The sequence below is a fragment of the Chionomys nivalis genome, chromosome 25 (genome assembly GCF_950005125.1).
Source record: "Chionomys nivalis chromosome 25, mChiNiv1.1, whole genome shotgun sequence".
Lineage (NCBI taxonomy): Eukaryota > Metazoa > Chordata > Mammalia > Rodentia > Cricetidae > Chionomys > Chionomys nivalis.
Window position 1 is genome coordinate 27,003,078 of NC_080110.1, and position 134,481 is coordinate 27,137,558.

General features: G+C 41.9%; 2 protein-coding genes and 1 long non-coding RNA gene across 3 annotated transcripts in view; 1 reads left to right on the forward strand and 2 right to left on the reverse strand.

Moving 5' to 3' along the window:
* Positions 1 to 8,942, reverse strand: part of Cct2 (chaperonin containing TCP1 subunit 2) — a 17,622-nt gene extending 8,680 nt beyond the window's left edge. Inside the window, exons 1-9 of the mRNA XM_057758243.1 lie at positions 8,838 to 8,942; positions 8,110 to 8,184; positions 7,947 to 8,012; positions 5,865 to 5,976; positions 5,408 to 5,484; positions 5,182 to 5,294; positions 3,860 to 4,062; positions 857 to 957; positions 534 to 661 (exon numbers count right to left, since the gene is read on the reverse strand). Coding sequence (XP_057614226.1) covers positions 534 to 661; positions 857 to 957; positions 3,860 to 4,062; positions 5,182 to 5,294; positions 5,408 to 5,484; positions 5,865 to 5,976; positions 7,947 to 8,012; positions 8,110 to 8,184; positions 8,838 to 8,840 — 878 coding nt within the window. The 5' untranslated portion in view covers positions 8,841 to 8,942. The remainder of the gene's footprint in view (positions 1 to 533; positions 662 to 856; positions 958 to 3,859; positions 4,063 to 5,181; positions 5,295 to 5,407; positions 5,485 to 5,864; positions 5,977 to 7,946; positions 8,013 to 8,109; positions 8,185 to 8,837) is intronic.
* A 5,054-nt stretch (positions 8,943 to 13,996) lies between these two features.
* Frs2 (fibroblast growth factor receptor substrate 2) lies at positions 13,997 to 91,399 on the reverse strand. Its single transcript, XM_057757902.1, has 8 exons — positions 91,262 to 91,399; positions 50,868 to 50,965; positions 31,183 to 31,274; positions 26,665 to 26,756; positions 24,227 to 24,413; positions 21,995 to 22,153; positions 21,447 to 21,610; positions 13,997 to 19,586 (listed from the first exon to the last, which is right to left on the reverse strand). Exons 4-8 carry the CDS (start codon positions 26,728 to 26,730, stop codon positions 18,636 to 18,638), a joined length of 1,527 nt encoding a protein of 508 aa, XP_057613885.1. The 5' UTR covers positions 26,731 to 26,756; positions 31,183 to 31,274; positions 50,868 to 50,965; positions 91,262 to 91,399; the 3' UTR covers positions 13,997 to 18,635.
* A 352-nt stretch (positions 91,400 to 91,751) lies between these two features.
* On the forward strand, positions 91,752 to 101,813 carry LOC130866668 (uncharacterized). Its single transcript, XR_009056360.1, has 5 exons — positions 91,752 to 91,859; positions 92,735 to 92,980; positions 95,737 to 95,838; positions 100,234 to 100,325; positions 101,544 to 101,813. It is a non-coding gene; the product is annotated as an uncharacterized LOC130866668 (long non-coding RNA).
* Positions 101,814 to 134,481: the final 32,668 nt, after the last annotated feature.

Consider the following 134,481-nt stretch of genomic DNA (forward strand, 5'->3'; position numbering starts at 1 on the left):
CATCATTCCCTATCCTGAGTATCCGGAAGAAACCTGACATTGCTCTACTCTGTCCCACAAGTGTATGACTCATCAGCCCTCTGTCTCATGAACCCACAACGGTATGTTCTTCTGCCAGCTAGTCACTTAGTGACCCTCTACATTAGAAGATCTATGTTACCACACTGCGAGTATTCAACACTACCATAACCTTTTATTAAATGACAATACCCAATCAAATCAGCCTCACTTCATCTACCACATCAAGCACTGAATCCTTTCCTTTTATCATCACATGAAAATTGAGTACAGTACAATAAAATACTGAGACCAGCAAGAGGGACTGAGGAATCTTAGAACATGTAACTTGCCTTTAATCTAGCAGTCCATTAAGTGTATGTATGTCTTAGCTGAGAGCTTGAATCGCAACAATCTGTAACTGTACGTAAGCCATACACAGCAGTTTCTAACATTAAGTAATTTAATAGAAAATATAATTTTCATGAACAAAATAACTTAAGAGCTTGTTAAAAACAGCACAAGCAAACACAGACCTGTTAATGAAACAATTTATTCCATGTTTAAGAATACGTTCAACTTTCTCCTTCATCTTTTCCTTTTCTGCATGTTCTATTTCTGCAACCTTTGCTGTGGAATCAACTCTTACCCGAGAGCCAAATATCTAAGATGAAAGACATAAAGGCAGTTAAGTTTCACTCCTTTTTCACGTTCCAGTAACACAGTGTATCATTTTTATGAAAACACATATCAGAGTATATATGGGTGTAATATTTTAAAGATTCTAAGCTGTTTAATGTAACCGACTCCTGAGTTAACAGCAACCAGCAATAGAATTTCAGGAAATATAGCCACATACTTTTATTTTGTCTGTATCCATTCCAGTATTTGCAATAAGAATTTTAGCATTTTCAATTCTCTTTGGTTGATTTACTCCAATTTTTTTATCCAATAGAAAACCTACAACAAACAAAAATGGTAATAAATACTTTATATACTAGTAAACGTGCAAAGTTGTCTGTGTTACTAAATTAGTGATTCAAATAATGCATTTAAAGTTCAATATACATGTTCCCAGAATCTTAAAAGCATTCCATTATAGCAGTGGTCATAAACATCAACTCATTATTTAAATTTAAAAGCAGAACGCAAGGGTCTGGAGAGATGACTTAAGAGTACCTGCTGGCTTTTGCAGGGGACCTGGGTTCAATTCCCAGCACCCACAAGGTGGCTCACAACCATCCAGAACTCCAGTTTCAGGGGCTCCAATGCCCTCTTCTGACCTCCAAAGGCACTAGGCACACACATGGTACTGATATTAATGTAGGCAAAACACTCATACACATTAATAATGAAGTATGTAAGTAACTGTTAAAAGAGAATACACACAAGGGAATACTACAGCATTAGCAGACAAACAAAATGCACCACCACGACACCTTTGTTTCATATTCAGACAACAGACCAGAGTCTACTGACTATAATGTAAAAAATTTAAGTTCATTTTTACTAGCTTAAAACCAACAAGACAAAACAAGTAGTGAAGAGTGGAAATCAAAGGATCGTGCTATGAATTGCTATGCCTTTCAAAAGAACTCCATCTAGCCCAGCACAGTGGTGTACGCTTTTAATCTCAAACTAGGGAGGCAGAGGCCAGGAGAGTCAAGAAAACTCCACGTGGTAGTAAAATAGAAACACAGACAAACCCGGCCCCAACCTACGCAAAGCATGTGTGACTAGAGGTAGATGCTGATTAGCAGCCTACTTTTGCTGACTGGATGCCATCATATGACCTAGTAATATTGACCATCTTCATAGGCTTCTTTCAGACACCTAAGAAACTTAGCTCATTAATTCCAACCTGTGCTTTCTGATCTATTCAGATTAATCTTGTCCTCAGCAGATCATCATTACAAGAACTAAAGGATTAAAGTTCCAATTACAATTTCTGGCACAGAGCACAGATACAAGGATGGGGAGCAGCAAGCGCCTCTCTCTGTTAGAAGGATTTTCCCCCCACCTGCCAGGCCATTAGAAACATTACAAAGCCCCTGAATATCAATGTAACCAAAACATTTTCAGAATTGCATAAACAAATGGCATAAAAAACACACAGCAAAACCAGGATTTCAAATCACAAGCACAGATTGACTTTTCTTACTCCTTTTAAGACAATGCCTACACAGTCCATGGTCCTTTTGAAAGTAAATATAAAGTCAAGACACTGAAAAACCTATGCCCTGCAAACCACACTATTAAGAAAAAAAGCATCTCCCAAAACTTAGTCTTCAAAATCTACAGTATATTAACTATATACAATTATTTGTCAGTTAAAGAAACTTTGAAAACATTTTTTTTTCTTAAAACAACAGAATGAGCTGAGAGCTCAGACATGAAGAGCACTTCTTACTGTTACAGAGGACCTGCGTGTGGCTCACACCAGTCTAACTGCACCTTGAGCAGAGCTACCACCTCTGGCCACTGACATGCACACCCACACAGTCAGACACAAACAAGCACATGACAAAAACAATCTCGTTAACAAAACATTTTCTAGGGCTAGTGATGTAATGTAGTTAAGAGTGCTCACTTAGCACTCACGAAGTCCTACCTAGATGGATCCCCATACTGCACAAATCAATGAAGTTTGAGAGACAAGGGCAGAAGGAACAGCAAGTTCAAGGTAATCAAAGGCTACAAAAGACTATCTTTAAAAACAATTAACAAGTTGGTGATGGTGGCACATGCCTTTACCCAGCATTAGGGAGGCAGGGGCAGGCAGGCAGGCGAATCTTTGTGAGTTTGGTCAGACTGGTCTACAGAGCTAGTTCTAGGACAGCTAAGGCTGTTTACATAGAGAAACAATCTTGAAAAACCAAAACCACCAAGCAGTGGTGGTGCACGCCTTTAATTCCAGCACTCGGGAGGCAGAGGTTCAAGAATCTCTTGGATTGAGGCCAGCCAGGTCCATACAGGGAATCCCAGGACAGTCAAGGCTACACAGAAAAACCCAGTCAAGCCGGGCGGTGGTGGCGCACGCCTTTAATCCCAGCACTCGGGAGGCAGAGGCAGGCGGATCTCTGTGAGTTCGAGACCAGCCTGGTCTACAAAAGCTAGTTCCAGGACAGGCTCCAAAGCCACAGAGAAACCCTGTCTCGAAAAACAAAACAAAAAAAAAACCAAAAAAAAAAAAAACCAAAAAAAACAAAAAAAAAAAAAAAAGAAAAACCCAGTCTTTAAAAACCTAAAAATAAACCAACAAAAATATAAGTAGCAAGGTCTGCAAGAGATGGCTCAGCAGCTAAAGAACACTTGCTGCTCTTGCTGCAGACCTGGATTTGGTTCTCAGTACTCAAACGGAGGTGCTCAGCCGTCATTACTCCAGTTCCAGGGAGTTTGGTGCCTCCTGACCTCATGGGCACCAGTCATGCATGTGGTGCACATACATGTAAGTAAAAGGCTTATATGTACGTCTAAAAACTTTCAATAAAAAGATAAATGCCACACAAAAGTCATAAAAGTTAATCAAACAAACCCTTTTATCAACAACCTGCTAATTAAATGATTTGACTTATCCAGACTGTGCTTGAAAAATACATGTAATCCTGAAAAAAAAAAAGCTCTGGAAACAGCTTTTGGTAAAGCTATCATTTCTCTATTAGACAGCAAATGACTCCACGTGTGAACTCTAGAAGCTAAGATGCTGCTCATAAAGTATGGAAGATGAAGAATACTATCAACACAACCAATTGATTAAAATGTCAAAAACAGTTGCAACGTGAATGGTTCTTAAAGACAAACTTTTAAGCAGGTATGGATGGGAGCTGACCAAATCTTTTCCATATTTGGTACACATACATACCTTCATCTAAATAGGAGTCTGCCAGACTCCCACCTAGTTTCTTGATGACATGAATGGCCTCCAGATTACCAGAACCCTTCAGTCTGAGAACAGCTTCTACAGCTAATTGAGTAAAGTGGTCCTTGTGATGAGTAAGGAGTTTTGAGGATAATGTCGTTCCTGCAATATTCATTAAATCTTGCCGGAATCTGACTTCATCAGAACTAATGGAACCAATCAAAAAAGAAAGCCCGTCTGTTATCGAAATTATTCAAACATATTAAGCATAGTTTAATTTTCAAAATTTACCTAATTACTCGACTCTAACCAGACCTCTAATGTCAGCAAAATCAGGAAACATGTAAACAAATGGGACACCATGTTTCCCATCAAAATGCCAAACAGGGTGAAAAGCATAAATAAGCAAGACTATTGTATGTTGTCAAGAATGTGGGGAGCCGGGCGGTGGTGGCGCACGCCTTTAATCCCAGCACTCAGGAGGCAGAGGCAGGCAGATCTCTGTGAGTTCGAGACCAGCCTGGTCTACAAGAGCTAGTTCCGGGACGGGCACCAAAGCTACAGAGAAACCCTGTCTCGAAAAACCAAAAAAACCAAAAAAAAAAAAGAAAAAAGAACATGGGGAAACAACCATTTGCGACATACTCAGCACAAATAGAAATCGTTTCTGGCCAGGCAGTGGTGGCGCACATCTTTAACCCCAGGCGAATCTCTGAGTTCAAGGTCAGCCTGGTCTACAAAGCGAGTTCCAGGACAGGCTCCAAAGCCACATAGAGAAACCCAGTCTTGACAAACAAAACAAAAAAGAAACAGTTTCTGGAGATTTGGTGATATACATAAGAGTAAACTAAAACATACACATACGTCTGGACTCGGCAATTCCACTTCCAGAAATATTTCCGGGGCAACAAATTTCCCACATTAAAAAGCTAAAACTTTTCAAAAAGACATTTCTCCAAGGGCAGACAGAAGAAGGAAATTTTTTCAGTCATGTACCAAAGCACCTAACTGATATTGCAGAGAATGTAAATGCATCAACACCCTTCAGAAGCACATGTGTTATTACCCAGTTTAAAAGAGATAAAAAAAACCATGCATGGAAACACATGCCTGTAATCCCCAGCACTCGGAAGAGAGGCAGGTGGATTTCTGTGAGTTTGAGGCTCAAGAGAGCTACACAGCAAGACTAGAGCAGAGAAGGCTGAGGTGAAGAATCAGTTTCAATCAGCGCTAGCTGAGATTATGAAGGCTATCTACGCACACTCGCGTATGTTTCTCCTCGTCCTCTAGATTAGACTTTCCCACCAGGATCTTGGTGTACCCACCCATGATCAACAGCAGAGGTCAACAGCGCCTCTCTGGCAGCCTTGGTGGCTTCTCTCCAGCCTGCGATGATGGTCTGTGGATGGATCTTTTTTGCAATTAAAGATTCTGCTTCCTGTCAAAAAAAAAAAAAAAAAAGTATACAAATAAAGGTAATAAAGGATTGGATCACTTCAACTGCTCAAAAATCAGTCAAATAATAAGGAGGAAGTATCAAATGGCTCTCACCCGGAGGAGTTCTGCTGCTAAAACGGTAACAGAGGTAGTGCCATCACCAACTTCGTCATCTTGAACCCTGGACATATCTAGGGAAAGAATGAAATTATTTCTCCACATCCCTAAATTCTTTTAAAACATCCACAACAAATCTAAACCCCACTTATAGGTTGCTCCATACCTAAGTTTGGGAGACCTTGAAGTTTCAAATATTATAGCTTGAGTATGTCCTCCCCAAGTTCATGGAAACTTAATCCCTTATCTTTCTGTCTCACCCATATGACAGCAAGCATCTCACTGACAGGGCCCACTGGTCTTGAACTTCACAATTTCGACAAACAGACTTGTATCATTTAAAAACTACCTAGTTTGTGGCTGTAGCAGCCGCAAATGGTTGGTACTTCTGAAATTCATTTTAGTAAAGGCAAATGATGGCTATCATTTGAACAGTTTAGATCTAGAGACTTACCAACTAAAACTTTGGCTGCTGGATTGTCAACACCAATGTTTTTTAGAATGGTGGCGCCATCATTGGTTACCATTAGCGAGGCATCTCGTCCACTGCTTAGAAGAATTTTGTCCTGAAAGGACATGTGTCTGTGTCAAACTGAAGTTTAGTACTTGAAAAATACCTGCACTCAGCTGTCCACTGCTCACACGGCAACACTCTGGACAGTTATTTGGCCACCAAGTGTTTTCAATGCAACATATCCTACAACCAAACCTCAATGTTCGCTCAGAAACTTAGAAGTACAGGTAACACAAACTAGCTTTGTTACAGCACGACAGACAACGATGGAAACAAATGTCCAGGAACAACGTTAAAAGCAAACCCCAGAATATGACACTGTGGTCAAAAGGAATACAACATATTCTTATGTTAACTAAAAGATCAGTTAAAAAAAATTGGCAACTGGGTTATCAGCCCCCAGAGGAAGTTCGACTAACATAGGGTGCTGAGGACAGGCTCAAAGAAAGCAGTGGAGGCTCTGAAGGAGATTACCAGGGAAGCTGAGTTTGCTGAGTGACCCTAACCAGAGAGGGATGGGGGTGGGAAGGGAGGGGGGAAGGGAGGGGGTAGGGGGAGAGAGGGAAGGAGGGAGACACAGAAGGGGAGAGTCAGAAAGAAGAAATGGCTGGGTTTAGTTATGTCTTGTAATTGGCAATGTAGGATTTGTTCAGAGTGTCCGATATCTAAGGATATTTGGACAGTTGGTGAATTTAGTGGAGTCAGTTGGCAGTAGGTATCCAGCAATCATTTGGGTAGAGGAAAAGTAGGAGTGTGAGAAAAGAGATAAGATTTATGTGAAATAAGTGATCCTGAGAGAACAGGAACTGGAGGGGGTCAGTGTGATGTGGCCGTCTGACAGAAGGAGCTGCCATCCCTGGTGAGTGTAGGCAGAAGCAGCTAGAGAACCCACTTCTGTATGAGGGATGGAGGGAGGACATCTTTGAAAGTTTTTCTGGTGGGAGTGTGGAGGATCTGGGGCAGAAAGGAGAATGTGAGGGCAATGTAAGAAAGTATGGAGGGGCCGGGCGGTGGTGGCGCACGCCTTTAATCCCAGCACTCGGGAGGCAGAGGCAGGCGGATCTCTGTGAGTTCGAGACCAGCCTGGTCTACAAGAGCTAGTTCCAGGACAGGCTCCAAAACCACAGAGAAACCCTGTCTCGAAAAACCAAAAAAAAAAAAAAAAAAGAAAGTATGGAGGGACTAAGTAAGGGGAGGGCAGAAAAGGAATGTGAAGGATGGATGAGCTTTTAACGAGGAGTTTGGTGAGATAAAGCCTGAGACAGTGGAAAGGACAGCCAAGTCCTTTGGAAGTTAGGCGTGGAGGGAGAGCGTGGTGGGCAGGGATGGTGAGAGTGGATCCCAGAGTTTGTTAGAATGCAACAGCGCAGACGAGGTCAGCCGTGAAGGACACTACAGAGTTCTGGAAAAGCCTAAGCAACAGGGCAAAGGTCAGCCTTAGGCAGGGTCTATGTGTTTTGGAAGGGTAAGGACAAAAAGGTTTGTAAAAGTCTGAGAGGCAGAGGGCTGGAGCAGAAAAGAGAACATCTGAAGGGATTGTTTGTGGGTGGAGGACACGTAAGGCTATAAAAATAGTTGATGCATGAAAAAGAAGAACAAACTCCTGAAATTTAAAACAGGACACTAAAAAGCAAGCACACACCAAGAGCACATGCACATCAACAAAAACAGCATCTGCTATTTTAAAAATGTGTTCCAAAAATCTAGGACAAACTTGTTCACAATGATCAGAAAACAGAAGCAGGTTTTGCATCTAAATGGTGACACTTATTGCCACCGGAGAGTAACGATTGGGGATGGTGATACAGGAAGAGGACTTTTTATAATGTAATGTTTTGGACTGCAAAACATAAAAAAAAAAAAAAAAGTGTTACTAACTACATTTATGCTAAAGGCTTTAAACAATTTTTAAAACTTATTTTTTTTAGCCAGCCGCCTCAACACAAGACCACATCTCAGGAAAGCAAAGAAAGCTAGAAACAAACAGGAAAACGCCTTCTAAAAATTTCCGCTTTTTCTTACCATGCCCTTCGGCCCCAAAGTGCTCTTCACCAAATCTCCAATGGCAATGGCACCAATAAAGGATGACTTAAAAGAGAAAAACCAGAAAAGGCAGTCAAGACTTACTAATGATAAAACACGAAAAGTACAATTTTGTCATTTACAAGCGGCGGGACGGGCTTACCAGGCGAGCGGTCTCGGCTCTCTCTTCATCAGCTCCAGCCTTGAAGATATTCACAGGTGCAAGGGAAAGGGAGGCCTGGAAGGGGAAACCGAGACACTCCGTTTGAATGCCTGTACTCTTTATCACGTTTCGGGGGCCTCTCGCTAGATTGGGAAGTATATTACCTAAAGGAAAATTCATTTACAATATAATTTCTGGAGTCCGTCATGGGGGTGGGAATTGATTTACATAGCGAGAGTTAGAGGTGGGCGCCAGGAATAAATCAACTGACTGGTGTGTAAGGCAAAACGAAGGGCGATTTTAAGGCGGAGGCAGGCAGCGGCCGAGGAACAGGGGCACCAACCACCACGAAACCCTCCATCTTCCACAGGCCTACGCCGCCACCCGCCCTTCAAGGCCCGCCCCGAGGAGGGCGGGGCTGACAAGAGTGCTAGAAACTTCTTCGTTTGGGGTGAGTCCCGGGGGTCGTCGGGGACCCCTAACCACGAAGAAGCCCGATTTTAGTTAAGAGATGCTGGCTTAGGGCGCATCCTCCCTTCGCGCCCCCCGTGGAGAGCTCGGTCTGCGGATCGCACGCAGGCCTCACCCGGCCCGGGCCATGTGCGAGCGGCCCAGAGGACGGCCGCAGGGAGCCTGCGACCCCGGTTAGACAAAGGGGAGCAGCGGGAGCACCGGCCACAGCGGGACCCGGGCAGGAGCACAGGTCGTGGGCGGGACGCTAGGCTCACCATGGTTCCGACGAACTCAGCACAGAGGATAATCCCTCGCGAGCCGCGCCGGGAAGACGGCAGGAGAAAGGAAGGTGGAAGTGACGACACGCGCAACCGCAGGGGGCGGGACCGAGCGCGCAGGCTTCCGCCCGCACCGCCGCCTGCCTCCCGCGGTAGTGGGCTGGGCCGGAAGCGCCGCTCGCCGTGGAACGGGCGGAGCCTAGGCATTCGCCACGCCCACCGAGTGCGTCACTGAGATGTGGGAGGAGCTAGGGGCGGGCTGCTTTAGATGGAGTAGAACTCCAGGACAAAGCGACAGCGTACCGCTCGGGTTGCCACAGAAACGTTGTTCCTGCTTATGTATATTTTTGAGGTCAGATGTACAGTTTCAAGTGTTGCACACTAATCATTTCCATCATTTACTCTCCCTGGAAGCAGTCACTCAATTTTTCGTGTTTTTTTTCCCCCTTGTGGGGGCCATTTACCAATATACTACTAAGTAATAAATACTCTTACTATTTTTTTGTTTTGTTTTTGTTTTTGTTTTTCGAGACAGGGTTTCCCTGTAGTTTTAGAGCCTGTCCTGGAACTAGCTCTTATAGACCAGGCTGGCCTCGAACTTACAGAGATCCGCCTGCCTCTGCCTCCCAAGAGCTGGGATTAAAGGCGTGCGCCACCACCGCCCGGCCTCTTACTAATTTTATTTTAGGCGTAAAGGAATGTTCACTTAATATTTTAGACAGGGTCTTACTGTGTAGCTCTGGCTTGGCTTGGAACTCAACGAGGTAGACCAGACGGGCCTGGAATTCAGATCCACCTGCCACTGTCTCCGGAGTACAGATATTAATGGAGGGTGCCACTACTCTGGAGTTCTTTTAACTTGAAAACGCTGTAATTGTATGGATATTAACTACCCAGGATAAGGGCTAGTCAGTCTTTCAGTGAGACTTTTACATTGGCCCTGGTTATCCGCTTGCAGTTTTTCTCTTCACTTTGTTTTCCCTGGGGGAGAAGGAGGAACTAATATGACTATTTCATGGCGTGTCTATGGAAATCAAGAACAGTCTCAATTATTTCAGTTTTTTAAAAATAGTTTCTCCTTCCTCTTGACGTCCTACGGTATCTAAAGCAAAGCTTCACTGCTTAAAAAAGTTTTTCCTTTTTTACACACTTAGCAAGTCCTTTTATTTCGGACAATTGACAACACTAAGGCATTTTCAATATTTAGTTATCTCTACCCTCAGACATAGTAACTTAGTTTATATTGGGTGGAGAAGCTATGGAGACTCAAATCTAGTTACCAAGTGCTTTTGAAGTTTTAAGCATTTTTTGAAAAATAATGTGTGCATATGTATGTGTGCCATGGTAGACGAGGACAACTTGAAGAAATCAGTTTTGTCCTGCCACGACATAGGTCCTGAGGATTGAACTCAGGCTGTTAGGATTAACAGCATAAACTTTCACTCACTGAGCCTACTTTTCAATTTTTTTATTTCTGCACATGCGCGTGCGCATGTGTACCGCAGATGTGTGTAAGTACTGGCAGAGGCCAAAAGAGGGCATCAAATCCCCTGGAGCTGGAGTAGTGAGCAGTTCAACCCACAAGCACTAAGAGTGGTTTATATTTAAATGTTTGGAAAAAAAGCCACACACATGAAAATTTTATGAAATTGATATTTTTATACCGACAGAACTTTGTTTGAAGAAGGGTATATTCTTCTTTTATCCTGTGACAGTAACAAAGAATTAAGAGATTATGATAGTCTATGGGTCTTTAAGACTACAACAGTCATTATTTTAAACAGGTCTGTGACCCTGGTTGACACTATTCTAAGGTCCACTATGACCAGGGGTAAATTCAGGCCCAGCAAACTGTTACTTGAAACTTCCTAGTTTTCTGTTGCAGGGAAATTTTTCTAGGACATGTGTTTTAATGGGCAGATCCCAGGTGGTGTTTGGAAGCAAGTCACGCTGAGAAGCTAACATGCCCGCACATTTTATTTTTTTTATTTTTTTCTTTTTTTAAACAACAACTTTATTTCATGCACATTGGTATAACGATATCAGATTCTCTTAAACTGGAGCTACAGACAGCTGTGAGCTGCCATGTGGGTGCTGGGAATTGAACCCGGGTTCTCTGGAGGAGCAATCAGTGCTCTTAACCACTGAGCCATCTCACCAGCCCCTGCCTGCACATTTTAAAGGGCTAATTTTATCGCAGATAAATTATATACCAGGAGTTACTGCTCTCCTGTCCAGTGGGTGGCGAGCAAACTTGAGATTGTGGATGATGGGCTATCCATGTCCCCTTCCTGTTAAGACTGTGGAAGAGTGGTGGACACAAGGGCATTTGGACCCTGTAGATCATTTCAGATCCTCTAGATCTGAAAGGAAGTCAGGAGGCCCCTGTAATGTAAAAATGTAGACTTTTGCTTTCTTCTTATGTTTGGTTTCTTCCACCCGTCCCGCTTCACTTGGTGCCTCTCCCACACCTGAGAGTTAAACATTCAATCTCTAGCACCAAGCTCCAATGAATTTGAACTTCAGCTTGTCTTTATCACTAGTCATCTAGGGCTTCCGTAAGCACTCTCAATCAGTTCACTCACTGCAAGCTATTTCAAAACATCCCACTCGCTGAATGTATCATTTTACCCCCAAAACATCTTCTATAAATTGTATAGCAGTTTATACGGGGTGTGTTCCAAGGTCCACGGAAATAGTGAGACTGTGGGAACTGTGCTTCCACAGACATCTTGTTTTTTTTTTTTTTTTAAAGATTATTTATTTATTATGCATACAATGCTCTGTTAACATATATACACCAGGAGAGGCACCAGATCTCATTACAGATGGCTGTCAGCCACCATGTGGTTGCTGGGAATTGAACTCAGGACCTCTGGAAGAGCAGTTAGTGCTCTTAACCTCTGAGCCATCTCTCCAGCCCCATCTTCTGGTTTATTTCCTTCTTTGTTCCTCAGGTTTTCTCTTAGCTCTTCCCGCTCTGTCTTCGTGACCCTCCCTGTGTGTTTGCTTGTTTGTTTGTGAGACAGGGTTCCTGGCTGTCCTGGAACTCTCTCTGTAGACCAGGCTGACTTCGAACTCAGAGATTCACCTATCTCTGTCTCCTTTACTTCCCTGTGGTTTGGATTCCTTTTAGTGAATTGTCTGTTAATTCGCCACCCCTAAGCTACATTACCTCTGTGCCTCAATTTCCTGGTGTATGAAATAGACAGAGAATATATCTCACAAAAGCAAGACTAAATTGCTTAGAGGATGCCTGAGCTACAACAAGCTCTATTTAGGTTAGCTATAACTCCAATATGGTTTGCAAAATATTGTTTCCTCAGTTGCTGTGCTTGGAATAACATGCAAAACTCTGTAGTACAAGATTATTGGACAGAGGTGACCCTATGAAAGGGCAGTTGACCTCCAAAGGGGTCACGACCCATGGGTTGAGACTCACTAGTTTGGAGCGAGATAACAGAAAAACAAACAACATATGAGACCTCTCCACATTCCTCAAGAACTTTCCTAATACTAGAGAAGGGAAGTCAGGACTCCACAGTCAAAGCCTACTTGGACTTTTGCTATTTGGTACTAAATGGCCCCACCATTCACCATACACAATGCTGCCGCTTACTAGTTTGCCAATGGAAACAGACAGGACAGTCTTTAAAGTAAACGCATAGGGGGCTGGGGAGATGGCTCAGCAGTTATGGGTGCTTGCAGAATACAGGAGTTTGGTTTTCAGCACCCATTCTTGGGAACTCACAAATGCCTGTGATCCCAGGTCTGGGGAATCTGAAACTCTCTCAGGCTCCCAAGGATATCTGCACGTGTGTATACACATGCAAATGCACACAAAAATTAAGATTCTTAACGTTTTTAAATAAAATAAGCTAGCATTTGTGATAGCGCATGGCAGTTGTTAAGGCGCTCACAAGTCAAAATTTGAATTTCTATGAAAAACACCTGTCAGTACTAAAACAGTACACATTACGATTGCTCTTTGCTGTGTTTATAGGTGGCTTCTGGATCCCGTGGTTCTCAGTGGGGACAGTACTGACCCCTCTGGTAGTAAGCAGGGAAAAGTTTTTTCAAAAATTTGTGGCGCTTCTATAAAAGAACTGCTATTTGACTTTACAGGAGGTGGGAAATAGTTAAGGGAGTCTCAGTAGCTACAGTGCACAGGAAACACTTCTTCCAAAACCTATGCGCATTTCCTAGGGTCCATACAGGCTTTACCCACACAGTTGAATAAAATATTCATAAGGAAGTCTCCAGAACCTGTCTGTTACACACACCCACCCACACACCCCTTTTTAAAAAAAGTAACACCCTCCTCAGTTCTCCTAAGGAAACTGGCTACTGTCTAAAGGTATCATAGACGTTGGTTGTAATATGCTATATATGTCTTAGGGCTTAGTTCTTTGGGAGGACAGGCGTTGCCTTCTGTCATTAGTGATGGTGTAGCTATAGACTGTTTCGACGACAAAGACTGCTGTCTCAGTGACTAGCACAGGCCCTAATTTAAGCCCACCTGCTAAATAAGAACACGTCAACAGTTACTGTCCTCAGAAGCTCTTCAAAGGAAAAAAGACATAATAATCAGAAGTTTTAAAATTCTGAGCATTAACACCCTATTGTTGAAAGATGCTTTGTATCATCACAACCAACTGGAGTGTTCTCTAATGTGGGCATGTGTACACACCCAATTATTTGTGGAGTTGTCTACCCCTCCATCGCTTAAATGACTTCCATCTCTGCTGTATTAGACAAGGCTTGGCAATCTCATTCAGTGGTTAAAAGCAGGCTTGGGTTCCCAAAACTAGGGAGGATAAATTGGAATGAGCACATACATTAGATAGTGAGAAAGTCTGCCAAGTGAGCACATATATATTTTCTCTTTGAGAACAAATCTGGCTGGAGATATGGCTTAGTAGTTCAGCGCTCCTACTGGTCTTGCAGAGGACCCGTTTGTTCTTCACCAACTGCAAGTTGGATAGCTAACAAACTATCTGTTGGGAATCAACTCCTCTTCTTACTTACAAGGGCACTGCATCCACATGCAAAACACCACTCCCCAACATAAGAATTATTAAAAATAAAGTCTTTTTTAAAAATGCAAGTGATATATGGAATATAAATACAGTAAAACTTTAAATAAGTATCCAACCAAGCTTTTATTTGGGTTTTATTGCAATCTACTTTTGGCAATAAGGGAAAAGTGACCATAAGAACTCATCAGATTTTATTTAACAAAGCAGTTTTTCATGAATGCTTAAGGTCAGTGTATAGTCAGCTCGGCTTCCAGTATCAACTTGAGTACCTCATCACGGATATCTATGCCAGAATGATAACAGTAAGGCATTGCAAGATGCTACATTGTCTAAGATCAAACCATATTTTACACATTATAATTTTAGGATAGTAAGGTATACTAATACTCCACAATAAATAAGAACTTTTTAAAAGTGTTGCTTAGCCCTTGTTTAACAAAATTCCATTATTAGCTTATTCTTTAAGTACTCCAGTTAATAAAGGTTTGATTGTACTTCAAGAACTCTGACTTTTCCAAAGATTAAAAATTAGTTATTACTTCTTACATTAAAAACAAAGTTTTAAAGCACATCCACACTTGTCCTTAAGAGCATGTTTACATCATATATGACTTCTTACGCCTGACAACATGGCTTATATGGCAAAAAGAGTCACATACCAGGACAACTAGGTGGCGGTCCTCCCACCCCACTGCCTTCAAAGAGCCACACTTGGCCTCAGTGGAAAAGTTATATTTTATTGCCATGCTACAAAATGTATGAATTGGCACTGACAGGGAGAGTAAAGAACAAAGGGCAAGAAGGGATAGAGGGCAAATGATGCTGTTACACATACAACAGGGTTTTCATTGACAGTGCTTAAGTTCTGCCAATACTAAAAATGCAAACCCAAAATTAAAATGCTGATAATGAAACAGCATTAAAACATAATTTATGCATAGTACAGTATCACGTCTTTCATTAGAGAAACATGGAATGTTTAGAAATTAACCATAGGGGTAAAATTCATATCTCATATACAATTTGGCAATGGTAGTCCCACTGTAGACAACTTTTATAAGAGAAAAATTAAAATCTAATAAGCTACCTTTATACAAAGTTGCTATTATTTATGCCTTTATGTAGGAAAAAAACATTTATAATGCAAATTAGGACATACAATAATCTTACAGTATTATACAATGTAATGAAAATAGAAACATAACACAAAGTCTGTCCTTTATAAACATCTATTTTGCACTTCCTAATGCAAATGTGGCACCTGGTGACTGTACTAGTGATACCAGCCTGTTTCCATGCTGTCTTCTCCAGCTGCCAGAGAATTTCAACTATAGGATGCTATAAAAGAATTGTGTTACACCCCGAACAATGAGGAAGCAGGAATGGGGAACAGGCAGCAAGAAGACAGGGTGCTGGTCTGGGCAGAATACATTGTGAAAGGTCTGAATACTTTCATTTGTTAACTTTTCAAGCCAAAATGTTTCCTGTATATGCTGTAATTTCGTACCAATGCCTTGACTCAAATTTGGCAAACATTAAGGAAAAAGTAAATAGTACCATGTACTTCACATCAGAAATGAATGAGATGGCAATACATTACTTCTGAGTGTCTCTGATGTTATGTCTATTTCAAGAATATATATAGATATATATATTTATACATACACACTACACATTGCACAAAACACTTGGGCATTTGGGGTAGAAAACAGTACAGGGGAAACTGGGAAGTACTTGTTAGCTTGAGGCAAATACATGGTGGCACGTTGTTGGAAAAATCATGAAAACATAAGGCCCCTGTCCCATTTTTAACAGAACATTATTGAGGTACATTTTTATATGCTGTGCCACAGACCTGGGGTGAGAGCAGTGAGGAGAATAACAAACATCAGTTTTGACTTATGACATTGTGTGGGGGTCAACATTAATAACTGTAATGACAAAGATTGCTTGGCAAAGTTTAAGTCCCGAATGTAATCTTTTCTGGATATAATGAGAAGTGAAAGCTTTTTGCTGAGTCTTCGAGAGTAAAGTGCATGTCTCATCACTCCACAGCAGCAGGAACAAAAGGAACTATTTGCCAATCTTCCTGGAAGGAGGGAAGGCACCATATTTTCATTTTTTCAAAGGAAGATGAAACTGAGAAGCAAGCCATTGAGAAGAACACTAGTAAGACCTGTATCACTTTTCACCCCTGGTCTCAAAAAAAATGTTGTCAGGATCTGTATGGATAAAAAAGGATTTTATTGGGGGTGGGGGGACGACAAGGATTATATTTTCAAAACCAAAAAGTAGTGTCACATCGTCTAATCAACAAAACCAATTACCTAAAATTAAGTTTGTCTCAGAAAATCTGAGACATATGGCCACAAATATGAGGCAATAAAATATCTCACTCTGAAGTTCACCAAATAGTAATAGGTACATTCTTCCAAGACAGAGCTTAATGCCCATTGTGAGACCACCGTAAGGGCGGGTGTTCTAAATGAGTTTCCAGAAGACATCTAGAAGTTAACATCACCTGTTTACCTCTTCCTAATGAATATTCAGCTAGTCCCCTAAAATCAAATGGTTAGCAGACAAATTGGTCCCGTTTTCATTCTTAAACCATACATTATTTAAAGCATAAACTGTAGTGATTATATTAGAATCACCAAAAATAAAATAAAATAAATCTAACTCAAATCGGAAGGAAAAGTGAAGAGCACAAAGGAAACAAAGAGCACCCAGCCTCCAGAGCGATCAGCCCCTCACTCCAGAGTCAGCTGTCCTAACGCCCGCTCTCAGGAAATCGTGTACATTGCTGCTATCAGAGTTCTTACCCCATGTTCAAAAAACCTCCGCTGAAATTTGGCACAATTAGCAGTCTACTCAGAAGAAAGGACAAACGGAAGAGGATATTAAACAGGAATCTGCACGTCTGGTCATTGCTCTCTTAGGGAGAACAGTGAACATTTTAGTAAGCACCAAGTTCACAGAGGAAAAAGAAGGAAAAGGAAATTCTGCTATGGACCAATGGCACTAAGAATGACGAAGACAACCGAAATAATTTACTTTCATTATGGTTCCACTCTGCTGTTCTGCTCATCTAGTCATGGTTTATGATGAGTTCCTGAATACACAGAACGCTCTAGGGCTGAAACCTACCTGTTCTTGTTAAATCAACTTTAGCCACATCTGGTATAGCCATATCACTATAAGAAACTTCCTCAACATTAGAGAAAAAAGTAAAATATTTTGTAAGGCTACCTATCCTTCCACTCTTGTCTTTATTCTACAGTGGTTAGGAATCTGGAGCATTCTTGATTTCTAGAAGTCCAACATCTGGACTCTCCATTAGTTTATATAAACGTTCATTTCAGATCCTCAAGACTTCCCTGTACTTGCTATGCTGGCAACAATATTAATAGCTCACCAAAATCAGGGGATAATAAGAGCCTAGCTCCATGGGAAGGACAGCAGAGCCCAGGAGCAGCAGAGTGGGCAGAGCGGGACTGCAGCCATGTAGCTGAGCAATCCCCACTAAAGTGCTGGGGAATGTGCCCACAGGGAGGACAGGACCATGGGAACTCACATGTTTAGAGTATCTTCCTCTTTTTCTCGGCTAGTAAAGAGATCACCTATGGACACAAATGAAATTTAAAATCGAGACAATGCTTTTTTCATCAACTTGAAGAGTAAACAGCAGATATATAAATACTGGACAAGGGCAACCCTGTTAGAAAATAACAGTCAGTTCCAAATGGATCTTCAAGACCATAACTTGACAAAAATGCAAACCAAGTAACAATAAACACACAATCCCATTCCAAAATGATATATAAACTCAAACATTGTATTGAAAATTGAGAAAGACATTACAAAACAAAGTAAGACAACCCAAACACCAAAGGGGGAAAAAGCTGAAGCTAAATGGGAGTTTAATGGCACAAATGTTTCCAGAAAACAATGTGCTGTCAATCTACCGAAAAGAAACGCCAAGAGATCATGGTGTGGATTTTTCAAATGTTTTTGGGTAAAGTGACCTGAGACTGACTCCTAACCCTATAGTAATTCTGAGTAAGATATCTGGACATGCCCTTCAAATGACACCATGAGATGAGTAAACAAAATTTGGTCTCCTGTCTGCCTTCCAAAATGCAACTATATTCATGATACTGCACTCTTTCTAGTAACACTGAAGACAGAGGAGCTGACTGGTACAAAAGGAGGTGTGGTTCTTTTGCTTCTTCGTCTTCTTCTTCTTCTTCTTTTTTTTTTTTTTTTTTTTTTGGCCCAAGTCAAAAAGCCTTTAATTAATGAAATAAGATTCCTCATGTTCCATGCTGGAGACCATACACCGTGAGCAGTGAATCTACGAGTCCTACCTTCAAAGCCTAGAGTTATGTTAGCAATGCACGTTATCAAGAGACTTTATCAAAGGTTTAAATGCCAACACAACTTAGACGTGAAAGCTACACATATGTCCTGGATATGGAATAAAAATCAACCAGCATGTCATTCACTTCAAATCTCATTTTCAATAGGCACTGTGAAAATGGGAATGCTGCTGTACAATAGTGAGGAGAATATAATGAAATTAGTGTTCTGTAAGGAGTACCTGCTCTACATTAATTCCCTTTAAAGATGCACATGAAATATTCAGAAAAAAATTCATCAGTCTATAAAAGGAGTTAGTGTAGAAATGAAAATGAAGCATTGCATCTTCATTCTTAAAAACTTCACGAAGGTGCGAACGATGTAATGCTTTCCAGGCTCACATGGGCAGGTCAGTACTATTGTGTCTCGTTTTCCTAGATGTACCGTCGTCACGGGGCAGTGCTTTCTGCAAGTTGGACATAGCAGCAGTTCTCTCGATGTCTATGACAGCATACAGCTCTGTGCGCCTGGTAGGGGTTTGTGGAAGGGGAGTGGTAGGGGTTTTTGGAGTCTGAGGGTTGTCAGAGTCACTGCCACCTTCTAAATCCACCTGTATATAATTGAGTTGCCTGTGTTCTAAGCTGGGGCGCCTGATGTCAAAGTTAAAGACTGTCGGTGTACAATCCCGACGCCTTGAATAGTCTATTTTGTGAGCACTTGCCGGCACAGTTACATTCTCTGTATTAACATAGTTATGCATTGGATCTAGATTATTATGGTAGCCATTTAGAGATGGGGTCTTTGGTCCTAAATTGTCATCTTCATCCCTACTTAGTTTGCGGGCTTCCCAAACAGGAGGCAAAGATGGTAAATTCTCATAGTTTAACAATGCAGTTCTCCTCTGAGCTGAATTGTTGATGTTCTGAGTATCTGAGGTACTGGCAGATGTCAGACGCCCTCTCCTGACCCCTGAGGCACTAGGGATAGATAGCCCATTGACATTTTCATACACCAGCTTGTTAACAGCGGGTGCGTCTCTCCGTTCGTCACTGTCATAGCCAGTGTCCCAGTCCGCGCCATTCGCACCGCTTCCACTAACTTGGTCTCTTCCAAGCTGCTCCAGTTTCTCCTTTTCCATTAACTGTTTCTGAACAGGGGTTGGTCCTAAGACAAATTTGACTCCTTCGGGTTTTAGAAGAACCTGAGGGTCCCTGTCTTCAGTATTACTTGGTTCTTCTTTTGGTGTGTTGCTTTCCGCATTAGAAACTCTCGCCTCCTGGGGGACATGCACACTTGCACGGTTTTTTCGCTCTTCTTGCACGCCTGTGGTGTTAACATAAGTATGTACCTAAAAAGACAACAAAGCAAATCAGTCAAGGGTAAAGCACAAAGCAAAAAGAGCAGGATTAACTAGGGAGCTGGGGAGATGGCTCAGTGGTTAAGAGCACTGGCTGTTCTTCCAGAGGACTTGGTTCACAATTCCTAGCACCCACATGGCAGCTCCCAACTGTCTGTAACTCAAATGCCCCGTTCTGGCCCCTACAGGCATTGCATACATCAGATGCAGACATACACGTGGGCAAAATACCCATACACATAAAAATTTTTAAAAAGGGGGGGGGGGGCTGGAGAGATGGCTCAGTGGTTGAGAGCATTGCCTGTTCTTCCAGAGGTCCTGAGTTCAATTTCCAGCAACCACATGGTGGCCCACAACCATCTGTAATGAGGTCTGATACCCTCTTCTGGCTAACTGTATAAATAATAAATAAATAAATATTTTTAAAAAATTTTTTAAAAAGATATTGGTCACGCCAATTCATTTTATTTATTTATTGAAACGGTCTCATTGTGTTGCCGAGGTTAGCACCAAACTAGATCCAATTGCCTCTACTTCAAAATGTTGGGATTATTGGTTTGTGCCACTTAAGTTAATTTTATGACTTCCTCTTTAAATATACTGTTACCTTAAAACATTTGCACTTTTTTTTTGCCTAATAAAAAGACAGGAGGAGAAAAAGGATGCAGAAAACTTTAAAATAACACACAGCATTATATTTAACAGCATTGTATTGGGAACCAGCTGATCATGGTGACACATACCTATAGTCCTGGTATTCTGGAGGCAGAGGCAGGAAGATAGCCAAGTTTGAGGCTATCTTAGGCTACATAACAAGACCCTATCTCAAAAAAGGGGAGAAGGAAAGAGGATTATTTTGCAAATGATTTAGAAAACCTTGCTAAGCTATTAAAACCTGGTTAATAAATAAGAAATGATAAGAACTGAGAAGGAACAGGTAATTTTACCACTACTTCCTTATGCTCTGACTTGACAAAAAGAAAATCCCTATGTAAGAGTTCTATAAAATACATAGACGGAAAGTAGATACCATCTAATAAGATACCATTACCACTTAGAAAAGCTCAATAGTATTTTAGAAAGAGAACCTAAAAATACCTGGAGGTCCAGACCAAAAAAATTTTAGGATTAAAAATGAAATGCAAAACTGAGGAAAATGTAATTACAGTAAACAACATAACAATGTTTACTACATAAAGAACAAAAATTGATTTAAAGACACTAAAAATCCCTTAATGATAAATGACCATAACTTAGAAAAGACAAACTTAGCTGATAATATATATAACGTTCAAACAAATATGTGGTTCCACATTTGAACTAGTGAGGAACACTAAATAGCTCCAAGCAACTTCAATGCCAAAATCTACCCTTGTACCTATAGTTCACTGGTAACAAAGACTAAAACATCAAAAGTAGGATAAACTCTAAATCACTAAGAACTGACTGAGTTTGTTTCTCTTCATCGACAGATGTACCTCTCTACAGACAGACAAACTACTCAGAAGGTTCTTCAATTCCAGCACTCAGGAGGCAGAGACAGGCAGATCTCTCTGGGAGTTCAAGGCCAGCTTGGTCTATTGTGAGTTCCAGGCAAGCCAGGGCTCCATAGTGAGACCCATTCTCAAAAAAAAAAAGGAAAAAGAAAAGAAAAAAAAAAAAAAAAGGCTCCCCTTACATCTGTACATATTTCAGCACATGTTAGCAAATACATGCCATTTCTCCCATTTTCAATGCAGAAGTAATTCACAGCGGAAGCTAAAAATCACAATGAATAAAAGCTCCAAGTATTAACACAGCAACACAATACTACACAAACAGTTTTGCTGGTACTCAATGGCAGCTGCTCACCTGTTCCTCGGCCACGAGCAAAGGATGTGTCGACTCTTCACCGACTGAGGGTAAGCGAGCACTTCCCACAGAAGGGTGCCGGCTGGAGGGGTGGGATGAGGCATCTCCAAACGAGGGGTAGCGGGGATATCCGTTAGGTAAGTTCTGAGCAGCAAACCCTGGAGCTGAGGAGAAAGGCAGGATACGGGAGTAGGGCAGAGAATAAAAAAGAGTGACATTCCTGTCAGGACACACAGAAGCTAGAGCACAAACAGCAGCCCATCCAATCTTACTTTATCAGCTAACTGTTCTTTCTGGCAGCACCGATGGTAAAACATCATTCCCCCCAGCACAGTCAAGCATTTCAACACTGAGCTATACACCTGGCTTTTAACTCACATTTTAGGTAATGTGCGATATTTAATGTTTTCATTTTTAAAATGTTTGTCACTAAAGCTAACAGGGGTTTTATTGTTGATGATCATTTCTAATTGTTATAGATTAAATGTCCATAACCTGTACCTTATAAGTGCCTGACATGCAAAATGAGAGAGAAAATGTCTACTTACTTGTGGGTGTTCGAGGGGTTCTAGGGACTTCCAATTCTGTCTGATGATTATTTCTTTCTACAACAGGCTCTTCCACCACATTTATACTATTATTTTGCATAATCTCTTGCAACATATTAAATAATTCTTCTGCACGGGCACACTTAAAAGCAAAGATTCCTACAAATATAAATCAAGAGGAAAACATGGTCACAAGAGCAGTGGTCAGCAGTGACTGCAGGGGTTGACCAAAGGACAGACGACAAGGGACTGCAGGACACTGGCTGTAACTGGACACCTGTGTAGCCCTCCAAGGCTCAGGAACTGCACAGAAGAAAGGGCAGAAAACTGTCAGACCCAAGGAAGGGCAAGGAGTTTAGGATGGAATGTTGACTTCCAGGCACAACAAGCTGCTGCACTCTTAAATGCACAACAGCCGTGATTATGTGCATAAGGACTGAACTTACTAGACCCATCAGCATACCCTGTCAAGGGGTAGGGGAACTGGCACAAGGGGGTCTAGGATTTCTACCTAGTTAATGGTTAATGTGGGACAGAAAGACACAGTAAGGTACCTGTGCTCCTGTAAACAAACCCTCATCTATGTTCCTGTAAAGGACTCTAATGATAAACTCACTGGAGTTCTCCCAAATCCCCTCCCCATGATATCAAAGTAGATGGGGACTAACTGGGAAGAGAAAGGGACCAGCAACAGTGGGAGCTAAGGAAGGGAGGAAGAGGGGCTACATGATCAAATTTTATTATAAACATGCATGAAAATGCCAACGAACCCCATTTTATGTATAATTAATATACAGTAATAAATTAAAAAAGTAATAAAGTAAAAAAGAAAAAGAAGTTGTGAAATAGGCATCTGTGGTGGTCTGGATAAAAATAGGCCTCCTAGCTCAAATATTTGAACATCTAGTCCCTGGTTGGTGGAATGTTTAAGGATTAAGTATGGCCTCATGAGGGAGTGTGTAACTGGGAAGGGTTTTTGAGGTGTCGAAAGCCCAGGTCAGCACAGTCTCTGCTGCCACCAGTGCATCAGGATGAAAGGCTCTCAGCCACTGCTCCAGCACCATGCTCCCTGCCCTGAGGACAACTGCAAGCCAGCCCCAGTTAAGTATTTCCTTTATAAGGTTTGCCTTGGTCATGGTGTCTCTTCACAGCAAAAGAACAGCAACTCAGACAGCATCCTAATGTGCCAACAGAAAGAAACAACTTCTGATAAATCAATTATAGACGTCTTATTTCAAGGCATAAATCCATAAAGCTAAGATAATTTCACTTTGTTTACAGGACTTTTCAGAGCAAAGGGGATCTATCTGCACATATACTCCAGAAGCTTTAACAGCAGGGGGAGCCCAGTCACCAGGAACAACGCAACACTCACCACCGAGCAGGCCTGCCTGTGGGCTTTATAATCATGACCTGGTTCACTACCACAATCCCATGAGACAGGCATTGTCATTGCCCTCTACAAAGCCCCAATAGAAGGCATATAACTTGCCCAAGCTACTCCATTAGTAGGGAGTCAAAATTATTATCACCATTATTATTAATTAGTTAAAAAAAAAACAAAAACAAAAACATGTTCTATCTGACTCCTGTGTTTACATTGCTTTCCCAAGAAGTTAGGACCAAAAATAATACTTAGCCATTTTACTTCTACCAAGGGCAAAGTGTTTAGTGCATGCTCAATAAGTGAATGGGTAATTAATCTATTTCCTTCCTTCCTTCCTTCCTTCCTTCCTTCCTTCCTTCCTTCCTTCCTTCCTTCCTTCCTTCCTTCCTTCCTTTTTCTTTCTTTTCTTTCTCTTTCTCTCTCTTTTTTTAAAACTGAGACAGGGTTTCACTGTGGAACTCTGGCTGTTCTGGAACTCACTCTGTAGACCAGGCTTGTCTCAAACTCCAAGATCTACCCACCTCTGCCTTCTGAGTGCTGGAATTTAAGAGGTGTGCCATCCCTGCCCAGTCATAATTTTCTTTCTTTTAACCATTCTGTTTGGGAGTTTTGTGGGGAATTTATTTATTGGCACAGGGTCTTTCTTTTTAAACCTGGCCGGCTTGGAATTCGCTATGTTGAGTTTGCAAGAATCCTCCTGCTTCTGCCTCCCAAGGGCTAGGTGTACAAGCGAGCACGTGTCATCATCATTCCCAGCCTTCCTCACAGAAATAAAACGCTACACACAGAATAACTGAAAGCATAATGTTTCAAATATATCTGAAGAAAATAAAGGCTTTACCTACCTTGTCCAGTCTGACACCTTCGACCACTTTCAAAAGAAAAGAGATTTGAGTCATAGCCATATCGTCGCAGGCAGAGGTAGTGCCATTTTACTGAATCACGTTTACGGGTATATAGAATCAGTTCTGTGTCTGTAAGCTCCATTATGCCAGAGCCTAGCTCATTCCCATCATCATCCACATTAATGACCTAAAATGAAATAATAGCATCTTAAACATTTCACCAACTTTCAGAAAAAATGCACTGCTGATAATTATATCAACTTTTTTTTCCCACTTACTAGTTCATCCACCTGTCAATGTGTGTAGGGTATGATCTATATAGCAATAAAATAATATCCATTCACATGTGTAAAGAGCTTACATTTCCACTGGACAAATAAGATACAAACACCAAGTCATACTATGCTAGACAAGCTGACAAATGAACGCAGCAGAGACTAGCCAAGGCAGCAGCGACTGCCTATGGCAGCTGAAAACAGTAAGGAGGGATTTTAACTAGACTTGAGTAGGACTAACTTTATAGAGGAAATCCAGTAAAAGGGAAATCTGGTGGCTCACAAGATACAAACACAATATGAAGACACAATGCTGAAACAAAATAAAGAAAGTGCCTTTAAAAAGGTCAAATTAAGACAGGCCCAAAGTTCATCTAAAAAAGGGGCTGTAATGCCAAGCTCCAGAAAACACCCAGAGATGGGCTGGGTTAATGTCTCACTTGACTAGCGTGCATGAAACCCTAGGTTCCATTCCTAGCACTGCAAACAAAGAAAATGGCCAAAGACTAAGAATAAAGGGTAATATTTATGGAGTTGTCATGCCCCTGGGCACAAACAGGAGATTTGCATGTACTTTCCCCACTTAATTTTTGTAACAACCCCTGACTACAGGTCAACGTTGTACCAATGGCAGTAAGACTTACTAATCATACAAACTGCCCCAGAGTGCAAAGCTGTTAAGTAACAGAGCTGGAACTCATGCAAGGTACATGCCATCCAGAAGCTAAGGCAAGCACACTGAGGTCAGACTGGAAGTGACACTAAATAGCTCTGGAAGAACTTAGCCTATTTTAGCACAGGAAGGAAGAAAGAAGACCAATTGTGCAGCGACCACAGGGTAAATCCAAGTGCGGTGAAGAAATCAAGCCAAAGATGGTAGCACAAGCCCTACAATCCAGCTAGAAATGAACGAGAGTACTGGGGGCTACAAGGTAGACTTGGATACACAGCAAGACTGTCTTATCAAGAAAAAAATATGGCCTGGCATGGTGATGTAAACTTTTAATCCCAGCACTCAGGAGGCAGAGGCAGGCAGATCTCTGAGTTAGAGGTCAGCCTGGGCTACAGAGCAAGTCCCAGGACAGTCAGAGGAACCCTGTCTCTAAAAATTACAAACAAAAAAGCTAAAAGCAACAACAAAAGAGACCCCAAAACAAACAAACAAACAAACAAAAACCCAAATTAATCATCAATCTATGCATGAATGAAGATGTCTAAATGATGGCGCTACTGTTGGGATCTTAAGTGTCAAAGCCACAGACCCCGACCGTGGCAGCATTTATAAAGTGTCTTCCAGTCACTGTGGGCATGTCTCTGAAGACCCACTGCGTCCTTTTCTGTATCCTGACCATGATATTGTGCTCTACAGCACTCTATCGTGCTCTACAGCACTCTGTCCCGCTGTGCTGTCCCATAGCAGCAGGCTAACAGATCACGTACTGTAACCTCCAAGGCTGACCCCAAATAAAACTCTTCTTCAAAATAAGGCCTTTGTTAGTGACAGAAGTTGACAAGTGGTAAGACTACAAAGACTACTCGAAAATGACGTTTTAAAGAAACGATTATCACAATCATGTGATCAATGGGACACAAAGGACCAAATGAAAACTAAAGGAGGATTCCTGTTATGGTTTGTCCCCCTGGCCATTCATCTGCGGAGGCTTGGCCATCACTGTGGCAATGCTAAGGTGGCGGTACTGACTTTTAAGAGGTGGGCATATGGGAAGTCCTTGGGTTACTGGGAGTGTGCCCTCAAAAGGGTCAACATAGGATCTGTGAGACCCCAGCTAACCCAGTCTCTCAGGGTTCTGGTTGTGCGGGCCACTGAGATACTATACCACAAGGCAGTCAAGTAAAGGGGTCCTTGGTTAGGGCCAGTGCTATGTTGATTGAACTCTTCTATTCAAAATTGTAAGCTAGACACACCTCTTTCCTTTGTAAGTATTGAACCAGAGGCATTTGTTACAGTAATGAGAAATGGACCAATAATCCATATTGTTAGTAAGAAAGTGCCATTTACAATCAAATAAGAAAAAGCAGACTGTGGGAAAGGTAGGGAAATAAAAAGTTCTGGGTAATAAAAAGAAAGACGGCAAGATGAGTTAGCGTTCAAGTACATCCAAGGAGGCAGAAGAACAACATAGTTTTGCTGGCTTTACTGACCTTAAACTTGTTCCGATGGTTATCTGGGACAGTGTCTTTATCTGGACAGCTACAACAGCTACCCATGGCTTCTTCAGAAGACCATGTGAGCACTGCACAGAAAATAATTTGAAGAAAATTATACCAGGATACAAAAGTTGCAAAACAGGAAAAGACAAAGCACCTCACACACATGATACTTTGATGCAGAAAATAAAGTCCAATGATTTAATGTTTAGAATTAAACTTCATTCAACTAGTTGGTCAATTCTGCTTGGTGATATATGCCTCAGAAATGCGCATTTCCAGTTTAATTTATACAGGTCTGCTTATTCTAAAACCATATACTACTATGTAAACAATTAGCTTACAGTTATTCAATAGTTAATCAAAAAAACTAATTGGGGGAGGGGTTTCTGAGACGGGGTTTCTCTGTGTAGCCCTGGCTGTCCTCAAACTCACAGAAATCCATCTTCCTTTACCTCACAAGTCCTGGGATTAAAGGTATGTGCCGCCACTATCCAACAAGAAACTAATCTTTTATGGCTTATCAGAAATTTCATGTCCCTTCTTTTTAAAAAAATAAAAGCTGGGCATATGGCACATGTTTTTAATACCAGCAGAGACAGCCAGCCTGATTCATATGGAAAGTTCCAGGACAGCCAGGGCTGCGTGTGTGTGTGTATACAATTTTTTAAAAAGATGTTGCACTTTTAGCTAGCAGGTATTTTGATTCTTACTTTTTTTTTTTTTTTTTTTTTTTTTTTTTTTTTTTTTGGTTTTTCGAGACAGGGTTTCTCTGTGGTTTTGGTTCCTGTCCTGGAACTAGCTCTTGTAGACCAGGCTGGTCTCAAACTCACAGAGATCTGCCTGCCTTTGCCTCCCGAGTGCTGGGATTAAAGGCATGCACCACCACCGCCCGGCTGGTATTTTGATTCTTATTGCTCACTGTAGTCCCTTTTATGTGTCCTATTAGACAAGAGTTCATTGGCAAGCAACACACAACAAACTTTAAACAGTACATTAGTAAGAAAGAAGGCCAATTTAATTCAACCTGTAGACTAAAACACACAACACTGGCCAACCTTTGTCTATTTACTTGTGAAATATTTTGTCTATTTAATCCTTTGCCACAGAAGGTCAGATAAAGTTACAGAGGTGATAATAAGTGGTCCAAGAGCATTCCAAATAAAGGAGAATGTCAAAGCATTACTTTTAAACAAACCAGAGAAGCAGAATACATTTGCCATTTGCTACATGGGGTAGGCAAAGACGCACAGGAACCAGACAATGCTCCAAACACAGATGTGATTAAAACGGTTTAAATTCAGTGTTTTGTTTTGTTTTTGTTTTTTTAACTGCTTTCAGGTTTAAAAACCAAAACCAAACCCCCTGGTGTGGGAGGTCCTTCTGTCCATGTGTTGCTTTCATTGGCTAATGAATAAAGAAACTGGCTTGGCCTGATAGGGTAGAACAGAGCTAGGCGGGAAAAACTAAACAGAATGCTGAGAGAAGGAGGTGGAGAGAGAGAAGTCATGGAGCCACTGAAGACAGCCATTAGGAATTTTAGTCAGTAAGCCACAGCCACGTGGCAATATACAGATTAATAGAAGTGGGTTAAATTAATTTAAGAGTTAGCCAGTAAGAAGTTAGAGCTAATGGGCCAAGCAGTGATTTAATTAATACAGTTTCTGTGTGATTATTTCAGGTCTAAGCTAGCAGGGTGGCTGGGAACCAACAAGTGGCCTCCTCAACGTGAGTAAGATACCAGCCCAACCCCTTCTCCCCTGCTCTAACTACCCTACCTCTAGTTAGAATAAACAAACTACCATTCCCCACATCAGCTGTTGTCTCACATCCTTCCACAATAGCTGTCTGCAGCCTCCCTTTCCCGAGGTGAAACTTTCCCTGACGCCAACCTATCAGGTTAATTAGAATTTTCACACAGCACCATCTGAGCACCCTAGGTTGTCCAACTGCACCTGCATCGCTTTGTCTTTAGCAGAAATTGTGGCTGGCTATCCACTTACGTACTATTCTTCCTCAATCATGAATGAGCTCCTTCCCAGCAGGAGCGGGCCTTACTCATCCTTTCTAATGTTCAGCAGTAAATGGTACTTTAGGCTATTTCTGAACTAAGTGAACTATATTATACTAAGGTAAAGAATGCTTGGCAATTAAAATTAAGATGAAAAATTGTACTATCATATAAACCTAAAAGAATGTAACCTGAAGTGTTCTCATAGTAAAACAGCATGGTCTTTTAAGGTGTTCTGTGTGTTAGTCAACTAACTTTGCTGTGATCTCTGAAGACAGGTATCCTCTCTTCTTCATTCCCTAGGGCACTAGCACGCTATTTAACATAGCACATGTTCTATGTATATTTTAAGTTTTTGATTGACAAGTATCAAATTATTAAAAGAGAAAAATATTTTTAAGTTTACAAAAGGTATAATTGGGGCTGGAAGAGATGGCTCAGAGGTTAAGAGCACTGCCTGTTCTTCCAAAGGTCCTGAGTTCAATTCCCAGCAACCACATGGTGGCTCACAACCATCTGTAATAAGATCTGGTGCCCTCTTCTGGCCTGCAGGCATACATGCAGATAGAATACTGAGAATACTGTATACATAATAATTTAAAAAAGGTATAACCGATAGAAACATTTTGAAAAAATTATGGCATTCTTTCCCTGTCCTCCTTAAACACATTCATTTTAACTATGGAAGGGAGCTAGTCAGATGTGCACTTAAAATTCACCTGCCTGCAGGATACATTAATCCAAAATTCTTCATTTTAGCCTTGGGAAAACTCTTCAGACAAGGACAAAAGGCAGCCACTTTTTTCACCAAAATATCACAAGAATGATCTCTAGACAACATACTAAACTTCTTCTCTGAAACCCCTTGAGTCACCCCCATCAGTTCAAATAACTCTTATAGCATCTCTGTCTTCCATGCCCCTACTAGTATGCCCCATTAAGCAGTGCTAAAGCACTCCACTGCCAGAGTCATGGGATACCTGAGGAGAAGAGCTACTAACAGGGAGTGGAACCAGCCTAAAAGAAGTGTGTTGTAAACAAGTCTGAACAGAACTGGAGACCTGAAGAGCGTTTTGACATCAGATGCAAAGATGCAGAGTTTGGAGTTTGCCCATCTGGTTTTTGCTCTTGCTGTGGTCTAATATTTCCTTGATATGCTCCCTTCTCTATGTTTTGGAATGGTTAATGTATATCCTGTAACATTATATGTTGAAGTATGTGATCTGCTTTTTTATTTTGGTTTTTATAGGTGATTACAGTTAAGAGATGTCATGCATCTCTGAGGAAACTTAGGACTTTGAAGTAAGTTTGAGACTGAATAGACTATGGGGACTTTTGAAGTTGGACTGAATGAAGCTGAGTTTTTAGATGAGGCGACCGCAGCAGAGAATGAGGGACAGACAAGATGACGCCCTTTATTGGTGGCATCCGGCAGTCAGAGGGGTCATCTGACCTAGGGTGTGAGAGTAAGGGGGACAAAGACATGAGAAGATATTGGTAATAGGAAAGAAACAAAGAAGAGGGCTAGCCAACAGACGAGGGGGGGTGGCAAAACTAGGACAAGGTTTTGACATGATGAGAGCAGGGGCTTAGTCCTCGAGAAAAGCTCAAGTTGGTGAACACAGGCAGTGGTTTACATTCCAGCTTTGGGAAAGAGACTTGTTTAGAAACTGAATTAGAGTTTTGACAGTTTCGTTGATGTCCACAATGCACTCAGGTTGTTCTCGTCCTCTACCTCTTCACCATCCTCCTTCCCACTTGTCCCTTCCGAGACTCACGACGTCTGGTCTTGCTGTGTGACTCCTTTGGTTTAACCAGGACCATACCTGTGACTACTGGACTAGGACTAACAATGGAACCTGACGGGGTCACCAGTGGACGCCAACTGACTCCTCCTCTCTCTGACTACCAGTAAGAAACAGTTCTGCAGTAAGGGGCAGGGTGCCCTGAGTCCCTCCTCCACCATGTCTGCCTGCGTCTGCCTGAGGACAAGCCCATTCTTGTGTGGATCCAGTGCAGACTTTCAGAGTTGGTAAGAGTTCCTGATTGCTACAGCTGTGCACCCACAATCTCCTAACAAAGGGAAAAGAGGGGTGCTGGATAGTTTTCATTTTTGAATAGCACATTAGTATCTGGTTGCCACACCTCAGCTGTGACACCTTATAATATTCACTGACACTTTAAACACTGAATAAAGACCCATGTGTTCTCATAAGCACATGTCTCCAGAACTCGACACATACGTAGGTGATCTTATGCTCCCCAAGGACAACACTGATATCTGACTATATTCAACAGCAACAGGCAGCTTTCACCTGAGATCAACTTCCACAGACTGTGTGAATATTCTCCACTAGGAAATACTGTGTTTATTTAATTAAGGTCATTTAAACTTATTTTCTGGGAACGAGGGAGTCAGTAATCAAGACTCAACATGGTTACATTCACCAAAACAGTATTAAGTTGATTGGTCCTTTCTTTTAAGGTAAATTTCAACTTACCTAGATTTGGCCATGAATATTGTTAGCCTCTGATGCTGCATCAGGAGATTAAACATATTTCAAAATATGATGTCTTCATTTAATGACTTAACCTAGAAATAACAGAAAAAAATCAGTCTCTTTCTGGCAGTTGAAGCTGGAACCTCATACATGCTGAGTACATATTCTTAACCACTGAAGAACACACAGTCCTGAGACTTTACTTCTTTTAAGATAAAAGTTTTCACTCTAAGACTTCTGGTAGTACTACTAGTTCAGCTGACCAATATAAACAAACTCAAAGATCTAAAATATTGATTTAAAATTATTTAATATCCTAGCTAGATTTTTAAAAAGATAAAGTAATGCATCAACCCAAGTTCTACAATGACTCTGGCTTCTGGACTACAGCTACAGTACTGGCTAGTTCACTTTTATATACATATGTCCCACTATAGCCACGACACTGACCAGTCCACATAGATGTCCTACTACAGCTACGGTAATGGCTGACTCACTTCTCTAAACATGTGTTCTCTGCTGTAAATATGGTTCCTTTCCAGACTTAAAGTCCTTTTTAAACCTGCAGTACACTAATTCTGCATTCTTGGTGATTCTTCCTAAAACTCAAGACCCCTTTAGAATCCATGCTCTGTATCTTCTATTCCATAAGACCTCCCAGTCAGGGACATTAGTCAATCTGAAAGTTGATGATAAGAAAAACATTCCAGCTGGGAGGTGGTGGTGCAAGTCTTTAAGCCCAGCACCCAGACAGTAGAGGCAGGTGGATCTTTCTGAGTTTAAAGCCAGTCTGGTCTACAGGGTGAGTTCCAGGACAGTCAAGTTACTCAGAGAAACCCTGTCTCACAATAACACAACAGCTAAAAGAGAAACATTCCCAAGAGTCAGGGACTGGCATTCTAACAATAAATTAGTCTACAATCCTAAGAGACTTCATTGCAACTTTGTACATTTTCTGATCCATCTGTTTACTGAAGAAGAAAGGGGGTCAAACTCATTCCAACAGAAAGGTACTTACTGAACACCTACACTGTATCTACCAGGCAGCTCCAGAGGATCCCATTTTGACCTACATACAACCAGAATTCACAAACAGATGGTATTCAAAATAAGCGCTTCCAAACTCATATACTTACAGATACTAATTACAACTCTGACTTTAATACCTGTACATAAAACAAGCACACCAGGTACTTGCTTGCATCTCCACGGAGGGGGATGCGCAGCAACCCAGCATCACTTTTAGCACAGCTTCTTGCTTGTCTGTCTGTTAAGATGGGGACCTTGCTAGATAGTCTAAGACTTAGACTTAACAGACGTTTTCAACCTGTGGGTCACACCCCACTTTGGGGTTACATATTAGATACCCTGCATATCAGATATTTACAGTACAATTTGTAACAATAGCAAAATTACAGTTATGAAGTAGCAATGAAAATAATTTTATAGTTGGGGGGGTCACTATAACAAGAGGAGCTATATTAAAGGGCCACAACATTAAGAAGGCTGAGAACCACCGCTTTAAACTATCTACTATATTTATAGTCCTGGCCTCCCTAGTGCTGGGCTTATGAGGACACACCACATTTGTCTTCTTAAAAACTATAGGTCTATAGGGGAGTCTCAAAAAAATTTACAACAATAAAAGGGGCTTTGGTTTGGTTCTTTAAGATATATTTTATTGTTTTTGAGGGTTTCATACAATTTTTAAAAAGAATTATTTATTTATAATGTCCAGACCGTTCTGCCAGAAGAGGGTGCCAGATCTCACCCATGTGGTTGCTGGCAACTGAACTCAGGACCTCTGGAAGAGCAGTTAGTGCTCTTAATCTCCAAGCCATCTATCCAGCCCCTCATACAATATTTTATAAACAATCACTTTTAAAAAATTTTTTAAGTATACATGTGTCTTAGGCCAGCTTTGTCTGTGTTCCAGGCCAGCCAATGCTGCCTAGTGGGGCATTTTGGTTTTTTGAGACAAGGTTTTTCTGTGTAACAGCTCTGGTTGTCCTAGAACTTGCTCTGTAGACCACCCTGGCCTCAAACTCACGGAGATCCACCTGCTTCCGCTTCCTGCATGCTAGGATTAAAGGCGTGTGCCACCACCGTCTGGCTGGGACCTTGTCTCAAAACAACAAATAAAACAGCTGGGCGTGGAGGCACATGACTTTAATCCCAGCACTGAGGAGGCAGAGGCCGGTAGATCTCTGTGCATTTGAGGCCCAAAAAAAATAAAAAAATAAAAAAGGTATACATGTGTCTTGCCTACATGTATGTCTGTGCACCACATGCATGCATAAGGCCTGTGGAGGCCAAATAAGGGCATTAGATTCCTTGGAACTGGAGTCAGTTGTGGGCTGCCATGTGGATTCTGGGAATCAAAACTGGGTCCTCTGGAAGAGCAAGTAAGTACTCTTAACTGCTAAGTTGCCTCTCCAAGCCCCACTTTTTAAAAAATAACTTATCTTTATTTTATATGCATAAATTTTCCTGCATACCACATACATGCTTGGTGCCCTCAGAGGCCAGAAGGTGGTGTTTGATCCCATGTAACTAAAATTACAGTTGGCTGTGAGCTGCCAGAGAACTGAACCCCAGGTCTTCTGCATGAACAGCAAGTGCTCTTTCTTAACTGCTGACCCATCTTCCAGCCACAGTCAAAGACTTTTTTTAATGTTCAACGATTAAGTCTATTTAATATCACACAGGTAGTACATCTGAGATGTCCCCACCATACTGCAGGGCATAACTTCACTATCCATACATGCTACATCCCCACTATCGCTTAGAACACCTTGGCTCAGACAGAATACTAAATGCTGTAAATTACAGCTAAGAGAACTTACATAGAGTAAAATGATCTGTAAACAGCTAACACGAGGGTAATTAAAATGCAGTCTACTCGCATACTGGAGCATCCAACAAACATTTTCTGAACATCCACTTTCTGTAAGACAATCAAATAAATGCAGCAATTCCTATGGTATTCCACAGGGAGGGGGAATACACAGAAGAAGAAAAATACCCAACAAAGTCACTGGCCATGTGCAAGTGCTATGAATCCCTTTAACTAAGGACAACGTGTGAAGAAAAGCTTCTGGGGGAAGAGATCTCTAAACTGGGTTCTGAAAGGTAGATGGAAATTATCTAGGAAGGTGTGATTCAGATCAAGAAGGATGCACACAAAAGCACACAACCCAGAAAAAAGACTGCTCTTAGAAATGGTTCGCTGCAGTTCCTTCAAGCTGGAATGCAGGGAAATATAAGTACCTATGGAGGTCAGAAGATGGCACTGGATCCCTTGGAGCTAGAGTCATAGGTGGTAGTGAACTGTCTGATGTGGGTGCTGGCAACCAAACTTGGGTCCTGGAAATAGCAGCAAGCTCACTAACCAGAAAAGGCTTCTAACTACTGAGCCACCCCTCCAGCCCCAGTCAGAGAAATACTACTAAAAAGGATTAGTGAGGCTGGGGATGTGGCTCAGTTGGCAGAGTACTTGCCTACCATGCACAATCCCAGGATCACATAAACTCAACCCAGTTTGTACACATCTGCAATTCCAGCACTCAGGAGATGGGGGTAGGGGATAAGAAGTTCAAAATCATCCTCAGCTACATAGAAAGTTTGAACCCAGCTTGGAATATGTGAGATCCTCCCAATCAATTTTTCCCATCAATCAATGTGTTAAGAACTTGGGGTATGTATGTGCACCATACGAATGCAAGTACCTGTGGAACCCAGAAGGTCTGACTGGCCCCTGGACCTGCAGTTAAAGGTGGTTGTTAGTCACCCGATATGTCTGCTGGGAACCAAACCCAGGTCCATTACAAGATCAGTACGTGCCCTGATTTCCAGACCAGCCAGGATTACATAGTAAGATCCTATCTTAAAAAGAAAGAAATCATTGCTTTTCAAAGGTGTAAACATACGTCAGACATGAATTAACTGTTGATGGAACTGGTTTGGAGAGAAATTCTAAGAACCACACACACAATAAAGAATTCTGAAATGAATTTGTAAACTGATATGAAATAGGTATACTAACTGAGTCAGGATGCAATTGCATTCTACTGAACACAATATACATGCCTATGAATAACATTCAACTGTATTATGATTTAAAATTTTGTTGTGGCAAAAGACTCATTGCTATCTTTGCCATATGAAACACACAGTGGCACTAGACACAACGTGTGCTACAGTCCTCACCACTACTAGAGCTCCTTTTGTCTTGTAAATTAGAGAGTTTCCATGACAGCAGCCAGTGGAAACTACGACTCTACCTTCATCTCTGCTTTTGACGAGTGTCTCATTGTAGTGAAATCACAGACTACACAGGATCTTTGTAGCTGGTTAATTTCACTTAGCATGTCTGCAAGATCCATCTGTGTCTCACTATATGTTGTAAAATCTTGTTTTTTCAACACATATTCACCATGCTGGCCTGGAAGCAGAACAAGCTTCCCACTTCTGCCCCCAAGCACTGGGATTACAGACATGCGCCTCCATGCCGGGCTTGGAAGGCGTAGTTAGAAGTAAGTATTCCACTGGACGGCTTTACTACACATTTGATTTATCAGCTCTTCCCTCACTGGCCATTAGGGTTGCAGTCTTCAAGTCTTTGGTTGAGTTTTCAAGACTCTGTGCAGCTCTTTTGGATATACCCAAGAGACTCAGCACTGCATTATGTGGTTTTTCTATTTTTAGTTTTTAGAAGAAGTGCCATACTGTTTTCCACAACATTGGTACATTTATATATATAGTTATAGTGAATAGGGGTTCCAAAATTTTATACCCTTACCAGTATTTGAATTTTCTAGTTGTTTTTTGGTTTGTTTTTTGTTTGTTTGTTTTGTTTTTTGAGACAGGGTTTCTCTGTGTAACAGCTCTGTAGACCATGCTGGCCTTGAACTCACAGAAATCTGTCTGCCTTGGCCTCCCAAGTGCTTAAATCCCAAGTGGATTAAAAAGGTAAAAAGGTGTGAGCCACCACTGCCCAGCTGTTTCTTTTTTAAATAGTAATCATCCTAATAATCATGAGTTGGTATCATTACGATTCAACTCTGCATTCTCTAATTCATTTGTATATCTTCTTTGGAGAAATAGCTATTCAAAGGACTTTACACACAGCTTTTTTTTTTTTAAAACAAAGCTGCCTTTTTCCATTGCTGAGTTCCAGTTTGTACATAACCTAGATTTCCCTAGATTTCATTCAGTCTTCTATTATCTACATGGTTTGAAAACATTTTCTATTTTTACTTTTTTTTTGGGGACGGGGGGGGCTTTTCGAGACAGGGTTTCGCTGTAGTGTTAGAGCCTATCCTGGAACTAGCCTTGTAGATCTGGCTGGCCGTGAACTCACAGAGACCAGCCTGCCTCTGCCTCCCGAGTGCTGGGATTAAAGGCCTGGCCCTATTTTTACTTTTACTGTGGTGTCTTTGGTGAGGGAAACAGGAGCTAAGAGAGCAGCTCACTATAGCCCTGGACAGCTTTAAACACGTAAGGACCCACTGGCCCTCCCAAGCCCTGGAATTACAGGGCTTACCACTATACTCAGCTACTGAGACTGTTTGGATGCTAAAACTCTAAGTCATCATGAAATACCATTAGCCTTTAAAAACTTTTGTTGTATCCAAGAAATTGAAATGAATGTGAAACTTATTTCCATTTATTTAGGTGTTCATTAATATATTTCAATAAATTGCATATAACAGGGCTGGGGACTGAACCCTGCCTGATCCACACACATGCTAAACACGGTCACTCTATTCCCCAGTCCCGAGCCTGTTTTATCATTTTATTCTTTTCTATATTTACATTTTTTTTAACTTTATTAATTTTTTCCAGGCTGACCATCTCCCTTCTCTCTTCCAAGTCTCCCAATCTCCCCCTCCCCAATCCATTCCTCCTAACAAGGCTTTTTAACCTCCAGTTACGCTTTATTGTTTAATTGTTTTTTTTTTTTTTTTTTTCAAGGCAGAGTTCTCTATGTAGCCCTGGCTGTCCTGGAACTCAATAGACCAGGGTAGCCTCAAATCTCCAGTTTACAGAGATCTGTCTGCCTCTTGTTTCCCCAGTGGTGGGATTAAAGTATGTGCCATCACTCCCATCTAGTTCCTGATTTTAAAACCTTTTAATCTTCCATCGCTCAGCATGATGTTCACCGTGAATTGTTCAAACACTGCTTTTGTTATGGTGGTGAGGTTTTCTTCTCTTTCTGGTATGTTGTACTAATATTAAATTCTAAATAAACTTTAGTTAAGGGAACTGACACTCTAAGAGTGGACGCGCTGGGCTGGGGTGACTCGACAACTCAGAACACTTGTTCTTCCAGAGCACGGCCGTTCAATTCCCAAGGCCATGTCCTCTTGTGACCTCCTCAGTGCCAGGCATACACATGGTACACAGACACATATGAAAAACACTCATATAAATAAAATAAAATAAATTTCTAAAAAACTAGCGGTGTTTAGCCAGGTTTGGTGGCACATGCCTGCAAATCTTAGCAGTCTGGATGCTAAGGCAGGAGGATTAGTGTTAAGTTTGAGGCCAGCCTGGGCTACATATAGGAGAACCTGTCTCAAAAAAGGTCATATATTCATAAATTTTATCTATAAATTTCTGCAACATGAAAATGTTAATAAAACTACACTGTGGTGGTTTGAAAGAAAATGGTCTCCAAAGGGAGTGGCACTATTGGGAGGTGTGGCTTTGTCTGGGTGGATAAGGCCTTGTTTTAAAAGAAGTATGTCACTATAGGGGTGGACTTTGTGGTTTCCTCGGCTCAGGATACCACCCGCTGTGTCAGCTGACTTCCTAGCTGCCTGCAAGATGTAGGACTCTCAGTTCCAGCGCCATGTCTGTCTGCACACCACCATGCTCCCCGCCATGATGATAATGGACTGAACCTCTGAAACTGTAAGCAAGCCACCCCAATTAAATGTTTTCTTTCTAAGAGTTGCTGTGGTCACGGCGTCTCTTCACAGCGACAGAAACCCTAACTGAGACATGTACACACGCAGTCTTCCATGTCTACTTCTGTTACACTGCTAGTTCATGGGGGAATAATGTTTTGAAAAAAATACAGCATTCCAAAATTTCTTTAGAAGAAATGTTTATCACGCTGTTGTCAAAGTGAAGAACAATACCCCAATCAAGACTGTGAGTAACAAATGCCTACCTTTTTTTTTTTTGGGGGGGGGGGGGTTTTCGAGACAGGGTTTCTCTGTAGCTTTGGAGCCTGTCCTGGAGCTCCCTTTGTAGACCAGGCTGGTCTCGAACTTACAGAGATCCGCCTGCCTCTGCCTCCCGAGTGCTGGGATTAAAGGCGTGTGCCACCACCGCCCGGCGTGTCTACCTTTTTTTAAAGATTGATTGATTGATTGATTGATTGATTGATTTATTTATTTATTTATTTATTATGTATGCTGTGTTCTGTCTGTCTGTATGCTTGCTGGCCAGAAGAGGGCACCAGATCTCACTACAGATGGCTGTGAGCCACCATGTGGTTGCTGAGAATTGAACTCTGGAAGAGCAGTCAGTGCTCTTAACCTCTGAGCCATCTCTCCAGCCCAAATGTCTACCTTTTCATGTTACAGAGATTCCAGCACAGTTGTCTGGCTTCTGTCTAAGACATCAACACTGTCAGTCATACCGTCACTTCCTACCGGCTACATCACTCAGTTCCTCAAGTTTTAAGACAGACCGAGGTGAGGGTGAATGTGTTCTAAGATTTCTGGCCCTAAAGCCATAAGATCTTTCAATTTTTGTTGTTGTTATTGTTGTTTTGTTTTTCAAGACAGAGTTTCTCGCCGGGCGGTGGTGGCGCACGCCTTTAATCCCAGCACTTGGGAGGCAGAGGCAGGCGGATCTCTGTGAGTTCGAGGCCAGCCTGGTCTACAAGAGCTAGTTCCAGGACAGGCTCCAAAACCACAGAGAAACCCTGTCTCGAAAAAAAAAAAAAATATATAAAAAAAAATATAAAAAGACAGAGTTTCTCTGAATAACAACTCTGGCTGTCCTGGAACTCACTGTGGCCTTGAATTCATAGAGATCACCTTCCTCTGCCTTCTGAGTGCTGGGATTTGAAGGGATGCACCACAACCACCCTTTTAGTTTTTAACATAAGGTGCTAAATACTGGAACCAGGGATAGTTCAGTGGTTAAGAACACACACTAGTCTTGTAAAGGACCAAAGTTTGGTTCCCAGCAAGCCACACTGGACAGTACCAGGGGATCCAACTCCCTCTTGTGAGGGCAATGCACACATATGGTGCACAGAAACACATGCAGGCAAAATATTTATACAAATGAAATAAAAATCTTTACAAATAAACATTTTAAAGATGCTAAATATTTGTTAACATCTATTTTGCAGCCGGGAGGCAGAGGCAGGCGGATCTCTGTGAATTCGAGACCAGCCTAGTCTACAAGAGCAAGTTCCAGGACAGGCTCCAAAACCACAGAGAAACCCTGTCTCGAAAAACCAAAAAAAAAAAAAAGAGAGAGAGAGAGAGAGAGAGAGAGAACATCTATTTTGCATATCACTTTATTTCATATAATCCCAGCATTGGTACCTTTGGCATGTTGAAAAGAGTTACTCTAGCTGAAACAGGAGCACTTGACACACAACATCACAAACTACTGCAATGACAGTTTATGAGTAGAAGTTTCTTCTAATATTAGTTTTCTTTATACTAATTTACTCAAAAATTTGGAAAAATAAATCAATGAATAAAAAGTCCACTTTCCTCTCTAACCTTAAGGGTACAGCCATCACAAAGACTCTGAGCTCCTCCTGTTAATAGGGCTGAAACTGTTAGGATTGCAACTGGCAGCATATGTCCTCTTACACTTTAATTAAAATGCCAGAAATGAATGTGCTTACTTTGTCAATACTAAGAAAATCTTGTGGTTAAGGAAAATATTCAGAACTCTTCCTCTTCCCAAATCCACGAGTTGGGAAGCGGTGAGCACTGTTTCCCTCCTCCACAGCTCTGGGATATCTGCTTTGTTAACAAAAAAATAACCACAGCATTCAAGAGTCTAATACAAAATTATTCTGAAAAATAAATGTTACTTATGTGAAATCGGTATCCCTCTTTAAACTACTAAAGCTGTATTAACATTATTGCTAATAAGGAAAAATTTGTACAAAGTTATTATAGATTAAAACCCAAACTGCTCCATCTAAATTACAACATGGTGCCACGTTTGTACTAGAATAAAGTAATTTAATAACATTAACGTTGCAGTCTTTCTTTACAGGTTAAGCTATAAACAGAAACAGAAACTCAATATAAAAACAGGCAAAAAAAATTACAGTGTGAGGTATAGTAAGTATTTTATGAGAATTTTGATCAATCTGAAGATTCAAGCAAAAAACAAACAAAATAACTTAAAATGTCCTAAAGGAGTTAAGATTTAAAAAAAAAAACCCAACAACATAACTCTAACTTTTATGAGCATGTCTTCAGAGGGCCACAAAAACAGCCAAATACTGGGCCTCTTTGCAAGAATCATTTATCCAATCCCTCAGGCAAAGTACTCCTTTGTTATATTTGCTAAAACCATGAGCTGCTCAAGAGTGTGATATTAAGCCGGGCGGGGGTGGCGCACGCCTTTAATCCCAGCACTTGGGAGGCAGAGGCAGGCGGATCTCTGGGAGTTCGAGGCCAGCCTGGTCTACAAGAGCTAGTTCCAGGACAGGCTCCAAAACCACAGAGAAACCCTGTCTCGAAACCCCCCCCCCAAAAAAAAAAAAAAAATTGAGTGTGATATTATTTAAAATATGGTTTTCAAAAAGTATGTGGTACATATTTTTTAGAATGAAAAAAATCCTTGGGAAAACCCTAGTTTAATACTAGAAAAACACCGAGGGGATGTGCAGAGGAATCACCTTGTCACCTTTCTCTACTATTATCATCTTATATTAGATAGGAAGAACACAGATAACATTATTAACAACTAAAATATACATTTGTGACCAGCACAGAAGCGTAAGCCTGTAATCCCAACAGCCAAGAGGCTGAGGCAGGAAGACTTTCATGAGTTTGAAGCCAACGTGGGCTATACAGTAAGTTCCAGGCCACCAGTGTGACATCCTGTGTCAAAAAGAAAAAAAAATTAAAAATGAATAAAAAAAATCAAGTATATACTTATTCAGACTACTTAGTTTTTTGGTTTTTGTGTTTGTTTGTTTTTTTTGGTTTTTCGAGACAGGGTTTCTCTGTGGCTTTGGAGCCTGTCCTGGAACTAGCTCTTGTAGACCAGGCTGGTCTCGAACTCACAGAGATCCACCTGCTTCTGCCTCCTGAGTGCTGGGATTAAAGGCATGCGCCACCACCGCCCGGCTAGACTACTTAGTTGTTACATAATTTTTTTTCATTCCATACAGGATATCTGAATTATATGTAGTCATTGAATGTCTCATGGCTTCTCTTTGCTGTACCACTGATTCCTGATGTTCCTTGTTTCTGGTGACCCCTCCAATTCTCAGCAATACTAGTTAAATACTTTATAGGGCTCTTTGCTCGAGTTAGAGTCATGCTTTTCTTATAATTAGACCAAAATTATGAGGTTGGAAATGTGTGTTTTACAAAGAAGGTCATCACTTACAGAGCTAGGATCCAAGCATGGTGGTGCAGGTCTATATCCTAGATACTCAGGAGGCTAAGACAGAATTCTAAACTTAAGGTTAGTGTTGTAGGATAATCTTTTTGTACACTGTGAAGATGTGTCTTTGCCAAAGTGCCTTCTGAGTATTAATAAGCTGAATGGCTGGAGCTGGAGGAACAGCTCAGAGGTTAAGAGCACTGACTGTTCTTCCAGAGGTCCTGAGTTCAATTCCCAGCAACCACATGGTGGCTTACAACCATCTGTAATGAGATCTGGTGTCCTCGTCTCGCCTGAAGGCACATGCTGGCAGAACATTATATATAATAAATAAATCTTTTTTTTAAAAAAAACATGCCTTTGTGGCTCAAATGATTTTTTTTCTTTTTGGGCCACTGGGTGCTCTTCCATGTGGTCCCTATGCTCTTCTGACATAGTCCCATCTTTGTAGGGTTTATTCCTTTGCTTCTTTCTTGTCTGCCGCAGCCCTAGAATCAGCCATTTCCCTAAAGGACGCTGGTTCCTCCTACTGAAGAATTTTTTTTAGTGGGTATGTTTCAAATATTTAAAGAGAACAAAACTTAAAAACTATAAAATTAGAATATAGTCTTTTTCTTGGAACAAAGAGAGAGTAAAAAATAAAAGCAGAAAAATTTAAATCTCACTACAGGGGCTGGGGATATAGCCCCAGTTGGTAGAGTATTTGCTAGCATACATGAAGCAGGCTGAGACAGACTTAACTGTGTGGCTCAGGCTCTCTATGTAGTCCAGCTACCTTAAACTCCTGATCCTTTTGCCGCTAGAGTGCTGGGATTGGAGGCGCGTGCAGCATGCCCAGCAGTTCTTTTTTTTTTTTTTAAAAAAAAAAAAAAGACTGTTTGCTTACTTACTTATTTGTTTGTTTAGAGACAGGGTCTGTGTAGTTGTGGCTGGCCTTGAGTTCTCAGATCTCTAAGACACACCTCTGTGAGCAATGGCTCAGGACTAGACAGACCAGTAACATAAAGCCGAACATAAAGAAAGAGAAGTGCTCATATATGAAAACTTGACCTCTTTCTTAGAATGAGCCATGAAGGAAAAACAACTTCCCATCTGACTCCATGGAGATGAAGGGCTGCTGTGGGTGCAGGTGCATGTGAACTGACTCTACTTTGCTTCTGTGGGATGGTATCAAACGTTATCAAGGCTTATTGCAAAATGTCAAGCAGCCAAACGAACTTAGAGGTCAAATTATTTTAATTCTTTAATTACCCTTCATATTCTGCAATTACAAAACTAATCAAACAAAAACTTGTCAAATCAAGTAGGCTATCTAATTAAGAAAAATCAAAAGCCAGGTGCTGTGGAAACTTTGGAGGCTGAGGAAGGAGGATTTCTAGTTGAAGCTAGCATAGGCTACATAATAAGACCTGACTTAAAAATAAATATAAGGCTGACAGAACTGTAACTCTTCCGATTACTTCACACCCTAATGTTACCTCTGTGCCTCATTTACAATAGGTCTCTTACCGGGATGGGGGCCCCACTGACAGACCACTTGCTGAGCATGTGCGAGGCCAGAGATTCAATCTGTGGCACCACATATACAGAACATGGTGGCACTCACCTGTAATCCCAGCACTTGGGAGAGAGAGGAGAAAGATCAGAAGTTCAAAACCATCTATCGAACACATCAAGCTGGAGATAAGGCTGGACACATAAGACACCGTCTCATTAAAAATAAAACAACAACAAATACCAGTCATTACTGTAGGGATTTGGAAAGAATAATTTGGAAAATCAAAACAATCCATGTTTCGGTCCATGTCTACATGTATGCACGAGCAACGGTGCCCGTGGCAGACTGCAAAGGGTCTGAGAACTGAAGCCTAGATGTGCCTCTCTCCCTGTACTCGAGTGAATGTTTCTTTACGAGTTTGTGTCTGTGAGAATGGATGCCATGTACATGGTGCCAGCAGAGGCCAGAAGGAACACGGGATCCCTTGGAGCTGCAGTCAGTGCACGTGGAAGTCTGACTAAGCCCTGGGAACGGAACTCCAATTCTCCAGAAGAGAACCAAGCAACAGTCACCCACCCCTCCAGCTCCCATTTGGTCACTGCATTTTTCACTGTCTGCAAATGCCTCAGAGGATGAACAATGTGGGAAATGAACAGGGCTGGGGAAAATGGCTCAGTGGGTAATGTGCTTGCTATACAAGGAAAAGACCCGAGTTCAGATCCCAGCACCAATTTAAAAGCTGGGAACGGAACATGTGTCTAGAGCCACAGCACTCGGAAAACACAAACAGAAATATCCCCAGGACCCAATGGCTGACCAGCCTAGCCAAAATGGCAGGCTCCATGTTCATGAAAGACTGTCTTAAACACATACACATACACAAAGATCTCCTTAGCTGGGCAAAGTGGTACACACTTGTAATCTTAGCACTCAGAAAGTTGAGGCTGGAGAGTCATGAGTTTGAGGTCAGCCTACAGACTACAAAGTAAGATCCAGTCTCAAAAATGAAAAGGAAAACACAAGCAAACAACCATCAAAACCAAGATAAGATCTTCCTTGGAAAGAGCAATAACAGCTGGGGAGAGGGAGGGGGACAACTAAGACAGGCATTGTAGGAGAAGCTGGCTGTCCAGCCTACTTGTGAGGCTGAGTTTGGAGGGTTGTTCTTACACCAGAGAAAGTGGGGAGGAGGCTTTCAAATAATTCTGATTAAAGTGTTAAGTCAAAGAAATACACACAATTGCAAAGAACACATCATTAAACTGGGAACTTATCAACACTATATTCATTATTAAAAAGGATGAGATGGAATAAGTAAATATTTATGTCAAATACTTTTTAAATATTGGATATAATGACTGTTTATATCATCAAGCAAAAGAAATTCACTCTAATTTCATTCACTATCAAAGTACACACACACACACACGAGACATGTTCCTTCTGGACTGTAAGTTTCTGGCTCACACAAAAACAAGATGGTTAAACACGCACCATCGTGGGCTCTGAGCCCTGTGCTTCTGCATGCCGCCCACACAGCACTTTGTGAGCATGTGATTAGGAGGAATGATGCACAATCACACCACATTCTTTCCCTCAGCTCACACATCAAGAACTTGCCCTCTCAGCGGCATTCTTCTCTAAACAGCCATGGTCACCTTAGCAACCCTATGCTCCCAATATGGACAGCTGGTCCATTTAAAGTCAGTCCTCCTTGGCAAGGAAAGTGCTTGTTCTTCAAACTGGGAGAGGAGGGTTCCTTTCAGCACACATTACAGGGCCCGATTCATCTTGGTCAGCACTTTTGTTCTGTAGTAGCAATTTGTAGAGTTTAAACCTACTCTGAGTTTGGGGTTTTGTTTTGTTTTTTAAATATAAAAGCAAGTAACTAAATAACAAAATCCAGCTAAATCATATGGGACTCTGAGAGGAACATGAAACAGAAGCTATAAAACAATTTGTTTTATACTCTTATTACAACTTACAATTATTGAGTTTCAAGAATAAAGTTCAGCTTTAGTTCAATTTAACTGTAACACCTGAAGCCTCGGTACACATCAACAGATCTGGGTCAGAAAGCCCTAAATATCATAGCCTATCTTTGACCCTCGGACACAATAAAACCTGGAGAAAGCACTTTTCTACAAGTGAGAGACCTGGGTTGGATCTCCAGCACCAAACTGCTAATTAATTAATGGACTATCAGTCAATCTGTATTTTCTACTCTACTGTCTTCACGGGCAATTTCTTAATTCTTCCAAATGTTCAAACAAAACCAAGTAATAAGCGTATCTGAACACCTTATTAGACTGATATAAAAACCATGAACTACTCAAAAACAATCTTGATCACTGCCTGCACCTGTGACTGAACCAAATTAAACCTTTCAGAATAAAAGAAACAGTTTTATAAGAATACGTGACTTTCACACTATGAACAAAGAGAGAAAACTGACACTCTAAAATATGTTCAATCAAAATTGCTCATTACATAACCCACAAAGGCATTTTATATCCTACCCAACAAAACTAAAAACCTAACCTCTAATGAAATTAAAGCAGAATATTATAAACTAAAAGTTTGTGATATTTATGATAAGTTGGAAAATATATGAAATGTTTTTCTATAACAGAGGTAAACCAAATCCTATTAATTTAATAAATGCTGCTTTAGTGAAACTCAAAAATAAGTATACTTAAATAAAAAAAAAATAAAAGAATATGGGGCTAGAGAGATGGCTAAGCAGTTAAAAACACTGGCTGTTCTTCCAAAGGACTAAGGCTTGATTTTCAGTACCTACATGGTGACCCAAAACCATCTATAACTCCAGATCCAGAAGATTCAATGCCCACTTCAGGCCTTTGTGGGCACTCAGTAAACAGACATATATGCACATAAAGCATTCATACACATAAATTTTTAAAAATTAAAAATATTTTAAAACATTAAAAAACTACTATCTAAATTATTCACTGGCTATTTTTTAACCGTATACATGTGTTTTTTAAACTTTCAGGTGATAAAGTTCTTGTTAACAACACCTCTTTCGTAGGCTGGCAAGATAGTTCAATGGGTACAGATGCCTGCCACCAAGCCTGACCACTTGATTTCGAGGACAAGAGAACCAACTTTCCCAAGCTGTCTTCTTACACCACCTGTGCACCAAGGCATCTGTATGCGCGCACACACATAAATGTATGCATGCATACATACATACACACATACACACACATAAATGTAATAAAATACAAAAATAACAACAAAGAAAAACTGCTCTAAAGACTTAACCTAGTTACCTTTATCTTCTGCATGTAGCAAAGCATCAGCTGACAGGGCAGCCATACAGGCCCACATCCATTTTTCTAAATCTGGCTACTGTTTGTAAAATAGAAATACTATTGTTTCACATATGCAGTGTGCCAAGTGGGAATAATGAAATTAGTATGCCATATAAAAAACTCAAAACCAAATATACTCAAAAAAGAACTATGCTACTTGTTCAATTCTCTGAGTTGTACTTTTTAAAAAGTGAATCAATATTTGACCATCCATGGAATGTGAAAATCATTATCAGCTTCAAAAGTTTCCAGTCTTCTTGCCAAATCTATCCTTTTTTCTTTCTTTCTTTTTTTTTTTCTTTTCTTTTCTTTTTTTGGTTTTTCAAGACAAGGTTTCCCTATGTAGCTTTGTAGCTAAAGCCATCCTGGAACTCACGTAGGCCAGGCTGGCCTTGAACCCAGAGATCTGCCTGCTTCTGCCTCCCAAGTGCTGGGATTAAAGACATGGGCCACCAACAACAATCAGCCTTACCAAAAACTTTTATAAATACTTCACTATTGACATTAAAAAAAAAAAAAAAAAAAAAAAACCAACTGCAAGTGGGTAGCAGCAGAGGCAGGCAGACCTCTTGAGTCCAAGGTCATCAACCTTGGCTGTTTTCAGACTTGCCTTCCTTTCCCCTACAGTCCAAACTCCGCCCAGACAAAATTCCGGCCTGACACTCTGAGAGGAGAGGAGGGGTGGGGTGGCTCTGGTGGCTCTAAGAGGTGATCAGGTCATGGAGCTCCTCTATGTGAGCGGGATTAAGGCTTTCACAAGAGTCTTCATCTTCTCTTCTTCTACCATCCATCACACCACAAGGCATTCCTCCTCTCTGCAGGAAGCAGCAGCAGGCAAGGACCCTGCCAGGATACTCATCTTAGAATTCTCGGCTTCCATAATGGAGAGAAATCAATTCATCTTCTTCATAAGGTGCCCAGTCGGGGTGTGGCCGTACAGCAACACAAACAAAGACACTTCCCCACCCCTCCACCATGGACGGCCCTCGGCCATGGACTGAACGCCTCCAGACCCTCACTTCAGATTGAGAGACTGACCCAACAAGTACCTTTAGCTTCTTCCAACCAAGTCTGGTTCCAGCACCTACATCAAGAGGCTCACAACCACTTTTAATTCCAGCCCCAGAGATCTGAGGTCACTATACTCATGCGCACAAGTCCATACATATGCATATATACAAAGTCTATCAATCAATAAGAATTAGGGAGAGACTATAATATTGGACTCCATCTTCTGGCCTCCACACATGCTAATAAGTTCACAAACACAGATTCTAATACTTTCACACACACACACATATAGAAACATTTTTTAGAAATCTATGTTATAAACAAAATAATATGTACAACAAGCATTAAAAATTGATTGGTCTGCTGGGCAGTGGTGGCACACGCCTTTAATCCCAGTACTTGGGAGGCAGAAACAGGTGGATCTCTGTGAGTTCAAGGCCAGCCTGGTCTACAAGAGCTAGTTCCAAGACAGACTCCAAAGCTACCAAAAAAACCCTTTCTCGAAACAAAAAACAAACAAACAAAACAAAAAGTTGGTCCTTTAAATGGACCAGTCAATGATGATGAGTATGGAACAAACTAAAGATTTTAATAGCAATGTTCCTGAACTTAAGTAAAATGCTGATATGTTCAGACATTCAGTCTCTTATGGCTTCACAAAAATTTAAATACAAAATATACTATGCAAAACTTACCATTTCAACTAGTTTTTAAAATGTAGACTCATTTTTAAGGTTGCCACTATCCCTTTACTACATTTAACTACACAGCAGAATGAAACTGTATATGTGCATGTGTGTATAATGTGCTAATTTTCTACAATAAATACAAAAATATCAGGTGTTGGAAAGGAGGTTCAGTTAGCGAAGTGCTTGCCTTGCAAATGGAGTACCTGTGATGGGTCCCCAGAACCAAGTGAGAAAAAACCTGAGTGTAATGATATACCTTTTAAATCCTAGCACTATGGAGACATGTTAAGTCGAGACTTCTCATTCGTTTTCCAGCTGCTCAGACCGATATAATCACACAGAAACTATATTAATTACAACACTGTTAGGCCTATTAGCTCGTGCTTCTTCTTCTTCTTTTCTTTTCTTTTTTTTTGAGACAGGGTTTTTCCATAGCTTTTTGGTTCCTGTCCTGGAACTAGCTCTTGTAGACCAGGCTGACCTCGAACTCACAGAGATCCACGCTGCCTCTGCCTCCCGAGTGCTGGGATTAAAGGCGTGCACCACCACCGCCCGGCTAGCTCGTGCTTATTAACTAACTCTTACATTTGAAATTAACCCATTTCTATTCATTTATATATTACGATGAGCTTCATGGTTTGTTATCACTTGCTTCTTGGGCAGCTCCATGGCATCTGCCTCCCTGGGCAACCACACAGTGTCTCCTTGAGTCTGCCCACTCTCTCTGTTTGAATTTCCTGCCTGGCTTTACTCTGCTTAGCCATTGGCCGAAACAGCTTCTTTATTAATCAATGGTAATAAAAATACATTCACAGCATACAGAGTAAATTACACATCATCTCCCCTTTTCTGTCTAAATAAAAAGGAAGGCTTTAACTTTATATCAGAGACAGAGTCAGGCACGCTCCCCAGGGCTCTCTGACCAGCCAGCCTCACTTATTTGACAAGTTCCAAGCAAGTGAGAAACCATGTCTACAAAGAAAACAGTGGTTGGTGCCTAAGACATGAGAGCTAAGGTTGTCCTCTGGCCTCTCCATACAGAGACATGCACCTACATGGGCATCTATCTGCACACATGCACCACCAAACATGCATACACATAAACACAAAATAAAAACACTAAAAAAAATAAAAATGTAGGAGATTTAAATTTCACTTTCCAAAAGAAAATAGCAAAGAAGAAGAGATTAAGGTCAGTGAGATTACATTTTCTGAAATTTCTATTTTTGATGTAAGCACTGTGGTCTACGAAAAGAAGATTCTGAATTTCTGCTGAAGCACTTTTTCAAAGCTTCCAACAGCACCACGGAAGATGTGAACACGCTATTTGTTAATATGGTGGAGGCAGGGAGGCCATGAGTGGGAGCACGCCTAAGCCTCTGCTGTCAAAGCAACAGTCTTTGGTGCTCAACTCTTCCCTTCTCCTCAGGTAGTGGGTCCCATTATTTTAATCCTTTTTATTTTTTTTATTTATTTATTTATTTTTTTTGGTTTTTCGAGACAGGGTTTCTCTGTGGTTTTGGAGCCTGTCCTGGAACTAGCTCTTGTAGACCAGGCTGGTCTCGAACTCACAGAGATCCGCCTGCCTCTGCCTCCCAAGTGCTGGGATTAAAGGCGTGCGCCACCACCGCCCGGCTTCCTTTTTATTTTTTTAATTTCTTTTTATTGTGTGACACTTTATTCTTTTGCTTTTTGGGGAGGAGGGCACCACCCAGATCCCAAATAAATCACAAGCAGACTTATTCGTAGTTATGAATGCCCGGCCTTAGCTTGGTTGTTTCTTCCCAGCTTTTCTTATCTTAAATTATCCCAACTATCTTTTGCCTCTGGGTTTTCATCTTCTCTATTTCTGTATACCTTACTTTACTTCTTTCTCCATGGCTTGCTGTGTAGTTGAGCAGCTAGCCCCTAATATCCTCATCCCCTTGTTCTCTTGCTGTTTGTTCTCCTCGTTTCTCCTTCTATTTATCCTCTCTGCCTGCTAGCCCCACCTACCCTAGCTCTAGCCTTGCTATTAGCTGTTCAGCTCTTTATAAGGACCATCAAGTGTTTTAGATAGGCAAAGAATCACAGTTAATCAAATACAGCATAAACAAAAGTAACACACCTGAAAATAATATCCCCTAACTTCTTCCATCTTTCCTTCCTTTCTTCCTTTCTGTTTTTCTTGTTTATTTTGGGGGGTTTTTGAGACAGGGTTTCTATGTGTAGCTCTTGCTGTCCCAGAACTCACTCTATAGACCAGACTTCCTTTGAACTCACAGAGACCTGCCTGCCTCTGCCTCCTGAGTGCTGGGAATAAAGGCGTGTACCACCACTGCCTGGCTTCAATACATTTTTCTAAGGCTGTAATTCAATAATGCTGCCTATATGATTCTTTCAAGAAAACACAGCAGGCACATTTTCTAGAACCATATGCTAGAATTTGAATTACACAGTCAAAACAGGAATGTAAGTGACTCTCAATGGCCACATTCTTATTAATGTTTTCAGGGTAGACAACTGAGGAGATTAAGGGAGAGAATCGTGACTTACCACTCTGGAGGAATGCTCGCTCTGCAGCATCTTACTTCATGACATGTGGATTACTTCCTCACCGGGACATCCGGGCATCTACTTCTTGGTGGTCATTTCTGAAATAAAGGTACAGTAATTGAGAATGTGACTCATATATTACAAAATCATAAATTCTTTAAGGACACTTTACATTATCATGACCAGTAAGGACTATTAACAAAGCTTTTAAACAAACTCCTAAAAGAAAACATTAGCAGGGTTAAGAGTTATGTAAGATTTAAAAGCAAAAAACTGGGTACTGTCCCACAGGACCAGAATGTTTCAGCCCTCAACACCTCTCTCTGTCCCTGCTGAGTCTGATTGTGATTTATAAACTGGAACAAAAGACACACAGGAAACCGTAAAATTGCAGTTTTGAACCCATGAAGTGATTGTCGGTTCGTTGTTTATGTATCCATTACACCTAAAATGAAAACCCAAGAAAGGGATTTCTGTCCATTTTATTTACTTACTTTAGGCACCTGAAACAATTGCTATTGTGCCAATGAGTTCTACACATTTATTCTAAGATTAATAAACTGATCATTCGCTAACTCCAACTGATGAAATAAATGGTGGTTTGAATGAAAATGACTCCCACAGGCTCAAGGGAACCATGCATGAAGAAACCATAGGGCCATGCTGAGTCAGCACTGCCCTTTGCTAGCGGCCCTGGAAAAGCTGGCCCTATCCATCCATCGCTGGAAGCTGAAGCAAGAGAGCCGCAGAAGAAATGGCTGCACCCAGCACCAAGGGCAGGGAGAGCTGAGCCTGAAGGCACTGGTTTAGAGGGGCTAGCTCCACTCCTCACCTGACTGACCAGCTCAACTATCACCCAGGCCCAATGGGGTTGGCCTACCCTAACTACCTAACTAGATCTACCTGCTGAAGCTCATGCAAGGACTGGTCCTGTGGAATGATAACTGCAGGATCTTCATGACTCGGGGCAGCCACGGATATCCAAGAGGAGTAAGGATGGTGGACCAGAAACCAGAGCCCTTGAACTAGACCAATGACCCACTGCAATGAATATCTGGCAAGCAAAGCTGATTGGACAAAAGCATATGCTGTGTGACACACTACTCCCAACGCCACCAGCATGAATGAAGAGGTGGTGGAGAGAAGAGGTTCATTCTTTCTTTTCTAGTTTTCATTGGGTGGGGGACACTGCAATGGGAAGGGGAGAATATGGAAGGACTGGGAGGTGGGCAGAGTCGGGGGTGCATGATGTAAGATTTCTAAAGATCCAATAAAGAAATTGTGTTTAAAAAAAAAGAAAAGAAAAAGAAAAAAATAGAAAATGACTCCCACAGACTCATAGGAGTGGCATTATTGGGGGTATGGCTTTGTTGGAGTAGGTGTAATGGCATTGTTGGAGGAAATGTGTCACAGGGAGCAGGCTCTAAGGTTTCAGAAGCTCACTGTGGTGTCATTCTATCTTTCTTCTGTCCACCAATCTAGACGCAGAACTCAAAGCTACATCTCCAGTACCATGTCTACCCATGTACCCCCATGCTTCCTGTCATGACAATGGACTAAACCTCTGAACATGTAAGCCAGCTCCTATTAAATGTTCTCTTTTATAAGAGTTGTCATGAGCCAGAAAATGGTGACGAAGGCCTTAATTTCAGCATTCAGGAGGCTGAGGCAGATAGATGGATCTCTGTGATTTCAAGACTAGTCTGGTTTACAGAGCAAGCTCCGGGACAGGCCCCAAAGCTACACAGAGAAACCCTGTCTCAAAATCAAAACAAATGGAAAAAGGGATGTCATGGACATGGTGTCCCTTCACAGCAATAGAAACACTAAGATAAACTGCTTAAATCTCAAATACTATTTCTTCCACAGAAATGCCACTAGTGCTAACTACATCAGCACCATACACAACACACAAAAGCCATGGAGAGACATATTCCCAACCACCAAACTAGAACAAAAGCCTAAGGTTCCTTGGAATTTGATCAACTTCACCTTTGGTAAAGAATCCAAGGAGATGAACTGAATATGTGATTTCTGACAGCTCTCAGGCATAGGGTAGGCGGGTTTTTTTTTTTGTTTGTTTGTTTGTTTGTTTCTTTTTTGGATTTTTGAGACAGGGTTTCTCTGTAGCTTTTTTTTTGTTCCTGTCCTGGAACTAGCTCTTCTAGATCAGGCTGGCCTCGAACTCACAGAGATCCGCCAGCCTCGGCCTCCCAAGTGCTGGGATTAAAGGCGTGCGCCACCACCGCCCGGCTTAGGCAGGTGTTTTTTATTAAACATTCGTGTTCTTTAAGGTATTGTAGAGACCATTCGGGATATAAGTCTTCTGTAGGGGGCAAAGTTGCCACTCTTACAGACTGCAAGAATAAACCCATAATTCCAGCAGTTCCCTACTCCTCAAGCTAGAACTGAATGATAAACCACAAACGCTACTTGTGGCTGGGGGTAGTTGTGAGACAGAGGCAGGGATCTCTTTGAGTTCAAGGCCAGCTTGATCTACAGAGCTAGTTCCAAGACATCCAGGACTGTTACACTCTGTCTTAAAAAATCTAAAAAATGGTGCTCCCAACTTCAAAAAATTAATGATGTATCTCCCACACTGTTTTGTTTTTAAATACTCTGTCCCACAACTCCACAAAGGAATGGTTCAGGATTTTAATCAAATGAGTACCATTAGAACAATTCCCAAAAGAAATGACATTCCCTTTCTCTTATTTATTTAAGCACTTCTGTTTGTGATTATAAAGTTTCAAATTTTCTCAAGAAAAGTTCAAGTATTTCAAATTTACTTGTTATCTCTAAGCACTGTGGCCACTGGAAAGAATCAAAAGAGCACACTAACTCTCAACAAGACTAAATTAGATGCAACACTGTAGGAATGTTTGAACTTAATTTTTTTTCTTTAAATAAACTCCCTCTGGGCTGAGGTCTACTTTGCCTTTTGAGTATCATGTGGCTGCAAACCTCAGGGTTTTAACAGAGATTAGCCAGGGGACAGAGGAACCACCAAGTATGACTCAGTGATCACATTTAATCGTCCCTGAAGACCAAACCAAACACATGCAATCACCAGAACTGTCCCCAAACCTCTGCCAACATACCTTTCATCTGAATAATCTATTTTCACTTCAAGTTCATAAACCTATTATCATATAATCCAAGATGCAAACATAAACCCAGAACATCAGACACTTGATCAGCAGGGGCCTAAAGGGCTGAACAATGAATCTGACATGCAAAGCTCACCTGGAAGGAAGCAGGGAGAACTCTTGAATATTTTTAAACAGAAAACCTTGGTCACCAAGAAATCAGACTAGTAAATTCAATTATCTAAAAGATGAGTGACAGGACCAGCAATAGGCTAAGCAAGCAAAGGGGCTTGTCATCCTGATGCCTGTGCTCACTCAGTGAAAAATCTTCGGACCTCCCCATGGGTCTGTGTGTACAGAGTCACATACAAGGTAAGTCAAGGTAATTGAAAACCTTAAAGACATTTAATAACTTGACTTTATCTACAAAGTATATCTTTAAACATTAATATAACAACCTACCTCTTTGCACAGAGGAGAAATGCAACACAATTATCAACTTTAAAGTTCCCAAATGACTAAATATAAAAGCTAATTTTCAAACTATTTTGGTCCTGGATTGTCAATAAAAACTACCACTTAAAACTGCCCCTCAGAATCTAAAGTCCTTGTAGGAATGATGGAGGGGGAGGGAAGAAGAGGTCAGAGAGAACACATTTTCAAGGTAACAATTAGTTACAACCTGAGTTAAAAGGAAAAACTTGAGATTTTGGTGTTCAAAACTATAATTAAAATCAAATGAGGACAACGAAACGGTCTGTGTGGTTTCAATTCAATACTTGAGGCACCACTAGTATGTTTGCTTCTAGACCTTGCTTCGGGCTCTAAAGAAAGGGAATTGGTGGCATGTAAAATATACATGGTCTCTTGAAAGTTATATATACAATTTTTATACTCAGTAATTGTCTGGTCTTCCTATGTACGCTCATAAAATGAGTAAATGTCCTATTTTAAAACTTCTGTTTTAAATAGAGTTCCTGCCCACATTCTAGGTCACTATACAAAGTGTATTTCTTTTCCACAAAATGTTTTCAAGACAGGGTTTTTTTTTATATATATATATAGCTCTGGATGTCCTGGAACTCATTCCATGGACCAGGCTGACCTCCAAATCACAGAGATCCGCCTGCCTCTGCCTCCAGAGTGCTGGGATTAAAAGCGAGTGCCGCCACACCCGGCTACAAGGAGTTGAGTCACCTGGCTACTAAAATATTCGGTTTCTACATGTGTCCTATAGACTGTCACCTTACTCCACCCATTAACTTCTCACAGCATTTAATTGATGGATTGATTGACTGACTGACTGACTGAGTGATGATTGAGACAGGGTCTCACTATGAAGGCCTCACTGACCTGGAATTTGTCATGACCAGGCAGGCTGTCCTCAAACTAACAGAGATCCACCTGCCACTGCCCTTCTGGTGCTAGGATTAAAGGTGTGTGCCACCATGCCTGGCAGGGTTTTGTTTGTTTGTTAAGAGTTTTATTTAGCTCACAATTTTTTCCGAACAGCATAGAGCTGGCTCTGATGAGGATCTCCAGAGAAGCAAGACAACAAAGAAAACGGATGGCAGGGCATTGGAAACTGGAAAACAAAGAATGTCTCAGGACAACTACCCAGGGCCCCACGTCCTAGAGACGGCAACTTCCAGGATTCAGTTATCTTGCATTAAGCCCCCTACTCAAAAGTTCCACCACCTCCCCACACCACCACACTGAGAACCAGCCTACAACCTCTGGATCACTGGGCACACATAACTAAGAGCACAAGCACACCTGAAATACTATTTATCCTTAAAGTCCCTGAAGTTAATTATAGCTGTAAGGTATTCCACAGAAATCCCATGGCTCTCCCTAACATATACCTACTTCACTATACATCAATAATCTGCTTAATATCCTATCTTTAAATGACACACAATAGGGGCTTGAAGAGAGATGACTCAGCAGTTAAGAGCACTGGCTACTGGGTTCCTGTCCAAGGACCCACATGGTGGTTCACAGACATCCATAACTCCAGTTCCAGGGAATCTGAAACATTCTTCAGACTTCAGTGGGCACCAGGCACATGTGGGACACCAAAATACATGCATGCAAGCAAACCATCTGTACACATAAGATAATTTAAGTGTCATACAAGGAAAAAAAAGTTAGGAAGAATAAAAAGAAGAAATTCCATAAAATGGTAACCATTAGAAATACCAGAACAGATTTTGGGAGTGCCAAGAAAAAAGAAAACCAAACAATACCAAACATACTAACTAAAACACCTACAAAAAAACTATGAAATCACTTCAGGTTTTACAAATAAAGTAGCTAAAGAAACTTAGAAGTAACGAAGTACTAAATTTCAAATGACAAAGATTATTTTTTTTCTCAGACTTACCCAGTCCAATGTACATTTAGAACACACACACAGTGTGTGATTTATAAATAACAAATCATGCTATTGAAAATATTAAGTTCATCTGTTAGGGACCAGAGGGATGACTCAGTAGTTGAGAGCGCTTACTGTTAAGGACCCAGGCTCACAGAGGACCAGGCCGGGTTCTCTACTCCTACACCAGATGGCTCACACTACCTGCAACTCCAATCCCATGGGGTCTGAAACCTCTGCTGGTCATCCTCATACACATAAAAATAAATAGAAGATTAAATATTCTTAAAACAAATAGAATGAATTCATAAATTCTGAGTATGATAAATGTGTACGCCAAGGAAATTAGAAATGATTTCTGTATACTTTAGGAAATATAGAATTCTAAATAATTCAAGTGAGCCTTGAACTTACCATTAGCTAATGACTCTAAAGATAAGAAATGGCACTGTCATACAACACCTTGCTTTCAACTTGGTTGTTTAACAAAAGGACTGAAGATTACTTGAAGATTGCTGGTTTAATACAGGAGGTATAATCTTAAAACTCAAAGATGTAATCCTAATAACATATATACAAAAACCCATTGTATACAGCTTGCACTGGACCCAAAACAAAAATCTACAGTTCTCAAATTAAAGTTTATAGGCTAAAAAAGAGCCGACTGTGACAGGCCAAAAAGCACAGAATGCTCAGGATAAATGTTAACCTTAAAGAAAACAAGTATCTTTAACTTCACGGACATTTTCCTTACACTTCTCTAATACCTAGACACATTTAACGTAGTCCACAAGTGTTGTACAAAAAAGGACACCCAAACCATTTAATTTTACAAAGATTACGCTAGCACACATTATTACAAAGCACTGTTTGGTAGCATAGAAAACCTATAGGACAGACTACAGCAAAAGTTAAGGAGTGCTGTGGCTTTTGAAGAAACACTCCACCTTTACTGACACTGTAGAAAAACTTAAGACTTTCTGTTTACTCTACAGAGAGCACTGATTCAAACCTAATAAAAAAATAAATAAATAAAACTAATGACGTTCCTAAACCAGGACAAAGAACTTCCTTGTCTTCAACCTAACAATAGAAGTAACAAAAAGGCATTTTAAACACTACTTGCAGACCAGGCTGGTCTACAGAGTGAGTTCCAGGACAGTCAAGGCTACATAGAGAAACCCTGCCACAAAAAACAAACAAACAAAAAACCGAAGAGAAGAGAAGAGAAGAGAAGAGAAGAGAAGAGAAGAGAAGAGAAGAGAAGAGAAGAGAAGAGAAGAGAAGAAGAAATGAGGCTGGAAACTCAATGGCAAAGCACTTTGCCTACCATGCACCTGGGTTTGATGCATGTACCACACAACAGAATAAAACATTAATTATTCAGATACTGATTAAAACATAAAATACAGTGTTTGCCTGTCTGTATGTAAGTGTGTGACAAAAGAAGGTATCACATTCCCTGGAATGAAACTGGAGTTTTAGAAGGCTGTAAGCTGCCATGTGGGTGCTGGGAATCAAAGTCAGGTCTTCTACAAGAGCAGCCAGTGTGATCTTAACTGTGTGTGATCTTTCCAGCCTCTATTCTACTCTTTTTGACATGTGTATATGTGTTTACTTGGGTGTGGGTGTACACACATGAACAGAGGTGCCCGTAGATGCCAGAGGAGTTATATACCCCAGAACTGGAGGCCCAGGTGGTTACGAGTAGACTGACTAGGTGCTGGCAACTGAACTCCGGTCCTCTGGAAATGTGTGTGCTTTCAAGTGCTGACCCATCTCTTCACTCCTAAAGAGATTTTGGTATCGATTTTAAGCATGTTGGTTACAAAAAAAGGTGTTCAGAAAGAAAATAAGACACAGACACGCCTGAGACCGTGGGTGTAAACTTCTCAAAGGAAAGCTAGCTGCCCACACTACAGGATTTTGAGCTAAATAGACCAGGGAAAACAAGGAAGTCGCTTAGCATGCTGGTTATAAACATGGGCTTTGGAGTCACGGCTTTGAATGTATGCCCCAACTCTGCCATGACTAACTGTGTGATCTTGGGCAAGTCACTCTCTCCAGTCTCTTCTCTAACCTGATGAGCTAACATCGCTGCTGTGTGAGAGTGACATAGCCTGGCACCCAGTGAGGGCTCAAGGACCAGCAAAGCACCAGGAGCCATTCTTTCCGTCTGCTAAAACTGCCCGTGTTTCTATTTTAAAAGATCAAACACTTTCCCACTTTGAGAATTTTACACATCTGATCTCAGAAAGCTAAATGTTTCCCACATTTTATCACACGTGCATCTAATGCAGACTAGGAGGGACCAAGTGAACAAGAGAAGTCGAAAGAAGGAACTTGTTCTCACACTAATGCTGGCACAACTATAGCAAGGTCAAGTCTGGGGCAGGGGGGTGTCAGCATTTAGTTGTCCAAAGCCAGCAGTGTCACTGGGACAGGCTGTGGCGTCTGTCTGTCTCTGTAGTTGTCACTGGTGTCCTCACAGGGACCCTTGTGCAGTGTGATTCTGGGCACTGTTCCTGGCTGCTTACCCTGAATCTGATTCACTAACCCTTGCAACAATATGGACTACTGAATTCTCCCCAAGTAGCCTTTAAACTGTAAGATACACTTCAGTTGGTTTCACCCACTGCAGAAATTCTGCTGGCACATCGAGTAGAGGCACCACCATTCTCACCTCCCCTAAGCCCACCGGCAAGAAGAGGAGTGAGATGGTGTTTCAATTCCTTTAAACAAAAATAAATAAATAAACAAACAAATACTCAGAAAAAAATACTGCCCACTTTCAATCTATGGTTTATCCTGGGAATTCTTGCAGCCTTGTTTTAATAAAGTATGAACAACTGTTTTCCTAACTTAGAAAATTATCTACTCCTAAGGAATATCACAAAGAAGTGGTAACACAGGAAAATAACTGCAAAAAGAGCTAAAATTATTCCAGCACAGGCAAGATGGCTCAGTGGGTAATGGCATTTGCTGCCAGACCTAACAATCTTGAGTTCAATCGCCAGGACTCTCAGGGTAGAAGGAAAAAACAGACTCTCCAAAGTGTCCTCTGATTGCCACAGATGTGCACTGCTGAGTAAGTAAGCAAATAAATAAATAATAAAGTGAAGCAGACAGAAAGTAGCTATATTTATTTTATGAGAAGCCTAGAGATAAAGGACCTAAACTAATTCTGAATTTCTACTCCATTATAAGGAGCAGGCTATGAAGGGAAATCCAAACACTGGAAGTAAAAATGGAGCTAACAATTTCCATCAAAATAAAGTATGCGAGCAAAAAGTCCATGAAACACAAGAGAAAACAGAAGTGTATACACAGAGACCCAAAAGACAGCCCAGAAAACAGAGTGACAAACCAGAGGCACGTATGCTGTTACTTCTCTTGTGAGGAACAGAGCTACAGTTGACAGCTGTACAGCCGACCTGACCTTAGAGACTGAGACGGTTGTAAGAGTCATGAGCATTGCTCAAACTTAATGAAACTCCCTGTCTCTGAGGAAGTTAGACTGCAACAAGCTTGTGGAGAAAGCCTAAGAAAGAGGGAAGGAGTGTAAAGAAAACAGCAAATACTTAACACACTGTTTCACTAACTCCCCAGAACAGATTCCTTAGCTACTAATACTATGCCCATTTCATAGGCCAACAGTACCTCCGATTTACAGAAGTTTAAACATGTCTAAGTCTTATAGTGATATGTAACATGGTGCATTTTTCATCTCTCAATTTAAGTTACTATCTACATGTTTAGAGAAATCTGCTACTGCCCATAAACGTCATTTCAGAGCACGAAAGCATAAAGGTGCGAAATACTTTAAATTCTAGTTGGATCTGTTATTTTACTTCTATCTTTACTTAGATTCCAATACTTCTACAGCAGACAATGTCTTCATGAAGCTGAAAACAGATTAAGACAATATAAAAAGCATCAGAGAGTACTTTAGATGTATTCATTTCAAAATCACAACATTACTTAGTAGGCATTATTTTTAGAGGTAAATAAACAGAAGCACAAGCAGGCTTTTAAGAGACAACACAAGCTAGTTCTGTGCCACATCCCTAATCCCAATATGGTTCTGATTACCAGTACCAAACAAAAGCACTAGATATAGGTCTTGGACAGCTTTTGATAATCATTGGTGATTATGGGCACAATGATAAAATGCTTTCAGAATATATGATATTCAATCCATAAGACTGGATATTTTCATTCATTTAGCAAGTGCTTATTGTCATCATAAACTAAGAACTCATCAGAATGTGGCAGTGTTATCTATATCTTCAGAGCACAGTCCAAGAAAATGAAAACAAAACAAGCATGCAATGTAGAAACCTCGTAGACCTAGGAGATGCAGCAGCAAACAAACAAAGGGGAATTGCTCTCAGGGGTCTAGACACAGGAGGAAAGGAAAACCTTAACAGCAGTTTCCTTTTACTAACATGTATAGTCTGTATGCATGGACTTATATTTGCATGTGTGGGCACACGTGTATAGAGGCCTGAGATTGATATTAGTAATCTTTCTCAGTTTTCTCCATTTTAATTCCTTGAAGCAGGATCTCTCTAACCCAGAGCTGATACAGCTTGTCTGACTAGTCAGCTTGATCAAGTGAGTCTTGTCACAAGATGACATCACACCCACCCATCACATGGATGCTAGAAATCTGAATCCTGATCCTTACACTTGAGTGACAAACACTTTAACTACTGAGCCATCTCCCTAGCCCCTCAACAGAATCTGGTAAGTCTCTTCCAAAATCACTCCCATACAAAGGTTAGTTCTCATTATGAAAAATGTTGTGGCAGGACAGAATACATGTAGCACAATTATATCACCTTAGGTGTACAGGAGAGAGGAGAAGGGATTAAAGGGTTGAGGTGGGTATGTGATATTGAACCCCTGCAAACAAAATGTTACTGTCGTTGTTTTGTTTGTTTGTTTTTCAAGACAGGATTTCTCTGTGAAACAGTCCTGGCTGTCCTGGAACTCTGTAGGCCAAGCTGGCATCAAACTCACAGAGATCCACCTGACTCTGCCTCCTGAGTGTTGGGATTAAAAGTGTGAGCCACCATCTCCTGGCAGTAAATTAAATCTTAAAAATGTAAGTCGTGATTAAATCAAAACAAAACTGAGCCTAACTGCTCAGAATGAAGAAGCTGTCCCTAAGAAGAAAATGGAGCTGAAAGATTATCTGACATGTTCAACTTGATCAAAAAAAAAAAAAATGTTCAGACTTGGCAGATAATTGCAAATGCATTAACAAGCACAAAGCACACACACACACAAAAATAACATGAGATAATTACATGAGAAATTATAGGCAACTCAGGTCAAATAAACATTTTTTTTTGGCATTTTATACAGTTAAAATTTTATTTAAATGTGAATGTCAAATGATACAACTAAAGGGTCTCCTCGGGGAAATATGTGCAAAATACTAAATATGAAAAAGAAAACAGGAAACAATCTCATCTGCAAGAGCCGTAGCAACTTGCAACTTTTTAAAAGTCACATTTTTGTGGGCACAAACTTATCAACTAAATATAATCTAATTACCATACTTGTACAGTCTAAACCAAGAACCCGATTCCAGAAAAAGAAAACACTTCAAAGCACAAGATTAAAACCACAAACTACATCAGAATTTTTTTTTAATTAACGAAGCTCTTTTCAGATGGAAGCTGTACACTTTTTACAGCACTGTTGGCAGAAGGTGGTGATCCATGACAGACTTCACCTACCAACTGTGCAACACTGATTTAGAAATAATTAAGCAATTATTACACAATAAGTCCATTAATAATATTTTTAAATCTCATATACATATATATGCTATAAATCTCACATATGTATATGTATATGATGACAAGAAACAAGAGTCAGAGACCAGCAACCAAAGAAAAGCCCAAGTATCTGGCACCAAGTGCCCACTGTATGATGGGAACCCGCATCGAAGAATCTGCAGGACAGGAGGAGGCTACAAGAACTGCACTGTGAGGGGTTGAGTGTGTGGCTCAGACATGGAGCACTCACCTAACACTGGCAAGGCTGCAGTTTCTATTCGCAGAACCAGAAAAAAAGAAGACCAAGAAAGAAAAATCCAATACGGAACCAGGAGTGGTACATGTGTGTAATTCCAGCACTATAGAATCATGAGGCCTGCTTCAGGTTCAAAGCCAGCCTGGGCTACACCGGGAGTTCCAGGCCAGCCAAGGCTATGTAACAAGACCCTGTTTCAGAAGGAATAAAGAAGTGCCTGGTCAAATTGCCAAGGCTAGGACATGAATAACCATGAGCGAGACAGAACAGCAGAACATCTGAGAACTAAACTACAAACAGAAATTTAAAGAGGAGAGAAAATAGAGGGCCTGAAAAACAGAGACCAAATTCAGCCCCAAACATACTATGAAGGCATCCAAAGAGACGGGAACACAAATCAAGTCTGCACTCCTTGACTTCATCCTATGAATTTTCTCATAATGGGGGCTGGAGAGATGGCTCAGTGGTTAAGAGCAGTGCCTGTTCTTCCAAAGGTCCTGAGTTCAATTCCCGGCAACCACATGGTGGCTCACAACCATCTGTAATGGGGTCTGGTGCCCTCTTCTGGCCTGAAGGCATACACATAGAATATTGTATACATGATAAATAAATAAATATTTTAAAAAATTTTTCTCATAATGAAAAATAATGAGGAGAACATGTATGCAAAATTCAAGAGAAGGGAAATAATCTAAAAAGAACTTCCCAGAAAAGAAAAAATAATACATAAAAAGAAAATCATCCATAAAAAGCACTTTACTAAAGAATAATAGGCCATGTATTTCAATTAACATTCACATTATTTTAGTTAACCTAAGTCCATTATTTGAGAGAGAACAAGAGCACACAGGCACCGTACTCCCTTTCCAGTGAGATGCTCACAGAAGGTCAGTCACAGCAACAAAACTACTCAGTCTGAGACCACAGGTCTGAGCGCTCTTAGAGCCCTTAAGAAGCGCAGAGCAGTGCTGACACGTTGTATTGCTTTATTATCAATCTCAACCTCTTCTACCAAGCAAAACATCAGGGAATTATAGATCCTATGTTTAAAAAAAAAAAAAAAAAACCCAGCTACCCTCAGCTACAGTGCAAGCTCAAGGAAAGCCTGGGCTACATGAAACCCTATCCCAAAACAAAACAGATCACTTACTTTCAAATAACTATGCTGTAACAAACACGCCATGGTTTTACTTACAATCAAGAAAATGTTTATGACTAGTTCCACAATCGACAATATTTTAAGTAGGTTGAGATATCCCTAAGTACCCGCTAGATAACAGAACACTTACTTGATGGCTTAAGAAAAGTTAATGCCTAGGTCAGAGCAAAAAGTCACAGTTACAAAGAATTTATACACAGAACTTTTTCAAAATTTCTACTAAATTATTTAATTTAAACTGACAGCTTTATAACTAAATAGGGATTGAAATATACATTGAAAATAAATAAAACAAAAATATTAATATGTTCAAATTCAACAGCATAAAGAAATCAACCATGAATACGCTATACTATATAGCTATTAACTGAGTTTATATTCTCAGACAATAGAATACTATCATTTACACCAAAAAATGAGATATTATTTTCTCTAACAAATTCTTATTACTGCTCTACATCTATGAATGGAATCCATGTTTCTGGTACACCCAAAATTACTTGTCATAAAAGAAAGCATTCATTAGTCTAACATCTGTAATCCAGGACCTTCACCCCACTGTCTTCTGATCCCTTGTAACCATGGTCAGAAGATGCACGTGTTCTCCCAGTACTTTCCCACCTGAAACATCTCTGAGCAATAGCCATGTCCTCCCTCCAATGTACAGAAGGGTGTACTTCTGAATTAATTCACCCCACTTATTTAACATGCAGACGTTTTATGGTTATAGTGTGTGCTACACGCATGTATGCAAATACTGTTATCCATGCACCATGTACACACGTGTGGAGTACCTTGTTCAGTAGGTTGCATGTATGTGCATGTGCAGATGTGCACTACAGCATGTGTGGCGGTCAGGTGACAACTTCCATGAATTCATTTTCTCTTTGCTTCATGGATTCACTTTCGTAGCGATCATTTTTATCTGCTAAGCCACACCACCAGCCCTCCATCTTACCTATTTTGAGACATGGTTTCTCAATGATCCTGCAACTCCCCAAAGCAGCGAGCAGCAGCAAGTGCCAAGAACCCTCTTGTCTGGGTCACCCCAGTGCTAGGGATTACAGGTGCACACCACCACATCCAAGTTTGTAAAGGGCCCTGGGCAACTGAACTCAGCTCTTCATATCCGCACAGCAAGGATTGAACCAGCTGAGAGATTTCCCCACCTGCTGTTTTATACGTGATGATTTGTGCCTGGGTGCAGGAGGTGAAGAGTATGAAGTGGAGTTCCACCAATTCCCTCCAGCCCTCTGAAGTAGCTGTGGCATGACACAAAAACAGAGTAATGTGGCAGAGGAGCACAGTCCTAGTACAAACTCAGCCACTTTCCACTTACTGGAGTGAGCTTCCTCCCATATCATTTCCAGTTCCCACACTTAGCCTCCAATGGCACACGAAGGAAAGCCACTGTGGTACTGGTGCTGGTGGACAGAGCGTGCTGGGTAGGTGGGTGATAGCAGTGACAGAACTACACGGCTGAGAAGCACGGGGAAGAGCTCCAACACATCTTCCTGCGACTGCAGGAACACCAAGGGGAAGAACACACAAGCTGTGATTTCAAAACATTTATTTGACTAACACTTCGGCAGAGCTCACCATGTGTGCCTGCAACTATCTGAAGAACTCTACGATTCATTAATTCTCTTTATGACATAGATACAAACTATGTCTGGTAGATAAAAGTATTAAGGTAAGAAAATCTCTTGCCTAAGTCCCACAGTTAATTAAGTGGTAGAAACAGGAACCGAATACAGATAGCCTGACCTCAAATTCCATACTCTTAGTCACTCTAAGTAGTCATGCAGTGCGTTGTGATTTTCAGTATATATCATCCTGACCATGTGTTAGATCAATAACTAAAATTTTATTATCAGAATTATATTTTGGGAGTAAGAACAAATCAGCACCAATTGGAAGAAAGAGGCCATGAATTTGAAAGAGAGCAAGGGGCTACATAAAAGGGGTTAGAGGGAGGAAAAATAAAAAATTGTAAGAAATAAAAGAAAAAAAAATCAAGTATGTAAAACAGTGTTTACTGCTCATATTCATGAAATCAATCATAAATAGCAACATTCACTAAGATGACTCACAAATCAGTCAGGACTTTATTATTTTTAATTCTGTGAAATCCACACATACACAACACTTTATTTAACCAACAAGCAACATTCAGTTATGTATAGAATTATTGCCATAAACAACGTACCAAACCCTAAATTTAAGTTTACAAAAAGAGGCTATAGCAACTTTTACTTATAAATCTTTATGCATTATTAGATCATAACTTTTGTTGCTGCCACCACCAAGGTTACTCTAAGATTACTCTGATTACAGTGTTGACAGTTATGTAACGGCCTTCTACTTAGCAAAAATGTTATTAATGGTATTAATTTATTATTATTCTCCATTAAAGCATATATATCAGTTCTTCCCAAATTTATGAGCATAATTTTATTTGCAGTACTATTTTAAAATTCTTAACAGACTGGAGACATATTAAAAACTGATTATAGCCGGGCGGTGGTGGCGCACGCCTTTAATCCCAGCACTCGGGAGGCAGAGGCAGGCGGATCTCTGTGAGTTCGAGACCAGCCTGGTCTACAAAGGGAGTTCCAGGACAGGCTCCAAAGCTACAGAGAAACCCTGTCTCGAAAAAAAAAACAAAAAAAACCAAAAAAAAAAAAAAAAAAAACTGATTATAATTGTATGGAGGATCTGAGATCAAACCAATTCAATGTTTTATAGGAACCAATTAGAACAACGAAATCAAATGTCCTCTGGGGATACAGGACAAACATCAAGAACAGAAAGGAGAGCCCTCAGACTTGTGGACCCCTACTACAAGTCAGACAATAAGCTAGATTCTGAGATAATTCCCAGACATGCTAATACTAAAAGTAACTTCTCCATGAAGAGAAAATTATGCAAAACAAGCATGTCTTACCAGCTGATTCAAACAGTGTTGGGGTGAAAATAAAAGACATCTGAAGACAACTTGATTGTCTTATAATTTCTTAATGTACTAAGGGAAATTTTATGTTAGTATAAAACATTGAATACTAAAACAAGGAAAACTTAATGAAGCACTTCTCAAACTAGAAGGTAACTGGCGGAGAGGAGCTCAAAGTAATCAAAGATGAAATAGGGCAGTCAAGGACAGAAGTATTCTTGGAATCCTATAGTAAAAAATCACATAGAATAATTATAAAATGAGTCTATCTACTATGCTTACAGTGTAATAAGTTTGTATCATATTTTTTTGTAAAAACACAATGAACATTTTCCCACTACATATACATAAAAGGTTTTTTGTTGGTATAATGTACTATGCCCATTCTCAACCCTAGGATATTTTTGTACCCAATCTCAAATTGGAACTGGGATGTTATCTGTTCTCAAAATGTTGGGTTACTGGCAGAGGCATAGCTCCATGTCTAATAGAATTTTATGTTCTACTACAAGTCTTTTTGAAGCAGTATTCTTATTTAGATGTAACTAAAACCACCCATACACCTGAAAGCATACATCAAGGCTTACGGAATACACTGTTCACTGATACAATGGGGATCGAAACTTGTCCCTTGTACCAAGAATGATCCTGGTATTTACCCAGCACTTTATCTTAAAGTTAAACAGATTAATTCCTATTATTTATCCATTTTATTTAAGGAACTAGCATTCCAAAGCTAGCTATATAATGAATGCTATTTTCCCACCACTGAAAAACAGAGAAATGCTCCACAAGACTATATTCCCAAAACATTAAGCCCCAAACTTTCTACTACTAAATACAGCCACCTTGCTTATCAGATTGCCACGGTATCACAATGTTATGCCCAAGGAGCTCGTAGGCAGCAGTCTAACCCAACACCAAAATGTCCATGTCATTCACTTCACTCCATCTCATTGTGCAGACATTCAATAATATCTCATCACAAGAAGGGCAAGTTCAGTTCAGAGAGATACTTTGGAGAGGCAGGGATGGTGGTGCAAGTTTAGGAGGCTGAGACAGGAGTGGAGGTAATGGGAAGGATGGGAAGATCATGGCCAACCTGGAGTACAAGGCAAGATCTTGTTACAAAATAATGCTGAAAAATAACCATGATCAAACCATTTTATTACCGTAGAACGTTATACTTTTCTATATTATTGATATTAATCTCCGATTTATTAACTAAATTATAAATTATTCTTTATAATAGGCATGAGGATAAAAAAACAGCATATACATGTTTCAGTAACCTATCTACTAGGGTGTCAGAATATATCTTTCATAGACAAGGAGGGATTAATATAAATGTTTGATGATGGAATGCAACTATCGGACTTCATGTCAGAGACGACAAAGACACAGATGAACTATCAGTATATCCGTTTTCTTCACAAAGCCATCTAAGTAAATATAACTTTATTTTGTGCTTGCCACAACAGATCACCCATTACAGTGTGAAAATTACCAAACAAATTTTAAAAATTTACTTTGTGCCCTAAGGAAGTTTTAAATGTTAAGAGCTATCTAAGAGTAAAACAAAATACATAAATATGTTTAACCCAGGAGGCACTCAAAAAAGCACTTGAACTGACATGCAAAATTCACATCAACTGCTGAGGCGACAAATACACACTAACAGGATCTAGGTGAAACAAAATTAGGACGATAAATCTGAGGGAAAATTATTGTTTTAATTAACAGAATCCTAGCTATGCAATTAGTATTTCCTAAAGGCAATAAGCAATATACTTAGAGAGCACCATCTATCATTTCAACGTTTTGGTATATCAATATACTTAGAGAACAGGTGCTATCATTTCTCATTTTAGCAATACTTGGCTAAATTTCTAATTCAGATGATGACAACACATTTTAACAGGCTTAAGGACCAGGTGATGTTTTAAATGTATATCACATTTAATGGACGTTTATTGAGTTCTTGACTTCCACAAGCCATCTTAATTACCCTAAATGCTGCAAGACAGAATAAGACCAAAAGGACTGGTACCCAAACGTCTGAATACTTGGGCATGAATACATGCCCAAGGTGTGCTACAAGCAACTTTTTTGTTTGTTTGTTTGTTTTTCGAGACAAGGTTTCTCTGTGTAGCTTTGGAGCCTGCCCTAAAACTCCTCTGTAGACCATGCTGACTGCGAACTCACATGGATCCACCTGCCTCTACATCCCAAGTGCTGGGATTAAAAGTGTGCGCCACCGCCAACCCCCCTCCCCCCCACACACAAGCAACTTTTAAAATGCACAAATGTGGCAATCATTTTTAAACTAACAATTTTCAGAAAAGAGCAGTTCCCATCTATAGGCAAAACACTAGCTTTGCAAACATCAGCAGGTTTAAGATCCTTTTCTAAAGTAAAAGTATCTCTTTTTTTTTATTAGTACCTTAATTTGTCTTTAGTTTCAAAACTGAAATTGCCAACACTCTTACTTTCAAAACCTCAGGAATTCCATAACTAGTTTTAAGCTACATGAAAGGAAAACAAACACATGCACGCAGGGCAGGAGTATGCACAAAGTGTTAGCTGATGCTCACAAACAGACTGCGCAATCGTCATCATCTGATGGACAATGTCCAGCCCATGGAACTAAATAGAAAAGAGAATTATCGCTACTCCTTCAAGTGAGACCAAAACTAGATGCCTTTAAACTAACAGGACAGGACAGACAGACAGCACTTCACTTCAGCGCTCTCTTGAAAAGCCCACAATGTGGCCAGGCATGGTAGCTTACACCTCTAATCCTAGCACTCTGGAAGCAGAGGAGGGCAGATGTCTGGGAATTCCAAACCAGCCTGTTCTACATAGCAAGTTACAGACAGTCAAGGCTACATAGAGAGAACTTGCCTCAGTTAAAGGGGGTGAGGGGTGTCCATATTACACGAAGATGCTATTGTCCCCTTCCTCAGAACAATCTTTAAAAAGAACTCCTCCAGTAACGTATATAGGTTTTTAAAGTAAACTGGTTTGCTATACACAGTTCTTGCTCCTAGAAATGTTTTCCATCCCATTTCCCTATCTTCAGACTGAGTCTGACAATTACCACGACTTTCATTGCGTCCCCTGCTTCTCCACCACCTCCTTTAAAACTACCATACCTCAACTCATGGTAATCCAGGGATTAGGATTCCCCAGGTAGAACTAGTTCCTATTTCTCACTTCCTCCCAAGCTTGTATGATTAAAGTAAATCAATCAGAACAATGAACAGACTTACCTTCATTCTATCATCATCATCTCTCAACCTTTCACCCCCAACTCACTTCCCTCCACATTTTCTGCTCCACAGGCTTTGATGCCCCAACCATTGATAATAAAAATCACAATGGCCGGGTGGTGGTGGCACACGCCTTTAATCCCAGCACTTGGGAGGCAGAGGCAGGCGGATCTCTGTGAGTTCGAGGCCAGCCTGGTCTACAAGAGCTAGTTCCAGGACAGGAACCAAAAAGCTACGGAGAAACCTTGTCTCGAAAAATCAAAAAAAAAAAAAAATCACAATGGCTCAATAAGTAAGGGTGCTTGCCTGAGTTCAATTTCCAGAATTCATATGATGGAAAGAGAGAACTGACCTGATCCCTCAAACTGTCCTGCAGACTCCACTTGAGCACCATCACACATCTCCATCACTAGATAGCTTACATTTTACAGACTTGGAGGCATTTTTTTTCCTGTCTAAAAAATAAATAAAATAAACCATAGTCTTAGAAGTCTTGAATATATCTTAGAAAACAAAAGATATTAGTTGGTATATAAAAAAGAATTCAGGTCCACCATTTGCAAGATTAATGACACTCCTTCAAAAAGAGACTCACGAAACAAAGGTATACTTAAAGCAAGAAGTGGTGCCACATAATTACCATGTGTTTATGTGTCATTTACAAAGAAAATAGGCCTTCACAATGTCATCAACTATTATTTGTTAATTTACTAATTACAGCTCAAGAAACCTCAAATGCTGAGTACGATCAGAATGCAGTCAATTATATTAATTATAAACATATGTAAGGGATTAATGAGCGCACACACAGAAGCACTCAAGTTCATGTGTTAGGACAATGATGTTCAATCCCACCTTGAAAAACACCTAAATTAGAAAACAAGTTTCCAAGATTTAAAAATGGCTTGCAATATTATTTACCATTCAAAATACAGACAGCTTTACATGTTAACTAAACAGCTGCAATGGTTTGAATGAGATGTCCCTGTAGGCTTGGGCATTTGCACACTTGGCCTTGTTTGGTCACCTTTTGGGGCAGTTTGGAAGGTATGGTCTTCCTGGAAGAAGTGTGTTTCTTCTTTGAGGTTTCAAAGGTCATGTGCTATTCCCAGTTTACACTCTCTGCCTCTTGTTTGTGATTCGAGACGTGAGCTCTTAGCTTTGAGCTTCCAGGTTTGGTCACTGTGTCTGTATGCTGTCACACTTCTCTGCCCTGATGGCAATGGACTCATTCCTCCAGAACGGGAAGCCCAAATACACCTCTCCTTTGACAAGTCGCCTTGGTCACAGTGCTTTATCAGGGCAACAGAAAAGGAACTAATACAGAAGGTGGTAACCAGTGGGGCACTTCTATGACAGACCTGAGCATGTGGTTTAGAGATATGTGAAGACTTGGACTAGAAAAGTGGTTGTACATTGCAAGTGGAACTTAATAAGCCATTCGAGTGTAGGAGCTTTGGAAGACAGTCATGCTGAGAACTACAGACTGTGAGGGCCCATCTCCAGAAGTTTCAGAGGGCAACAATATAAGCAACTGGGTTAGAGGCCATAGTGATATTTTGGCAAAGAATATGGTTGCTTTCTGCCCTTGTCCTAAGAACTTGCCTAAGGCTAAAATGTGAAGTAATGGACTAATTCTTTGGCAGAGATGTCAAGACAGCCTAATACTGACTCTGTCATATAGTTAATAATCACTCTGATGCAGATTTACAATGAAAAGAATGAAAAGAACTAAGTGGGACAGAAAAAATAAAAATGAAGAGAAAAAAGAGCAGGAAACAATGTTACAGCCAAGTCTCGTACTGAGAGAGACAAAGATATTAAGGGAAGGCCTGATCCTGCACTGGAATAAAGGGAAAGGTGCCCTAGGCAAGACCCCACTGGTTTCCAACTTGTGAAAAGGGCTGAGGAAATTTCTGTTGGAAAAAAACAAAACAAAACAAAACATAAAAAGCTGCTATAGGTGGTGGTGGCGGGAGGCAGAGGCCAGCCTAGTCTACAGAGCAAGTTCCAGGGCAGGTTCCAAAACTACACAGAGAAATCTGTCTCAAAAAATGAAAGAGAAGGGGGTGGGGAGAGAAAGGAAAGAAAAGGAAGGAAGGAAGGAAGGAAGGAAGGAAGGAAGGAAGGAAGGAAGGAAGGAAGGAAGGAAGGAAGGAAGGTAGGTAGGTGGGTGCTACAAACATGATTCAAGAATGCCAGGATCCATCCCAAACTGGCAGCCAAACTTGCCAGTGTCTTCCAGGTGGTGCTGGCTTTAGAATTATAAAGGAGTCGTGGAACCGAACTCCACAGTTTCAGAGAGCCGTAGAAGCCAGAGACGTAGAGTCCCTGCAAGGCTACTGCATCAAGTTGTGGAAGCAAAGCCTGGGTTGAACTGGGGACCACAAGATACTGGAGACGTCAGAGCCATGGGACAGAGACCGAGGAGAGCTACACACAGGGAGTGGAGCCAGCACAACCTAAAAGAAGCAAGCAGCAAAGCTGGAGAAACAGAACATCTGAGGCCTTTGAAACCAGACATGGAGCGACAGCATTTGGGGTTTGCCCTATTGAGTTTATGTCTTGTTTTGGTCGAGTAGTTATTCACCATGCTTCTACTCATTCCTTTGGGAGTGGTAATGTATATTCTGTGCCACTGTATGCTAGAAGTATGCAATTTGCTTTTTGAGTTTACAGAGTTACAGTTAAGAGACTGCCTTGAAGTCTCAGAAGAAACTTTGGATGTTGAACTTTAAACTTAAAAACAGTGTTGAGACTGTGAAAATCTGTGGACTTTTGAAGTTGAACTAAATATATTTAGCAGACTGGTGGTTTGAATGAAATCTCCCCCCCTCCCAGTCTCAGGCACTTGTTCCTAGCTGATGGCCCTTTTGTACAGTGTAGGAGGTTTGACCTTGCTGAAGAATTGGGGGCAGGTTTTGAGGTTTCAAAAGCCACATGCCATTCCTAGTTTGTACTCTCTGCTTCCTGTTTGTGGTCGAGATGTGAACTCTTCAGTCCTCAGCTTCCAGCCTCAGCTGCCATGTCTGTCTACTGCGATGCTTCCCTGCCTTGATGGCAATGGACTCATCCCTCTGGAACTGGAACATACTTATAAGTACCAGATAAGGTCATGTGACCAGTTGCAGAAACGAGATGTAATTGACATGAGCATTCTTCTCTATTTTTAAAAATTTATTTATTTTTATCATGTGCACTCGTGTTTTGCCTGCATGAATGTCTGTGTGTAGTATGAGAGGACAGGGGCCTGCTTTTTGTCCCAGCCACCTGGCTCCTGGCCGCCAAAATAACCACACAGAAATTGTATTAATTAAATTACTGCCTGGCCCATTATCTCTAGCCTCTTATTGGCTAACTCTCACATCTTGATTAACCCATTTCCATTAATGTGTATTGCCACTTGACTGTGGCTTACCGGCATGAGTCTAACCAGTGTCCATCTCGGGCAGGAGAATCATGGCGTCTGCCTGTCTCTGCCTTCTTTCTCCCAGAATTCAGTTCTGTCCTCCCCGCCTTTCTAAGTTCTGCCCTATCAAAAGGCCAAGGCAGTTTCTTTATTCAACCAATGAGAGCAATACAAATACTGAAGGTCCTCCTACACCATGTGTGAAGGTGTCAGATCCCCTGGAACTGCGGTTACAGGCAGTTATGAGTTGCCATGTGGGCGCTGTAAGAGTGGCCAGGTCCTCTGTAAGAGTGGCCAGTGCTACTGGGCCATCTCTCCAACCCATTTCTTCTCTATTTTGTTGAAAACATAGTTGTGCATATAAACACATATACATATATCAAGCAGATATTTGTGTTTTCTTTCCTCTATTGTTTATCATGTAATGTCACATCGATTATAGTGTTTATTATATTTCTTATGAGACACTAAAAGACTAAGCATTCCTTAAGGTACATTGCCACCTATCCTAAAATATATGATTTTGTGATTGTACATAAAATAGTTATTTCATGTTAGACAGAATTATGACCTGGTTATTGCTTTCATTTGGAAATAAAGTATGACACAAGAAAAGTGATTATGTCAAGTTGACAAGGGACAAACCTGCAGTAGTTAATCACGGTTGTCACCTAGAATCAACTAGAACCCAAGCTTCTGGGCATTCCTGTAAAGGACTTTCTGGATCTGATTATTAGAGGCGAGAAGACCCACCCTATGTCAGTGGCCTTAGCCTGCTCGTCGTACTTTCTGGTGAGTTCACTCATCCTGTTACTGGGCATTTCTGTATTACTATGGCAATTTACTTCTTAAGTTTCTAACACAGACTGAAGATCAGTTCTCCAGGAATTCTTTAGGACTCCAGTGCCACATTGGGACTGCTCAGACATCCAACTCATGAACCGAACAACTACCAGAGTCTCAGCCTTTCCAAGAATTCCATCAGTTCCTTTAGAGGACCCTGACAATGTAACTGCTAAATTTGTTTTTACTGAAATTAAAACTCAAAGTAATATCGCTAATTATCTCATAACCAGAAACCTCTGGTGGTAGTTACAGTCCTCAGTAAGAACAATTAAAAGCCTGGGCAAGAGCGATGGTTCAGCAGGGATAGGCACCAGCTGCACAAGCCTGGGGACCTAAATTTGATGCCTAGACCCTACATACCTACATACCAACTACACAAAACTGTCCTCTGACCTTCACACATGCGTATGGCACCCATGCACCCCCACTAATCACATAAATAATCAATTTTTCCCAATAAAAAATCTAGAAGCTGCAGATACAGCTTGGTGATTTAAAGAGCTCTTGTTGCTCTTGCAGAGAACCCGGAAGTGATTCCCAGCACTACATGGTGGTTCATAATCATCCTTAATTCCAATTCCAAGAGATCTGATGACCTCTTCTGACCTCCACAGGCACCAGGTACAAGCCTGATGTGCACACAAACAGGCAGGCAAACATCCAGACACATAAAATCAGTACATCTTTTAATAAACGTTTTTGAGGGCTGGAAAGATGGCTTAGAGGTTAAAAATACTTGTCACTCCTGCAGAGGACCAGAGTTTGATTCCTAGCATGCACATAGTAGATCACAGCTATCTGTAACTCCAGTTCCAGGGGGTTTAATGCCCTCTTCTAGCTTCCCTAGGTACCAGGCATGCTTATGGTACACATACACCCATGCAGGCAAAATAATAAAATAAATCTAAAATAAAAATTTTAAATAGAAAACCTATTTTGTAAAATAATTTCTGAATCTCAGATCAAGATTAATAAAAAATTACTTTTTTAAATGTTCTAGAAAAGTAAAATGTAAACTAAAGCTACATATTGGGCATTAAATACTGAAAAAATATTTCAGCTTAATCAGAAAAAAAAGTGGGTGTGTACCAGATGAGGATAGAAGCATACTTAGGAGCAGATATACACATATCTATATCTCTATCTACAATACTCTTGAGTCCTAAATTAACTGATGTGTATGAAATAAGGAGAAAAAAATGGAACACAGATAAAGAAAACTGATCAGACCCCAAACCACTAAAGAATTTCAACAGGAATAATAATGTTCCCTTTTATTTCAATCAGCTCCACACCCCAGCTAACCTACCATATGCACATTTTCAACAAATTATTTTTAAAGTAATTATGCTTAATTTTTATCCTTACTTTTTCAAGGAAAAAAATCAGAGTTCAAGACAAGAACTAAGGAGTATAATAAAGAGGCCCAAGGATATGGAACAAGTGTAAAGAAGCTACCCAAACCAGTCTAAAGACACTCAAGATTACTTAATGACTGAACAAATCAGGAGACCTCAATGGCATCCAGTACCTCCATAATACGGAAAAATTTACACAGATATTTGAATCTTTTTGGATCTAGGTACAAATTCTATTGTTTAGTCTTTTCTTATTTACTTGACTTTGGGTTAATGAGTTCCTGATATCTGTTTTCTCAACTAAAAGATGGAAACCAGAAGAATCCTTTTATAAAAGTCTACTTTTCAGAAACAATTCAGAATTCCTCCCTGATCCCCTACATGGTGAAATTGTCTAGGTAAACTACTTTCCTGGAGTCTCTACCTCTCTGTTCTCACCAAATCAACAGATGCTTAATACGAGCCAGCTATTTGTTACCAGACCTGTCCGTGCCAATCTGTCACTGTAATTAGATAAATGGATGAAATTTTTATTTATTTATTTATTTATTTATTTATTTATTTATTTATTTATTTATTTATTTATTTATTGCTTTTTCGAGACAGGGTTTCTCTGTGACTTTGGAGCCTGTCCTGGAACTAGCTCTGTAGACCAGGCTGGTCTCAAACTCACAGAGATCCGCCTGCCTCTGTCTCCCGAGTGCTGGGATTAAAGGCGTGCGCCACCATTGCCCGGCTGGATATTTTCTGTAAAATTTCCTATAACAGCAAAAATTAAAAACGATGCATTGCTTTACAAGAACATGTATTACAGGCACAAGAGCACAGCTTAGAGACATAGTATTCATCTAGCGGGCACAAGACCTCAACGTTCAAGCCCCATAATGCAAAAACAAAATACTACTTTTTTTAAAGCAGCAAGCAAAACTGGACAGATACTATAAGGCAGGGCTTCTGAAACTGATTCCATTGATGACCCCTTTTTGCTCAAGAAATTCTGATGTAAGCTCAGGTATGAAGTGGACATAAAAAGCAAACAATAGTTGATAATACATCATCCCAAAACAATTCTTTGATATATTTTACCATTTACTTAAAAACAAATTTGCATACTAATGAGATTAAAGTGCCCATTTATTTTTACACAATTAAATTTTGGCTGAATTCACAATGTCAAAGAAGAGTCTCTTTAATGTCTTCTAGAGTTGGCTGATACTGATACTTTGATTTTATAATCATCAAAATAGAGAGCAAATGAAGTCCTGAGTCAATGTGTATTGTTGACAGGACAATGGACATGTCAAGAACCCTGGAATACCTTAGACCAATGGGAACAGCAAGACCTTTCCAAAGGCAGAGTATTACAAAAGCTGACAATGTGTGCAGAACTATCAACCACAGCCTCCTCCTCCCAGATGGCTGCAGCCTGAGACTGTTCCCCCAGAGAGAACCTCTACCAAGATTGGCTAACCCGCTTCTCATACAGTACACTCACTCCTCCCATCCAGATGTAAACACTAAGTGCACTGAGTTCCAGGCTTCTGGGGCCACCTCTATCTGTACATGTGTCTGTCATTTCTACTCATTCGCTATGGTCCCAGCCATGTCAATCCCAAAGCTCTGCAGGCTGAGGCACATCAATGCTGAGAATACCACTTCACACTGCAAACGGCAGGGGTGTGCTCATTTCATTGTTACTGTTGTGTATTTGTGGGTCATTGTTTCATTTTCCAGTTTTTTTGGAATAAATATAGTTAGGTCATTTCAGAATTTGCTGGAAATTCTGCCATAATCCCAAACCAAAATTCATTTCTTTCTGGTTTTTTTTTTGGGGGGGGGGGCGGGGGGGAGTTCTCCAGACAGTATTTCTCTGTGTAACAGCCCTTGCTGTCTTGGAACTTGCTCTGTAGACCAGACAGACTAGCCTCGAACTCACAGAGATCCTCCTGCCTCTGCTTCTTGAATGCTGGGATTAAAGGTGTGCTCCACCACCCAGCTCATTTAACTGTTTTTAAAGGATTTATTTATTTTCATTTATGTGTACACATGTTTTGTCTGTATATATGTGTACCACGTATGTGCCTGCTACTCTTGGAGGCCAGAAGAGAGCATCAGATCCCCTGGGATTAGAGTTATAAATGGTTGTTAACTGCCATCTGTGTGCTACAGACTGAACCCAGGTCTTTGCAAAAGCACCAAGTATTCTTAACCACCCAGCCATCTCTCCAGCCCCATTTAACTTTTTTTTAAAGTGATGCTTAAGTCAACAACTCCAGCAAAAGCTTTTTAAATATAACACAATACATTCTAGCACAATACAACCCAAAGCTTTTCTAATTTAACACATCCCGAGGAATGAAGGTAGGGAAAAGTTAAAAGTATCTGTCTTCTGAGATAGTGAAATGTTAAACGTCCCTGTTTTCTGTAATGAACCCACTGTGTTTCTCTAAGAGCAGAAACTCTGTAGAGGTGGTACGAAATCTGAGCCAAGTTGGTTTCGGGACCACTCACAGGCAGAATGGCTACACAGTGTAAAGGGAGCGTGTTGTGTGTGCAGAGTGAGCACTGCACTGTGGACAAGCACTAACAAACACCTCAGATTCATTATATGCTTGATTCTGAATTAATTTCAGGTCCTGCACATTCAGAAACCCTTCACTGTTACCAATTTTTTTCAAAATCTGCATACAGTTATGTGATCAAAGTTTTGCTCAAAACGATAATTTATGAAATTGGAGTGTTAGGCTGGAGAGATGTCTCGGTGTTGAAGAGCATTGAGGGTTCGTCCAGAATTCCTGAGATCAACTCCCAGCAGTCACATGCTGGCTCACAACTGTCTATAACTGTAGCGCCCTGTGATCCAGTACCCTCTTCTGGTATGCAAATGTATATGTACACAAAAATGCCCAAATATATACATAAATCAATCTTTTAAAAAAAAAAGTTGGGTTATAAATAACATAAAATCACTGTTTAAAAAGAAAAAAGCAAACTATCTCCAAGCCTGGGATGTCTGGCTTAGTGGTACATCTTTCACCTGTCATGGGGGTGGCCAAGGTTTTAACCCCCAGAACCAAAGAAGAAAACCTCCGAAATAACTCTTTTATTCAGAATAGTAATATTTTCTCTATTGTCTAAATTTCCAGAATCTTCTTTATTTTTATCTATTATTACCCTACATTCTCATTCACTTTACCTGAACTGGAATAACATTATCTCTGCCTCCACTCCTGAAGGCATGGCTGTGTTTTGGTTTTTGGCTTCTTTTTTCTTTTTTTTTTCTAGTTTTTGTTTGTTTTTGTTTTTGAGACAGAGTTTCTCTGTGTAACAGCCATTGCTCTGTAGACCAGGTTAGCCTTGAACTCACAGATTCTGTCTCTGCCTTCTTAGTGCTGGGATTAAAGGCATATACCACCACCACCTGGCTTTTTTTTCTAATTTTTACAGGATATTCCATTCTCAGTTATTTCTCTGTTGCAGTGATAAAATACTCTGGCCAAAACAACTTAAAGGAGAAAGCGATGATTTTGTATCAGAGCTCAAGATTATGGTCCCAGGAGGTGGGGAAGCCACAGCCAAGCTTGAGACAACTGGTAACCACTGTCAAGAAGTAGAGAACAAGGGCTATTGCTCAGCTCACGTTCTCCTCACACAGTCCAGAATCCTAGGTTGGGTTACCATGTCACACACTATGGGCAGGTTTTCCAACTTTAATTGACCTAATCAAAACAATTCCCCACAGATAAACCTAATTCTAGATAGCTGACAATAGAGATTGACCATCACACGCCACAAAACTTTTAGGATTTCATGTCAACAAGTTTAGTGGGTACGCACACCTCAACAGAAGCACTGTCATGCTCAACTGTCATGCTTCTGTTGAGGCCAGCTTGGGCCATGTAGTGAATTCCAGGCCAACATGGCTTACCGAGTTATACCCTACCTTAAAAATTTAAAAGAAGCCAGGCATGGTGGCACACACATTTGATCTAGCATTTGGGAGAAGCAGGAGGATTTTTGTGAGTTTTAACCAGCATGGTCTACAGGGTGAATTCTAGGCCAGCCAGGGTGAACAAAAGAAACCCTGCCTCAATTAAATAAATAAATAGATAGATAGATTAATAAATGAATGAATAAATGGATAAATGAGTGAATGAATGAATGAACGGGTAAGTAATGGGGAGGGAGAGGGATGAGTGGAAAGAGGGAGGACAGGAAAAAGAAAAAAAGGGAAAAAGCAAAGAAAAAAAATTCTATTTTCATTCGTTATTTTACATCTGATGACTAGCATGGCTCTTGATATCTAGTACCCTCCCAAGAACTACTTACTACATCAGTCAGTAGATTGATTCATGGTCTAACTTCTCACTGCCAAGCCCTTCCAGAGCTGACTCAGAATAAGAGGCAGAGGTGGCACAGGCCCGTGCTCCTAGAGACTCCAAAAGGCTGCAGTGGGAGAGAGAAATCCCGAAACAGAAAAAGGTGAGTCTGGAGAACAGCCAGCTTCTACTGGTTCATGGCCCAAAGGAAAATACTAGCCAGCATCACACCCCAACAGCAACATGGTATCAGTGTAATTCAGTCAACTCCTCTGATTAGTCGAATCTTTTAGATTTATTTGTTTTTATGTATATGAGTATTTGCTTGCATGCCTAAAGTACCTGGTACCCACGGAATTCAAAAGAAGGCACTGGGCACTGGGTCCCCTGGACTGAAATTACAGACAGTTGTAAGTCACCATGTAGATGCTGGGGATCAAACCTGGTCCTCTGCAAGAGCAGCAAGTGCTTTTAACAGCCGAGCTAACTCTCTATCCCTAACTATCAAAATCCTAAGGGCTTGTTTAACAACTAGAAAAAGAACTGAACAGATACCAGAAAATCTGCCTGCTAACCTCCATCACTTGATGCTTTTAGATTTTCTTTGCTACATAAAATCTCTATGAAGAGTTGAAGTTACACAAAATAGCAGAAACTCCCTCCATATGAGCCTTAAGCTCTCAACAATTATATACAATTATGTCTATTATAGATATATGCATTATATCTACATTCACATATAAATAGGTATTATAATATATAATTACACTGGAATTACTACCTTTTCAGTAATCTATTTTCAGCCAGCAATCATGGATATGTAATGTGTATATTAACTGTACAAGTAATATAAACATCAACAGCAATTTCAAAAGCAACTGTAGCCAATAAAAAGTCTCACATGTACTGGGGTTTGAATTCTACTGCTACCTATGTCTCTAAGTCTTAATTTCCAAGACTATAAAATAGGCAAAACTGCCACAAGATTAAAATAAAATGATGAAAGTCAGACATGATGGCTCTCATGCCCGTAATAACAGCACTGAGAGGCTGAGGCAGAAGAACTGCAGTAAGTTTCTGGCCAGCAGAGCTAGGATACAGAGTAGTAAGAGAGAGTCAATTTCCACTTTATAACCTAAACACACACACACACACACTCAAGAGGGAGAGCAAGGCGATCATGAATTCAAAGCAAGTATGAGCTACCTAGCAAAATTTGAAAGCAAAAACAAAAATAAAAAATAAATAAAAAATATCAACAGACCCTCAACTGAGAAAATGTTCTGAGTAGGGGCTGGAGAGATGGCTCAGAGGTTAAGGGAACTGGATGCTCTTCCAGGAGACCCGAGTTCAATTCCCAGCAATCTCATGGCGGCTCACAACTGTCTATAACTCCAGTTAGAGAATCTGATGCTCTCACACAGACAAACATACAGGCAAAACCAATGTGCATGAAATAAACAGACAAATAAATCTTAAAAAAGTATTTAAGTCGGGCAGTGATGGCAAACACCTTTAATCTCAGCACTTGGGAGGCAGAGGCAGGTGGCACTCTGTGAGTTCGAGGCCAGCCTGGTCTACAAACCAAGTTCCAGGACAGGCTCCAAAGCTTCACAAAGAAACTCTATCTGGGAAAAATAAATAAATAAATATTCTGAGGCACAGTGGGTAAAAGGACTTCAGAGGTAAAACCTGATAGCCTCAATTTAGTCCTGTGACCCACTGTGGAAGGAGTCATCCTCTGGGGTGTGTGTGTGTGTGTGTGTGTGTGTGTGTGTGTGTGTGTGTGTGTGTGGTGTTCAGTCCTTGTGACCCACTGTGGAAGGAGCCGTCCTTTGGTGTGTGTGTGTGTGTGTGTGTTCAGTCCTTGTGACCCACTGTGGAAGGAGTCATCCTCTGGTGTGTGTGTGTGTGTATGCATGTGTCTGTTCAGTCCTTGTGACCCACTGTGGAAGGAGCCGTCCTCTGGTGTGTGGTGTGTGTGTGTTACTTACGTATTCACAAATAATAGTAATTATTTAATTTTTAAAAATCATTGAGATCTTGCATTGCTTGCACTGTACAAAAACCTGGGTTCAATCCCTACAGAGCTCGCTCTCTCTCTCAGAATTTCTCTGTGTAACAGAGTCCTTCCTGGCTGTCCTGGAACAAACTTTGCAGAGCAGGCTGGCCTCAAATTCAGAGACCTGTCAGCCTCTGCCTCCTGAGTGCTAGGATTAAAGGTGTGTGCCACCATGCCCAGCATGTTCTCTTCCTTTTTCTGAAACAGAAACTGATCCCACGCTAAGTAGTGAAAGACACTTAGGACCCAACATACGGGAGGCTGGGGCAAATGGCTACTAATGACAGAGGTCAGCAGTAGAGCACCTTCCAGACACATGCATGCCCAAGGTTCAATTCCCAGTACTACAGACACACACAGTAGGGGGGTGGGAAGGGAGGCAGTTCTCACAAGATGAACTGTCGCTCCTAGGAACATCAATTTTAGCTGAAAGTACTTTACACAGTTTACATATATAAAAGACACAAAATGCAAAATCCCTGCAAATTAAAAAAAATACAGCTTCATAGACATCAAAGACTTTTCAACTTATAAAAGGAATATTTTGGGCTGTTTCCCTAGATTTTTTGAGGGTACTCATCCAACTCATTTGCCATCGGGAATGCTTGGTAGAAAAAAAACTCAGCATTATTAAAATAAATGAATTACATATGATTTTTTTTTAGTTTGCCAGAAACAATTATATACAGGAAAATTCTATGCCAACACCATCTTTAATATCTAAGACAGTAAACTTCCAAGGCACTTGGATTGTTCCAACTTTACCTTAACATTTTGTTTTAGGTATCCCGACACAAATCCAAGTATTTCTACAAATCACCCAAGTTTTTAAGATTACCCAAGCTAAAACGCTCAAAGAAAACTAATGTTATATCTTTTTTTTTTTTTTTTTCAGGGTAAGGGGAGAGGTTGAGAGAGGGTTTCTCTGTGTAGCCCTGGCTGGCCTAGAACTCACTCTGTAGACCAGACTAGCTTCAAACACACAGAGATCCCCCTGCCTGTCTCCGGAGTGCTGGGATTAAAGGTGTGCGCCACCACTGACTGGCTCTAATATTACACCTTGATTCAGTAGCCTAGAATAGGCTTGTCCCTTAAAGGTCCTGTGCCTCTCCCCCACCCCAAGTGAACAAGGACTCAGTAAGCATCTAGTCAAGCGATGCCATTCCATAAACACTCTGCTAATCATTGGTCTGAAGCCCAGGACTTCTGTGGCCCGCCCTGCATCGCCCATTATGCACAGCACTTCACTCTTCCCTTCCTCTGGAAGCCATTTTGAATACTAGTATCTCATTTGTACAAAGTTGGCTTGCTATAGCAAATAAGTCTTTCCTTGCTCTAGTTTCTGACTTTCCTGCGTACAGGGAAAGGAAAGCCAGTTTCTGCTATTCATATGTCAAAGGCAAGTTCTCTATCTTATTGGCTGACAGACTTAACACCCCATCCTACCAGTTCACTACTTTCTCCTGGGACCCTAAGAAACATCTAAAAACAGTCTGCACTGTTCCTCCAAGTTCACTGCAAGGACCAATTTGGAGGGAAGAGTGAGGCTCATGAGCTCCTACAGGGAGGGGTCAGGGTAGAATGAACCCTGAATCTAACTGGAACATGCATAATATGAATATCCTCTCCAACACCTCAAATACTACCAAGATTTCCAGATTTCACAGAACCACAATCTTCTAAGAGGGGCAGAGAGACCAGTGTAGCACTGTGCCCCCCCCCACACACACCTGCCGGGATTGGTGGCACACTCCTGTGAAGTAAGCAATTGAGAAATGAAGCAGGGGGCTGGAGAGATGGCTCAGTGGTTAAGAGCATTGCCTGCTCTTCCAAAGTTCCTGAGTTCAATTCCCAGCAACCACATGGTGGCTCACAACCATCTGTAAAGAGGTCTGGCGCCCTCTTCTGGCCTTCAGGCATACACACAGACAGAATACTGTATACATAATAAATAAATAAAAAAAAAAAAGAAATGAAGCAGAAGGATCACACGTTTCAGGGCAATCTTGGCAGTACAGGGTTCAAGAGCAGTCTGTACTACATACATGAGAAGAAAACAAACTATATAATCATTACTATTTCATCAAAGAACTAATGTGTTCCTTTCAAAATTGGTAAATAATAGTTTTAGGAAAAAAAGAATTGTCTTTTAAATTCAACAGATTTAGCCTTACAAAAAGCAGACCACATTCTTATTCCACACAGCAAGTGACAACAGTGACATGGGAGAATGACACTGTTAACATACGTCAGCATTTGAGAACCACAGGTCTAACCTGCGAGGTCCCCAGAAGAAAGCAGCTGTAGTACAAGCTGAAAACAAGGATTAACCTCTCCAATAACAAGAAATGGAAGCCTCGAGGAAGTTTGGGGACTCTCCCAAAGTCACAGGTCAAGAATTATAACTCAGATTTGTATATCTCAGAGTCAATTCCCAACCATCAAGCTAAACTTTCCCACTTTTGGCACCAATGACAACCAAAGCATTTCCTAGACAGCTGGTAGGAGTGAGAGGCGCATCATTGGCCATTACTCAGACTAAAGCTAAATGGAACTCCTGACCTTTGCCCCATTAATACCAAGCTCACTGAAACTAAACCAAGCAGCCCAGACAAAGCACACACACAAGCCTCCCGCCTCCAACCACACCACTGCAGACCCTATGGACATCCCCTAGTGCCTGGGATGCAGCGAAAAAGTACTCTTGAAAAGCAAAAGGAAGGTATTTTCTTTCTTTCTTTCTTTCCTTCCTTCCTTCCTTTCTTTCTTTCTTTTGCTTTTTCGAGACTGGGTTTCTCTGTGGCTTTGGAGCCTGTCCTGGAACTAGCTCTTGTAGACCAGGCTGGTCTCGAACTCACAGAGGTCCATCTGCCTCTGCCTCCCAAGTGCTGGGATTAAAGGCGTGTGCCACCACCACCCAGCAAAAGGTATTTTTTCTTAAGAAATACTTCTACAGGAACTCTGACTAAAAACAAACTTACCTTTAAAATGTTACAGCCCTTAATCCCAGCACTCGGGAGGCAGAGGCGGGCGGATCTCTGTGAGTTCGAGGCCAGCCTGGTCTACAAGAGCTAGTTCCAGGACAGGAATCAAAAAGCTATGGAGAAACCCTGTCTCGAAAAATCAAAATAAATAAATAAATAAATAAATAAATAAATAAATAAATAAATAAAATGTTACAGCCCTGAGCTTCATTCTGCAAACTATTACAGTGTTTTACAGGTTAAAATACAATTTCTTCCTATTTAACTATTTAAAAAGCAAAGGACATGAAACCCCACAGATTTAGAGCTCTTAAAAATTTTCAAAGTACCGGGCTGTGTTGGCGCACGCCTTCAATCCCAGCACTTGGGAGGCAGAGGCAGGCGGATCTCTGTGAATTTGAGGCCAGCCTGGTCTACAAGAGCTACTGCCAGGGGCTGGAGAGGTGGCTCAGTGGTTAAGAGCAATGGCTGCTCTTCCATAGGTCCTGAGTTCAATTCCCAGCAACCACATGGTGGCTCACAACCATCTGTAATGAGATCTGGTGCCCTCTTCTGGCGTGCCGGCATACATGGAGGCAGAATGTTGAATACATAATAAATAAATAAATCTTTAGCCGGGCGGTGGTGACGCACGCCTTTAATCCCAGCACTTGGGAGGCAGAGGCAGGCGGATCTCTGAGTTCGAGACCAGCCTGGTCTACAAGAGCTAGTTCCAGGACAGGCTCCAAAACCACAGAGAAACCCTGTCTTGAAAAACCAAAAACCAAAAAAAAAGAGCTAGTTCCAGAACAGGTTCCAAAGCTACACAGAGAAAACCTCAGAAAACAAAACAAACAAACAAGAAAAAAAATTCAAAGTAAAACATAATCTTCACATATATTATATGATAGATGTGAGTATCTTATTCTTTCATCCCTCTATGGTAATCAGAGCATTTGAATAAAACTGTCATGTTAATCAAGAGTACTTTTACTGGGCAGGGAATGGAGTTTGGTGCTACACCACCTATCTGTGATAGATGTCTGTGATGGAAGGCTTGATCAGACACCACAAAAATAAGAAAGGTATTATAAAAGAGCAAGAGGGGAAAAATATGAATACCATTTTTTACAAAAGGTAATGTTAACAGTCACTGTCATGAGAAACTCAAGTAATGTCTCTGAATACCAGACGTTCTTAATATCGAATTAAAAATAAGTCATACACATTAAAAGGGGGGGGGGAGAGAAGAATACATCAATAGCCTCCAAATCTTCACAAGTCACCCAGCAGACAAGCCTAAAGGAAAGAACCACTCCAGCGCTAAGGTGACCAGGCTGACACTCTGAACCAGTGAGTCTGAGCGCCTGACCTCCCTGGAAACAGAACAATCCTAGCACAATATTCTGCTAGCAAAGTCACGAAAAGGTCTACTTCTTGATTTTGTTGTTATTTGTTTGTTTGGGGTGTGGGCAGGGTATTTGTTTGTTTTAGAGACCAGGTCTCAGGTAGCCTGGGCTGATTTCAACTCCCAGTGTAGCTAAGGAGACCTTGACCTTCTGGCCCCACAACTCCTTCAAGTGCTAGAGTTAGAGACAGGCATAGAACTTGCCTAACCCATAGTCTAGGGCCTCAAGACTAAACTACACCCGCAGCCTGCCTCAAGTGGATGTTTTATTTTTGTTTTTTGGGTTTCTGTTACTGTTGTTTTTGAGACAGGGACTTTACAAAGTCCCTGCAATTTACAAAGATCTGCCTGCCTCCGTCCTTCCGAGTGCTGAGATTAAAGGGCACCACCACAGGTCACAGGATTTTTGAACTTTTTAAAATTAGATTTAGTGTGTGTGGGGGGGGGGGGGGGGTGTCTGTGATAGGAAGAGAGGGGTACCATGGCCCATGACCTGCAAGTGGAAATCAAAGAACAACTTTAAAGTTGTTCTTTCCTTCTACCCTGTGGGTGCCAGGAACAGAACTCGGGGCATCAGACTTGTTAGCAAGCACCTTTCCCTGTTGAATCATCTAGACACCCCTCAACTGGATTTTAATGAACAGATTTTTTTTCTGCTCATCTGAATTTATAGCTCAAGGAAACTACACAGATTATCTAATTCCTTACCCACTGCATAAAATATACTCAGTGTTTTTCTGTTTTAAACAGATGCCATTTAAACACAGGGTTGGTTTTGCTGCTGTTGCCTTGGTTTTATTTTCTCTCTACACACTCCCTTGGCACTTTAACCTCCTTATACAGATTCAACACATAGATCTGTCTGAATAATCTATTTGTGTTTTCTCTCTATTTATGTTTTGTATATGTCTAGCTCTAACCTCTCTCTTGTACCACAAACCTCCATTTCCAAAAGCCTTCATGCAGTCCCAGCAGGTAAGTATGTTCAAACCTGGCATGCCAGGCCTGGAAGCACACACTGGCAACCACAGCTTCTCTGGAGAGCTAGGCAGGAGTATGAATGTGAGGCTTTACCCCATCTTAGAACAATGGAACCTAATGATGCAACTCATTGCTCACATCCCTAGTAATCACCATCAACAAGATCCAGTTAGAAAGCGTAGCTTTCGGTTTCTGACTCCACTACCCTTTCCTATCAGGCCCCTACCTCCCCACTGATGGTGCCAGCTAGGCCCTGCTGGCCCTTGGCCTACTATCATCACTCTCAGAATGCACAGCAATGCATTAATAGTTTGCAATAATAAATCATTCTGCACACTAAACTATCACAAGGTACATACTTCTTGTTTTCTTCCAAATGCTGAACTTCAAAATACAGCATCTAAACATGCGCCACAATCCATCCTCAACTTAAATCCAAACTTCACTTCTAATTCCAAAATAAACCATCCAGGTAGTCTGGTACACTAACTTTTTCCCTACATCACGAGCCTTCTCATCTCCAAAACTGTCGTTCTCTTAACCAGTCACCAACTAATTTAAAATAGTTAGTTTAAGAGCAGGGTACAATGGAACATGCCTATAATCCCAAGCACAGAAGTGGAGACTACAGATCAGAAGATCAAGGTCTTACTTAACTGCAAAGGAACCTTAGGCCTACTTAAGAGGCAGGAGACTCTATCTCAAAAATTACATGAAAGAAATAAAAAGAATACACGTTTATTGGAAGTACCAACTTCCCCACAAGATCAATCTGGCTTCAAAGAGGGACTGTTACACTAGCCACATAACCTCCAGGGGAGGTCACTGAGCATTTGAGACTCAGTATCCAGACTATTCTGAGAGATGCCTACACAGTAAGTAAGACCCTGTCTCAACAGAAAGAAGCTTCTATGTTGCTGTGACAACAATAATAAAATTAAGTGAGCCGGGCGGTGGTGGCGCACGCCTTTAATCCCAGCACTCGGGAGGCAGAGGCAGGCGGATCTCTGGGAGTTCGAGACCAGCCTGGTCTACAGAGCTAGTTCCAGGACAGGCTCCAAAACCACAGAGAAACCCTGTCTCGAAACCCCCCCCGAAAAAAAAATTAAGTGCCCAATAAATAATAGCACTGACCCACCCTTGAGTGTTACCGTGTCTCTACAGTTTTTCACGACGACTTAAGCTAAAACAAACATTTTCCTTTTGTGCAATCCCAAACTTTAGATAAACCCACTCATGTGGTTAAGTATTTACATACATTTCTTCTATGTTTTCAGAGGCTCTTCCTTTGCTGTGAACAGGGTCCTCTTGCTAGCAGTTCACCATCCTCTTGTCCCTGCTTCCTTTGCCTCTGCATGCACGACATCACATCCAGCCAATTATGTATTTATACTAGGAACCTTGCACAAATCTCTTACATCCCTACTAGACTCAAATTTCTAAAGACCAGCCTTAATCTTTGTGACTTAGAGTGCCTGACACAGAATTTTTCATGAAGCACTCAACACCTTCATCCAAACTGAGTCCCAATTCAAAGGTTTAGTATTCGTAGACAGTGCAATTCAATTCTTCATGATTTCAACACACCTTGGAAAATTATCAAAACATGAATCTTAAGTTATAATGGCTTCGCCTTTATTTGTCCCTACATGGTTCCCTAAAAGAGCCTGACACAGAGAAAATGCTCAATATCATTTGACTTAAGCAATAAAATTTACAATGCCTGAAAGTATACGATTTTCACCAATTTCTTTTTTGCTTTTATAACTGCCATAATTTTTCCCTTCAAAATAATTATATCCAGAGTACAAATCCATAACCAAATCTAACTTGACTCATTTTTCAGACTCTAATTTCAACATCCCAATCTTAGGCGCTGAACAATTGAGTATTTCAAGGTAGGTATATAAGAGGCCACATTTTCCATCCAAACCTAAAAGTTGTACATCTTAGCTTTACTCACATTTTCCCCACAAACTTAACACACACACACACCTTTAGTGCTAAGTATCAATAACATAGATTTGGGTGGCTGGGGAGATGGCTCACAGGTAAAGTGCTTGCTGAGCAAGCCTGAAACCTGAATTGGGATTCACAGCACCCACATAAAAGCAGGTCCTGTATAGCATGTCTGTGGCTCTTGGAAGGAGATAGGGGGACACCAGCAAACACAGGAGGATCCCTGGGACTTGCTGGCCACACAGTCCAGCCCAAAACTCCAAGCTCCAGGCTCAGAGACACCCTGTCTCAAATAATTAATAGTAATAACAATGAGGAGGAGGAGGAAGAAGAAAAGGAAGAAGACACCCAATGTGAACCTCTGGCATTACACTGAGACATTTTTTTATTTTGGTTTTTCAAGACAGGGTTTCTCTGTCCTGGCTGTCCTGGAATTCAATCTGTAGACCAGGCTGGACTCAAACTCACTGAGATTCACCTGTTTCTGCCTCCCAAGTGCTGGAATTAAAGGTGTACACCACCACCGTCTGGTGAGAAATTTTTTTTAAGGTTTATTTATTTATTATGTATACAACATTCTGCTTCAATGTATGCCCGCACGCCAGAGCAGGGCGCCAGATCTCAGTACAGATGGTTGTGAGCCACCATGTGGTTGCTGGGAATTGAACTCAGGACCTCTGGAAGAGCAGCCAGTGCTCTTTACCTCTGAGCCATCTCTCCAGCCCGAGAAATTTTTTAAATGAAATAATTCTTCCTTCGCATAAGTTAGTTCATGGAACTTGTCACTTCAAACTATCCCCCTTATTCATGATATCACCTTCCTTTCCAGTGGTAGAGAGAATGACAAGACAGATAGACAGACAAGACCAAAAAAAGTATAGATCCTAACATAAGCATAATATGAGAAGAGCAGATAACATCACTGGTTTGATGGAAAATGACTTACGTATACTTGACACTGTGACAACACAGGTCGTCTGCAACAAATGAACTTTCTGGTTATAATTTTAAACTCAATGAAAGTGGAAAATATACCCATTATTTGCTACAAAACTTTCACCGGTAGTTTAAAACCTAAACTCCATTTACTAACAGTAGTTACAAGATTTTCTTCTCTAGGAAATTCTAAGTTTATTCGAGCTAAACGCTTCATACATTTAAATCAACAAACACACCTCTGCCCAGCTGTAGGAACCTCCGATGCGTTGCAACAACAGCTGGACTACACAAAGAACCTCTGATGAGAAACTGAGGAATATTTTTCTAAGCTCAAGAAATGACAGTTCCAAGTATGAAAGTAAACAAATCTGGGGTAGAAAAGAATACCATTCTCCAGCCCTTTGCAGTCAATTCGTGCAACATCCAGACTGAACTCTTACAACTGCGACTTCGGTTGAGCACAGAAATTCGAAAGGCTGATTCGGGAATTAGCATCATTTTTTTTTTTTTTACGTCAGCAAGAACACGGGAAAACTCATCTGAATCTACGATTCTCCTCCAATCTTCGTTTTGTTTTTATTTTTTTAAGAAGCGACTTCAACAGTTTCAGCTTTCAAGCAGAGTCAAGACCCTTCGAGGAAAGCAGCTGCCTCAGTGACCCTCCGCAGGCATTCAAACCCAGTTAGTTTCAAGCCGAGTCCAAAGGGAACCCAGGGGACCCCGACGCAGAACTGGATGAAAAGCCCCGCACGAGATCTCCAGCATCCACACAGGGAGCGCCCCACCCTGGGACCGAGACTACACCCCTGGGACACAGGATAATTGCTGAGCCGGGAAGGGGGGGACAGACCCAAGAGGCGACGAAAGTAGGGTGCCGCTGTCCAGTACGGTGAAGCTGTGCAGGTTCCCGGCGCCGGGGTGCACAGACCCCCACTGCGGAGGCGCCGAGCCCACCATAGCCGGAGCAGAGAGAGAGAGAGAGAGGGATGGGGAGGGGGGGTCGCAGCGCGGGCGGCCCGGCCCCGCTCCCGAGTCCCCTCCGCGTCCCCAGCTCCGGGAACCCGCTCCTGCCGCGCCCCGCCCACTCCGCGGCCCCGCAGCGCGCCTCTCCCCGGGCCCGCGGGCCGCGCGCGCTCCCCGGCGCTCGACGACCCCCTTCCCGGACCCCGACAGCTGAACCTGCAGCGGACAGCCGGGTCCGAGGGCGCCCGCCCGACCCGCGCAGACCCGCTCAGCTTCCCCGGCTACTCACCGCCGGCACGGGGGCGCTGCGAGGGCGCGGGGCGGCGGCGGCCGCGGAGCTCCGCAACTCTCTCCGCGACCCGACCCCCGACTCGGAGCCGACGGAACCTCGGCGCCTGTGTCTACCAGGCCTCTCTCCTGCCCGAAGCCTAGACAAGCACTTCCGGGGGAGCGGGGGAGGGCAGGGTTTTGGCACCGGAACTGCTCCCGGGCTGGAGTTGCCAGGCCTCCCGGGAAGGGCGGGGCCTCTGAACCCGGCGCCCGCCCCCGGACTCCCTGCTAACTCTTGTGGCCCCGCGGCCCCCGGGCGACGGCTGGTACCCCTTATTTTAACTGCTGTTAGGATTGTTCCCCTCCAGCCACCTAATTCTATGGAGGCTCGGAGAATCCAGCCGAGCCCAGTGCATTCACCCGGCTGGCCGACGGTCCCGTGGTGTTTTCCCCACTTGCTTCTGTCTCGCTTAAAAACGCAGTTGACATTCATCGAAGGCTTACTGAGTGCTAAATAGTGCATCACGCGCTTCGGCTGCATTAACTATTCTAATCACCTTCAAACTCCTGGAAAGCGGTGCTATTCTGTACATCTTACAGAGAAGGAAACCGGCCAGGTACCAAACTTTACCGCAAATGCTGGCTCTTGGTTTTATTTTAATTTGTGTTATGTGTAGAACTCTCGTCTGCTCCAAACAAGACTTTTCAAACTATTCAAAAAGAGGAGCTAAACTCTATTCCCCTGTATCGTTCATCCTTTTCACATTCAATAAAAGCCGGGATGAGGGCTCTGGAACCTCAGTGTCTGGAGCCCGTTATTTTACTTTTCACCTTGACGAGTTAGTTAACCTTTTAAAATTTGTGTGCGTGTGTTCATCTCTGCACTGTAGAGGTTAATAATACTATAATGCATGGTAACCCTTTCACGAACTGACCAGTAACAGGTACTAGAGAAGACCTGGGATTTTGAAGCTCTGACCAAAGACGATAGGAGAACCCACAGAGTCAGACGCCAAGCTAGGAAAAGAGGGAAGGTCTTTAAAAACTTCCTCTGCCACAAAATCAGTAAAACGTCAGGTATTGGAGGCAGGTTTTCTCTCTGGAGCTAGATCCCACGGAAGGAAAAACAAAAAAAAAGGGCTCCAGCCTGACAAGATACCTTGTGTCTGGAGTTCCTGCAGTTTAAAGGCGGAGGCAGGGAGAGTCCAGGGAGTTTGGGCCAGCCTAGGTTTTATAGTGAGTTCCAAAGCCAGCAAGGACTGTGTAGCAAGACCTTTGGAGAGAGAGACAGAGACAGACAGAGAAAAGAAAAAGCCTCTTAGAATTCAGAAAGAGAAAAAAGAAAAGGCCTCTAGTGTCAGACAAATACTTCTGCGAAGAGTCTTGGAACAAACAGAGTAAAAGAAAACCCCTTATAACAAATTTAAGATGCAAACAATCCCATCACTAGTGCTGTATTTAAAGTACTGCCTTGTGTTTTATGTAATTGCAGAACCGTTTGTAAACACTTCCATAATTCCCAAGTTCAAGTCGCCTTCCATGCCTCCTAGGAGAGTGAAGCAAATACCAGACTCCGCACAGTCAAAACTTCGGTTGTCTCCAGCCATACCAACGCTCGTGCACGTGCACACGCGTGTGTGCGCGCGTATACACACACACACACACGCACGCATGCACGCACGCCGAGGCCTGGAGCCCTAATGAAAGGAATCCTCAATCACAGACTCTCGTCTAACTGGTAAGATATGTAGCCTGGATTTAAAAGTGAATCTGTTTTCTTACGAGCTTCTCACCACCTTGCCAAGCAGTTCTTAAGCTTGGAAGTGCAGCGCAATCACCCGGAGGGCTTGCTGAGCCACTTGCTGGTCCCCATCCCCAGCCTTTCACTCACCCGGGCTAGTGCTTCTCAAGGTGTGTCCACGGTCTAGCAGCTCAGCATCACCTGAGAACTTGTTAAAGATGCAAATAACCAGGCCCCGCCCCAGACCTTGTAAAGCGGTAAGTCTAGGATAAGCCCTGACAATCCTTGTTTAGAGTCGTCTCCCCCTCCCCCCCAGCCAGGGCATTCCTATAAGCTCTTGAGTTAAAGACCTGCCGCATTCTAGAAGCCTAACGTTCACATATATATTCTTTTCTAATTCTAGTAAGTCTACAGCTTGGGATTGTTTTTGTTTTGGAGTGTTGAGGGCTGAAGTCTGTCTCTCAGCCCATTGGAAGCAAATGTCACTGAGCCACATTGTCAGTAAGAAGAAAAAAAAAGTTTGCCTGTTAATTAAATGATATTTTGGAACATTTTAATTTTTTTATTCGTCTTTTTTTCTCTCCATAGGAGATGAGGTGGGGTAAAATGAGTTTTAATGGGAGTTCTTTTTGATTTGTACTTCAATTGAACCAGATAATTCTGGGTTGGGGTTGGAGGTGGGGGCGTTGGAACGAATCTTACTTGAGGACTGCTCGGTGTTGAGGCTTTACCTGCATTTTCTAAATTAATCTTCACTGTGCTGTGAGGTTTTATGGCCTTACTTTTACAAATGAGACTAGCTGAGACAGAGGTGAAATAATTGACTTAAGGCCACATTCTTGTTCTGGGGTCGAAACGGGATTACTCAAAGTTCCCTCTAATTCCAAAGCTCATGAGCTTTCCATTTTGTGGCTGGAGGCTGGAGAACCGAATTCCAGTGGCTCCACCACCCGAGCTATGCGGCATTGAGTAAGCGATTTCATCTCTATTTTCAATTTCTCCGTCTATAAATAATGTTATCGTAAATCTGCCCTTCCCACACGAGAATGTCAAAATAAATGAGGAAATAAAAGTGCTCTCAGTTCTTTGAAGAAAACCAGTAAAAGGGCTGTAACAAGTTACGGTCTTGTGCGTTTAGACACAGCATCCCGTTTGTGAACTTTTTGCTGGTTCTTCCCTTGATTCACACGGAAGAGAGCCCCACCCCACAAAAGTTGTTTAAGTTCATTTGCCAGGGTCTCCTTTCCTAAAGAAGATGACAGAGATCTTTTTTTCTTTTGGGGGTGGTGGTGGTTTGGTTTGGTTTGGTTTGGTTTTTCGAGACAGGATTTCTCTGTGTAGCCCTGGCTGGCCTTGAACTCACTGTGTAGACCAGACTGGCTTCAAACTCAGAGATCTGCCTGCCTCTGCCCCCCCCCCCACACTCCCATGCTGGGATTAAATGCATGCACCACCACCACCCAGGGACAGAGGATCTTCTCTGTGTGTTTTTAAAACTCTACAGAGAGCAGGGCCCAGAGGTTCACACGAGTGCTTGTAATATCCCAGTGTTTAGCACGTGGAGGCATTTACAAGAGGGAAGGCAGCCTGAACTATACAGTGAGCCCCTGACTAAAACTCAAGGTGCTGGGGTTTAGCTCAATGATAGAATGCTTAACATGCCCAAGGCCCTGGGTTTTATCCCCCGCCACCCTGCCAAATGCTTAATTTAAATGACAGGAATTTCTTACAAGGTTCACAGAACCCGCTTTGTTACCAAATGCTAGCCCACCCTCATCCTAAAAGCATTTTTAATCCAAACCATTTTTTTCTTTCCATTCCAGGCACCCCTCCACCCTCCTACCTCCACCCACCCTCTACCCCCCACCCCCTCCCTCCCCGACCCCCGGCAAAGAAAGACTTAAAATTCCTGTTATTTTATTATGTAGAAGGATTTAGTTCTTAATCTTTATCTCAGGCCAGACTCCAGGCCCATCTTTACTGACTTAATAGCCAGGTTGCACAACCACAGAGGATGCTGTTCACAGAGAATACAGCTTGAATGCGGCTCAAGGGGGTGCCGGTCACACCGACCCCATGCCTCGTGGAGCCGTGCAAGGCGAGGACCCTGCCGCTGCTAAGCAGCTATCCGCAAAGCCATTAAGGCAGCTTGTTAAACAAAAGAGCTGCACTTCAGCGTTCACCCTTTGCCAGGCCTGGAGATAATGGGGTTCTTTGTTTATGCTTTGTTTGTTTTAACATAGGCCTGATCCCTTACCACCCAGCCTAAGTCGAAGGCTCCACACTTCTCTGTGGCATTTTTCACTGCCTTCCCCCGAGACCGTCAAATCTTCCCCAAACCTGGGAGCTTTTTAAATGTTTCGGTTTTATTTTTAGATAGGCGCTTATGAAGCAGTTCGGGCTAGCTTCTAGTTCTCGTTCCTCTTGCCTCCACCTACCAAGTGTTGGGATTACAGACGAGTGTCACTCTGCCTGACTGGAGTCTTTTAAACGTGAAGATGTCACACTTTGTCTACTTCAACTTTTCTGCCTTCTTTGGCACCGTGCTTGAAAAAACACTGCTTTGGGTGGGGGCACTATGGACACTGTGTGTGTTGAAGGGTAGGTAGAAGGAGTTGAAAATCCGCTCTAGAATGTGTTTGTCCCATATTTTTTTGTGCTGAATTGTGCCGAATTTTGTACTGAAAATAAATAACCTCAAACTTTGCTCTTTTTTTTTAAAGATTTTTTTTTCTTTTTGAATTTGTTTTCAGACTTACTTTATGTGTATGAATGACTTGCCTGTGCCCACAGACGTCAGAAGAGGTGTACTGGATCTCCTGAAACTGGATTTATAAATGTTTGTGAGCCTCCACGTATGTAAAGGGAATTAAACCCAAACCCTCTATCTAAGAGCATCCTTTGCTCCTAACCATTGAGCCATTTCTCCAGCCCCAAGATTTATTTTATTTTTAATTATGTGTGTGGGCGTGTGTCTGTGTGTGAGTATATATATATACTTGTGAGAGCAGCTTCCCATGGAGGCCAGAGACTTTAGATGCCCTGGAAAGCCAGTTTCTTTTGATTGTAAGCCACCCACCGCTGGCACCAGGAACCCTTGGGGGCCCTGGGAAAGGAGTGCAGTACATGGTCTTGTTTGTTGTCAGTTACTGGTGGGAGTAGTAAAAACTGGTGGGTTTTATTATTTGTGAGTTTGTTTGTTTGTTTTGTTTGTTTTCCTGTGTATGAGTGTTTTGCGAGTGTTTTGCCTCCGTGTATGTCCCTGCACCATGTGCAGGAATACGGAAACCAGAAGAAGTCACAGGTGATTGTGAGCTGCCCTGTGAGTGCTGGGAATCAAACCCAGTCCTCTGGAAGAGCAACCAGTGCTCTGAATCATAGTGCTCTCTGCTGCCTTTTGTTTTGTTTTTGAAACAGCATCTCACTGTCTTTCCAGCTGGCCTGGGTGGACTGTAACTGTGTAGACCAGGCTGGTCCCAAACTCACAAAGCTCTCCTATCTCTGCCTCTCAGGTGCTGGTATTACAGACATCCACCACGATGCTCAGCAAAGAACCATACAGGCTCTTAGCCGCTGAGCCGTCTCTCCAACTTTATCAACTCAAAGCTTTAAAATTGAGGCCAGGGATGTAGCTCAGTTTGTTGTTGTTTTTTGTTGTTGTTGTTTTGTTTTGTTTTGTTTTTTGTTTTTTCGAGACAGGGTTTCTCTGTAGCTTTGGTGCCTTTCCCGGAACTAGCTCTTGTAGACCAGGCTGGCCTCGAACTCCCAGAGATCCACCTGCCTCTGCCTCCCGAGTGCTGGGATTAAAGGTGTGCGCCACCACCACCCGGCCTGTAGCTCAGTTTGTAGAGTGCTTGCATATAAAAATCCTTGGCTTTGGGTATAGAGAGATGGCTCAGGGCTTAGGAGCACTGCCTGTTCTTCCAGGAGAACTGGGTTCAATTCCCAGCACCCACATAGCAGCTCACATCTGTCTGTAACTCCATCTAGTTCCAGGGGATCTGACACCTTCACCCCAATGCACATAAAATAAATTTAAACAAATTATTAGAGGAAAAATCCCTGGGTTTAACTCTTCAGGACCACACTGAAGATTTTTTGGTTTGGGGGGGTTTTTTGTTTTGTTTTGGTTTTTTTGTTTTTTTCGAGACAGGGTTTCTCTGTGGCTTTGGAGCCTGTCCTGGAACTACTCTGTAGACCAGGCTGGTCTCGAACTCACAGAGATCCGCCTGCCTCTCCCTCCCGAGTGCTGGGATTAAAGGCGTGCGCCACCATCACCGGGCCACACTGAAGTTTTTTAAGAGCATAGGAATCCTAATGCATGCCTATATTTCCAGAATTTGGGAAGTAGAGACAGAAAGGTCAGGGGTTCAAGACCCTGTCTCCAATTTCTCTTTTTCTGGCAACTCTTGAAACTTAACGTACTCTGGCAAGCATCTGGCACAAGGCACCATTGTCTTTGGTTCAGACGCCTCTTGCCTTCTTCATCAAGGTTAGTGAATTGTTCTCCCTCACAAGTAAAATCTCCACTCTAAGTCTGAGCCACTAGGGTAGAAGAGAACATAGGCATTTTAAAGAAACAATATAGAATCTTATTGTAACTATTTATTTGAATGTATTTTGAAAGAGTTTAAAGGTATTTTCTTGGAGAGTAGTTCCCCAAAGGCAAGTGTAGACAACAAATTATATAATCTATACCAATGGGTTTTGTTTTGTTGTTTTTAACAAAGTGAGTAGCTCAGGCTGGCCTTGAACTCACTAGGTAGCCAAGGATGACGTGAGCTTATGAGGTGCTGGGGATAGAAGGATGGAAGCTAGGGCTTCACGCATGTTAGATAAATACCGGGACAACTGAGTTACATGCCCAGATCGCCTGCCACCACCAACTTAAAGGAGTTGTAGATACTAGCTGTCAACTGTTTGGAAAGAGAAAAGACATTATCAGATACTTAGAAGTAACTCTGAGATTGAGATCGGATCTTTCCGTCCCCTTTGTTCTGAATGGAGAAAGAGCCCCAGAATCAGCTGCACAGCTGGTTAAGGTAAATAGCAAGGGACAGAGCTGGGCTTAGAAACAGACAGTCTGTCTCCTGAGACACAGTCCTAACCACTAAACTAGTATTTATGGAGCCTTTCCCATGTGACAGAGCCATGACTGCCTCCCACCTGGAAGACCTGATTTATGGAAGAATGTGCCTATCTCCTCCAGGCCTTTTAGAGAAATCTGTAACCAACCCACAAGAACCTTCTCATCTCCCTCCCTCTGCTTCCCACGATGTACTGACATGTTGATCATCTTCCTTCTGAAGTGTACAAACTGCCAGACATCTGAAGTTTTCTGAAGTCTCATATGATACTTGTGTGAAGTTTGTTTTTACCGAAAGCTACTACCGAGTCTTCTGCCCGTAGGGAAAGGTTTTGTTTTGTGTTTTTGTTTTTTCTCACAGACAATGGATGCAAGCTAACAAGATCAGCACTGGGAACCACTATCTGCAGTCACGTTGTGCTGGGGTAGAAAAATGGGAGCTAGTAAGAGTGAATTTGAGCAAAATGTCACCTTGACACAAATGTAGCAAAACCTAAAAAATAACCTCAAGGGAATAAGCACTGATTTTTTTATTATATTTTGCATTTTATTTTCAATTAGCTATTAAGAAAAAGTATTAGAACTTACACTGGCCTATAAAAGGATTAAATTAATTGGCGTCTTGTCCCCAGGACTAAGTTATTTAAATGAGTTTAAAGAATGAAGGGTTACATTTCCACCTCTACTCTCTTTTATTATTATTATTATTATTATTATTATTATTATTATTATTATTATTTTAAGCCAAAGTGGTGGCTCAGAGGGAAAGGGTGTTTGCCCGATGACCTGTGGTTGATAACTGGAACGCACATGGCGTGCGGGTTGTCCTCTGCTAACCCTCCTCCTGCCACACACACACACACACACACACACACACACACACACACACAGAGAGAGAGAGCACATACACTATAAATATTTTTCACTTCATTTTAAAAATGGTTGCCCCTCTGACTCGGCCTCAGATTTTCCTCCTGGAAAATACAGATGCTAAACGCATCTTTCTGTCATGGAGATGTTTTGAGACGTAGCTAATAAAGGATTATAAAGCACAGGGCTTTGAAGTATAAAGCCCTGCATAATTAGTAAATGCTATAATAATCATCCTTATAATAATAGTAATTTTCAACCAACACATCAGCCAGCCCCAGATGCCTTTAGTCACCTCCCAATTAGACAAAAGTGTATATGCCAACTATGAAATACAATCAAAATCTTAAACCACAGACCAGTTCCATTCCCTCCTTCTTGCCCTGCAGAATATGAAGGTTGAATGCCAGACAGACAGCCTAGCCCCAGTGCCTCCTAGCAATGGGACCAGCTTGTGCAAAACAAACTTCTCGGGCCTGATCCTTTTATTTTTAAACCACGGTTATTTATTGGTTTGCTAGAGATATGCATTCGTGCCGCAGTGCATGTGGGAGGTCAAAGGACAACTTGAGAGAGTAAGTGCTCCTCCATCCGCCACAGGGACCTCAGGGACAGAGCTCAGCTTTCTCAGCCTTGGCAGCAAGCACCTTTCGCGCTGAGCCGGCTCGCTGGCCCATGGTCTGTTTCTTTAACTATGAAATGATGACTGGTGGTGCCCAACTGTGTTTCTGTGGGAGATTAGCAAAGTAACACTAATAGAATCCGTCCGGAGGTATAGAGCTTAATGGATGTCAGTAAGGACGACAACAAGGCCCGATGCATGAAAAAGCTTAAAATGGAGGTTGAATATTTATTCAGGGGGTTATGGAGGGGGAAGGGTGAAGAGGGGGCTGAGAGAGAGAGAGAGAGAGAGAGAGAGAGAGAGAGAGAGAGAGAGAGAGAGAGAAGAGGAAAAAGGGGGGGGAAGCGGAGAAGTGGGGAGAGAGGCAGAAGCAAAGCTGCCTCTCTGAGAGGAAAATGGAAAAGAGCTAGCCCATGCTTTTGAATAGAAGAGAAAGTAAAGTCAACACACGCAACTTGAAGAATGATTTAAGCATTTACCAAACACAGTCTAAGCACTTGAGTGCTAGGTTCAGATTGCACAGGGAACAGTGGACCACTTTATTTCCATTTGTAACGGCTGTCTTTGTAATAAATGACTATGTTTAGGTTGTATATGATGGGGGGGGCTTAAAATGTGAAAGTGTCTCTTTCCCACTAGTGACCCCAACCCCTGGCTCCTTTCTCTCCACAGATGTGACCAAAGCCGATGGATCATTATACCATTTTCTGGGCCCTCACCTGATCTCTTACATTCCTACAAACAAAATCCAACATTCAAGCAATGTATGTACTTACAACATTCGTGCTTAAAACCCTAGAAGAACAGAACCTTCCAAAGATTATTTTAAGAATTTAGCATTTTTATGGGTTTGTGTTTTGTTTTAACCTTACCTCAAACTTGTGATCCACCTGCCTCAACTTCCAGCATGCTGGGATTACAAGCATGTACCACCAAGCCTATTGTAATATACAAATATATATAGTATATAAATATATAGTATACATATATATTGTAATTTAATATAATATAAATAATATGATATCTATTTAATATATTAAAGTTTTCATTGACTTATTTATATATCTTTATGGAATATAGTGTGATATTACAATACATGTATACAATATCTAACAATAGGATTGAGGTAATTGATATATTCCTTATTTTATTTTATTTTTGGATTTTCGAGACAGGGTTTCCCCGTAGCTTTTTGGTTCCTGTCCTGAAACTAGCTCTTCTAGACCAGGCTGGCCTCGATCTCACAGAGATCCGCCTGCCTCTGCCTCTCGAGTGCTGGGATTAAAGGCATGCGCCACCACCGCCCGGCTATATTCCTTATTTTAAACATTGCTTCTTTGTATTAAGAATTTTATAATTCTGTGAATTTTGCATTTGTATTTTGAATTTGTATTTGAACTTTGTATTGAATTTCATAACACTGTAATTTTTTTTTTTTTCTGAGACAGGGTTTCTCTGTAGCTTTGGAGCCTGTCCTGGCACTAGCTCTTGTAGACCAGGCTGGCCTTGAACTGAACTCACAAAGATCCGCCTGCCTCTGCCTCCCCAGTGCTGGGATTAAAGGCGTGCGCCACCACCACCCAGCAACACTGTGAATCTTGAAGTATTGAGTCAATTGTTCTGTGAGGAGTGTAGCTCAGAGGTAGAGTGCTTACCCACTGTACTCAGAGCCCTAGGTTTGAAATGCGCACACACACACACACACACACACACACGAGTCAGCCATGGTCAGCCCACTGTACTATGAACGCTGCCCCTCTGCTCCCATTAATGCCTGAGTGGTTTTAAACTCTGGGATATTTACCAAACGGTGATCTAAGTCATTTGCCCATTTGCCATTTTACCTCCCTGAAAACGGTGCCCATTTAAGACTCCTGTTGGAACGAGTTGCAGTGCAAATGCTTCCTTTCTTGGTAAAGCAAATTTCATTTTCCATCACATTTTCAATGCCTTGTAATGGAATCCTTTTCTAATCTCCACAGAGCATATGAGAGCGAGGAACCCAGAAGCCCAGGGAGCTTCTAAACGGTGACTGTGGAGAGCAGCCAAGGATGAAGAATGGTGCCAAGTGCAGAATCCTCGAGTTGCTCCCTGCAACAGCAGAAACGCGTGCACAAAGTGTACTTCACAGGGGCAAAGCATCTCACCTACAAAGATAGAGCACAGGCGGATAATAGTGGGGAATCAGGGAATAGAATGTTTCAGGAGAATGTTCTCTGAAGAAAAAGCCAACGACTTTTGGAGAAGGAAGAAAGGAGAATTAAGTAAGAAGTCCTTGCTACACTAATATTTAAAATGTTTCTCTTATAGTAAATTAATGGCTGGACTTTTATTACTCCTACAGCAAGCTCAGTGCACTTAAAAAGATACATACAAATCTGGGAAATCCAAAGTTATTCCTAATTTGAAAGATTTTTAATTTGAAATATCCCTGGACCCAAACCACTGCAAATGTTTATTGCATGCTTATTGTGCACGGGGCACAGGATGTTACAGAGAATACCAAGAACGCCGAGCACCAGAAGAGAATAAAAATGCCAGTTGGGGAGATGAGTTGTGGTCTCATAGAAATGAGCCATAAGGCTGCAGCACATCTCGTGATGAATGCAGAAGGAGTAACAGAGTCGTTAATTCGGGGAGACTGTTTCCATCATTCATGCTCTTAAGACCGACTCTGAGATGGGACTTAATATTTTAAAGGATTTGTAAAGGATCCCGGCATTTTTTATTTTAAGTATGGCTGTAAGGAAGTTCAAAGCACAACTAGAAACTCTCCTGCCTCAGACTCCCAAGATCTGGGATTACAGGCACGCTTCACCACACCTGGTCTTCCGTGTGATTGCAGTTTTAAAGCGTGGTGTTAGTCCTTATGGACTCCTGTAGCAAGACCTCCAAGACAGATGCTCTCTTGTTTCCCCTCAACTTCTTACATTCGAAACACCCAGAACTCCGTCCTTTGTCTTCTTCATCTGTTTTCCTCTGTTAGTGATCTCATCCACTTTCAAAGACGTGAATGTTGTCTATAAGCTAACCGTGGACAGAGGATTTCTGGGGGGAAAAGAAAATCAAGATTTTTTTTTTTTTTTTTTTTTTTTTTTTTTTTGGTTTTTCGAGACAGGGTTTCTCTGTGGTTTTGGAGCCTGTCCTGGAACTCCCTTTGTAGACCAGGCTGGCCTCGAACTCACAGAGATCCGCCTGCCTCTGCCTCCCGAGTGCTGGGATTAAAGGCGTGCGCCACCACCACCCGGCTGAAAATCAAGAATTGAAAATGTTAAGTTGAAAATGTCTCCTCTACTCCGATAGTATCCAAAAGGAGAAATTCCCACAGGCTGCTGTAGTGCCTGAAAACAGGCTAGCAAGAGAAGACTCTTCAAGTTCAGTGTGGGCTACAGCCAAAACAAAAACCTGGAGACAGAGCAGAATGGTGCGCTGGAGTCAGAAAGGAGACAACATTCTAAAGTGAGGGGATAGGATAGGTGTGGGAGGGTCCCTGATCAACCTCCTTTGGACCTCTCCTTCATGCCACTGTTCCTAGGATTAAGACCCCAACATCATCGTTTTGTTTAGGTTTCTAATAAACTGATGTAGATATTGGGAGAGATGACAGAGGAGGACTGTTAAAAGGATGAACAAAACGGTACCCTGAGGCTGAAAGCAACTGTATGCAGTCCTATGTTTCCAGCACACTGTCTATACAAATGTTTCTCCCATTGTTTCTGTGACACGCTCTGCTTTTTACTTAGGTACCGTCTTCACAAGTAAAATTTGCAGAGTCCTCGTTCCATATTGGAAGGCCTGGCCACTTTTCTATGATTGCAGTTTACCCGGCATTCTGTGTGAGCATAAACACATAAAATATTTATACATCCCTCCAATCTATAGAAAAGTCACTTTGGGGACTTGAAAACAGACTCGTTACAGATGGAGAGGATGTGAGAGAAGTGCCCTCAGTGTGCTGGCTCAGAACTGCAATGTCTGCCCAGCACTGTGCCTCCTCTCATAACGGGATGCTCTGCTGAATGAGCCCTTGTATGTCAAGATTCAAAACGTTCTTGTTTGCTCCAGACGAACAAAGCTCTCACAGACAGTGGGATCTGCAGGGCAACCGCCGAGTGTATTAAACCAATGTTCCCTCAACCACACTGTGAATGGTTTATCGTAATGGCAGTTCACACCTTCATGTATAGAGGCTGGTGTGCTGTTTGCGCAGCCGTCCTGCACAGAGCCCCACTGACTTCAAAGGAAGTGACATAGAACAGAACCCCAAGGTGTAAGGAGAGGCAAGCAGTATCTCCTCAGAACGGGGCTAGTTTTTGTTATTTATTTGTTTTTCATGCTCCCAGTAGAATTGGCTAGATTTATATACTAAATATCTAAAGACAGGCTCCCACTTTAACAGTTTATGAGTTGTCAAGTATGTGAATATGTATTGAGAAACTGGACATTGAACTGCTTTTGTTGTACTGTAAAGAAACCCATCCCAATCCCGATCCCATGGTTTTCTTGTGCTACAAGCCCCCAAGAGGCTGAAGCAATGTTAGACAAGCTTAGTAGTTCTGTATATTGGAAGCCACCTTGACACAAACCCTAAAGGGAGGCAAAGAGGAGGGAGAGGAGGAAGAGGAAGAAAAAAATGAAAATATAAGTGTGTATTAAAACTCTAAACGGGGAGGTCTTTCTAAGCTGAAAAGCAAGGAGAAATCACTAATGGTTAATAGACTAACCTACCCAAATTTTAATGTTTCTACATAAGCAAAATCAAAATAAGATAGACTCAAAAGGGAAATAAAAAGTTGTGGCAATTTTGGAAGGTATAATAATGGTATTCCTAATGTATTAGAAATTTCTGCACATTGGCTAAAAGTAAAGCAAAATAATTCCAGATGGATGGAGTTTAAAGTAGAACTTTTTAAAACTATTCAGCAAAAATAAAGTAAAAGAGACTGTCCAGCCTGTGGATAAGGAAGTGGGATCTGCAGGGTGACCACCTGCAGAAAGCCTACTCATATAAAACTATAAAGAAACATATCAACATATTTAACCATATAAAATTTAATTTCAAAAATTAAAAAAAAAACTCTATTATTAGGTATAGCCCAGTCATACAATATGTGCTTAACATTTTAAATTTTAAGTTCTGGGGACTGGAGAGATGGCTCAATGGTTAAGAATACTGACTGTTCTTCCAGAGTTCCTGAGTTCAATTCCCAGCAACCACATGGTGGCTCACAACCAGCTACAAAGAGATCTGGTGCCTTCTGGCTTGCAGGCATACATGGAGGCAGAACATTGAGTACATAATAAATGAAAAATAAATAAATATAATCCCAGCACTTGGGAGGCAGAGGCAGGTGGATCTCTGTAAGTTGGAGACCAGCCTGGTCTACAAGAGCTAGTTCCAGGACAGGCTCCAAAACCACAGAGAAACCCTGTCTCGAAAAACCAAATAATAATAATAATAATAATAAATAAACAAATTTTAAGTTCTGGGTTTAGGCTCTGGTATGTCAAGAAAGAAATAAAGTATATTTTCAATTAACTTAGAAAATATTTACAACAAGCAATTCTTTTAAATTTACAAAGAACTCAGTAAAATTGACTTTATTATTGAAGGAATATTGATATAATTTTTTTCTTATTTCAGGTACATAGGTGTTTTGCCTGCATGTATATCTGTGGACCATGTGCATGCCTGATGCCCACATACGCCAGAAGAGATCACTGGATTCCCTGGAACTGGAATTATAGGAGTGTGAGCTGCCATATGGACTCTGGGAATTGAACCTTGGACATCAGGTAGGGTAGGCAATACCCCTAACTGCTGAGATGCGTTTCCAGCCCCTTGACTTACTTATTTATTTTTGCTAAAGTACTGGAATCATTCATGGTGGTAAACATCTGAGCCCTCAGGAGGCAGAGGTCAGAAGATTGCAAGTGAAGGCCAGTTTAAACTAGATGGTGAGAACATACGCAAGGAAGAAAAGGGAAAAAATTAAAAGCACTAAAAGTTCCCTAGAAAAAACAATTCAAATATTTTACAAAAATATATACAAAAGCCGGGCGGTGGTGGCGCATGCCTTTAATCCCAGCACTCGGGAGGCAGAGGCAGGCGGATCTCTGTGAGTTCGAGACCAGCCTGGTCTACAAGAGCTAGTTCCAGGACAGGCTCCAAAACCACAGAGAAACCCTGTCTCGAAAAATATATATATATACACACACACACACACACACACACACACACACACACACAAATATACAATGCCTGACTAACAAGCATTTGAAAAATGTTCAGTTACTTATTACTTATAACAGGCTCGATGGAATACTCTTTTTTTTTCTTGGCTTCATATTAGTTGATAGCAAAAGATGAACCTGTATGCTGTAGTCCTCTCCAATGCAAGCAAATAGAAAATATCTTGAAAAATGACTTCAAAAATCAACAAAACGAAGCGCTGAGGAGATGGCTTGGCTGGGTAAGAGCTTGCAATGAATGTGGAAGATCTGGGTCCCCAGTACCCACACGCACACAAACAAACAAAAATATGAGTGTGTGACCCTGAAATCCCAGGGCTGGGGAGAACGAGACAGGAGGATGCCCAGGGCTCACTGACCAGTCCCTTAGCCAAACAATGAGCCCCAGGTTCAGTGAGAGAACCTATCTCAGAATATAAGGTGGCTAAGGATGGGCTTAGTTGATAGAATTCCTAGGGTTTCATCCGCAGGACCACATAAACTGATGGCGCACATCTGCAACATCAGCAGTTGGGAGTTGGTAGTAGATGTGGTCAGGAGTTCAAGGTAATCTTTAATCACAGCACGTAGGAGGCAGAGGCAGGGGAATCTCTGTGAGTTCAAGTCCAGCCTGGTCTATAGAGCTAGTTCCAGGACAGCTAGGTCTGTTACACAGAGAAACCTTGTCAAAAAAAAACCAAAAAAAAAAAAACCTCAACCAAACAAACAAAAAAAAACCCCCACAAACCTAAATAAATAAGTTCAAGGGCCAAGCGGTGGTCGCGCACGCCTTTAATCCCAGCACTCGGGAGGCAGAGGCAGGCGGATCTCTGTGAGTTCGAGGCCAGCCTGGTCTACAAGAGCTAGTTCTGGGACAGGCACCAAAGTTACAGAGAAACCCTGTCTCGAAAAACCAAAATAAATAAATAAATAAGTTTGAGTTCATCCTCAGTTAGAACATAAGATACATAAGACCCTGTCTTTATGTGTATATATATATATATGTGTGTGTGTGTGTGTGTGTGTGTGTGTGTATTTTATATACATATATATATTTTACATACATATATATATACACACACAAAATATGATAGAGAAGCGATTAAGGAAGAAAGATTACCATTGTTAACCTCTGACCTACACACACACGCGCGCGCACACAAACGGCATGCGCAGAAAATAAGCTTTCTGTCCTTTCCCAGTGAAAAGGCAAACTCCGGGGTCCAGACAAGCCCAGACTTGTCTGATCTGGTAATGTGATAGCCTAAAGATGTCCAAAGATTGGCCAGATGTGTGGACTTAAAACCAACTGCTAGAATATTGAGGGTAATGGTACGTGTGTCGAAGAAGAAACTAAGGGTGGCTGGTAGCGCTGAGGTGAGTAAACCCTGTAGCCGTAGATTACAGTTGAACCCATCAGTGTGAATGGAGGATTTTCTGTATGTTTTCACTTGTGTATCACTTCTGTTGTTGTGTGTGCTGTGCCTGTGAGGCCTGGTGTGAGTACATCACAACATACAAGCAGAATCATAAGACAGTCTTTGGGAACTGATTCTCCCCTTTTGGAACTGGATTCTGGATCGAGCTCAGGTCATCACAATCAACACATTTCTCCCTCACACAAACTACAACTGTTTTAATACCACTGTTGTGTTTACTGCCTGTCGCTGTCACAGAAGTCTAAGCGATCTTGCCATTCTATGTGCTTCCTGCCTTGCATAGTATCTTCTATATTCCTTGTAATTGATGTTTTTCGTGAATTCAAAACATAACCACAGAATATATGCCAATGAAAAAGAATATGAAAATATTTACACAAATTTACTATGTGTGGATGAGGGAAGAACATTTACCTAGCACTTGAGCGACCAACCCTGGTTACTTTCCAACACTGGAGAATAAATAAACCAATAAACAAACTTACTCTGTGTTAGGTCCTAGGGATGAAAGAGTAGAACATAAAATTTTGTTTTACAGGGTTTTCATTGTCGTTGATTTTATAACATTTCTATTTTGTGGCAGTGTGGTTGTGGTGAGGTGCCGGTGGGTTATGTGAGTGCCGTGGCATGCAACTTGTCAAAGTCAGTTCCTCCTCTACCATGTGGGTCTTAGGGACCAAACTCAAGACACTAGGCTTGAACCATCCTTCCTGCCTTTAAAACAAAACCCAAAAAAACATTATTTTTAAGGCAATGGCTCTTATAGTTCAGGGTAGGCTCAAACTCTCAAAGGAAAGGGTGGCCTTAACTATTGATCTCTCTCTGTATCTCCCAAGTGTTAGGATTATAGATGTGGACCACTCTTCTAGGTGCTATGATAAAACACTCTGTCACCAAAAGTCACATAATGGAGGAAAAGAGTTTATTTAGCTTATACTTACTTCTAGGTTACATTCTGCAGGAAGTCGAAAGGAAACTCAAGCAGGAACCTGAAGGCAGGCATGCTTGCTTTCCCATGATAGCAACTCTAACCAGGCAGGCGACTCACTCATAGCAGGAAATATAGCAGACACCGGGGAGGAATGCTAGTTGGTGACTCACATATGTTCACACTCCGCTAGCTTTGTTACACAACCCAGAACTCCTTGCCTAGAGACCACCCACAGTTGGCTTTGCTCTCCCACATCAGCTAACAATCAAGACAGTCCCCTACAGGCATGGCCGCAGGTCAGTCTAATAGAGGTGACTCATCAAATGAGGCTCCACTCCTGGATGATGCTAGGTTGGGTCACCTATAGATAAAACTAACCCCGGCAGCCACTGTGCTTGGTTCTCATGTGGTTTACAATCTAGAAGACGGAGAAGCAAGCTATTGCAGCTCTCCATGATTAGGGCTGTGGTGGGGAAGTATGGGCAGTATAGTCCGCATGGGAGAAGCTCCTACTCTCTGGGCTCAAGGAAGATGATCACAAAATACTCTCTAAAGGACATGCTCTCCTAGTGAAACCTGATGGACGGATGATTTGGTCATCCAAAACACAAGGAGGTAGGTCAGAGGCGAAGTAGAGCAGATATCCAAGTAAGGCATACCGTGGAATGTTCAGCATGCTAAAAAAAAAAAAAAGTCCTTAGGATAGGCTATGGGGGGAGGTAGTTTTGCACACACGCGCGCGTACACACACACACACACACACACACACGCAAGTCTGCACTAGTCTAGATAAATAAGCTAGCGTCATTCAGCCAATCAAATTTAGGAAATTGGATGAGTACTGAAAGGTTGCATACAGAAGCAGCACGATCAGTTTTATGTTACACAAAGGTCATTCCATCTGAACTGTGTGTAAGGGACTGAACACCAAGAGGCAGAAGGCGGCGGCAGTAATCCAGATAGAAGTTGGCAGGAAGTGACCTAAGCTAGGCGGTCAACAGTGGCATTTAAAGAATAAGGTAGAAATGAAAGCTATTTGATAGGTGGTGGTGGTAAAAATTAGCATCCAAATAATTTGATAAACTGTATGAGGGCAAATAGTTAAATATTTAGAGAGAAAAAGATCCTTATTTCGGATTACATCAAAATTGATCCCAGGTCAGTCAAAGACTTGAATGCTTAAAAGTGAAAATATAAAACTTCCAGGAGAGTTCTGGCCAAGGTGGTCCTCCAAAGCTCCCCGTCTGTTCCACTTGCACCAACAGCCAAAGAAAACCGGTCTCCTCCAGAGACCGTGACGCACGGGGCTGTAGTCTCGAGGAGGTGGAAAGACGCGGACACAGCAGATAATGACTGGACAAAGTTGGCCTTTGGAGCGGCGATTGGGTTTGCAGCATCTGCAGTCTTCTTCTAGAGTAGGAATTTCGAAATGTTAGCCTAGGAACTGCTTTGGGATTAGTAGCTAGAGTCAGAATGTGGGTAGCCATAAAAGCCAGATAAGGCAGGCAGGCGGACCACAGGAAATAAGGGGAGAAACTAAGCCAAAACAAACACACACACACACACACACACACACACACACACACACGAGTCTAAAAGCTGTTTGAACATCGTGTTGATGGGTAAACCATGGGCTGGAAAATTCAGACTACACGAAGTATGCACAGCAGACATTCACGTGGCAGCTTTAGCTCCTGTTCTCTGCGTTGTTTCGTTTTGTTTCTGAGACAAGGTCTCCTGTAGCCTAAGCCAGCCCCAGACTCACAATGCAGCCAAGGATGGCCTTACATTTCTGATCGGCTATCCTTCATTGCCTCTTACGTGCCCAGATTACAGGAGTGGGCCAGCACATCCAGTTTTATGTGGAACTGGGATAGAGTTTAGGGCTTTCTGAGTGCGAGGCATGCTTTCTACCAACCGAGTTACATGCCCAGGAAGTACGTAGCTAAGATTTTTTAGCTCAAGAAGTCTGATGGGGGAACTGGCCGGAAGATGATGGAGACATAGCTCAGCAAGTTAAGGCACTTACTAGCTGCCAGGTCTACTAACCTGGGTTTCACCCCCAGGATCACATGGTGGAAGAATAGAATCAACTCCTATAAATTGTCCTCAGATCTCCACACATGTGCTTGGCATGCACATATCCAATACAAAGGTTAAATATGTAAATATTTAGATTTTTAAAAAGTTTCACCTTTTGAACACTTATCACTACACTTGGCTCTACACCTACACCTCTTCATCTGAATGTTGTTGGAAGACATGCGCACATACAGACATGCACACATGCAATGGTCCCTTGCCACAAGTGCCTCTTCGTGTTACCACCAGTCACGGACGTTTCCTAGCCCAGTCACACTTTCTTTCAGCTCTTTGAATTTATCCCGGGTCTCCCAATCAAAACCACTTATTTTCATTTCTAGTGAATGATATTAATAAGACCCACCAGACAGGACTTAGCACATACATCCAATATCACCTCTCCTCACCTATCTACACTTGTTTATTTTGCAATCTTTTTTTTTTAAAAAAATCATTTATTCTATTGGTGTTTTGCTTGCATGTATGTGTAAGAGTGTTGGGTCTCCTGGAACTGGAGTTACGGACAGTCGTAAACTGCCATGTGGGTGCTGGGAATTGAACCTAGGTCCTCTGGAAGAGCTGCCAGTGCTCTTAACCACTGAGCCATCTCTCCAGCCCTTTGTTCTGCATTTCTTTTTTTATTTCTTTTTTTATTTATATTTTTTGTTTTTTGAGACAGGGTTTCTTTGCGTTACCCTAGCCCTAGCTATCCTGGAACTAGCTCTGTAGATCAGGCTGGCCTCAAACTCATAGAGGTCGGCCTACTTCTGCCTCCAGAGCTCTGGAATTAAAGGTGTGCGCCACCACTATCTAGTTTGTTCTGCATTCTTACCTGTTACTGTGAGTTTGTTTGTTTGTTTGTTCCTCTTTGGTTTGTTTTGGTTTGGGACAGCATTCCATGTAGGCCTGGCTGACTTCGAACTCGCTAAGTAACTGAAGATGACTTGAAACCACTGATCCTCTTGACTCCACTTCTGAAGTGCTGAGACTGCAGACATGACCCATAATACCTTTCTTTGGAGTATACTCTTAGTGAAAATCAGTCATCTGCTACGTGCTGGATCTCATTACTTCTAGCCTATCAAGGGACCTAACAATTCTCTCCTGGGGTACAGATGCGGACAGATCAGCAGCCAAGCACTCGCTTAGTGTCTGATAGGGTCCTGGGTTCCATCCTAGATACTGGAACAAAGAAAGAATATTTCCCTTCATCAGTTTTCCGTTCTCTGCTGGGCTTTTTTAAAAATTTATTTATTATGTATATAGTGTTCTGGGCACCAGATCTCATAGATGGATGTGAGCCTCCATGTGGTTGCTGGGAATTGAACTCAGGACCTCCAGAACAGCAGTCATTTCTCTTAACCTCTGAGCCATATCTCCAGCCCGTCTGTTGGGCTTTTTTTTTTTTTTTTTTTCGAGACAGGGTTTCTCTGTGGTTTTGGAGCCTTTCCTGGCACTAGCTCTTGTAGACCAGGCTGGTCTCGAACTCACAGAGATCTGCCTGCCTCTGCCTCCCAAGTGCTGGGATTAAAGGCGTGCGCCACCACCGCCCGGCTGTTGGGCTTTTTATATTATCATAAAATCCTATTTCCATATCTCGTGTCTTAATAAAATTCCTGCTATTGCCCTCACTTTTCCATCCAACCATTCATTTATTTTCTACTTTCTCCCTTTAGAAAAACGTCTTGGAGCCTACCAATAGCCACCAGGCCTCACTTTTCTCTTCCCTCTCTGTTTTCAGTCCATATCAGTCAGGCCCTTGTCCCCTCAGTCCGTTTTGGACTATTGTAACAGAATACCACAGCCTCTACTTATACTGCATTGAGACATATCGCTCACAGTTGAGGGACAGCATCTAGCAAGCACCTTCATGATGGTCATCCCAAGGCAAATAAGCAGAGAGAAGGGGGAGAATAGAAAACAGGGAATCAGTCTTGTCCTTTTGTAAGGAACCCATTTAGCCCACTGATGAGGGACCCAATTACCTCTTAAAGGAAATATCATTACTCTTAATATCTTTAATATTTAATATGGTTAAAATGAAGATTGTATTTCAACATGAGTTTGGGAAAAGGCATTTAAAACCCAGTCCCTTCTAATCCCCATAGCACCTCATCAATTTTCAGGTCCAAATCGCCGGAGACTGACATTGCTGAGCGTGCTGAGTGATGTTAACCCTCATTCTGCTTGATCCATTTGTAGCATGCAACACATGTGATTCTGCCTTCTTGAGATATTTTCTCTCTTGGCTTCCACTGTTGTCTCTGTTGTGTTTTCTGCTCCTTCTCTATTTCGTTTTTTTTTTTCCTTATCTCCACAGTCCCTGAATGCTGGATGAGCTCAGTCTTTGAATTTCTCCTCCTTAGTGTTTACCATATTCACTGAGGTAGCTTAAATTAGGATTTATAAGCATTTGCTCCCCCTCTTCTACAAAGATTATATATCTACACTCTGAATTTCCTCAAAATCTCTCCTCTAGCCGGGCGGTGGTGGCGCACGCCTTTAATCCCAACACTCGGGAGGCAGAGGCAGGCGGATCTCTGTGAGTTCGAGGCCAGCCTGGTCTACAAGAGCTAGTTCCAGGACAGGAACCAAAAGCTAAGGAGAAACCGTGTCTCGAAAAAATCAAAACAAACAAACAAACAAAAAAAAATCTCTCCTCTAAGAAGAATATGCAGCACGGCTCCATTGCAATGGCTGGGCTACTTTCGCGGCTGTTAACTTCCAAATAAGACTGTTAGACTAGAGAAAATCTGGGATCCACTTGGGTGTAACACTAGCAAGAAATAAATGCGAACAGGTTTAATCCATTGAGATTTGGGTTGTTTGTTTCCTTAACAACAAACTCTTAACAAAAACTCCTTAACAAAACTGTTATTTATTTAGAGATAGGATCTCATGTACCCAAGGCTAGCCTCAAACTCACAATTATAGCCAAGTCAACTTCGGATCTTCCTGCCTCTTCTTCCCAAGGGCTGGGATTACAGGTGTGCACCACCATGCATGAAGCTGCCTTTAAATCCTGCTGAGTTCCAAGCTCCTGTGTACAATTGCCAACTTGATTTCTGCATTTGCCATTCAAAGGCTTATCAACGTCAGTAGATCTAAACAGAAGCACGTGCTCTTTCCTATCAACCACGGTCTTCTTTGGGTCTTTCCACTATCAACTCATGGAAACATCAACATTCCAAGACCAGAAACAACAACAAAAACACACAGTCAATGTGATTTCTTAATTTTGCTAATATTCCACGTTGACTCATCAGTGAATCTTGTTGCTTCTGTTTGTTTTGAAAACCAACCCAGTCTCTGCAAACTCCACTGCTTTCATGACCCAAGGCATGATCGCCTTTGCCTATCCATGGAATGACAGACCAGCCCTTACCAATGGGATGGAAACTTTGCTTTGTCCATCTTAGTTTGAGTTCTTTAGTATTTCTTGAGACAGTTTCTCCGGAGAAGAAAAACAAGTTAATCAACAACTACCCAGTGAACTCTGCTCAGCTTCAGGTGGGTCAGAGATAACAGGTTATCTTTTAACTCCCTTAATCAGAAGCCACCGCCCCATCACTATCACCTAGTTCAAGCCACCATTATCTTCACCTGGGTTATTTTGAGAGCCGCCACGCTTGCTCCTGTTTGTCCCTCCTAGTGGGCTTTTTAAAATGTGGTGGTATTGTACCTCTCATTTGCTCAAACTTTCCTTCAAATAGCTTCTTCCCACTTCTCCACACCAGGAAGGGAAAGGCAAGTCATTGGAACGGCCGACTTCACAATGCTCTTCTACTGCATACAGGTTCACCTGACCGATGGGATCTCGTTTGTTGTGAGCCACAGCATTCCCGCTCAGCTTAGGCCACAGTGGCCTCTTTGTTCCTTACCCAGGATCCACTTTTGCTGTCACTTCAAGGCCTTTGCATTTGCGTTTGTTAGTGTTTGTTAGTGTTCCCTCTAGTTAAGATCTTCTTTATCGTTGTTTGCCAGTGTTTTGTTTATTGATTTGCTTGCTTGCTGCCTTCCTTTCTTTTTTCCTTTCTCTTTCTTTTCCTTCCTTCTTCCTCCCTTCCCTCCCTTCCTTTCCTCCCTTCCTCCTTTCCCTCTTTCTTTTCTTTCTTTCTTCCTTTCCTTCTTCCTTCCTCCCTCCCCCTCCCTTCCTTCCTTTCCTCCCTTCTTTTCTTTTTCTTGAGCCCAGATTGGCCTTAAACTTGCTAGGCATCCAACAATGCCCAACCTTGGACTCCTGATCCACCTGCCGCCACACCTGGCTCCTAGGGAGCTATTCCATCACGCATCTCTTTGGCCTGCTTTCTAATCTTAAGGGTTTTACTTACATTCTTCTTAAGAGTGAGGCCTTCTTGGCCACTCTTAAATTGCCTCACTCACTGTCCTTCATCCCTACTTTCCTTTCTATAGTGTTTATCACAGAGTATATAAAATTTAATATATAATAAATTCTGCTTATTGTTTCCATGCCTACACTAAAATATAAACTTCTTTTAAAAATTAAAACTATTACTTTGTGTTTGGATTGCCTGTATGTCATGTGCATGTGTGGTCCTGTCAGAGGCCAGAAGAGCCTGTCAGATTTCCTGGATCTAGGGTTACAGACTGTTGCGAGCTAAGTCAGTGTGTGGGTGCTGGGAAGCAAGCGTAGGTTCTCTATTACTCTGAACTGCGGAGCCATCTCTCCAGTTCCAGTGTTAGCTGCTCTATGCATCAGTCCAGTTCATCCTTACAGGAACTCCATTTGGTAGGCTTCACTCTCCTTACTTCTTAGAAATGAAATTTAAGACCAGAAGGGGGCACGTATTTTAATAAATTCACACATCAAGAAGGGTCTGGCTCACACACAGATTCCAACCCCTTCCCCTCATTCCAAAGTCAGTTCTTTTATTCTCTGGTGTATTAACTCTACTGCAGTACTTCAGCAGGATCTGTTCCACTCCAAGGAGACGGTGTGCATCTGATCCAAGGTATGAGAGGGAAGGAGTATCATGTCAGAAGACTAACACACACACACACACACACACACACACACACACACACAAAAAAAAAAACCAAAGATGCTGAAAGCAGTGATTTTCATCTGGAGGAAAGCTCTGACATTTCTGGATGTGGTAGGAACTTTCTAGATGATCCCCCACAATTCACGGACTGGATTGAGAGACACATTTCTAGTGAACAGAGATACATTGTAACCTAAAGAGGCATTCTGATTCCTGCCATGAAATTCTAGAAGTCTCCATTATATGAGGGAATCATGAGAACCCCAGGTCATCTCACCGGTCTTGCCCAATGGTAGAGAATTAGGAGATTGCCTTGATAGACACTTATCCTAACATCCCAGTGGTCAGCAGCTACAAAATTAAAACAAATAAACAAACGGAATTAGCATGTGTATCTGGCAACTTTGCTTCTAAGGCATTGGAATATAAATTTGGGGTTCACAATTCAATGCACTTGTATTAGTTTTGGGTCAGAGAAGTTAGGCGAGGCCATCATCCTCTTTTTTCACAATTGCTTCTCACCAGCACAGATACAGCAGTGGGAATTTCTGCTATGGTTCCAGGTCTTATATTTGAAGATACAGGAACACAGAGGCAGTGTGGAGGAGGCGGCTTCCTGAGCATCAAGACACAGGTAGTCCAGCAAGAACCTTGACTCAGTCTCCTCAAGACAACCTCGTCTTCCTTTTAAGCCCTCCCGGTGAATTTAGTAACTCATAATTACTTGGATCTAATTTCTTTCCATTGCCAAAAGTACCTGCATCGTTTTCTATTTTCTTTAGTGAACCTGGATGATATACTTATCCAGGCGGTTGGAGTGGGGCACTCTAGCTCTCTGCAGAGGGTGAACCAGAAAAGCCCTGGGCCCCGGGACAGTTGAAGAATCGATGAAGGTCTGAATAATGACTGACGAGATCTATAGTCTTAATACTAGCAGCAGACAGAATGACTTCTCGGAGATTAGTCTCTGTCGCTGGATCCACTGGTTTCCTCAGAGGACCTTTGAGGAGAGGGGATAAACACCTTGCTTAACAGAGCAGCACTCTCGAGCACTAGTGAACACTTCTGTCTCCGTTGATTGATGGACTGTGGGGCTGGGGACCAAACCCTGGCTTCACATCTGCTGGATAACTGTGCTACACTATCACCAAATTGTTTAGATAAGACACACCAACAATAAACAGCTGTTAGAAGAAAGATTCTAATGAAAATTAGAGATGGGGGATGGTGCTTCTGCAGAGCTGGCTCAGTGGTAAAGCATATGTACCACTTTTCCTTCCTTCCTTCCTTCCTTCCTTCCTTCCTTCCTTCCTTCCTTCCTTCCTTTTTCTTTCTTTTTAAAATGGGACACTGTGTAGCCCTGGCTAGCCTGGACATTGCTATGTAGACCAGGCTCACCTTAAACTCACAGAGATCCACCTTTCTCTGTCTACTTTTTGAGTCCTTCCAACGAATTTGGTATCTCCTAATTACTTGAATCTATTTTGCTTCCATTGCCAAAAATATCTGGATTCTGAATGCTAAGACTAAAAGCGTGTGGCACCGTAACTGACTGAGTACACAGTACTCCTTTAGAGGACCTGACTTTGTCAGCACCCAACTCTGGTGGCTTACAAACCCCTGTGACTCCAACTCTGGGGGTTCTAACTTTCCTCTTCTGGCTTCCACAGGAAACTCCATTTATGTGCCCATACCCCTCTCCATACACATACAATTAAAAAAAAGTAATTTTCTTTATAGTAAAATAGTACTAGAGAAATAGCTCAGTCAATAAAGTGCTTGCCCCTGTAGCACGATTAATAAAAACCCAGAGACAGAAATTGGGGTTCAACCTGAAGGTCAGAAAAGCAAAGCAGCCAGCCACTGACTCTTACCTCTACCTCAGTATGAAATGGCGATCCTGCCCCCAGGAATCTCAGAATAAGACTGTGAGAGCTGTCTCCTCCCATTTTATAATCCTCTCTAGTGTGGGATTAAAGGCGTGCACCACTACCACCCAGTTTCTGTGGCTACTGGGATTAAAGGTGTGTGTCACCACTGTCTGGACTGTAAGGCTGACCAATGTGGTTGCTTTATTTTCTAAAATACAAATGACATAGCACTGCCTGCCCTGAAGCCTGAAGACATAAATTGGGTCTCCAGAAGCTACTTTGTAAAGTCAGGTGTGGTGGTGTATGTGTCCAACACCAGTGGTGGGAGGCAGAGGTCGGAGAATCGCTGGGATTCAGTTGCCAACCAGTGTAGCCTAATTGTTGAGCTCCAGGACAATGGCAGGCCTTGTCTCATATGGCAATGGACACACAAAATAAATAAATAAATGAAAAACAAAGATTTCTTTTCAAAGACGTATTTCTGATCTTGAATTATACAGAAGCTACCAATTATGAGTAAGGGTGGAATAAAAACATTTCAGATACACAATCAAGCTTTCCAAAGCCCACTGCAAGGAAACACTTGTTAGGGAGCTATTAGAGATGGAATTTTACAAGACAACGGAGAAACCAAGAAAGAATCTACACAGGAGTTGGGCTTTGGTGGTGCACGACTTTAATCCCAGCACTCGGAAGGCAGAGGCAGGCAGATCTCTGTGAGTTCAAGGCCAGCCTGGTCTACAAGAGCTAGTTCCAGGACAGGAACCAAAGCTACAGAGAAACCCTGTCTTGAAAAACAAAAACAAACAAACAAAAGAATCTTCATAGAATCAAAGAAAATGAGAGTCTTATAAAGTAAATAAGAAGACAATAAGAATCGTGACTGGTCCCCTTGTACAGAACAGCCAGGCTGGTACAGAACAAATGGAGACCCCTTTCCTCCTGCTGCTAAGAGGAGGGAGAGGGGACATGAAACAGAGTTTGTGATGTGTGTAACTACAGAGGGGATTGTACAGTTCTGGGGATGGAAAAAATAAGTTGTGACAAGTACACAGAAATCATAGCAAATAGAAAAGATAATTTATCTAACCTGGCAGTGATGGTGCATGCCTTTAAACCCAGCCCTCAGGAAGCAGAGACAGGCACATCTCTGGTCTACAGAGTGAGTTCCAGGACAAGCTCCAAAGATACACAGAGAAACGCAATCTCAAAAAACCAAAAAGAAAAGACAATTTATTGAAGTAGTTTTATAAACAATAAAATGTCATTCTAATGTGTTAAGTGTCTCAACAGTTGACAATATTTCATTGGTTCTTGAATGGAGAACTACTTGCTAGTGCTACTGGGCAGGCTAGAAGAGTAGCCATAGGTTTTGACATATAGCTAACCAAATAGAAGAGTCATATAGGCACATGTGGCTGAAAAGAACAAAATCTAATGGGCAGTCAGTGGACAACAAGTAAAAATAAAAATTTAAATACAGAGGCAGGGCTAGAGAAGTGACTGTGGTTAAGAGCACTGGTTGATCTTCCAGAGGACCCTGGTTCGGTTCCCAGCAACCACATGGTGATTTAACCATTTCTAACTCCAGTTCCAGGGGATCCGAGGCCGCCTTCTGACCTCTGCAGGCACCAGGTACCAATATACACATATACACATACACATACAGCCATGATGCTCATACACAAAAATAAATTTTAAAAAATCCAAAGTAAAGGCTAGAAAATATTGTAGGCTTTAAGAAGAAAAACGTTTAAGTAAATAGAAGAAAGCACTGAAGGAGATAAAAATATGATTGCTAGTTTTTCATCATTTGTTTTAAGATAGACTTGGGGAAATAATTGTTATTTATCCCTAAAAAAATAAAAATCAGTTCACTAAAATGAAATAGAAAGTATATATTTGGAAATGATCTCATAGAGGGAATTAGAAAGAAATGTAGGCAAAGAAGATGCCACGATTTTGAATTTAAACAACTAGGAAAATATTATTACCACTATGACATAAGGGGGGATCAAAAAAGCAGTTTTGGGTTCTGCCAAATGGCCTATTAGGGTTAAACCACTGCCAAGCCGGATGACCTAAATGTGATCTTCAAAACCCACATGGTAGAAAGAGAGAACAGACTTCTGTAAGTTTTCCTTTGATCTCTACACGGCCTTCACCACACACACACACACACACACACACACACACACTAATTAATTAAAAATGAATTTAAAAAGAAATGATAGAAAAGTAGTTTTGAGGAAAAATGACAGTGTTTGTGCTAGCTCTATGCAAGCTATGGCTGGCGACTCCTGGTAGGTGTGCCACAGCAGGGGTCACACTAGATTGAAAGCTTGAAAGCTTGTCTGATCTACCTGAGTTGTACTAGATTACTGTGTGGGCAGTGGAGAGTCCAAATTGAAACCAAGGCGAGAACTATGTACTTTTCTGGAGTTTGTTAAAGAAAAACTTCAATAAGGATGTAAATGAATAGCTAAATGAAGTAGGAGATCTTGAAATTAAACCATATACATATATACATACACACACACACACACACACACACACACACACACACACACACACATATATATATAGAAGATGAGGATAAATAAAACCTTAAAAGATACAGGGTTATAACCACTTCCAGAAGTTCAGAAGGGTGGACAGAAACCTGATTTTGATGACAAAGAAGTCAGTGGTGACCTTCCTTAGATGAGTTTTGGTCTAGTGGCAGAGGAAGCCATGAATTGGGTATATAGCAGCAATATGGCTGTCTTTTAAGAATTTCCAGCTGGGCAGTGGTGGCGCACACCTTTAATCCCAGCACTCGGCTGGATCTCTGTGAGCTCAAGGGCAACCTGGTCTACAAGAGCTAGTTCCAGGACAAGCTCCAAAGCTATAGTGAAACCCTGTCTCGAAAAACAAAACAACAACAACAAAAGAATTTCCAGGCCAGCTGGGGGTGATGGCACTTGGGAAGCAGTGGCGGCAGATATTTGTGAGTTCAAGACCAGTCTGGTCTACAGAGAAAGTTCAAGGACAGCCAAGGATACACAGAGAAACCTGCCTTGAAAACAAAACAAAACAAACAAATAAAAAACAAAAACAATAACAAAACCAACAACAACAAAAGATTTTCCAGTATTCTATGATATCAGAGTATATATCACCCCATGTGTTTATTGTGTGCAGGTTACAAGGGGAGGCAAGGTCTTGTTATATAGCCTGCCTGGCCTGTTATTAAATATCTCAGGGTAGCCTCAAGCTTGAGCCGATCAATCCTCCTGCCTGAGCAACAGGAACAAAAGTATTGTAGCATAAAGAAGGAGAGATCTAGCTGTTGGCTCTTTAAGTCAGTCACCTATCTTGGCATTACTGACAAAGAGAAGGAACACGCCTGGAATGTGCTATCGCATGAAGTACACAGCTATGCATAATCTAACCAAACCATCAACCCTGGAGGGAAATCAGCCAAGATGGACGTGGTCGATGACACCACACAAGAAACAATTCCCTGGGGCTGGAGAGATGGCTCAGCGGTTAAGAGCATTGCCTGCTCCTCCAAAGGTCCTGAGTTCAATTCCCAGCAACCACATGGTGGCTCACAACCATCTGTAAAGAGGTCTGGCGCCCTCTTCTGGTGTATATATGTTAACAGAACATTGTACGCATAAAAAAAATTCCCTGTAAAAGAGAGGGGAGTGGGAGTTCAAGATAGATTTATTTATTTTTTTCGTGTGTGTGTGTGTGTGTAGTCCTAGCTGTCCTGGAACTAGGTCTTGTAGACCAGGCTGGCCCCAACTCACAGAGATCCGCCTGCCTCTGCCTCTGGAGTACAGAGAGTAAAGGCACGTGTACTACTCCACCCAGCCTGTGACTTCTAACAAAAACAACCCCAGAGAAAGGATGGCTGCCACCTTCAACACTAGGCTGTAAAAGACTCTTGTTTCTAGGTTACCTGCTTTCTCTTTCTTCTTCTTTTTTGCTTGTTTATTGAAGCCAGCTGCCATGCTGTGAACTGAGATACCCACCAGGAAAAGACTAAGGGAGGCCTGGGGCCAACAATACCAGGAATGGAGGACCTGATTTCACCAACACCCACAGCAGTGAGCAGTCCCTGCAGAGCCTCCTGTGACTTTGGGAGAGACCCCGAGGGCTCAGATAAGCCTCACCCAGATTCCTGACCTGCCAAAGCTGTGAGACCAGTGAAAGTTTGCTTTGAGCAATGAAGTTGCAGTTGATTATTTTGAAGATTTATTTATTTTTATCTTAGACGTAGAGGTGTGTGTACCAGGCATACCACAAATATGCCCGAGGGCATATAATTCCCTAGGACTGGAAGAACAGACAGTTGTTAGCCACCACGTGGGTGCTGGGAATTGAAATGGGTCCTGCAGAAAGAACCTGCGCTCTTAACTGCTCAGCCATCTCTCCAGCCCTGTAAATTATGGTGACTTTAGACACAGTCACACATGACTAATTCAGTGGAGGCCGATGTCTTAAGAATGATCGGAGACTAGGAAATGGGGCGGTCATGAGCTAGGACAGCGGCCATTGCTAGAGATTTAAGGCAGAGCTTCTCCAAGTGGAATGTGCTACAGATCACTCTGGCTTCTTATTAGAAGGCAGATTTGGGTTGGATAGACCTGGGGAGTCTGAGATTCTGTTTATAACAAATTCCAGGTAGGATCATGTTTCCAGATTTATATGCATGGAGCAATAAGGATTTAAGGCATTCAGGTGTGCAGGGGAGAGCCAAGAAGACCACTCGCTGAAAGTGATGTAGGAACATCCAAATCAATATGCTTGAAAAGAAGGGCAAACTGTTTGCTAACACAAAGAGGCAGTGTAAGAGATACACGTGGAGACTCTGTCCAAGGCGATGTCAGCAAACACAGATAATCAGGTAAATCTGGGTGAAATTTTACAGTGCTAGCTGGAGAGTTGGCTATGTGGTTAAGAGCACTTTGCTGCTCTGGCAGAGGACCAGAGTTGTTTACAACAGCTACGTTGGGTGGCTCACAACTACCAACCGCTCCAGCTCCAAGGGATCCAATGCCCATTTCTGGCTTCCACAGTTATGAGCACATAACACACACACACACACACACACACACAAACACAATTGAAAATAAAGAGGTCGGGCGATGGTGGCACACGCCTTTAATCCCAGCACTCGGGAGGCAGAGGCAGGCGGATCTCTGTGAGTTCAAGACCAGCCTGGTCTACAGAGCTAGTTCCAGGACAGGCTCCAAAACCACAGAGAAACCCTGTCTCGAAAAAACAAAAATAAAATAAAATAAAGTAAAATAAAAAAAAATAAAGATGAAAAAGAAAAAAGAAAACGCCAAGTGGGAAGAGAAGTCTCTCGTTACAGGCTCAATTATTCTCATTATCTCCCTATATCTATTTTTAAAAGAACCCAATTTTATTTTATTATTTTGCCTTTTTTTGAGGCAGGGTCTCACTAAGTAGCTCTTGCTGGCCATGAATTCACAAAGATCTTCTACCCTTTTGCCTCCTGAGCATTGGGATTAAAAACATGTTACCACACTTGGCAAGACCCAATTTTAAAAGGAGTGAAGAAGCCCTCTACTGAGAGCTTTGTATGGTAGGCCTTGAGGAAACAAAAACAGATAAGAGCCACTGTCTCCTGAGCAGCTCTCAGAATACAAGACTCCGGTAGCCTGGCAGACACCAAGACTATTTTTCCCTGAAGGTTCACAGGTAGGAGAGAATTCACAGACTAGGTGAGATGTGAGTCAGATTTTTATAGGAGTAGACTTTGAGGGAGAATCCAGGAGCTCTGGAGAGATGAATTTATAAATGAAAATCAAGACCTCTTTGCTATACCAGGAATTTCTAATTTATGCCTGGTCTCCTTGGTGGGCAGAGAACGCACACATGGGCCAACATAAATAACATCCCACTGGCTTTTGGTTCTCCCTGCAAGTGAGTAAAGAGACTTTCTGATTATGCATGAGTTGGGATACATGAACCAGTTTTTCTTAAGAGCCTGGTCAACCCAGGATAAGCCAGGATTGAGGCTGCAGACGTAGACTTAAAAAGGCAGAAAACCTACAGGAGCCTTCAGGAGTCAGTTCACGATATGACTATGCCCAGACAGAAACAAAAGGCAAGTAGTCTTAGACTTAGGTATGTTGGGGGGTAGAAGGACCTTAAGAAAAAAAAAAAAGACCATAAGAGCCGTGTGGTGGTGGTGCACGACTTTAATCCTAGCACTCTGGAGGCAGAGGGAGACAAATGTCTGTGAGTGAGGCCAGCCTGGTCCACAAAGCAAGTTCCAGGACAGGCCAGGGCTATACAGAGAAACCCTGTCTCAGAAAACCAAACCAAGATCAATCAATCAATCAACCATAAAAGATTAAATTATCAGCAAAGTGCAGATAATGCAGTGACTCGTGTGCATTTAATAGCTGTCATCCTAGCCACTCAGGAGGCAGGAGGAACTCAAGTTCAAGACCCGTTTGGACCACAGTGAATTGTGCCAACACGGACAATTCAGTGAGATCCTTCTCAAAAGCAGACTGTAAAAGGAAGACTGGGGATACAACTCAGCGGTAAGATGCTTGCTTAGCGTGCATGAAACCCTAAATTCACTCCCTCGCACAACACAGGAACAAAGCAAGATCTGAAGCCTTTGACCGCAAGCGTTACCAATAAAGAGAAGAGAATTGCGTCTGGGTCACTGGGGCCCCTTCAATCACACCTTGGCATTTTGCTTAAGCAAGTCAGGCCAGTTTTCCCCCTCACTTGAGAGCTCTGTTCTCTTCCCGCCTGCTTTCTCACTAGTTTGAGCTGTTGTGATCAAGCGTGGCTGTGACTGTGTGAGCACACAAAGCCACAGTGGGCTCTTCGGCCCCTTCCCTCCTCTCTTTCTTTTTTTTTTTTTTTTTTTTTTTTTTTAATTTTCGAGACAGGATTTCTCCGTAGCTTTTGGTTCCTGTCCTGGAACTAGCTCTTGTAGACCAGGCTGACCTCGAACTCACAGAGATCTGCCTGCCTTTGCCTCCCGAGTGCTGGAATTAAAGGCGTGTGCCACCACTGCCCGGCCCCCTCCCCTCTTTCAAAATGACTTAATCACCAACATCCCCACCTTAAAGTGGTACCCTGTCCTCTGACCATCCTGCTGCACTGAAATCTTGTGCCTCTATCCGAATTTACTACTTAAAGCCAGGCGATGGTGGCGCACGCCTTTAATCCCAGCACTTGGGAGGCAGAGGTAGGTGGATCTCTGTGAGTTCCAGACCAGCCTGGTCTACAGAGCTAGTTCCAGGGCAGGCTCCAAAGCCACAGAGAAACCCTGTCTCGAAAAACCAAAAAAAAAAAAAAAAAAAAAAAAAAAAGAATTTACTACTTAAAAAAAAAAAATCACTCTCAAATCCCAGGTGAATGCCCCCAGAATAAACAACATAATTTTCCCTATTTAAATTCTCACACACAATATCAAACACTTGTCTACATTTTGCTACTTTGCCACTGTGTACATCCACAATTTGTCCCAACTGAATTTAAGTTGTTTGCTGAGTTCTGTTTACTAAGTCTTCAAATGCACATATTCAAATACACACTTGGGCACAGAATAGACTAGATTCTTATCAGTTCACGTAGGTATAGAGTATTCCAACATGCAGATAAAGCAGGATTTGCTCGGCTACCTTTACACCAAGGATTTGATTTGTTTCTAAATTTAAGAAAAAAATTATTGGTTTGGATATATGGGTATTTGGCTTGCAAGTATGTCTGTGCAACGCATGTGTGCAGAACCCCTAGAGACCAGAAGAATATGTCCGATGCTCTGGGACTAGAGCTACAGAGAGTTGTGAGCCCTTGTGTGGGTGCTGGGGATCGAATCTGGGTCCTCTGGAAGGGCAGCCAGTGTTCTTAACCGCTGCGCCATCTCTCCTTCCCTGTTTCTGAAGTTTTACTATTGTGAATTAAACTGTCACATATATTCCTGTGGCTGTTTTCCCTCTTCATCTGCTAACTTGGCGCATGCTCTGTAAGGAAGGATTAGTTCATGGGAGGATGGTGAAGAAGGTCATAAGCAAGAAAGGTCACGATCAGATTTTTGTCTTCAAAATGTCTGCCCGGGGATGGTCATCCCTGTGTTGAGATTGCTGCAAACTGGACGTCAAGGTGAGGCACGTGAAGAACCATGCAGTTGACGCCGTAATAATCCGTGTTGCTGGGCAGTCTAACTGAAGAATCCTGCTTAACTGAGTTGCACTGATGAATTTCATCACACCCGTCCAGTGGTTCTTTGGGTTTCTTATTTCACCCTTGCCTGCCTCATTGCTGTGCCGTAAGAAAACGTGCTCTCCGCAAGTGGCCACTCCGAAGAGACCTTTCCTTTGTCCTATGAGAAAACCCTGCTTCAGGACCCCGGGCTTGCCTCAGAAGTGTGGAGGGAAGGCTACAACTGAAGCATTGGCAGTGTCTATGACCTGCGAGGGAGAGCAGAGACATTATCTAGTCTAGACACTGGCTTAGGGGACAGCGTCTCACATTTCTCTTCTGTTTTCATTTGATCCATTGTAATTCTCTTATTATATTTAAGTCCTGGGTTTGCTTCTCTGCCTTTTTAAGTGCTCAAAATGCCCTGGCTCCTCCGTTTATGGACTCCATTTGGCCTAGAAAACAAGGAGGTGACCTTAGTTGTTTCTGTGGGTCTTTGCAGCTCTGACCTCATGGTTCTATGACTCTGTCCACTCTCTGTGGTTGGCAGGACCCAGTCTTGCTCTGACTCAATGTCTTTCCCCTCCATGTTACAGTATTACTCATAGCCTCTCTGAAATGTGTGCTCATGAACTATCCGGGGGCGGTCATTCAGCATTCCTTATACCCCCTAGATGCTCTAAATCATCCGGGCAACTTTTTGAAGTTGTAGTGTTCTCATCAAGGATATCCCTAAGTCACCTTCCTACACCCTATGTAACTCAGCTAGTGGGGGTCAGCTTCGAGCTCTCATCTTCCGCATGACTGAAAATCAGGTGAAAGCCAGTTAACCACGTCGCTAGTATTAGACTCAAAGTTCTCATACATACAGACGTTGTACATCAAGCCAAGAGTTTCTTATGCGGTTCCTACACCAAAGATACAAAAATGTGGGGCTGGCTCAGTAGTTAAGAGCACTGACTGCTCTTCCAGAGGACCCAGGTTCAATTCCCAGCCCCCGTATGGCAGCTCACAACTGTCTGAAAATCCAGTTGCAGGGGATCTGACACCTTCACACCAATGCACATAAAATAAAAGTTAAATAAACCATAAAAAATTGTTAAAAAAAGATACAAAAGCCGGGCGATGGTGGCGCACGCCTTTAATCCCAGCACTCGGGAGGCAGAGGCAGGCGAATCTCTGTGAGTTCGAGACCAGCCTGGTCTACAAGAGCTAGTTCCAGGACAGGCTCCAAAGCCACAGAGAAACCCTGTCTCGAAAAACAAAACAAAACAAAAAAAAGATACAAAAATCTATGGGCAAGAAAAGTCTTCAAATAATTATTTTTAGTTTTATTTTTGTTTTGTTTGTTTTTGTTTTTTGGCGGGGAAAAGGATCTCTCTACATAGCCCTGACTGTCCTAGAATTCACTATGTAGCCCAGGCTGGCCTCAGACTCAGAGTTCCCCATGCCTCTTCCTCCCAAGAGCTGGGATAAAAGGCCTACACCACCACACCCGGCCATAATTTGTCCCTCCTTTGACAGTGCGTTTACTTGTTTCCAAACTAAATGGAGATCCATGTACTGCACCTACACCTTGAACTCAGCCCTTGTTCCCAGAACCGTGTGACAATAAGTTTCCGGGACCTGAACCGTTTTATTAGCTTGATGCAAGCTAACAAATCTAAAAACCTTGGGCACAACCCTGGCATGGTCGTGGGAAATGTAAATGATCACTTTGGCTGCTCAGAATCGTCTCAGCAGAAAAGCAGAAAGGTATTGCCTTCATCGGGAGCGCTCGAGAACCCTTGTAAAGTATGAATGAAGCTGCCCATCCATAAGAGGGAAATAGGAAACTGCTCTGGGATCACCAGGGAATCCTGGTCACCAAGAATTACTCTTTGCACATGAAGGGCGGCACCAGGCTGCTGACATCTAGAAGGTGCTGGCAGCATAAACCAGTGGTTCTCCACCTGTGGGTCTCAACCCCTTTGAGGTTTTCCCATATCAGATCTGTGACACTTTATGGTTCATCACAGTAGCGAAACTATAGTTATGAAGTAGCAATGAAATAATTTTATGGTCAGGGGTCACCACAACATGAGGAACTGTAAAAAGGTCGCAGCATTAGGAAGGTTGAGAACCCCTGGCTTCACGGACCTTTCTATGCCCCTGTCAAAGCTGAACCACTGCTGTGTTACAGGACGCATCCATCCACCCTACTCAGGGGCATCCCTCTAGCCACTTCATCTTTCCTTCCTAAATCTTCAGCTCTTTATCCATCAATTTTTTTTTTTTTTTTTTTTTTTTTTTTGGTTTTTTCGAGACAGGGTTTCTCTGTGGTTTTGGAGCCTGTCCTGGAACTAGCTCTTGTAGACCAGGCTGGTCTCGAACTCACAGAGATCCTCCTGCCTCTGCCTCCCAAGTGCTGGGATTAAAGGCGTGCGCCACCATCGCCCAGCTATCCATCAATTTTTCAATTAAAATATTTGTGTGTGGTGTGTGTGTGTGTGGTGTGCGTGTGTGTGGTGTGCGTGTGTGTGTGGTGTGTGTGTGTGGTGTGGTGTGTGTGGTGTGTGTGTGTGTGTGGTGTGTGTGTGTGTGGTGTGTGTGTGGTGTGGTGTGTGGTGTGTGTGTGTGTGTGTGTGTGTTGGCCCGAGGACAGCTTCAGACAGATGTCATCCTCAACTTCCTTTGAGACAGTTTCTTTGACCTGAACTCCCCATTTCAGCTTGGCTGGCAGGGCAGCCAATCCCAGGGTTCTTCTTGTCTCTATGTCCCCAGTACTGGGATAACAAGTGGAAGCTGTCACATCAAGATATTTTTGCATGACTTCTGGGGAATCAAACTCAAGTCCTCATGTTTGCGAGGCAAGCATTTTAGCAATTGCATCATCTTTCCAAACCTCCATCAACACATTAACACATCCTACTAATTTCCCTGGCATTTTATCAGTATTTACTAAATTCTCTTTTTTAAATTAACTATTTAAAAATTTCATACAGTGTATTCTGATTATGCCCAGTCCCTCTCCCAACTCCCTACAGATATACCCTCACTTCCCTACCCACCCAATTTTTTTCCCTATTGTACGCTGTCTTTCTTAGTTTTCTTCCCCTGCAGCAAAACTTCATGAAGGAAATTCACTCTGTTTTCCCCTTGGCACATTTAATTTTTAGTAAATCTTATTTAGATATTTAGAGATGTGTACAAAGTCCTAAATGCTCAGTTAATTTTCACAGAGTGAACTTTCCTGGTCACCTACCCCTAGCTCAAGAAACGGACAATCACCGGCAACTGAGAGGGACACCTCCCAAGGCTGCTCTGCCGTTCATTTCAGGGAAACCATTTCCAGCACTGTCAGAACATCTTTGGTTTTGAGACTTTGCCAACTGGGCATCCAGGGATGACTCTGCTCTGTACTGCTTCGTGCTCTCAATGTTATACCCGGAGACATTGATCCGTTTTGTGACAAACAGCAATGGTTGATTCATTCTGATTGCCCTTGACCAGGGATTGACAAACTATATATAAAAGTCAGATAGTAAATACTTTAAGCTTTGTGAGCCATAAAGTCTATCACAACCACAGCTCTGCTTACAAAACCAACTAAAGATAATAGGTAAGCAAATGACCCATTGGCCTGGTGCCCCATGTGCCCCTGGGACTATAATCGTTGATTCTTTCTTAGTGTACAGAAAACCACAGAATAACCACATCGTGATTTTAAACTCATTTTTTATTGCTGAACCTATATGTTATTTCCAGAGTTTGGTTGTTTGATTATGGCTCTCCCTTTTCGTTGAGCTTTAAGATCAACTTCATGGTGATATAATTTACATATCATGTATGCCATCCGTTCACCTGTCAATCTGTTCTACTCTGGCTTTGCCACCTTTGTCCTGAAACATTTGCTAAGTCTCCATGTGCTTAAATTCAATGACCAATTCTCGGTTTTCATCCAATTTGGCTTCTCAGTGATACTGGATATGGTGGCCATTTGCCTTTCGCTTGGGACATTTTCTCTACTTGGTTTTCAAGAATTTAGCATTTGCACTTTCTGCCTGCCCCATTGCTCATTACATCTTGGTGTCTTCCTTTCTCAGTATTACCAGGACTCAAGGGAATCTCTCGCCTTTACTCGATCTCTTGACTTTAATACCATCTGAATGTCAATAACGCCTGCAGTTGGGTCTACAATGCCCTTTCTCCCTGTCCTGGAGACTTGCAATTCCCACAGCTTGCTCCATCTGCAGCATTTGCAGTCCTTGCATTCTGTTTTCTTAGGCACCCGCTCGCTCTCGTAGAGTCGGCTTGCAACGCAGCAGTTGCCCTTCTACTGGAAATTTCCTGGTTGAATAGTCAAGTCCTATATTGTACAAAGAGAAGTCTCTTTAAATGCTTAGGAGCTCATATCATTGGATCCTTCTGTCCCGACCTATCTCTGCTCTAGTCTCCTTCAAACATGCCAGAGATTCCCTTCTCTTGCTGTTTCGTTTGTCTAGTTTATCTCTCCCCAGATAATCACTTGGCTAATCCTCTAAATATCCTTTAAATTCTTTTGCAAACATCATCTTCTCAATGATCCTATGTTGGCGATTATGTTAAGGTTGGAATTGACCCCTTGAATCCTTCTTATTCTGTTCTATGTTTTTTTTCCATCACATGTATATCACCTCCTCGGACACAGCACTAGTTTTTGGCTAATCATCTACTTCAACTCACTCGAGTCTAATGTCCAACAGGGCATGAATCTTTGCTTGGCTTGTTGATGCATTCTCACCTCCCAGAAAGATTCCTAGTGCATAGTGGGCACTCAATAGAAGAGAACCGACGAAAAGTCAAGAAAAGAAGAATTTGTATTTCTCTTTTGAAAAGCATGTGTTTCGGCTGGGCATGGTGGTGCATGACTCTAATGCCAGCACCTGGGGGGCTGAGGCCAGAGGTTTGCTGGGAGTTTAAAGTCAGTCTTGGTTACAGAGTGAGACCCTGTCTCAAAATAAATAAATATACAAACACATTTTTTAAAAAAAAAAAAAAAAAAGGAAAGAAATACTTTAGTCTCCCTTTTGGGTGTATATTCTCACTTCGGATTGAAACCTAAAGGACTCGTCTGTCAAGGCCCCAGTGAGTGGTTTGGCAATTATACAAACTACAAGCAGGTCCCCTTAGGTCAGTGGACACCTGAGGCTATTTATTTAGTTGGTGAAAGCCCGGTGTGAGAGCATTTTGGTCCAGTTCATGAAAACAGCAGCGCTCTAACCAGCAGCTCCAATAAATCTTAGAGATCCTTGAGCCCATAAGTCCTGGCCTCTTGCCTCTCTACACATCTATTCATCCGACTAAGAAGAGCCCCTTGTTGGGGCTCACAGGGGCTCGGTGAGCAGGAGCAATGGGAAGGAATACAATCTTCCTTTTCTGCCCTGGGGACAAAACTTCAGGGCAACCAGTTCTGCGTTCAGGAGGGCAGAGTGTGAGCAGAGAGAGTGGGCACCTCCTCTCACGGGTGCCAGAGAGATTAGGTTAATGTGGCACCCTGTACTGTTGCAACCTCACCCCGTTGCAAATTATGTTTACGTTGGACACAGCCCGTTGCTATGTGGCCATTAAAGTCTTTGGAGACTAACAGCTTAAAAGATAGTTAACCCAACAGAATTGATCTCCCATGATAACTTTCTGATTCTGCATCTCTGTTGTGGTAGTTTAAGCATCTTGTACTGTAGTTGCTTGCTGTAGTTGCACTCGACGGTTGTGGTACTTTAAGCACTGTAGTTGCACTGTAGTTACACTGTAGTTGCTTTTCTGCATCACCATCTTCCACTGACTTTGATCATCTCTTAGTCCAGCCACTATCCCAGCAAAGTCCTAAAGCTGGTGCTACTCCTTACCGGACAGCAGAGTGGAGTGGTAAAGGGTGAGGACTCTGAAGTCCTGTTGTGAGGGTCAGGTACCATTTGAGCACCTACTAGATGTACGACCTTGGACAAGTGACTTAACACTGCCTCAGTTTTCTGACTCATTAAGCAAGGACTCTGGTTTATGGGGTTGCAGGAAGGATGGAATCAACTGGTATGGATATAGAAATCATTTAGCACAATATCAGGTACATAAGATATATGAATATATACATACTTAGTTATGTAAATGGAAGCACTTTGTATCTTTTTTTTTTTTTTTTTTTGGTTTTTCGAGACAGGGTTTCTCTGTGGTTTTGGAGCCTGTCCTGGAACTAGCTCTGTAGACCAGGCTGGTCTCGAACTCACAGAGATCCGCCTGCCTCTGCCTCCCGAGTGCTGGGATTACATCCGGCACTTTGTATCTTTCTAAGGTGATACAAGTTCTGAGTTTTTTTTTTTTTTGTTTTTTTTTTTATGCCCCCTGCATCAAGAGTTAGCGTGCTAACTGAAAAAGGATTTAGCAAGACATTAAGGAAGAAACCTAAATTAAGCCCTGTGCACACTCTCCCAGAATATATTAATCTTCTGGCATAGTTGGATTTATCTCATAAACTAAGGTCCCCTTTCCTCTGAGACATTCTTGGGTAACCACAGAGGACTGGAATGTGATATTATTGGGGTGTACAGGAGGAGGAAGTGGTGGGAAAAGATAAGCTTCCTTCGCTTCCTCCCCACCCCTTAAAACAGACATTAAACCACTGTGTCTATTATATTCATGCATGAGTACCTTTGATCTCGTCTGGATTAGCTAAATATTTTACCATTTTCTATAGGCTGGATCATGTCCTTACCTCCCACTAACAAATTTAAATGTTGAAAATAGCCCCCCAGATAATTATAGGTGGAAAGGGGACCTTTGGGGGGGGGGACTGGCTGAAGTTACATAAGGTAATAAGGGTGGAATCTTTTTTTTTTTTTTTTTTTTTTTTTTTTGGTTTTTCGAGACAGGGTTTCTCTGTGGCTTTGGAGCCTGTCCTGGAACTAGCTCTTGTAGACCAGGTTGGTCTCGAACTCACAGAGATTCACCTGCCTCTGCCTCCCAAGTGCTGGGATTAAAGGCGTGTGCCACCACCACCCGGCATTAAGGGTGGAATCTTAATCTAACAGCATTAGGGGAAGAGAGCAGTGTTCAGGCCCTTGTCATACTGAGACCCTAATGGGAAGCTGGTTGCTTGCATGGCAGGAAGACAGCTCTCGACAAGAACAAATTAGCTGGTTTCTTAGGCTTGGAGTGCCCAGTCTGAGAGACTGTGAAGGAACAAACTTCTGTGATTTAAGCCTCATGACTCAGACCGTTTTGTGATGGTAGCTGGCTGAAGCAGGCTTTAATGGTAACTGTACCCTTCTTCAAAATGCTGGGCTCGCTCGCTGCAACTGGCTGCGCTTTCACCAATAGCTTCTCATGGGTTCTCTCCGTGGTGTCAAGCCTCAACTTCCTTGCATGACCCTATCAGTCCTGGGCCTTCAACTGCCACTTCACCAATGGTTTCTCCTGACCTCTCACAGTGCCAAGCCTCAGCTGCTCTCCATGACCGCTTCATGCCTTCTAAACCAGTATCATCTGTGCGACTCTGATATATCACCAAGTCTTGCTGCCAACATGAGCTACGACCTTGGCTGCCTCTGGAAACATGGCTTCTCTGTGCTCTCGGGAAACACTTTCCTCTTAGTCACTGCTAATTTCTTAGCTCCAGCTCTCCAGCATCAATTGTCCCAGTAACGCAAAGGTTTCACTTCAGTAGTTCTGGGATCTTGTTAATCACGGCTGACTCTTCAGCCCAGGCTAACCAGAACCACAGAAGCTTAAATCAAAAGAGCAAACGTCCCCGACAAAGTCTTTAATCTTCCCTCTGAAACTTCACAAGCCAGGCCCCCATCTTCTGCACTGCTCTCAACCTTCTTATCTGCCAAGCTCCCTACAGAAGATCACACTGGACTCTCAACCCTCAACGGCTTTTCTAGCCCAAAGTTCTTCCTCAATCCTCCCCGAAACATGGTCAGGTCTGTCACAGCAATATCACACTCCACTGCCACTAACTTATCTTAGGGTTCCTATTGCTGCAACCCAATACCAAGACCAAACAGCAAGTTGGGGAGGAAAGGGTTTATGTGGCTTACACATCTGTATCATAATCCATCATTGGAGGAAATCAGGACAGAAACTCAAGCAGGGCTGGAACCTGGAGGCAGAAACTGATGCCGAGGCCACAGAGGGATGCTGCTTACTGGCTTACTCTACTTGGTTTGCTCAACCTGTTTTGTTGTTGTTTTTTTTTTTTTTTTATAGAACCCAAGACCATCAGCCTAGGGGTGGCATCACCTACCATGGACTGGGCCCTCCCCCATTGATCACTAGTTGAGAAAATGCCTTATAGCTTGATCTCAAGGAGGCATTTCCTCAACTGAGGCTCCTTCTCTGATGACTAGCTTGTATCAAGTTGACAGAAAATGAGTCAGTACAACCATCCGTTCTCGGTCTCAGGGCTTTTCAGCCAGAGATTTCTACAGACTCACGGAAGAACAGTGGCAAGGTTGAACCTGGACAAGAACACTGCTTCTGTATTTAGTATTCTTATCTACTGGCTAAGCTGATGACCTACAGTACCTTAGTCAGTTTGACTAAGTCCTTAGTCAGTTTGACATTAAACTCTCCTCTACTCACACTTCTGGGGCATTTGAAATTAGCTTCGGGGGCAGCTAAGAAATTAGCAGTGATTAAGAGACCAGCATCACTGAGGAAAGTTGGTATTCTGGTTGGTTTTATGTGACAAAAGATAGCTTGTTCCTGGAAGAGGTCTCCGCCCGCCCGTAGCAGGCACGTCAGCACCTCGGGGATTTCTCCGGGGATTCAGTCACCTTTCCCAGGATAGGAAAGCCTATTTGAATCTCTATTTTAATGCCAGCATCCATTTCCTAGGACTGTACTAACACACCGTACCCTGCGTGGCTTAGAACAACACAAGCTTAATCTCTCACTGTTTGTGGAGACTGAAATGAGGGTGTCAGCACCTCACTTTCCTGCTGAACTCCACAGGGAGAGGCAGAAAGGCAGCATAATCACAGCAGCCCATTACCTGATGTCCAAAGTCTGAACAGAGTTATTCCTCCTCCTTCTCCTCCTCCTCCTTCTTCTTTTTAAAAAAAGGTTATTTGTTTATTATGTATATGGTATTCTGCCTGCGTATACACCCGCACACCAGACGAGGGTACCAGATCTCCTAACAGATGGTTGTG

Coding starts and splice junctions, on each gene's coding strand:
- Frs2 (XM_057757902.1), bottom strand. CDS start 26,730: ATGGGTAGCTGTTGTAGCTGTCCAGATAAAGACACTGTCCCAGATAAC. Junction 24,414..26,664: donor ACCATCGGAACAAGTTTAAG/GTCAGTAAAGCC, acceptor ATTTCATTTTAG/GTCATTAATGTGGATGATGA. Junction 21,611..21,994: donor AACCCCTCGAACACCCACAA/GTAAGTAGACAT, acceptor CTTTCTCCTCAG/CTCCAGGGTTTGCTGCTCAG.